Raw genomic sequence first — 115000 nt, 5'->3', positions numbered from 1 at the left:
TACAGGCAACCCGTTGTAGGAAAACGGAAAGAAAAAACACAGGGACTAAAAAGTTTCAGTATGTTTTTTTTTCCGTTTGTTTATACTTATTAAAATTAATGTTATTCTGTAAAGAAATATTTTTCTCGGACTGGCCTTACAGACTTACTAAAACTTTTTATTGGCCGTCTAAATCTTTTTGCGATCAGTTGTCTTAGTGGTCTTATCTAAATTTTTTAAGCCAATTATTTTAGTCATTGAAAAAAATATTTTTTCTCTAGGGTTGTTCGCCGTAAACAAAAACTTACGAAAATTTCGCATTTTTCTTGTCCGTATTCTAAGTTGGTATTGCGGAAGTTGTACTTGCGCAAATTCACCGTCCGTAACGCATTATACGAAAAAAATAAATAATAATTATTCCGTAATAACCCTTTACAAAAAGAAACTTGCGAAACAAATCATTTTGAAAGAATATTTGCGAAACAGATCCTTACGGAAGGAGCGTTTCGGAATGTGCGCTAACAGAATAGACTCGAAAGCATTCATTAAATTGTTATACAAAAAAATGTTATTATCTATAATTTATTTAAAATAATGTTGTTAAATAATTCTTCAATAGTTTTTACATATATATATGTATATATATATATATATATATATATATATATATATATATATATATATATATATATATATATATATATATATATATATATATATATATATATATATATACACATACAGTGATCTAGACAGATTAAGAAAGTGAGCACAGAGGTAGGGTGCTGAAACAGAAATTAAGGGGGCCTAACGCAGCTAAAATTTAAATAGAAAAAACTGAAACTTTGGCGCACTATGTCAACATTTCATTCAACTATGGAGTCAACATTCAAATTAAATTTTTAATATCAAAAATTAAACGGTTTCAAAACTTTCATCACAGGGTACCTTTCTCTTTTCAAAATAAATTCAATAATTTTGAAAAAAGTTGTGACCACGCAAAACCAAGGAAACCTTTTTTTGGAAGAAAAGAAAACATGCTGATTGGTAGAAGAGTAAACACGCTGATTGCTCCTAATTGTGCGTTACAATGATCACGACTAAATTAAACTTATTTTTTAACTGAAATGTAAATAAATATGTTGATCTTTACTATTATACTAACAATCGAAATCAAAAATGGTTTGTACTTACATTGGTAAAACACAAAAACCTACCCTAAATAACAATGGCAATTTGCAGTATAGCAAGATAAAAAAAGACAAAGTATCACTTAAAAAAGTTCCAGAGGCATACAGCATACCAATAGTAACTCTTAACAAGAATGTTGGATAATAAAGCAAAATATAGTAGAGGTACAGCAAGCATGCTATGTACAGCATTTAAGTTGTTTTGTCGTTTTTTGCATCGCTCCCTTCAAAAAAGTAAATAAATAAATAAAATAAATTATAATTAAAAAAAGTGGGCCACTAAATACCGTATTTGAAAAACCTACTTTTCGTATGATGAAGGCTTACTAAAGTATTTAACATGCAATTAAATTTATGGTAGATAAATTGTTAGGTCGAATTATATCAAATTGAGTAGTTTAATCAATTAATCATATTTTAGTCTGGGACTGATACGTCAAACTTAAGTGTAACATTATTTACAAAGTGTAACATTATTTATGTGTATTTAAGTGTAACATTATTTAAGTGTAACATTATTTACGTCAAACTTAAATGTAACGTTATTTACAAAGCTAGACTGTTGGGCAGAAACGTTACACATTTAATTTACAAAGCTTTATTGCCATAAACCATGACATCACGCTAGCATGTTTTCAAACTTTTACGTCCCTTATACTTTTTCCGTTAGACGTAGGTGTGTATTTTGACGTTAAACAATCTAGCGCCGTTTTTGAAGGTATAGATACGTAAAATAATAAACATCTTAAGCATAAAGTCTAATATATACAAAGCAAATATGTAAGAAGTAGTCGTATACAACTTCCATATAGAATGATATAAATATAATAAGATGATGTGACAATAGCATAATACAAATGTATAAAGCTCCGATAAATATATCTCTATATTATTACAAATGAAGTATTTAACTATATTATATCTTGTAAACTTTTGCATTTTGTGATATGATTTAATAACTTATCGAATTTTTGATTAGTTATCAATTTTCGCTTCATCCTATTGTTTCTTGTAATTGTTAAAACATTTTTTAATGTTTTAACAATTACTGTTTAATGCAATCTTATCTGCTCTGCGTATTGTTACATCATTTTTTCATCTCTTTATAAAATCATACTACCACTGTTAAATAAATGCTTTTTTTCGTGTTTTTCAAATAAAGTTGAATTACAGAAGTTATATCGGCTTATGTCAAACCATAAAATAATCGCTAAAATATTGAATTAAATGAATCGATAACTTTTGAGTTTCAACTGATAAAGCTGTTAGCCTTTACCTTCCACGTTGTTCCAAGTTTCGATAAAATAATACTTATTGACAGTAAGTATTACTTTATCGAACTGTTTTAAATATTATACTTTTTTTAAAAGAGAAAAAAAGTTAGACTCGAATAACTTATAGATTTTAGTAGTTTTATTGTACCTTTATGTAAAAATTGCAATAAGCAATTTAGAATTACAACATCCAATTTAGAAATCCTAATGTGTAGTTTAGAATCACAATATCTAATTAAGATATTGCAAAATGTAATTAAGAAATTGTAAAATGTAATTGAGAAACTCAACAAGTAATAAAGAAATCGCTACATGTAGCTAAGAAAAACAAAATTGTAATTAAGAAATTGAAGTATGTAAATGAGAATACTTAATTTGTAATTGCGAATTTACAATGTAAGCTTAAAGGTCATTATAAAAGATCTTCTTGGACATGCATTTTAATAATTTGATAATATCAAATCAAACATTTGTATGCACAAGCAATAATAGTGGAGTTGGAAGATTGATGTGTTATTTTTCGATACACTATGAACAAAAAGTCAGTTATTAAATTGAATCCGCGTCAGCATTTATTTCACCAAATTTGTTTACATCAACTTCTAGAACAACCAGAACCAACTTGTCCAATTTGTCGAAATACATACAACCGTACAAGTTGATTGAAAACATTACGTCTTACATTCTTCATTTTACGTTTTACATTCTTCACCGAATGATAGGAGAAGAGTTATTGAAAGTTAAATGACAATTGGTTGACTCTGGCACTAACTTTAGGTGTCAAGTATAAGCTTACAACTGGGTCTGCAGGGGAAATTCAAATTTTATTGAAGGAGGTGGTTTTAAACCAAAAAATTGATAATCAAATTGAAAAAACACTAAAATTAATGAAAAAAGATAAAAAATACATGACTTGACAATAATATAAAAGAAAGTGACTGTCAATTGACATTGGTGGCCATCATAGTAAGGATATTAAGACAATTTGATATTAGCGTCAGCACAACAACAATCGCTAATTACCTCGAACGCAGACTGTTTTTATTTAAAAAAGTGCACAAGGAGCCTACTACAACGAAAAGTAATGAGAACAAATAAAAATGAGCTGAATATGTTCGGAACATCATTGAACACATAACAAATCGTCATCAGATGGTTTGGTTGGATGAAACAAATTTTAACTTTTTTTGTAGAAAAACGCAAGAATGTGCCAAATAGGAAAAAAAAAGCAATAATGAAAATACCTGTTTCAAAAGGTGCAAAAATATATTTGATTGGAGCCTTATCAACAACAAATATCGCCATGATAGAAATTTGCAGAGCATCATTTAAAGCAGATTCTTGTAATAAGTTGATGTTGGCGATGTTTCGCTTGCGGGTTACATCCGGCAATCGTTTAGAGGTTATGGTCATTGTAAAAGACAATATTCTATGTCACGCTCGTTTGGTAAAGATGTTTGAAAATTCACCAGCTCAGTTGTTACGATTTGGATCCTACAATCCAATGTAAAACCGAGTGGAAACAATCTGGTTCAAAATAAAAATAAAGTTAAAAATGCGATTCACATTCCACCTGAATTCAGTGCGGAGATTACAGAACAACGAATGCAATATTTAAAAAGAATTGGTACTGCAGCAAAAAATACAATAATGGGAGATGATTGTACACGTGTACAACATACAACCACGCATTACGCAACGATTTTAAATATGGAAGACCTCCAATTTGGTATTTAACTGAATATTGCAATGATTTTTAAGGACGTTATTTAAGTTCAATTTAAATTTTATATATATTTTTTTAAATAAATTATTTGTATTTTATTTATTATTTATTTGAAATCTCAATTTAATTTTTCACAAACAAAAATAAAAAAAAGTTCTAGTCGACACCCAATAGGATTTTTCCAGTTACCGCCTAAACCTCAAATGCCTTTTTAATGACTTTTTTTATTGATGTTATATTATCATTTCCAGCATTAAATTACAAATTATATTAAGACTACAAAATTCAAAATACAAAGAACTTCGTATTTGCTATATATTCCTTGTTTACAGCTATCATGTTCTCAATTACAAATCTTACAAATTCTTATTTACAACTTTCATTTTCTCAATTACATCTGACATTTCTTAACTACAAATTTCATTTTCTCAATTACATCTTACTTATCTCAATTACAACTTTCAAGTACTCAATTACAGTTCGCAAGTGCCCCCTGGCTCCCATCCCCTCCCTGGTGTTATCGGCTCTGTATTTAGAGCTTTTATTTTTTCCAATAAGGGCTGAGCATGAGTATATTTGCTTTTGTTTTACACTAGTCTTGAAACATGTTTTTGGTTTAAATATAACGGCTCTAGCTTTGATTTGTGAATCAAAGCTTATTGGTATACATTAGGAGGCTATGTATAAAAGAATAGTAAATAAGTTTTAAATTATTTTGTGACAACAATGGTCTTTCTTTGTAGAGTAAACCTATATTTTTAGATATTTGTGTTTTTATATAACTATTGTGGGTTTTCTGAGAGATATTCTCATCAATCAAAATCCCTAAAAATTTGGTTTCTAAGTTCTTATGATAGTTATGTTTTCTATAATAGTTGTTGGAAGAATTGCAGGTATCTTATTTTTTTGTATGTTGGAGTAAAATTTCATAATTTCTGCTTGACAGCAGTTAAGAAATTTTACTCAAAAAAAAAAAGCAAAAGTATGGTATACAAAATCAAGCTTTAAAATGGTTTAAAAACCTTAATAGCATTAATAACAGGCACGGTGTGTTTTTATAGATAAAAATAACAGCTCAAATTTAATAAAAACTAGATGTGGTGAGCCCCAAGAATCCGTTGTTGCTTTCTTTTTGTTTTTAATTTGTCTTTGTAAGTCAATAAAAATCCCCAATGTAAATTTTTTATAGTTAAATAATTTTTTAATTCTGTTGGTAAGATAAAAAATTGCATGCTCTCTGGAGTGTTGCTTTTGGAAACCGTACTGACTTATTTATAATTTTGTTAGAATTTAAGTATTTATATACTATATTATAGACTGTTCTTCAAGGATTTTTTAAAAATAGAGGAAGGATTGAGATTGGCCTAAAGCTGTTTGAAAAGTATGTCTCTCCTGATTTGTATATCAGTACAATTTTTGAAACTTTTAATTTTTTAGTACAATACCTGTTTTAAATGATGAATTGAATATTTTGAAAATAGGGTTACGTGTCTCCACAAAAACATCTAGTACTATGAGATTTGGCTATTTTGTGAGATTTGATAGTTAATTTGAGTTAATCTTATTTTAATTCGTTGAAGTTTAAAGAGCAATGAGAATCCTTTAAGTAACTTTTTTAGGGATTAAATTTTAGATGCAAGATCAATGTTGACAAAGAAGGTTTTGCATTTATCACTCTTTTCTTTTAAATCTTTTTCATTGGCCGTTATTCTAGAAGGCATTTTGATAAAATTATTTGGATTTGTTTTTGATTTTTTCAAATAAATAAATAAGTTGGATTCAGTTCTGTTTTTAAATATTTTAAGTATAGTTTTTATTTTTGTTTTGAAGATTTTTTGTTTTTTTGTTTTATTGTCTTCATCTCTAGCCTACGTAATCAAGAAATCAGAGCAGTTAAAGAAATGAAAAATTAACTTTAGTTAAAACTCCAGATTAAACTCAGTAAATGCAACGTTCAAAAAAACCAAGATAAAAAAATGATCTTAAGAGGTACGAAAAGGGCTGCAGAGTTTGTGAAAAAATACTGCCTAATCGAAATATCGAAACCAAAACAACATGTACCAACTGAAGCTTTTAATTGCAAGTCTTGATTTGTCAATAGTGTTTAGTCAAAAAATTTGAAAATTGGTGAAATTTTTTCCATAAAAATATTTCCGCGGATCATTGATTTTTGTATATATATATATATATATATATATATATATATATATATATATATATATATATATATATATATATATATATATATATATATATATATATATATATATATATATATATATATATATATATATATATATACATATATGAAAACAGATTCCATTTTTGTAGGAACGGTTTCGTGTGTACCTTGTTGGAATCAATTATCTGTAGAGCTTTCTTTTGTAGACATTTGAATTGCATAATTTTTTTTGATTTACTGTTTCCCCAATTTTCAACACAATACATTAGAGGTCGCCCATAAACTACATCACGCAAATTTTGACATTTTTTGACACCCTCCCTACCCCACCCCTTTGTAACGCATCGTAATATTATATTACCCGCGCCCCCCCCCCCAATATTGCGCTACAATTTTGTAAAACCCTTCCCTTCCTAAGGTTTTTTTTGTTGCTGCACACTTTTGTGCATCAACTAAATAAATTTCTGATCTTGGACTGTATAAAGACAACGCGCAGAACGTGCACTGCATATAGACTGCTACAACTGTCGGCGCAACGCGTTGCGCCTACGTAACAGTCTATTACAGGCTGTAACTACTCCGTTAACGGAGTGTACACATCAACTAAGTAAGATTTAGGCGCAGTTATGTTTACAATCAACTTGTAGATACATCAACTAAGTGTTGTGGCTTGGTCAGATTTGACTCTTTTAATTATAAGAAAAACTTCTCTAAATTTAAAACTTAAAAAAAAATGTTACGTCACAAAATCAAAGACCCCTCTTGCCTAAACTCCTAGCCCCCCCCCCCCCCTCCTTCCTTCATCAAAACGTAATTTATGGACGACCCCTTAAATGGCTTCTAGTTAAAGCATTGTATAAAATAACTTTAGATTTACAAGGCAATAGTTTATTTTCTAAGTAGGTAGGCAGATGGCTTTACTTATCTTTTTGATGTTTTTACTATATGGTGATACCATTTCATTTTGTCGTCCCAAAGGATACCAAAAATGCAAACGCTTTATTATTTATAATTTTCTTCACATTGGTAAACTTAGAGCCCTTGTAACTTTAACCCTGAAACATATTTCCTGTAACTGTTTAATAGGGTCAGCCTTTGCAATCATTGTTGTACCGTCAACAAAAAAGACAAATTATATTTTTAGTGTCTAATTCTGTTGCACTTGGTAGGTCGTAAATATAAAATTTATATTTATGACCAACACCCAACTTTACTTTTCTTTCTTTTAATGTAGAACTTCCAAAAACAGTTGACTTCCTCCTGTTTGTTAAACATGAAGATATTCATTTTAAAGTTATTTCACCGGCACCAATGTTTTTGAGTTTCTTGTAAATATATTTGTAACAAGCTCAAAAATATATTATATGCTATGCAGTTACCAAAAGCGTTTTTAACATCATGTAAAATTTCAACAATTTTATCTTAGTTTCTATAGTCCTTATCATATTAAGAATTTTTAAATTAGTATGTATTGCAATGTATCCTTTTTTGATGAATCAGAATAGTTCCATTATCATCAAGATTTTGCTTATGTAAAACATCCAATACTATTAGAATCATTAATGATTTTTGTTAAAATATTAGTGCTAACTGATAAGCAATGTTTAATTAACTTATTAGTTATTAGATCAAAAGCACAACTACTTTTTGGAGTATGACTATTAACAATTTGTGTAAATGATTCATTAGATACTGACTTTAAATCCTAAGTAACATAGTGAAATGGAAGCAGTGACGGATACGGGGGAATGGGGTGATTTACGCATCCCCCCCTCCCACCAGAATCTGAAATTCATAAAAAATCTTAGAAATAGAGGACCTTTTTTTTAAGGAGACACAAATGTGATACAATATACAAAAATGTTTCAACATCCCCACCACCACCCATCCCACCACCACCACCAAAAATTCCTGGATTCGTCACTGAATGGAATATATTTGGAATAATTTAGGAGGTTAAAGTTGTTTAGTCTTGGCTCAAGTAAAGCATCTGTAAAGTGTAAATTTATAAATAAAGTAGCTATTTTTTTTTAATCAAACAGGAATTTCTTTCAATTTTTATCGAATAATCATCTTAAGTAGATCTATGAAGGATATTGTTTAGAACAATCCAAGTTTTTTTGACTGTCCCCTTTACAGTGTAGCAGCTGCTACCTTGTGAAATTATTTTTTGACTATGGATAGTTTTTTCATATGCTTTTTTTTTACTAAAAGATGCTTTAAATCATCTCTTCCTCTACTAACTTTAGAGCCTAAATTCGTTATAAGCTTTCTTCAATTGAGCAACTTTCTGGTCATTCATCGGTTTTTAGGTAAAAATTGTCGGCTACTAACAACCTTTTTTTTCTGGTTCTGTCTAATTCAATCTAAATTTTGTTAATAAATTTTTTGTAACTTAGTTCAAGGCTATCGTTTGTGAAGAAATTGCACATTTTTGATTTTATTGCGTTTTAAGATTTTCTGTTTAGTTTCCTAAATTTTCGCTATTTTATTATCCTATCAAAGTAGTTGTATATTATGAATAAAACAATTCGACGATCCGCTATACCATAATCATAAATTTCAGCTGTAACATTAGATTGACTCCTACTAATCAAAACATGATCAAGACATGTACCAGACACTCATCTAGTTGGGCCATTAATTATATTGTCTAGTTTGAACTCTTTCAAGGTATTAACGTAATCCAGAGAGGTCACTGAATCAAGAAAGTTGATGTTAAAATTACCACAAAATATTGTTTTAGTCCTATTATTTGCACAAATAATTTTTTTAACTAGTTTCAGTTTCTCGTTCTCATTACCACCTGGAGGCTTATAAATGTTTACAATTTCCCATTTACCATTTCCTCGTAACTCAATTCCCATAAATTTTACCCTATTTTGATAAATACCAGTATTAATTACAATAAAAGTTCCAACACCTCTTGAAACCCTTTGGTATATTAAAGGACCAGTTATCCAGCTTATAGTCCACAAAATAAAAATCTTTAATTTTCCACACTTCTTGCAATTTTAATGGAAACCGCTTTTTTTGTTTACAAAAGTTTGACATTTCCAAAGAAAACTTTGATCTCAATGGCTCATTCAACTGCGTACACACCAGCCAAAATTCAGACGGTGAGTGCTAGAGGGAATGTACAGAATTTCCAATCAGTTTTGCCTTATTAAGACTTGAGTTCCCTTGCAAGCACCTGATTCATTATCGTATCCCTGATAACTACATTTTTAAAAATCCAAACCTAACCTTGTAATCACATCAGTAATAAGCTTAACTATAATGACTCCTTTCTTTATACCGAATGCTTCAACACATAAGAATCGTTCTTTGATTTGCCAACGATTTGTTTCTCTTTCATAGAGAAAAAAAGGAATAAACAGGAGTATCTGCTCAGTGTATCGGGATAACATCGTCCATGATGGTAAAGTTGATACTATCCTAGATTTTTTTGACATTTGACACCACCACATTCTCTGTTGAACCCATTTTGAGACGATAAAGAGAGGTATCAATAAGATCCATACCTGCAAGAAATTATTTATTTCCTTTCCCATTCACGTGTTTTGTTTCACCTGCAAACATAGTTGTATATAATAATTTTAATTCAGTTATTACAAAACTTTTATAAATAATTAAAATTCATGTTGAGCGAACTTAATAGCAAGTAACCTAGTAAAGCTAAATTCCTAGAAGCCAAAAAAGAGTCACTCCCAAAATTCCACGAAGAATTGTCTTCTATTTAGCTGTCTCAGAGTTGATTTCCTTCTGGAGCTCTGAATCCAGGGCCGGTTTAACCACTAGGCGAACTAGGCGGCCGCCTTGGGCGGCACTAAAACTTGCTACATAAAAAATAAATATATTGAAAAAATTGCCCAAATCTTTTTCAAATCTCTTTTGAATCAAATTTAGGAGATTTGAAAAAGTACTCTTTTAAATTCGTGTCAAATAAAACTAAAGTCAAATCGCGTCAAATCAAACAAATGAATCAACTTTGATGCTTTTGTTTTATTGCGATTTCTTTTTTCTTTTTATACTTTTTATGCTGAATGAAATTTTGTAATAATATGCAAACTTTTCATTACTCATTTAGAGAAAATTTTAGTTTGCAAGGTGTACATTGCCACTAGATTTACTAAATTTTATATTTTAAATAATCTAGCAGGTTGTGCCCCCAACACTGCAAAAACAAAAGCGCGAAAAGTGAAGTTTTGGAATTGTTTATTAATATATTATAAAGTTACACGAATATACGTTTATTTAAGATTATCCATGTATATATTCTTTCGAATGTAAATACAAAATGTAATAACATAACTTGAGCATTCCTTTGTAAAAGTAAGTTGAGGAGGGGGAGGGGGCGCAGTGTGCCAGATTTGCCTAGGGTGCCAGATACTCTGGCGCCGCCCCTGTCTGAATCTATATTAATAAAGCTGGAAAGAAAAATGCAAGCATCTTTCTAAAGCTTCCAGTGCAATTGGTTGGATAGGTACTGCATTACACGGTCTTATAAGTTTCCTCCATTAATCACTAGCTCTTCCGTTTCTATTCAATACATTAAAATAAGTCCGCAATAGGCTATTGCATCAAACTCCAAGGGACACTCCATTGTAAAAAAAAAGTTACCATGTTAAGCATTTGCATAGATAACAATTTAAAACAAATATTTTGTAAATATTTTTAGGTGCCCCAGGAAGTTCATACGGTCTTATCACAGAGCACCTTATTCCTAACCGATCTCTCAAAACTTGCTCAGGCTTTGAACCACTGATCTTATGTTTCTGAAGCAAGCGTGCTACCAATTTCTAAATAAATATATAAAATTTTCAAAATCTTTTAAAATTATCAACCAACTTATTTAACCGTAAATTATCAACTACAAAACATATTAAAACTCATTATTTATCAACCAACTTATCTAACCAAATACTTATTTAATCAACACCAATACTTATCCTGACCGTAAACTAAAAGCTTCACTTCATCAAGATTCACTGACGCATCGAATTGAAATTTCAAAGTTTCCACCGTTGGTTTGAGCAAGAAATTGTTTTTTTCCTAATAATTTTAAAGCCTACTCTAAACCCGTCCACTATAAACCGGATGCTAAAACTCAAACACTTGATAACTGACCGGATCCTAGGCAAGGCGGCTTATTTCCATAGAAAATGCTACGCTATGATTATCTTTTTTGCTTCAACAGTCAAATAATACTTGAAAAAGTAGCGTTTTTATTGTGAAACTGCCATCAAATGTCTCGTACGCTTCAACTTCTTCAACAACCGCGTTGCTCACCCATGAAACGCACTATGTAACGAAGTTGTCAGTGCTATCAATGTCGACAGCTTCAAAGGGAAATTTGATCTGTACCATTATAAGCACCACATCTTCTTTGCAATCGAGCACAAACTAGCATGTCTAGCTGTTCATGGGTTTATGGAGTCCGCCCGATTCCGTCTAATTCAACTGCAGCTAAATCCGATTTTTTTTCATAAAAAAAGAGTTTATAATTAGTTATAATAATTAAAATCAATAGTTTTTTTTTTTTTTTCATGCGTATTTTTATTCCAAGTACTAAAGTTAAAATCTCAAAAACAAAGTCTAAGCAAATTATTTACATCAATTTCTTTTGATTCATATACGCCATTTATTATTAAATTTTTTTCTCTCTTACTTTTTTGTTTGTTTCTTACGTTGTAGTTCGAGTTTTGCACATTTTTTAGCATTGTTTTGCATTTTGGCAGTAGTTTATACCTTAAAAAATGTTGATACATTTATTCTATACGTAAGCTAGTACAAGCCAACTAAAGAAGCTATGTGATTATAAATACTATAAAAACATCATTTAAATGAAAATTTGAAATATGTAAATATCTATCATAATATGCTGAAGCGGTTGTCTGGGAGTGCAAGGTATTGTTTCCAACCACCAGAAGAGCGATGTATCATCATATTTAATTCACATATTAATATATCTCATTTTTATGTAAACTAATAACTTTTTATTGATTAAAGTTACATTTTTATTAACAATATTTAAAAAAAAAAAATTCATTTAATACATTAATTCACTGGTTTTATAACTAGTATTTGTGAATGAGGTATGATCGGGTGGTATCGGACACATGCTTGGAGGGTGGTTCCGGACAACTTGATCCATTTACATATTAAAAATAGGCAGCTTTTTTATAAAAACAATAATACATTAAATATAATACACAAACCCGTAATAGTAATTCATTTAACTTCAATAAAAAGATCTAAGATTTGAAAAAAGTGTTTATAAAGTATTTATTTTCATTTGTAATCTTAATATTTCTAAACGATAACATTTTCCTTATATATCAGAGGCAATTTTCTAAGGCAATTTCTTTTTAAATGTGTTGAGAGCATTCCAACGCTAATTAAATATATATTACATTTTTGTCACACGGATCAAAAAGAGGTAAAATCATGGTTAAACTATGTGTCCTAGGCTACCCTCCAACTTTGAAGCATGCCTTTTTCTAACATTTTTTCTTTTATATTTTGTATATTACTAAGGTACGCAATAAACATTTTGTTTTTAATTGAATAGATAAATGTTTATACTTTTAAAAAAGTCTTTCGACTCTTTGTTTTCCGTTAGTACATGTGTACAATATATTTTTTCCTTAAGTATCCGGGGCTACCCGACTTTCTCCTAGTACATAAAATATGTATAGAACATAAAATATGTATAAAATGATTATTGTACAAAAAATGAAAATAGTAGCAATAAAACACTTATAATAAAAATTGTTAGTATTACATAGTAGAACACTTATGTAACCATTTTGAAAAGTAGTGATCAAATATCACAGTAGCAATAGCAAATAACTAACAAAATTTAAACTGTTACCCAATTCTTTAACCAGTTACCCAATCAGTCTGAATTTTTATCAATCAGTATACATTCAATCAGTATACATTCAATCAATATACATTCAATCAGTATACATTCAATCAGTATACATTCAATCAGTATACATTCAATCAGTCTAAATTTTTATCAATCAGTATTCATTCTTACTGCTTTTTTTTCAAATTATATTTAGAGTGGTTCTCATTATACAGGTGTTTTTATTGGCGCATTATTGGCGCCAAAATTTCACTTAGTTTGAATATTCAAACTAAAAAAATTTGCATTACAGCGTTGATGTGTGCGTTATCTTTCCATATAAGTGAGGTTCTTGAAGCTGTTAGGTTGGTATTATCAGGATTCACAATAACCTTGCCTACTTATATTGGTTATTTTTTTAAAAAGTGCATAGCTGATTGTATAGAGAGCAACTAAGTTTTTTAGGTATTGAAGTTGTGAGTGTTCGTATATCAACTGAGATTTTTATTTGGGCTGGCAGTCTTTTTAATGAGCAGCCATGGGTCAGTGGTTAGAGATACAGGGTTCAAAGCGAGCTCAGGGGGTATTTTGCGCCATCGGTAAGGAAGGAGGCGTAAACTTCCTAGTTAAATGCACAAACCAAAAATTAAAAAAAGGAAAAAAAAAGAAGAAGAGTCTCATTCAATTTTTTTAAATTTTCCGGTCAAAAGATGGTAGTCTAAAAATGGTAGTTTAAAGTTGGTTGTCTAAAGTTGGTAGTCTAAAAAAAAAAAAAAAAAAATGGATAGATGAATACCTATATATGCGCTATACCCCTAAAGAAAGATTTGTGTGTCAATCGCAAAAAGAAAGATTTTTGACTTATAACAATCGAAATAAAAAAAAAGGAGAGTAAAACCTTTTTTAATAAGGTTTTGCAGATTTTCGGATTTCATGCAAACAACGCTGATTTTGTAAGATTTGAAAGTTTTTTTATTTAAACAATTTATATTAAATCTTTAGTTTGTATTTTACACTTAAAAATTTTTTTTTTTTCAAAAACTATTTTATTTTTGTTTTCTTAAGCTACGTTTCTCAGTTCCTTTATTCATTTCTGACGTTTTTGATGTTTTATGGGCGAACTATGACGATCGTTTGTTGTATTTTATGCGTATCCTGCGTTTGTGTTTTGTATTACTTTTCGTGTTTTGTTACTGAATGACTAACATAATTTTCTTTCCTTTACAAGATTAAATCCTATAAGGCGCTGTTTTACTACTTAACGTACACCATATTACTAAATCATCGTAATCACCAGACATCATCGCATATATATTTGTTAATTAAGTCAATTAATTTAATTTGTTAATGTTACTTTGATTATTTTATTATATCAAATAATTTAAAATAAATCAACGATGTAAAGCTTATAGTTTTCATAGATAATACTGAAAAGCGACGTAAAATAAATATTTTTCCATTTATTTATGATACAAATGCACTCCTCCCTCAATTTAAGTAGAATATGATGATGTTTTTGTTGTTTGACTATGTTTTTTTTTTCTTTTTTCAAATTGTAAGGTCACATAATGAACTTGTCAATTAATTTTTATGGATATAAGTTTGTATTATTTTACCTTTAAAAACTTAACTTTTTTATCCAATTATATAATTTTTTTTACTTAGCGTTGAGCTGTAAAATAATAATATAGATAAATAAACATTAAAATCTAAAGACCGTTATCGCAGACCGTTAAAGTAGACCACCTTAGTCGGCAGATTAGATTGTATAGTTAAATCTTTAAATAATTTAATTAATTCTTTTTGTTTATAAATGTTTTTAACAATTATGTTGTCTGTCTCCATTTCTGATAATCAAAAACCTTCTTTTGATTTTTTAAACTTCGTACATCCTCAGTAATAGATCTAGGGGAAGGGGGGATAGGGGATATGGCTTCTCCCCCCACCAGAATCTAAAAGTCCTAAAATATCTTGGAAATTGATGACATTTTTTTTTTTTTAGGAGACGCAAATGTGAAACATGATACAAAAATATTTTAACACCACCCCCTCCCCCCCATCTTCAACCAAAAATTCCTGAATCTGTCACTGGATATCTACCTTTAATATTAATTAAAAACTTAATTAATTAAAATTGATTAATTAAATACTTGGGTTTTGAGAGGAGTAAGTTATTGTCTTTTGTCATATTTTTAATCTAAACTAAATTTGTATTCATTAAATAATAAATAATTTTAAGCTATATCGAATAATATTTTAGTGTTTGAAAATTATGTAAATATTTTTGAAGGGGTAAGTTTCACATGGGCATACCTTTTAAACACTAATGTACTATAAGAAAAACTTTGAAATCTGCCAATCAAGATGTTTAAAATAATAATAGAATAAAACTTTTGTTTTTTGCCACCACATTTGGGGTTAGAGGTATAAGTTATAAGATTTTTGTTGTTTTCGGTCTCTTATCAATTTTCAATTCCAATTTTCATTGCAATTTTTTGCAAAACATTTGCAATTTATATTAGTAAAATAATACCCAAGTTTAAAATTGGCTGCATGTTTGAAATTTATCTTACACATGCCGCAATCTCAGTTTATAAACACTTATTTGGTTTTTAAACTTTTTAGTCTTCTTTCTATCATAAGCAATTCTTACTAGTCTTCTTCCTATCATAAGCAAGGTTTTTGAGTTTTTAATTAACAAATGCTTAATCTCTCATCTTGAATCTAATAACTTACTTTCTGATTATCAATATGGATTTTGCTCTTCTAGTTCTACTGCTGATTTGTTAATGGTAATAACCGATAGGTTTTATCACGCATTAGATAGATGTGGTGAGATTAAGGTTATCGCTCTTGACATTTCTAAAGCTTTTGATAAAGTTTAGTACACTGGTATTCTCCATAAGCTTTTTTCTTACGGTATATTAGATAAAATCTTTAAGATTATTTAATCCTTACTTACCAACCATAGTAAAAAAATTGTCCTCGAGGGACACTCTTCTTCATACTCTTTAACTTCAGGGATTCTTCAAGTTTCTTCCTTGGCCCTATACTCTTTTTAATTTACATCTAAAATCTCCCAGAAGTTCTCATATCTAGGGTGGCATTGTTCGCTGATGATGCTGCCATTTATTCTTGTCTTGATAAGAAGCCAACACTCTATGAATGCTTGGAGGGTGCATTTGAGTTTGAAAAAGATCTTACTTCTGCTACATCATGGGGCTCTCGGTGACTGGTGAGTTTCAATTCAGATAAAACTCAATTTTTTTCAGCTAACCGTTATTGCAATAATCTAGATCTTCCTATATTTATAAACAGTAACGTATTCAATGAGTCTTCTACCCTTTATCTTCTAGGATTAACTCTTACTTCTGTTATTCCTTGGAAACCATATATCAAACCGCAAAATTATCATCTGCTAAGGTTGCATCTCTTTATCGAGCTCGACACTTTCTTACTTCGGATTCTATTCTCTATCTCTATAAATCTCAATTCCGGCCTTGTATGGAATACTGTTGCCATATCTGGGGCGGATCTTCAAGTGATGCTCTTTCTCTTTTAGACAAGTTTCAAAAATGCATTGTAAACATAGTTAGACCTGCTCTTGCAGCCAATCTCCAACCATCATCACATCGTAGTAATGTTGCTTCTCTTTCTCTTTTCTATAAATACTATCATGGGCACTGCTCTAAAGAGCTAGTGTCTCCTGCCATCTGCTAAAATTCATTCTTGTGTTATTCAATCGTAACACAGTCAAGTCATTCAATCAAGTCTCATCCTTTTATTGTGACTGTTCCTAAGTGCTCCAAAAATTCTTATTCGTCTAGTTTTTTTCCTTGAACATCAGTCCTTTGGAATTCGCTTCCTTCATCTTGTTTTCCTGATTAATATAGTTTGCAATCTTTTAATTCGTCTGTTAATTGGTATCTTGCTCTATAAACCTCATATTTTCTCTTCCAGTAACTTCCAGCTCTGATAGTGGTTGTAGCAGCCTTTTTGGAAGCGAAGATGAAAAAAAAAAAAAAAAAGAAAGAGTTTTCTAAATAAAACTATAGAGAGTTTTTTTTCTAAATAGAACTAAAGAGAGTTTTCTAAGTTTGGTAGTGGTGTAGTGGTAGAGCGCTCGCTTCTTAAGTGAGAGGTTCCAAGTTTGATCCCCACCACGTCCCTGGTAGTACCGCGCTCAACTTGTTTCTCCGTGCAGCGGCCTTGTTCGTCAAGGTTCGTGTTTCTGAGTTACAGAGATGAGAGAGGGATATAACTACTATTAAGTAGCCTCCTCGTCTGTAGTGGCTTTCTCGGCCTTTAGGAGATGAATTAACATTAAAAAAAAAAAAAAAAAAAATTAAAAACAGAAAAAATTCCTTTTGATGCTTACAAAAAAATTTCAAGTTGTTCTCAGCTTTTGGTTTGTTTCTTAGTTAATGGCTTTTGTTGTGACTATAAGAAAAACGTGTTGGTATGATTAATAAATTTTGGTATAACTATTTAGAGTATATTAAGTTTGTTAGCGTTAGTCATGTATTAAACATACTAGAGCGTATTAGACATACTAGAGCGAACTAATGATTGCGGGCTTCACCGAAGTTATAGGATACGCAATTAATGGTTATGCGTATTTCATAAACTCCATTCAACATTTTGTTATAGTGAATTAAAACATCAATCAACAGAAAATTAAACTCAACGTTTAAATTGTGCGCAATGGTAACGCATTCAAAAATTGTTTCATTGATATTGCTAACAATATTACTCGAGGTGAAAAAAGTTAATAACAACCTTAAACTATAACAAAGAAGTTTAATCTTAACGTTTCATCTTTTTATAAAGATTTTAAAGAGATCATGCATAGAGATAAAAAAAAAAAAACTATAAAAAACTTTCGGAACAATGAGAATGTTTTTTTTCCATTCCTTAATGACCGATCTGTCTTTTGTATGCTAATTTTCTAACTCGGTAACTTCTGACTAATTTTTACTAATATATTACTAATAGATAACTAATTTTTATTAATATATATATTTTTTACTTAACTTTTTATCCTTATTAAACTTGCTTATCTTGCTCCGTAGCGGCGAGTAATGATGCTCTTAAGTAGGCAGTAATGTGGCGAGTAATGATGCTCTTAAGGCGAGTAATGATGCTCTTAAGTAGGCAGAACTAGTCTTCTGCAGATCTTGGTATGTGACCTCCGTATGGCAATTATCTAGAGGAGGGTAACCCAGAAACCATGTGAAGTGCAAACTGCTAAATGGGAAAACTACTAAAGTGAAATATAAAAATACCTGTTGATAAATTTTAAATGTAAAAGTTTCATTAGTTGTAAAGAAGTTTTATCATATATAGTATTGCTACTATACTTTATATAACTGACTATTATAACATATTGATTGATCTATATATATAATTAAAATAATAACGGTATTCCTTCTCATTTATCAGCTTTGGTTATTTTTTTTTATTTTTTTTTATTTTTTTTTAGGTCTATTAAGTAATGTTTTTTTTTAGTAATATTAGTTAGTATAAATATTTAGTAATAATTAAAACAGTTTTCGGCATCAAATCTCTTTTTGGTATCAACTGTTGTACTATACAGTAAAAATTATACGAGATAAATAAACTGTTAAATTAATTGGATTTTGTAGCGACGGCGACATCTAAGGTTGCTTTTTTTAGAATTCTTTTCAACTTATTTTTAATAATCAAAATAAAGTAGTCGATTTGTTAAACAAACAATACAACTTCTTGAAATGATTCTTCATCCAGATATATGTCATTAAAAATATTTATGCAATAACAAGTTTTAGATTTGCGTCACATTTTAAAAAAGCTTTCTAATTTGATAACTAAAGCAGTCTTTTCATAAGGTAAATTGTTTTTATCAGAGTCAGAGGTGTTTTAAAGTTTTATCACAATCAGAATTTTTGCTTCTTTAAATTAAACTTTTAATTAACATTAATAACCTGTATTTATAATATGGAATCTAACAACACAAAAAAATTTCCTTTTGAAGTACAAAACGTTTACGTAAAATTAATGATGACTCACAACTTGCAAAAGGTAGTGCCGGGTTGTCGAAATGAGAATTACGATCTTGAAGAAATGCTAGAGTTTATAGCAACTTGCCCATTAACTACTCCGAAAACATCTGATAGAAAAAGACGAAACGGTATATGCGAGAGAAGTGATATGGACGTTTTAATTCTTCGTGAACTTCTTTGTCTTCCTGAAACACCAACAGAAACATATAACAGAAAATCTTTTAAACAGTTTTTAAATATGCTTAAAAAACAAATGAGCTGCATATGAGAAGTAGATAATAGTAAACATTTTTTGTTTTTATAAATTATAAATTATCATTTTAAAGTATTTATAATAATCTGAAAGACATATTTTTTAAAAATTTTTATCATAATAAACTTTACATGCTTTTTTTTTTTTTTTTGAGGAAGAGAGGGAAAGGGAAGATTGTAATACAATGGTTTGATTATGGTTGATTAGATTGTAATACAATGAGAGTTTAGATATAGCTTACAAAACACGACAATACAAATGGTAATCTAATAGTAGACCAACCATACAAAACTATGATAAAAATTAATATAAAGCCAGTATTTTATCTTTGGTGCAAGGTTTAAATAAATTCATAAATAAAGCGGCAAATAGAGTGCGTAAATTTTAAATTTTAATTTTTGTATTTATTTCATGCGCCATTTTTATTTTTTATATTTTAGTTTAAAATTTACATTGTGAGTATGATTGCATCTGTTTACTCTCACCCTGTTAAAATTCAATGAAAATATTTATTGATGGTATATTTAAGGTTTTTAGTTGTAAACCTTTAATTCAAACCAAGTTTAGTTGTAAACTTTTAAATCAAACTTTTACAAATCCAAAAAAAAAATTTATTTTAAAAAGATTATTACTTTCCGCTTTTTTTTGTAATTATATTATATATGTAATTATATATGTGCGGCCGTTGCGCAGTGGTCAAAGCGCTTGCTTTAGAAGTAGGAGATCCAGGTTCGAAACTTTGGACATATATATTCACGTCACGATAAGGAAGGAGGCGTAAACTTCCTAATTGAATGCACTTCCACGGTGCTCTATGACAAGACCGTTAGGTCTTCTTGGGGCACCAAAATAAAAAAAATAAAAAATATTATTTCGAAAATTGTTTTGAATTGTTTGTGCGGAGTATTGATCAGGATTGTCACGTGGTTGTATCAACTAATTCAAATGATATATTTACTATTATTGCTTAATTTTGATATAAACGTACATTCATTATAAACATTCAATGACAACGATTTATGCAATTTTTTTGAGTTTTTTTTTTTTTTAATGTTGACCTTTTTAGAATATTTCACGGATTCTACCGGTAGAATCCGTGAAGTATTCTAAAAAAAACTTTAAAAAAATCTTCTAAATTATTTTTCCTCACTCGATTCAAATTAACAATGTAAAAAATTTTTACGCTGATTTTATATTTTGTAGTACCAAATAGAGCTTTAGTAAATGATAAATTATTGTTAATTAGTAAGCGTCTTCTTTCGTAAAATGTTTTAAACATTGTTGAATATATGGTTCATGTCATTGAATGTTTATAATTAATGTACGTTTATATTAAAGTTTAGCAATAATAAAAAATAAACGACATAATTTCCGTATAAAAGTCGTCTATACTTCCTTATAAACAGCTGGCATTTAATTTATGCAAAAAAGTTGTATAGAGTTTAAATATAAAAGTTTAAAAAAAGAAAATGAATGATTAAGATAGGACTTTACATTTACGGTACCAAACTTTAATATTGGCTTTGTTTTTTAAATGCCACAAACAAGAAAGAGTGTTATTAAAGTACTATTGATAAATCAACTTTATTATCTTTATTAAGGAATCATAGCGTTCAATTCTAATAATTATTTTTCTGATGAAAAGCGCCCGTAAGGATCCCAGGGGTTGTTTCTTCAGTCTCAGGCAAATGGATTAAAAAGCAACCAAAACTCTGTAAAAACAATTTAAAAAAATTAACTTTAGTTACTTTGTAAAAATGATTTAAAAAAATTAACTTTAGTTAAGGAAAAAGAGCTTTTAAAAATTTTCAGAGTGAACAAATTCATTTACATTTATATCTAGAATATAAATGTAAATAACTTTGTTTACTCTGAAAATAATATGACTTATTTCCCCAATTTTGGGCAAATTCGGCTAAGAACAACAAAAGCTCCATTAAAGCCATAAAAATTAACTTTCATTAATGAACAAGAGCTTTTTCAAATTGTCAGAGTGAACAGATTTATTTTAATTTTTAGATATCTTTTTAGACATCTAAAAAATATGTAAAAATTTCAGAACTTGTTCACCCATTGACCCCATTGCCCCATTTGGGGCAATGGGGTCAATGGGTGAACAATATCTCTAAAAATCATAAAAACTAACTTTATTTAAAAAACAAGAGCTTTTTCATATTGTCAGAGTAAACAAAGTCATATGCATTTAAAAAAATTAAAAAAAAAAAAGTAAGAATCCGAGTCCCAGTGGGCACGCGACGGAATAACGACGTCTTATGTACGTTCAGTTCACGTCCGCTCGACTTATTCGCAATTTGAACCATAATAGAACGTCTTATGAACGTCTTTTTCTCGTCCGTCCCGAAAATAAGAAAATTTATCACTTTTAGTTTTTAACAACTTAATTAGTACGCTTTTAGACGCAAAAATGCATGGTGTTTTAATAATGGCGATTCTTATGCGAAGAGTATTTCTATATGTATATAGACAAATAAAATATTCAAAGAATGTTTATATAGTAAAAATAAACTATATATAACTTTATATGACATATATATATATATATATATATATATATATATATATATATATATATATATATATATATATATATATATATATATATATATGTCATATAAAGTTATATATAATATATATATATATATATATATATATATATATATATATATATATATATATATATATATATATATGTCATATAAAGTTATATATAATATAATATATATATATATATATTTATATATATATATATATATATATATATATATATATATATATATATATATATATATATATATATATATATATATATATATCGCCGTGGATAGCCTACCGAAAGTCGGTAGCCAAAAAAATAAAACTTTGCCTACCGAAAGTCCGTTTTATTGGCTAAAAATGTCACGTGTCAAAATAGAATTTATCAACCAATAAAAGCGCTTTCGGTAAAATAAAAAAAAGTTACAACTCACCTCGACTGTCGGTAGCCAAATAAAAAAATTTTTGGCTACCGAAAGTCCCTTTTATTGGCTAAGAATGTCACGTGTCAAAATAGAATTTATTAACCAATAAAAAGCGCTTTTGTTAGAATATAAATACTATGATAGCCTGCCGTTTAAAACGTGTAAAATACGTAAAATATTTTAAGATATTTCTTAAAAAAATAATTAACACATACGTTTAAAAAAATTAATATATCTAAAATATAATGACGAATTAAAGTACGCTTCCGGTAGCAAAATTAGTGTTCAATAAATACATAAGTAATATTCATAAAAGATATCTTTAATAATATCAATTAAGGTTATTTAGTTTACCAAATAATGCTTTTAATTTTTTTTTAAAATATAAAATAGTAAACTTTTACTTTTAAAATTACAATCTGTTTGATTCAAAGGTTTCAATGCAATAGCACACATATGCGCTTTTTTTATTGAATTTTTTTTAACACTAAATAAAATATTTGGGCGTACGTATTAAGTGGGATATACGATAATGATAAAATAAACAAGATTGTTAGATCAATTTCTGCTTCGGAATGCTCTCCTTCATAAAGTTCCTTAAATCACTTGTCGTTCCTCTAAATTCTAGTTAAACTGATTGTTTTAAAACTGCTTTTCTAAACGTTGGTCTTTAATACTTGCTGTGAGCGTGTAACATTAATTGATTTCTTGGATTTCCTAGCAGAACTATTGAGGCTGCTAGGAAATCCATTCTAGAACTTCTAGCATCTCTTACCCACAACTTTATAAAAGAAGTATCTTCGTACTTCCTAATAGCTTCTTTTAAAACTGCAAATGATGCAAAAGAATTAGAGCATGAAAAAGCCATAATTTCGCTAGAAACACAATAAAGTAAGTTATGAAAACAGTTGTACGAAAAATACTTCGAAAAATGTGGTGAAAAAAGATAAAAAATATAAACAAGATTACATTTTTAACACGTGACATTCTTAGCCAATAAAACGGACTTTCGGTAGGCAAATTTTTATTTTTTTGGCTACCGACTTTCGGTAGGCTATCCACGGCGATATATATATATATATATATATATATATATATATATATATATATATATATATATATATATATATATATATATATATATATATATATATATATATATATATATATATATATATATATATATATATATATATATATATATATATATATATATATATATATATATATATATATATATATATATATATATATATATAGATATATATATATATATATATATATATATATATATATATATATATATAAATATATATATATATTTATATATATATATATATATATATATATATATATATATATATATATTATATATATATATATATATATATATATATAAATATATATATATATTTATATATATATATATATATATATATATATATATATATATATATATATATATATATATATATATATATACACACACACACGATAGATTATTCTGCTTCATATTTATTATTATTACTAGTTTTTCCTCCTATTATTATTATTACTATTATTATTGTTATTATTATTATTGTTATTATTGTTATTATTATTATTATTATTATTATTATTAATATTATTATTATTATTGTAAGTAATTATTATTGTTATTACTATTTTATTATACATTTTCCTATTAATAACATTATTAAGCTATAATTTATACCATCATAGGTCTTTACACTTCATCAGTTTATAACTCTTTGTAAATGTCCCACATGATTGTATATATATATATATATATATATATATATATATATATTATATATATATATATATATATATATATATATATATATATATATATATATATATGTATATATATATATATATATATATATATATATATATATATATATATGTATATATATATATATATATATATATATATATATATATATATATATATATATATATATATATATATATATATATATATATATACAGTTATTGTTAAAGTGAAAATAAATTGATTTGATTATAGTATATATATGTCATATAATGTATTTTATATGACATATAAAGAATAATATATGTCATATAAAGTCTCTTATATGACATATATATATATATATATATATATATTTTTTTTTTTTGTTTTTTAAATGACGACATCTTGTATGAGAGTTGAATAAATTTAATATATGAACATCAATAAATACGAATTCTCTCAATAGCAATTTTTTTATTTTTCTAAGAAATTTTGATGCTAGTATCAATAATCTAGCGAAAATTTCTTAGAAAAATAAAAAAATTGCTATTGAGAGAATTCGTTTTTAGTGATGTTCATATATTAAATATATATATATATATATATATATATATATATATATATATATATATATATATATATATATATATATATATATAAGGTAAGTGTGGGTATTAAGGCCCGGCGGGTAATAAGGCCCACTAATCCAAACTTAGGGAAAAATAAATTGTGAAACTTTTTTTCGACATTAAAATATTAGAGTTATCTGGTTTTATCACTGGCAGCAAAAAAAAATCAGCATTTCTTTACATTTTCATTTTTTTAGGTGGGCCTTAATACCCATACTTACCTTATATATATATTAGTAGTAGAAGATCACTTAACAAAATTTTTTTCCATTTAACACCATTTTTCCATTTCCTTTTGTTAAGTGATCTTCTACTACTAATATAATTGCTCTGTTCTTTTAAGAACATTGAGCACTCTATTGTGTAGAATACTTTTTAAAGTTGTTTAAATATATATATATATATATATATATATATATATATATATATATATATATATATATATATATATATTATATATAATAACATAGTTAATTTTCTTGGTTGACAGTGTTCAATACAATAGTAGAGCAAATATATGTTGGTAGAGAGATTAAATAATAACGATTGAATTTCGAAACATGAATCAGAGTTTCACGCTTAATGCGATCATCAGGCGTTACAAAATAACAGTAACGACAAAAATATATATACAAAAATACTATACAGTGTTAGCTTAGATTACCTTAAAGTTGCAAATTTGTTTTCATGGCGGGATTTTGTTATTAATTTATTTCGCTTATTTAATAGTGTTAAGGGAGATGTAATTATATGGTATTTTTCAGTTAAACAAAGATTATACAACTTTTTTTACTAGGTTTTAGGCTCAGCCCTATCAATAATTTTCCACGTAAGAGTAGGATTTGAAAGTCCCTTTTTTTTGATTTCCCGGAAAAATTTAGATAATTCTGTGGAATTTGCTTTACTTTCGTATTAGAAAAAAATTTTATGTTTAAAGAATTTTTTTACATAGGCTGCCATCAGTAAAAGATTTGTTGTGCTATATGAAAAATCAACAGAAATGTTTGTAATGGAAATACTTTTATAAACTAAAAATCATAAGAATACAGTGAACTCCTGATATCTAAAATCCCAAATAACCACTTAACAACACTGATATCTAAAATCCCAAATAACCACTTAACAACAGTTGTTACAGCTATGCCTTAATATTATATTATTATTAGTAGTAGTAGTAGTAGTATACATATAATATATTTTACTGTTATATCCTGTTAATAAATTATATATGTAGATTACTATATTATATATGAATCATATTTATCATATTATGATATATAGTATAGTAACATACATCTGTAATTTAGTAACAGGGAATAGGTTAAACACTGCTTTCTTCACATTAAATAAAATTTAATATATAAAATATATATGACAGTAAGTAAAATAGGATTTTATACTCACACAGTAATGATATGATGAAAATGAATCAATCAAAATTTTCATTGTTTGTATATATGTCATATGACATACATATAAAAATAATGAAAATTTAATGACATATTATAATGTCATTAAATTTTCATTGTCATTAAATGTATGTATTATATACATTTATATGACATATATATAAAGTTATATATAGTTTTTTTTAAAAATATCTTTGATGGGCGGACATAAGAGTATAACTGCAAAAGTGTAACTTTTCAGGAGAGCAAAAAAACATTATTATGAACCCAATTATTTTGCTACAGAAGTCATATTTTGAGAAATGGGTTATTACTTTTATTCTGTTTGAACCAAATGGTGTAACTATACTGTTAATACCATTGATGCCGGCATACACAAGACACATTTTCTCATATAAATCATTAAATGGCCAAAAATGCAGTTATACTGTTATGTCCGCCCATCAAAGATATAATATATAGTCAAAAAAATTTATATGTCGCGTATGTATATATATATATATATATGTATATATATATATATATATATATATATATATATATATATATATATATATATATATATATATATATATATATATATATATATATATATACATGTTTTAAAACATGTATATATATATATATATATATATATATACATATTTTAAAACATTCTGAATGTTTTTAATAATATAAACAATATTTTTATTTTTTTTAATAAAATGTTTTTATTTTTACTTTTTTTACTGTAAATCATGCACGGAGTATTGCTACATCGACTATCTTATAGCCTGACTCGCAATGGAGTGCTGCCACATCGACTGACGAATAGCCTGACTCGCAACAGAGTGCTGCTACATTGACCATTTTTTAGCCTGACTCGCAAGGGAGTACTGCTACATTGACAGAGGGTTTGCTTGGGGCAGGCAGTCTATCAAGTAATATAAAAAAAAATTCCAGTCTTGCATTTTAATTTTTACTTTTTGTCAACAAAATATGGAAAAACTTTCTGACAACCAGTTTGGGGTTATATATATATTATATATATATATATATATATATATATATATATATATATATATATATATATATATATATATATATATATATGTATATATATATATGTAGATATATATATATATATATATATATATATATTATATATATATATATATATATATATATATATATATATATATATATATATATATATATTATATATAATATGTTAGTCGAGAGATTAAATAATAACAATTGAATTTGGATGAAACATCAGACTTATATAACAAAATAACCGTAACGATAAAAAATTATATAGAAAAATACTATACAGTGTTAACTTAGATAACCTTAAAGTTGCAGATGACTAATTTGTTTTCATGGCGGCATTTTGATATTAATTCATTTCGCTTATTTAAGGGAGATGTAATTATATGGTATTTTTCAGTTAAACAAAGATCACACAACTTTCCTCCAGGTTAGAACGGCTCAGCCCTATTAATAATTTTCCAGTTGTTCTAACGTGTAACTGCCAGCAAACTACACAATGTCCTTTACAAGGTATGTATCTAAATAAAAATATAGTTTACATCTGCAGTGTTAAAACAACACCACAGGACAACGGTGTTAACTACATTGGTTTGACGGATCACACATTTAAAGCTCGATGTTATAAGCATAAAAATCTTTAAGCATAAAAAATTTTTAAGCATAAGAACTTTATGTTGCATGTCTGTGGTACATAATAAATGTCATATGATATCTATGTGAGTGCCTACATTGACATTCACAAGTAGATACACAAAGGCCCTGGTCAGAGTTGGCCAAGAAAAGAACAAAGTCTAAGACACACCATTCCATCACAAAATACTGGTGTTTTTCAAATTTTGAGCACATGCTCAATTTTAGCAAGGTAGTTTCCACAAGGTGTTGACCATTGGTCAGGCGCCAGACCTTCAAAACTCCCCGATGACAATTAATGGTTCTGATGAGAATGTCATCTTGACACTACATGGGTAATTGGATAATAAAACACCTATATTTTAATCATCTACCACTCAATACACTGATGTTTGTCATTTTAAGATTTATATTGATATTTCTTGAATTTATTGTTGTTGATTTATGCCTATATGGTTATACTTTATCCAAATTGGGTCATGAAAACATTGCTCTAACACCTATTTAACACAAAAAATGTGTGAAATAATCATTGTAATGTATATAATACATATATATAATTTATGGATGCCTGGGAATATATATGTATGTCCATGGGGTATATATGCACACACGTATACACATACACATACGTGAGCACATATATACTCATATATGTTTGTATGAATATATACGTAACTATGTTTATCAGTATGTGTATGTGCATATGTATGTATTTATGCATATATTTGTAGCAGGTACATACCTATTTTTATGTATATGTATGTGTGTTTGTGGGTGTATATATATGTATATGGGTATGTATAAATATATACATTTAGAGGATGTATGTGTATAGCCAGAATGCATAACCACTGCCCAATACTACTTAGTTATACATTAGGTGTCCAGTACTACATAATGTGTTTGTGCATATCAGGCTGTACATAATATGTCAAATGTTACTATAGATATACATGATATTTAATACATAACTTCTGTCAAATACACTACAATACACAAATACAAGGTACTGCATCTAATATTCTTTCAATAGTCACTGCATCTTTTTACTATATATATTTATCATACCAATAACGCAAGCCACACCACACTAACTATATATAAAACGAATCACTCCACTCCAAATATTCTATTCCAGCTCTGTTACATACACCAAAATGTTAAAAATGTGTCAAATTTTGTTAGCCAGTAATTTGTTTAATAAATGGTGAATTACTGAGATTATTAATGATAATTATATATTAAATTGTTTATTTTTTAGTTTATAAAAGTATTTCCATTACAATCGTTTCTTTTGATTTTTCATATAGCACAACAAATCTTTTACTAATGGCAGCCTATGTAAAAAAATGGAAAGTAACAAACAAAAAAGTGCTTAGATTAGATTTTACTATTGATAAAAATTTTGAGGAAAGACAAGAAAATGTTGTCTGTGCTGAGCTAAACATCTCTGATCATTCAAACAGCAGTTGCATTCTCCGTGAGTTTGATTATAGTAATGCATCATGTACTCTTTTAGATGCTGATGAATCATTTGCATCTGATGTACTTTCCTTGAATGACAATGATTCTGATACTAATTTTGATGATTATAACCCTACTAATCCAGATAATATAAGCCTATTTCAAAAACTTACTGCTTGCTCCATTCGTAACAGATGGACTAGAGCTTCTGTCAATGAGCTTCTGGATATACTTCGTGAAGAGGGGTTTGAGCTTCCTAAAGATGCCAGAACACTTTTGAAAACTCCAAGGATAGTTGATATCATTCAAAAATGTGGGGGTACATATGTGTATTTGGGTATTAAAAAAGGTTTAGAAACAATACTTTTGCATCACAATTACACTAAAAGATGTATTGAATTGTGCTTTAACATTGATGGTTTACCATTATATAAGTCAAGCAGTACTCAGCTTTGGCCAATTTTAGCTTCTTTTGATGGCTTTGATATATTTGTTGTTGCATTATTTTGTGGAAACAAAAAACCAGATTCAATTAATGATTATTTAGAGGACTTTGTTGCAGAGTTAAGTGAATTAATAGAACATAGTACTACAATCAATGGTAACCAATATGATGTAATGGTTAAGTGTTTCCTGTGTGATGCTCCTGCCAGAGAATTTTTGAAGTGCATTATATCCCACACTGGTTATGACTCTTGTGAAAGATGTTGTATTCATGGAACACACAAAGGTCGTGTTGTTTTTAATGATGAAATTGATTATTCTTTAAGGGACAACATAACATTTAGAAAATTTGGATATTATCACCATAAAAATCTGTATCTCCTTTAGTTTCTATTAAGCTAAATATGATTGACAATTTCCCTCTGGAATACATGCATCTTGTGTGTTTAGGTGTTGTCCGTAGATTATTAAATTATTGGAGAAATAGCCCTGGCGGTAAAATTGCTGCTACTCAATTTGAAGCAATTTCAAGTTGTCTCCTATCATTAAATGGACACATGCCAAGTGAATTTGTACGTCAGCCGCGGAGTCTTAAAGACCTGGATCGGTGGAAAGCAACTGAATTTCGTCAGTTTCTTTTGTATACTGGTCCCGTTGTTCTGCGATCTGTTTTATCTGAAGATTCGTACAAACATTTTTTGGCATTAAGCATATCAATAAGCATTATGTTACAGTCTGATGCTGAACTTCGCATGCAGTATATTATTTATGCAAGAAGTTTAATAACGCAGTTTGTGTATAATTGCAAATATATCTATGGAAATACATTCACAGTGTATAATGTTCATAATTTGTTACATTTGCCAGATGATTGTTTAAACTTTAATAGCTCATAAAAAAGAAACACAATATCATGTTTTCCTTATGAAAATTTTCTTCAGCGTGTAAAGAAAGCTGTAAGAAGTTCATCGAATCCGGTTGCACAAATTGTAAAAAGACAAACTGAATGGGAAAATTCATTTGGGTTTCTATCAAAAAAACTCCTCTCAACAAAGATATCTAGCGTTGGAAAAGATAGTTGCTTTCTTCTCCAAAATAAAAGTATTGCATTTGTTAAAGAAATCTTATCAGGTGATTCTTTTTTATGCAATGTTGTAAAAGTTCGGCACTTGGAAGATGTTTACAATACACCTATTCGGTCTTCATATCTAAACATTGTCTTACTTCCATATAGAAACAATGTTAAATTGAAGAGTAAGATTCTTTATAAGTCTCACTTTATTAGGAAATGTGTATGTCTACCAGAACAACGTGGACTAGCAATATTTCCACTTTTGCATGAAATAGAAAGAGGGTGATTTTTATAAAATAAATGTTTATTGTTTTCTTTTTCAAATCCAGGGTGTCAGTAGCAATAAATGAACTTAGCTAATGTTACATATTTGATTAGAATTTTAGCACTGATGTGCTGCTATTGGTTTATGATTGTTAAAAAAAGTTTGTGGAAGTGGTTCTTAACCATTGAAAATTCTTAATGGCTGTAAAACTTTTTTTTTTCGTATTTACAGAGTTCAATTTTATTTAAATATTAAATTTTTAAATATTTTTATTTGTATGACATACAAATGTTTGTTAAATATGTTATTGTAAAATAGAATTACCACTACCCTCCTTGAAAAAAAAAAACTCAAATGTGTATTTTTTTTTTTCCAAATCTCACTATTTTTATATATAAATTCTAATACTTTAATATTTTTAAAGTAATAATCTTGCTCTTTGCGTTTGTTTATTTCTTAAAATTAATGATTTTTTTGCAAACAGCCTCAAAAAGTATTTTAAAATGGCTTGGTGTACAGCAGTTTGGATAGAGGAAAATATACAAGAGGAAGGTGTTATACCCTCAGTCTGGGTAGATGAACATTATGTATATTATCCCTCCGGAATAAATGTCCTCAAGGCATACAGAGAACAGACTTCACCTGATCCATCGTGGAACAAGTTTGTTAAGTTAAAAGAGAAAGTTAGAGATGGTAAATTGTCCGTTTTTGTATGTTTAGATGAAAATGTTTTTTGATAAGCATTTCATGATTTTGATAATTTTCAAAATTTTATTTAAAGATGAACGAGAGTTATGTGAAAATTTTGATTTCTCAACTTCAAATGAGGTTGAAAATGTGGATGAAAACGAAGATATTATGAGCAAGAAAAAGAAAAAGTTAATTCCAAGACCTGATCTAAGTTGTAAGTTTTTTAAAAAGTTAAATGCTTAGAAATTCATTATATATATATATATATATATATATATATATATATATATATATATATATATATATATATATATATATGTATATATATATAGTATATATATGTATATATATATATATGTATATATATATATATACTTACGATAAGGTGTTTAGGTGAGTAAAATGTGATAAAAAAACACACCTTTCTTTAAGTGTGTTTTTATACAAAAAGAAAAATGAAAATAAATTGATCCCTGCCCTAACCCAAACCCTTCAGTATTTTATCAACTCCCTTGAAGGTTCTCCCTAAATCAGTTGATATATGTACTGAAGCCTTAAGTCTGCAATAATATTTTTATATATTATATAATAATTTTTGGAATAAAAATTAATATAAAGGGTGCCCCAAGATCCTTGAATATTTAACGTGTCCCATAATATTTTCACAAAAAAAAAAGAAGATAAACCTGTTACTCAAATGAAGCAAAATTATATAAAAATGTCAAAAAATAATATTCATTTTCAAAAAAAATTGTTATTTTAACCTATTTATCAAACTTATCATTAAAAAAATTGCACTTTTTTGTGATTTTTATGTAATAAAACCTAAAATAATTTTTTTTTTTCAAAATGAAAAAAAGCGATTGATTAAGGGACAAGTCAAAAGAGAGTTAATAACACATCAAAGGGTTTGGATTAGAGCTGGGATCAATTTATTTTTATTTTTCTTCGTTTTCCCTCTTCTCTTTGTATAAAAACACACTTAGAGAAAGGTAACATTTTTTATCACGTTTTGTCTACTATAATCAGCAAGAGTAGGTGTATATGTATATATATATATATATATATATATATATATATATATATATATATATATATATATATATATATATATATATATATATATATATATATATACACACATATATATATATAAAGTAGAATCTCTGTAATTCGAATTTTATGGGGAAAAATAAAAGTTCAAATTAGAGAGTTTTTCAAATTATAGAAAGTTGATTTTTTATGAAAGCATTTTACGGTGACTTGGCGTTTAATCTAATTATGGAGGTGTTCGAATTAAGGATATTTAAATTAGAGAGATTGTACTGTATATGCAAAACTCTATTGTTTTTTTTGTATTAAATGTTAAAATCAGCATTTTTATAAAATATATAAATTACTTATATAAATAAAAATATGTTTTAGTAACATATTCTGACATTACAAACTTTAAACACTTCTCAACTATATCTCATGCTACTAAAAGACCATCATCGACACCTGACAGATCCTCAAAATTATTTCATGTATCAAAAAAACTAGGAAACATGAATGAACCTTTAAAGTCATCCTTAGATAAGATAAGTAAGTTCTTTTTCTGTTTTGTCGTAAATTATGTAAATTAGTGTAAACTTTTATATTGTAAATTTAATGTAGCAAAATTCAGACTATTTGCTGTACTTTTTCAGTATCAAATGAAGCACCATTGATGAGTACAAGAGATGTTAGTTTTCAAATAAAAAAAATGCATCCTACAAAATTTAATTAACAAAATGATATTGTTTTGAAAATAATTTTGAAGAAAAATTTTAATTTTAAAGCATCTAATTTTTGGAGTATGTTGATAATTTTCAAAATTTTTTTTAAAGATAAAAGAGATTCACCTGAACATTTTGATTTTACAACTTCAAATGAGGTTGAAAATATGGATGAAAATGAAGATATTATGAGCAAGAAAAAGAAAAATTTAATTTCAAGACCTGATCTAAATTGTAAGTTTTTTTAAATGTTATATGATTAGAAATTCATTATATATATTTGCAAAACCGGATTGCTATTTTTGTGTTAACTGTTAAAATCAGAATTTTCGATAAGTTAAAATATGTTTTAGTAACATATCCTGGCATTAAAAACTTAAAATGCTTCTCAAATATGTCAAACGCTACCAAAAGACCATTAATAACACATGACCGACCCTCAAAATTACTTCTTGTATCAAAAAAAACCATTCCAGAAAACAAAAATGCTCCATTAAAGTCTTCCATAGCTGAAATAAGTAAGTTGTTTTTGTGTGTTTGTTGTAAATATGTAAATTTGAACGTTTTATAATATTATTTTATAAATTTTATAAAAATACTCAGACTATTTGCTATACTTTTTCAGTATCAAAAAAAGCACCAATGAAGAGTACAACAGATTCTAGTTGTCAAATAAAAAAATTGAATCCTACAAAATTACCTATAGAAGAAGGAAGTATGTAAATATTAAAATGATATTGTGTTGAAAATAATTTTAAAAGAAATTGTTTTCCATAACCACTTTATTTTATTTAATTTTTTAGAATTTCAATACAAAGTGCTCCATCTGTTAACAGAAATACGAGATGAAATGGAGAGCATCAAAAAAATATTAAAATCAGAAAATTCATCATTGAATATAGTACAGATTGATACATTAAAAGAGTTCATAAAATTTGATGAATCTTTATCAGATAAAGAAGCAGAAAAGAATATAGTAAGAAATATTACTCTCCACGTAAATCAAAAAGCTTAATCAAGAAATTATGACTATTTCATCGTGTATTAGCATGGTTTTATCTGTCTGCTTAGTTTCTCGAATTTAGTTACCAGCTTTGATCTAATTTTTGATTTTGAACAAAATATTACTTATTTTCATTGTTAATTTTTTTAGAAACATCAGTTATCAAATGTTGGCGGTAGTTCTGCTTATGCCACTGTGAAGGCGATGCTTGTTAAGTATGTGTTTAATTTTTGTATTTCGTTTTGATATGTCTGAAAGTGTCAAATCTGGAACATAAAAATCCTACCTATGCCACAAACTGTATAAAAAAAGTTTTATTATGAAGGCGCTTCAATAAATTAACAGGAGATAAAATAATTATTAGTTTTACATTTTTATACTATAATGAACTACAAATATATATTTGAAGTTTAAGTTTTTATTTAAATTAATTTTTAGTTAAGTCACAACAATTCCAAAAACAAAAACAGACCATTAACGCTTCATATACTTTTTTAGTTTTTGCTTTTTCTGCGTGGCCTAATTGCCTAAGTAGAACATCATATGTAACTTATGTTACAAGTTTCTAAATAATGTTCTGCTAAAATACGTTATATAATCTAATTGAGCTAAACACATCCAGCCTGCATTTGTTCCGGAAAAAAACATGTTACGAACCGAATGCCGAATAGGTAATTTAGAAATTTGTATCCATAAGTTCAAACCTCCTAATAATGGGATCTGATTCTATTTTTGTCATTTGTTTATTTAGATTAATGTCAAATAAACTGATGAGTTTATTTAACTTAGCCGGCAGAAGCAAAGAGAGCTTTCGAAAAACAAATTTGATGAAGATAATTATAGGTACACTTATTATTGTAATATATTTACTTATGCCTATAATTTACAAAGCACTACGGATTTGTAAAAACATTTAAATACGCACAAAAATCAACTGAATTTTTATTTAATCAGTTGCAAAAGTTCAACTTTGAACATTTAAAATATAGCTAATTTTTTTAGACTGTGCCCCTAACGGTTTAAAAGAGAATGAAGTTCATTCGGTTGTTGGAAACATTCTCAAACGTGCTCCAGATAGAAAAAATGGTGGTGGAAGACATTACTCTTCCGCTCCTCTTTCGTCTGCAAAATATGATACCTTCAAAGATGTCGATAGTGAAAATGATGATCTACAAAATCAAACCGAATTTTAACAGAAAATAGTTTTTTTAAATAAATTTCACTTTCACTAATATTTGTGTTTTTCTAATTATATTCCAAAATAATATGGTATAATAATTAAACTTGTTTTAATTTAGTCTAAAAATTCATTAAATACGTACCAAATATAAATATTAACGGCGTTTCCCCTAACTTTTTTTAGTATTTACAAACTGAAATGAATTTGTTAGTCTGATCAGGACTAACAAATTCAGACTTTTTTACGTTCCTCATAAGACGTCTTTTTTGCGTTCCTAATAGGACGTTTTTAAAGGGTTGTTCATAAAACGCCTTTAAGACGTTACACGCAAGACGTTTTTAAGACGTTCCACGCAGGACGTCTTTCTGTATTTCTAAATCCAACCAAATAAAGACGTCCCATCGGGACGTCTTTAAACCGTCGGCGTGCCCGCTGGGGTGCTTGTTTGCCCTATTTAGACCAACAAATTCATTTAGGAAATGAAATCTCTGTAGAAAACATGAAAATCAACTTTAGTTTATAATAAGAGGTTGTATCGAAAAAACACAATTAATACAAATGTAAAAAATAAGAACTACAAAATTAAGAAAAAAACCGCAATGAATTTAAAATTATCACCCACTATTTCTTTTTGTTTACATCACAATCTTTCAAGCGTTTAATCGTGTTTATACGTTCATGGAAGTAAAATGTCAATAATAAATATGGTTATCACGAAAAAAAGAACACAGAGTCTTTGTTTATATTTAAATAGTAACAATGACAGGTTTATCAATTAATATTACTAAAGAAACTTTTAAGTGGTTCTACCTTTTATAAAACCTCTATCCATTTTACCTATTCTCCATTCTACCTTTTTTTAAAGTGATTCTATCTTTTATAACAAAATCATATCTCCTTTATCAAAGTCAGATAACAATGGAAATGTGTAAATGCTTTTTTGTTCCAATTTTACCTATTCTTACAACACCTGCTTTGCACCAAAAATACTCTTCTTCATAATTTACTCGTATTTTATGAAGAACAACTCGCCCAACTAAACCAACTGGATAATCTAATAACGTGTCAAAAACTCTTGATTTTTACACTCCGACTTGCTAACTCTTCTCTGGTTCGAGTAATTGAATCTAGAAATGGTATGTTGTTCTGATATCATATTAAGTCTTTTCAAATATTAAAGATACTAGACTTTATTCCTATATTAAAGGCTCCAATAGCATCATAGAGTCCAAATTTTAGTCCCGTAAGCAAAACAAAACTTTGACTTTAATTTGATATGGTATTTTGGACCATATCATTGCATTAAAGCTTTCATTTTGGTTTTGTGTTTTTCACTTTCAATAAGTCTACCATACTTACATTATTACAATTAACATTATTTACACCAATATTTACATATATTTTTTACTTTCTTAAACAATAAAAAGTACATTTACGTATTTGAAGGTATTTAGTAGAAGATTTAACTCTATAACTATTATATTCTACATTAGACTTGTCCATTTTTCTTTAATTTTGTAGAAAACTTGTGTTAATTGTGTAGAAGCTTGAAAAGATGATTTACCTTAGCACACTTTGTTAAATATGTGGTTTTAAAATGTGGCTTTAGAGATAGTGGAAAACATTTCTAACAAAACTGCACAAAAAAAACAGGAAAAAATACTAGACTAGATGTATTTTTTGGACCATTTTTCTGTAACTAGAGGCGTTGCTAGGTAAAATTGAACTTAGGTGGTTGTACTAAAATGTCATTTATCAATATAAAAAAACCCAATTTTTGAGTAAGGTTTTCACCGTTTGATTTCTTAATAATTTAATTTTAAATTATTTGAAAAAAAGAATTAAAAAAATATATTTTTTGAGAAATTTTCCCCCTTAAACTACTGTTTTAATATTCGATCAAATTAAAGACTCTGCAAAGAAAAACTTTTGATCTTTTTTGATTTGTCTCTTAGTTAAATTTAGCGTTGCGTAATTTATGGACAATCTTTTATCTTAATTTTGGGCTGTTTCATCATTTTAAAAATAAGTTATATTTTAAACTCAAATTTGTAAATAGAAAAAGGCGCTAAAAGTGGTGCTGTCCCAGTGGCAGCATTGGGTAGACCTATCAAAAATTTACTTATAAATAAATTTAAAGCATGAGATCGAAAAAAATGAAAAAGGAAAATCATTTTGAAAAAGTTTTAAAAAGCTGTTTTTTACAAATCTCTTTAATTTTTGATATAAAGTTAAGAAGTTAAAGACTACAAAATATTTGTATTATTATTCTATGAACTGGACTTCTTACGATGCTCTGCTCTAGTAGACTTTATTCTTGAGGAGCGACAAAAATTATTAAATTTGTTAACAGAATGTGAGGAAACAACAGAAGAAGTTGAGGCGTTCCATTGGTATGCAATTCTATTAGGTAGTAAGTTATGTCTATGCGAATTATTTGAAATTTCTCTGACTATGGCATGGTTGTGGATATTGTTTCGTAAGTTTCCTGCAAGATAATTTAAAAAAAAAAAGTGGGTGTTATGTTTGGATTTAGGAACTTGGCTTCATTAAAATTCTTGTAGATTTTGAAATACTAAATCAACTATCTTTCATTCGTCGTTCTGAAAGTGTATTTAACGTTGACATTTTTACGTTGAAAATCCATGTGTATCAAACAAAACAATTTCTAAAGAGTTGCAGAATCCTTTCCTTTTTTTTTAGAAAAAAAAGTTCTATAGAATTTCTATAAACTTTTGGAACATATTGTCTATAGAAATTCTATAGAATCCTATAAAATTTCTACAGAATCTCTGTTAATTTCTATGGAAATTTATATAGAATTTTTTTTTCTACTTTTTATTTTATAGAAAATAAAGTTTTATAGCAATTTCTATAGAAATTATTAGACATTCTATAGAAATTTTATAGAATTCTATACAATTTCTATAGACCATATGTTCCAAAAGTTTATAGAAATTCTATAGAACTTTTTTTCCTAAAAAAAAAGGAAAGGATTCTGCAACTCTTTAGAAATTGTTTTGTTTGATACACATGGATTTTCAACGTAAAAATGTCAACGTTAAAGGACACTGGTACAATCAAAAGGAAATCAGGAAGTGGAGGAAAAAAACGTTTTTTTAGACGAGATTTTGGTAAAAAAGTGAAAGATGCCTTAGACAAAAAAACTGAAGATTTCTGTTCGAACTTTAGCGAATAAATTTATAACAAGTGCTTCCACTATACAAAGAGTAAAGAGAAATTGTTGCTATAAATCGCATAAAAAGAAAAAAAGTTCCTCGTATTGAAGAATAGCAAGAAAATGTCGCAATTCATTTTTCAAAGCTGCTCTATAAAAAATTATATGCCAAAAAATCTTGTTTGGTTATTGACGAGGAAACTTATTGTGCTGCATATTTCCGATCTTTTTTTTTTTTTTTTTTTTTGTTATTCACCTCCGAGAAGGCCGAGAAGGCCACTACAGATAAAGAGGCTACTTAATAGTGGTTATAACCCTCTCTCAACTCTATAACTCCGAAACACGAACCAAGGACGCTGCGCGGAGAAACAAGTTGAGCGCTATACTACCAGGGACGTGGTGGGAATTGAACTCGGAATCTCTTCTGATCTCGGAATCTCTTCGGAACTCGGGGATCTCTTCCAGGACATCAATATTATTCAGCAGTTAATCGCAAGAAACTGAATTCCAATTATAAATGCATTGAAGTGCAAAAATTCGCTAAAAAAGTCTTAGTTTGGCAAGCAGTTTGTGAATGTGGTGAAAGAAGCTCTTGTTTTGTGACTACGGGAACAATTAACACCAAAATATACATAAAAGAATGCCTCAAGAAACATATTTTACCGTTTTTAAGAACACACACGGGTAACCCGTTATTGTGGCCCAATTTAGCTTCATGTAACTACTCTGGGACGACTTTTAACTGACTTAGAGAACATAAAGTAGGTTTCGTTGAAAAACACTGCAATCTACCAAATTGTCCCAAATCACGTCCTATCGAAAGATATTAGGCTCTTGTCAAAAGAAAACTAAGGTTCAATGTAAAAGAAACCAAAAACATTAAAGACTTCAAAAATAAACGAATTAGAGCTACCAAGAAAGTCCAGCCGAAAACTGTGCAAAAGCTGATGTCGAGCGTAAAACGCAAAGTGCGCGCGTTCTAACGTACAAAACTTCACATACTTTCTTAAGTAAAATTTAATAATATTAATATATGTACTTTCAAAATATATATAACATTCACTATCGAAATACAATAGTTAAGTAAATATCCTTTAAAATGTCCGCCCAGATTTTTTCTGGTGCATGTCTTAAGAGTGTTTGATGAATTACGCAAAAGAGTAGTCTAAAACATCAAAACCATCATAAAAATTATTTTGCATTTATTTATATTAAATTTAGGGTTGAAAATTCCGGAAATTTTTAAATTTTTTTTATTACAATACTTTTTTTTATTACATATTTTTATAAAATTCATATATTTGTTTCAAAAATATGCGTTTTATTCATTGTAGTATTTGGGTATTCTTTAAGTATTTCAACCAAAAATATAAAATAATAAAGACCTCAATTTAAAAATACACATCTTCTAGTCAAATTTTAATAAAATAATTTTAACTAAAAGATTATAATAAAATCAAGAAATCGCTCACTCATATATTACTTTTACGTATGGATCAACGAAAAGTGGATGTTTTCCGAATAAGCCTGTCTTTTGATCTAGTTTAACATGTTTTTAGCTTTTAATTCTCTCAACTATAATGTAAATACAAAGAATAAAACATTTTTTATATTAACAAATTTTATAGTTTATCATTTTTGTAGAGTGTTTTAAAGAAACAAAGATTTTTTTTGTGTAAAGTTGGCATAAAATATTTAAAAAAAGATAGGAAGATTTTTATATATAAAGATTGCATTTTTTTAAATTTTTATAAAAGGTACATGTTATAAATGCACTAGCTGTAATAGATTATAATAACTTATCTAAAAATGACATTAGAAAACACATTTGATCTGAATATTTAGTAAAATGATAATAAAATAGTTTACTTGGTATGATACTTATAAACACACACACACACAGACTCACACATACACACATACAGACACAGATAATTGCCAATTTTGTAATATTGGTTGAAAAATACGGTATTACATTTGAACTATTTTAAAATATAGCATAATTTTTTAATTTATAGATTTATTAACACGTTGTGTTAATAATTTATTGATTTTATTAACATAATGTTTTTTGTTGCTTTTTTACTGTTATTCAAAAAGTATTTTATCCAATGAAGAATCATGACGCAAAAACGTTTCTCGTTAGTTTCAGGAGTGTTTCACGATCATATGCTTTAGTGAAGTCTAAACAAATTAGTAGTGCAGAGCAGCGATCATCAAGAGCTTCGGTAATAATGTCTAATACTTCTAAATGATTAGTCGTGCACATTTTGAGCAAACCTATGTTGATCACAGGATAATAAATTGTGGGTGTTCAAATGGCCAGCTATAATGTCGCGAAGTAACTTTTCCATAATCTTACAAACAACAGAAGTTAGCGAAATAGGCCTATAGTTTTCTGGATCAGTACGACAACCTTTCTTGTAAATGGGTGTAAGATTTGCAAGCTTCCAACATGATGGAAAATGACCTGAAACTATGTAGCATTTAAATATTAGTAAAAGTGGCCTACTGAAACGAGCTGAGCAACTTTTTAAAAAATAAGCGTGTATATCATCAATACGCGTACCCTTTGAAGTATCAAGAGATAATAATAAAGCTTCTAAACTTTTGCTAGAGAAGCTGACTTCTAAGAGTAGGAAGCTGACTTCTGGAGTACAGATTGCATTAGTTCTAATACTGAGCACTGGTAAGTTTAGATGACTTGTGATTGGAGAGTACGAATTTTACTTTTACAAGATTTTTTTACTGTTCATATATGAATAAAGCCATTTTGGATTGGTTTTATAATTTGAGATAATGTAATTTTCTCATTTATTGATAACAGTTGTAACTTGTTTTTTGACCATACGAATTTGTTCATTGTAAAGAAAAACGTATAATATCTTTATGTTTAGATGAAGCGCATTTAAGTTTCTTAAATAGACGAAATTTTAATTGCATGATTAAGTCATTAAGGATTACATTTATTGTAACAAAATCTAGTGGTATTTAGGGTTATATAAGTCACGCAGTTTATTGTATTCTAAAAAGTTCAAAACATTCATCAGCTGACTTGCCATAAAATAAATAAACCCAATTGACAGCATCGATGCATTTATTAATTTCAACGTAATTTCTTTTGCGGTAATAGCACCTGATATTGTTGAAGCTATTATATTCGACCGGTATTTTTAATTTGAACTCCAAAAAAAGTATTGTGTATGTGATTTTTTTGAGTGCAACTGAGAGGTCATCCGACACTGACTTTATCTATTTGATCTAGATCATCATAGAGGAAAAGGTCAAGAATATTTTTTTTTAAAATTGGCTCGAAAACTAGTTACGTATAGAAATAGTCATTAACGAGATCAAAAAAACCATGTAGATATGCCTCCAAATTCAGTGCAAATAATATCATTGTGATTGAAGTCACCAACAACTAAAGCGTTAATATATTTGCTATCGTCTATAATAACTTAGCGCGCAACTGATTTATTAATAAATGTAATAAATAGATTGATTGGTGTGTGGATACAATAGATACAGCTAATAAGTATGCGCTCTACAACAATAATAACCTGACGCCAAACTTATTTGCTTAAATGGTCAGTATTAAATTTACATTCAAACGATTTGGTATCATTCTGATATAAACAGCAACTCTACAATCTATCAGTTCTCTAATACGTAGATATACAGAATAAATATCTAATTAAGTCAGAGAGATTGGTGTAAACCAGGTCTCTGTGACAACAATAGCATGTTGATATTTAAGTAGCTTTGAAATTGTTCCATTTGTTATTATAAGAGGTTGCGTTTAAATGATAAAATTTAGTGATGACAGCCAATAGTTTGATATATAAGATTTAACTTTAGATTATCTATTGTTCAAGTTTACGTTCAAGATCTATTTGATTTCTCCAGAACAGATACCCCAATAACCTTTTTTTCGATTTCGTGTACCAGTTGAGCCTGCCAACAGGATCTATTCTTGTGTCCGAAAGCATTTAGTTTCGTTTATTTCTTTTAATTCTCAATTTTTTCTCGATGAGACGTTCGTTTCTGTCTTATCAGGCTGGACATACACATATTTATATTTATAATTGATCTTTAAGCATTGTCAAGAGCCCAGCTTTGGGTATAAGAATCAAAGAATTTTCAAGAATTTTGGGTATAAGAATCAAAGATAGGTGTGCTATAACAATATAAAGCTTAGATTAGTTTAGTTTAGAGCTAAGATTAGTTGAAGTTGAGCTAAACTTAGAGGTAGATGATTACTTTGACGTGGGTGCATTTTTTTTTCTTTTCAGGTTATTAAAAAAACTTATGGTCTTACCACAAAGCACCGCTGAAGAGCAATTAACGAGGAAGTTTACGCCTCCTTCCTTATCAATGTCGCTTATTAGGTTAGAGTCAGCGTTAAACCTCGGACCAAGAGGTTCGAGGTTTCGACGCCGATTAATTCATTACAGTAAACAATACTTGATTTTTCGAGATTAGAGTTAACGGATACTGGAAAAGAGGAGTCTTTTAATAATATTATTTTTTATTCTACTTTTTATTTTGTTTTGCTATTTTATGCAGTAAAATGGCGTCGTTGGTTTTAGTCGTCTCGCTATTTTAAAACAAGCTAAACCATGTTTAATCATGTTTTAGTTTAGTGGATGCATGCTGAATTTTTGAGTAGAAAGCAGCTTTTTGAGCTACATGAAATTCTTTCAAAGTAGAGATTGTTACATCAACAGCCGACTGAATCATGGCTGATACGCTCGGGGAATACTTATCATGAAAGGTTGATGCTTTCGGATTGGAATTAACTAAATTAGCTGCATGGGCTGCTTTTTTTTAACAATTTCAATAGGGTCCGACATCATATATTTAGGTACGTAAAGGTATAGATTTATTAAGGTACGTATTTGTATGAAATTCATTGATCTTATTTAATTCAGATTTGTTAGTAATTATTTATGAAATTATTTGAAATTAAAATTTTGATCACTTTTTATAATTTTATGGAAGATAATTTTTTAAACTTTTATTTTAACGTCTTGGATATACCATCTTTTAAATTTTTATTTTAACGTTATGGATTACAAGGTAATCATCTACCTCTAAGTTTAGATTTGCCAAGACTAGTTAAAGTAATATATACAAGGTTGCCAAGGGACTGATTAAAATAAAAGTTCCTTTTAATTATTCCTTTAAGATTGTTGGAAGTTATGTAATACGATTGACTGCACAAACTGTTTTAATTGCAAAGTATTTGTAAAGTTTAATAAAAATTGTAAATATTTGTTTACTTTGTTTGAGTTCTATAAACTCTGTACAACTTTTGTAACATAAAAAAGTAACACAATCGCTGCGGATACTATTCAAAATAAACCAGCACTAAAAAATAATTATATGATATTAAAAAAAAAAAAAAACTTTTTTGATGGGAATTCAAGCAATTGATTGATTGAACTTTTTTAGTACAATATTAACCGTATTAAATTTACACCAATCTAAAATTTTCTTAGCGTAGTGGTACAAAACTAAGTCAGGCCAAAACTAACAAGGTCATGCATGAGATCGTATGAGTGATAATCTTTGCTTTTAACAACGCTCTTGAATATAAATTACTATCAAAGTTGATGATGTCACAAAATCTCTAAACTTCTTTCTACAACTACAAATTGCTTGTCATAAGAGCTATTTATTGCCTTATTTATCTAAACGTTTGTATTTATACTTGTTGGTTATACCGTTACGAAAAAAGAAAGTGTTACATTTGTCACTTAATTTTTGCTACAGAAAAAGATACAGGAATTCCAGTATCTTTTTTTAGACTTATTTATACACGGTTATCATGGATCCTATTATTGTCGACTTTGCTGACCAAAAAACGCCACTTATATGGAAAGATAGCATACACACAGATCCGTGGCTAGGCCTTCTCACACACACCCCGTTGGTGGGATCTGTCTGGGACCCGAATGGAAAAACGATAAAAAAAACCGAGTAATATAAAATATTATCCGAATTTTTTTAAATGAAAATGTTTGTTTGCGTAGCAATGTGTTATCTATTTAGTCTACGGATTTATGAAATATGTGTAATTATTCTCCCCCCCCCCTCCTCCCACCGCATTATGCTATAAGTTTTTTAAGTACCCTTCACCTCCCTAAATGTACCTACGCTTTTAACCTACCTACCCAACATTTCATTATATATTTTTTAATTTAGTGTTTCCTTACTTTTATAATTGCCCCACTGCCCTCCCATCTCATATACGCCATTTGCACACACTCTCTTCTCCTCCGAGCGTACGTAGTTTATAGACGATCCCTTACACATAATTCATAAGTACGTATGAATAATACTCGAAAGCAACTTTGTTCGCAGAAGGAAAAGAAATCGTTTAAAGCACAATTGCTTTGTCAAGTTTTTTTTAGTAAGTATTATTTAATTCGTGTATTAGCAACGTATCCCTATATAAGATTGTTTTTTTTTTGTTTTTTTAGATTACTTTAATACAGTGTAGTTTTATGGCAATTATAGGTGCTGTGAAGTTAAAACCAAATACAAAACAATGCAATAATAAAGATTTTTAAATAGAATTATCTAAATGGTTTTTCAACGTAAGAAATAGATGCACTGATAGACATCGGTATGCAATTACGAAAAATACAATGATAGCTCCCAGTTCAAATTGATGGACACAAAAAAAACATTGCCCAACGGCTTTCAAGATTTATCGTTTTTGTTTACTTTTTTTTGTATAAATAAAGAACTAATTTCACCAAAATTGGTAGTATTTTATGTAAAAGTAACTTATTTTATAAAGACTTCAAAATATCCAGATGAAATTCGCAGTCGATAATTTCAATCTACGCATTTATACATACATCCTTTTGTAAATTGTCTATGATCTTATAACCGATAAAAAGTATATAGGGACTAACTAGGAAAAAATAAATTGGAAACTTACAGGACCCTTTTGGACAAACCTGGGAAATACCAGACAGTATATATGGAAACTGTAAGGGCGAAAAAATGGGAAATATACGGGACCTTTATTGGTTACCCAGAGGGCAACCCTTACGGTCCCCATATGGGGCCCGTGGGCAACTCCTGCCGGGATTCCGTTGGGAAACCTTTATGGGTCCCACATTCAAGCTTGTATAGATCCCTTACGAGACCCATGCACATTGGTTTGCTGGGTCTTCCGACCCATTAGCCACGGCACTGCGAATATATCAAGGTATTCTGTCATTTAAAATTTGAATTCTTTTAATTTTGTCCGTGGAAAAAAAGAAAATGTTCAAAATAAGTGAAACTTGACTCTTATAAAAACACCTGCAGAATAAGAACCACTCTAAACACAATTTGATAACAAATGGTAAAAATGTAGCCTATAGCAACACCGAACTCAAGATAAAATTTCAGTCTAATTGGTTGACTGGTTTGGGATTTAAAGCAGCTTTAGTTTAAATTTTGTTAGTTTTTTTCTACTTATACCTCAAAACGATACCAATTACTACAATATTTGGTTACTGTTTCCAAATTAATGGTTACATGAGTGTACTACTATGTAATATCAACATTTTGTATTAAATTTTATTAGTACATGTACCATTTTTATTTTATGGAACAAAATATAAAGCATGATTTGAATTAACTTATGCAAAGCGTGAATATGTCAACATTTATTAAGGAATAAATTACTGCCAAACAGCAAAACAATGCTAAAAAAATGTGTTAAACCTGGTTAAAGGGCTACCAGTTGGCGAAACAAACAAAAAATAGTTTATTTGCTAACAAAAAATATGTTTTTGTTAACAAATTTTCTATTGACTCTTGAAACATTCTGAAATAAATTTTACTTTAAAAACCAAGTAAAAAATAACAACATTTAAAATTTTTTTACAATGTATTTCAACCAAATAGCATCTCATTACATTTTAAGACATATTTTGATTTTCTCAAAAAATAAAACTATTTTAAAATGTAATATCATAATATGTTGTTTTAAATGTAATTTTCATTGTATTTTAATTAATAGCATTTAAAGATTTAGATAAAGTAATTACTCATTGAAAACCTAAGCTTTAAGAATTTCTATTGCCTAATCTCAAATAACTCAAATTATTCTAATTATGCTTTTTTCTAATTATGTTCTTTAAAGATGCTTACTAATCAGATCAATTATGCTGCGCAACAATTTTTAATTGTACTCTGGATAAACATTATTTTGCTTATATTTTGATCAATGTTGATATAATGAACACAGCTTTCTTAATGAGAGTGTGTTCACTATAGGGACTCATGGGGGATCGTTTGTGACTGATGAAATCCTTGATGTGGTAGAAGACGGTGTGAATTTTTGGTGTTACGCTTGTAACAGTTACCATTAAGTAACACCTTTTTGTGTTTTTTAATATTTTCAACGAAATTAGGATGAAAGATAAATCCAAAGCAAGTCTTGACAACAACAATAAGCTTCTATACAAGCGGTTTTAAGGATCTTAAAAAAAATGATTGACATTTCCTAATAAAAAATGTATATCCATTGCTGGGATGATTTTCAAAATATGAGCATTGTCAAGTCCGCTGATGATGACCTTTCAAAATGGTTCTGAGCTTTCAAAGCTTTGCATTAGCAACCCAGTGAGCAAGATGTACCCGGGCCGCTATCGGGCCTTTTGCAGCACACGCGCTGGCCCGACGTCGGCGAGCCACAGCGTTACCTCGCTGGCTTGCTAATCGGTTATTTAGCGGTCCGCAGACGGCAAATCGATATAGGTGCAACAGTGGTCCGTTACCGGCAAGCCGATGTAGATTTAACAATGGTTTGCTGCTGGCTAGCCGCCATAAGTCCATCGACTGCCCGGTTGAAATTGCATGCAAAAATGCATAAATTTATATATTTATCAGGGTTACGTTATAACGTAACATGCATGTAACACGTATGTGCACTGAAGATTCTATTTATTTTCTTTGAAATTTTAATTTTAAACCGCTAATGATTCGCTGTAGGTTAGCTGTCGGCAGGCTGTCTTCGGCTTCCTATGTTAAAGATGCATTTGGTCTACTTTTGGCATGCTGACGTTGGCGCGACATACAAGGCCCGATTTAGGCCCATCAATATTTAGCCAGTGTCGACGTGCCGCTAACGGGGCTTTATTACCTTGATAATATATGAATACATTATAATGTATTCTTATATTATTAAGGTATTCGTATAATGTATTCATATATTATCATATAGTATTCATATATTATCAGATATCAAAAATATAATTAAATACAAATAATTGTTATTTTAACTTCTTATAATCTCTTACAAGCCATACATTAAAATTGTTCGCCTAAATTGCAGAGCTCTTCGTTTTAATTCTTATTGACTGCCCTCATTTTTCTTCCCCCATTTCTGTATGCAGCTCCTCGTAAAAAACGAACGACTTCAACCTGAAATTCGCTTTCGGTTATTGATTTTGTTGGTGGATTTTTACTAATTCCCCCTGTTATATAATATATTTATAGTTAGATTATTATAGTTGTATTAAATACTGACTTTTCTGATGATTTAAATGCACATTACAAATTAGTTAATCACAAAAATTACTTACTCTGCAGCGCTAAACAACAATTAAGTTTGCGAAAAGCTCTTTTAGTTGAAATGTTTTCCTTATCTCCAGCCTGCCCAACTGTTCCAGTCCAGTTAAATTTTCGTTGCAGGTCGTTGGTTATTAAGGCGTTAATGGCCCTTTTTACAATTTCTCTGATTGATTGACCACCCTTGCTGGCAAGAGCAATCACCTATACTTCAACAGATTATTTGTATTTAATTTAAATGGTGTCACTTTGCATACGAATCAAATAAGATAAATGATTAAATATCATAAAAAATATAATAGCTGGATTAACACCTTTAAAACACTTACCAGCTTGTTGAAAATCGCCTTGTCTTGCATTATCAGACTGTCAAATACATCTAAATCTTTAATATTATCAATCGGAAGATTGTATTCTTTAAGCATGCTGTCATCATACTTGTACTTATTATCAAGCAGTGTTTGAAGTAACTGGGTGTTGATTTCCGATTGACGCTGTAATTCTTTAATTGATGTTTTCATTTCAATTAATAAAGCAACCAATGTTTTATCCATAGTTCCTAAAACAATACAATAGAAATAGTAGCAGTAAATAAAATTTGACTACTATGCTAAAATTGATGGTTTTATATAAGTAAAAATTTTTATCCTATGCAAATTTTTTTTTCATCACGACTAAAGAGACATGCCTGCCCAAATATAGAATTTGACATCAAAATTAGACCTGAAGAATTATGTATTACCATTTAAATTGCAATCACTTAAAGGAACATGAGACGGGTTCATTGAAAACATTGAGCAATGCGGTGGCATATCAATTACTGGAACTTGGGAAAATCCTAAAATGAAACAACCATAACAATTAAAAAACATTTATTGTTTAATGATGTCATTCATTTCAATTTTGATGTTTAATTTGATTAAAATGTATTATATAAAATATAAACTAATTTGAAATCAAGTATAGAAGATGTTTCCATATATAAAGTTACCTTTTAAGTTGCTGTCACTTATCTGCCTTTGAGACAAGCGCACTGGAGACACCATAGTTTTGGTAAATATATTTATTTGCTCTTCTAAAAATTTAAAAATATATTTGAGAAATTGTATTCTCTCTCTCTGTCTCTCTCTTTCTCTCATTTATATATATATATATATATATATATATATATATATATATATATATATATATATATATATATATATATATATATATATATATATATATATATATATATATTTAAACAACTTTAAAAAGTATTCTACACAATAGAGTGCTCAATGTTCTTAAAAGAACAGAGCAATTATATATTCCATCAGATTTCTGATGAATCTTTGTTGATGAAACCAGAAATCCATCAGATTTCAGATTCATCAGATTTCTGATGAATCTTTGTTGATGAAACACAGTGTCAAATGGAAAAAAATTTAGTTAAGTGATTTTCTACTAATATATATATATATATATATATATATATATATATATATATATATATATATATATATATATATATATATATATATATATATATATACATATATATATATATATATATATATATATATATATATATATATATATATACATATATATATATATATATATATACACTAAACATGATTGTTGACTTATGATCTGCTATAAGAAAAAAGTTCATGAAATTTAATGACTTGAAACTTATTGTTTTTAAGCCCGGAGTCCTGGAGTCCTTGCCGCCATGTACCTAAGTACTCCGGGTTCAAGAAACAATTGTTCCTCTAACCTAAAAGTCTTCATTTTTTTCCTAATAGTAGTCCATAAACTTATTTATATTTTTAGAGCTCCTGGATACCAAAAACTAGGTTCAAGTAATCTTTTTGTGACTTTCAAATCCGGAGTCCTTTTTGGGACTCCGCATCTCTGATAGCAATATTTTTTGGACAAAATGAGGTATCATTCAAGAACCGTAAGGAGTTAGAGGTTCCAAATTTCAGATCATTTACCTCTCAAATTAGGAAACTCAGGGACATCAGGAGTTGTTGTGATTGGTTCTGTTCTCAATAGTTTCCTTTTTTTCGTTTTTTCTTGGACAGATGCTCCAATCTTGAAGTTGATACCATCATCAGATTCATGTTCACTTTCTACTAATCCGCTATAGTCTACTTTTCTAAAACAAAGCAAAATATCAATTTTATTAATTTGAAAAAAAAAAAAAAAAATAGATATGCTTATATCATATGTTAACGATATGTTTCACATAAAAATACCGCTTTCTTAGGCGACTTTCATTTGCAATGCTTTTTTTGTCATTCTCTGTGAGATTAAGATCAGACTCATAACTTGCAACCTTCTCTTTTTCTAAAGCCCTCTCATAAGTTGCTATAAATAGTACAATAACTAAAGTAAAAACTTGTATCATTTGTAACATTTTAAATACACAACAGCATTTGGCAAAAGCTAACATACCTGCTTTTCCAAGCACTCTAATTCTGTGCTCATGCCAAGTTTGTTCTGGTTCTACTTCATCCTTAACTATTTTGTTTATTTTATTTTGGTTTCTGAAAAAGGGTGGATAGCAACAACAATCTTCTTCTTCAGAACACAGCCAACCTTTTGGAATTATACCCAATTCACGGGTTTCTTTAAGGTCTTCTGGATAATCAAGAAATTCAACTATAATAAAAGCCATGATATACTTGAGATAAAACCTATTTGAAAAAAAGTTATTATTGTTTATTATTAATCAACTGTTAACATTATTAAGAAGTATTCCTGAAAAACAAATAAAAATTTCTGAATAACATTATTATTTTTTCTTTAATTGTACAACTAATAACACATGGGAAAAAATATGGGAAAAATATTTCACAGGAATGTCGAAATTGTTTTAATTAATTTTATAATTAATTGTTATAATTAATATTTCTGTAGTTATTTTGTAACCAGGAAGTTGCATTAACTACATTATTTTTCAATATAAATAATGTCAAAATACAGCAAACTATAAAATAAGTTAAGAAACAAAGTTTATTACAAATACAACTAAAAAAAATTTAAGAGACAAATTTTGACTAGATAGTAATATAAAATAAAAAATAAAGTTTTTTGTAAAAGATTTAGCAACTCATACTCATGTACTAAAAATAAGATTTTAATGAGCTTTCACTTTGACAAACATTATGCAAGATAGAAAACAAAAAATAACTACCAATAATATAAGAAATTTATCATTACCAAACATTATGCAAGATAGAAAACAAAAAATAAACTACCAATATATAAGAAATTTACCATTACCAATATTTTACGACCTATAATAATGATCAAACTTTTTAAAAAAAAAAGTAATCATGGTAATATATTATAATATATAATATATTATAATATATTCAGAAATGAAGCATAGGTACAGCAACATAACATTGCTTGTGAGGTAAAAGTACATATTTGTGTTTTATTTCTGATAAAGAGCATTTGAAGAGCTGTTTTCTTAACAACGACACCATGAAAATTTCCAAATTTTTAGAATCACATGGATATGTGAAAAAATTCTCAATTTTTTCAAAAGATTTATGCAAAATAACAATCTGATCATCAGAGCATCTTGTGATATTTTGCACAACAATTATTGCCCCAGATAATAATCTAAAGCAGCTGTCACCAAAACCAACTATAACACAAAATTTTGAGGTATATAGCTCTTTAAATTGATTAGAAACATTCATTCCCAAATTTAAACACAATGGTCCATCAAAATGTTCTTTCTTCATTTCATGTTGTACTGTCAAAATTGAATCAACTTTACTAAGCTTCTGAACAAGATTTTTTTCATACATTCTTCTCACAACTTGTTGAAGTGGTAAATTTGGCCTCCGAACTAATTTCTTCATGTGTTGCAAAAAATTCTCAAACGGAAATGCTGAAATATTGTCCAGAGGGCCAAAGTGTTTGGCATCTTGGGCTAAATGAATCAATCCATGCATATTGTATGTTAAAAATTCAGGACAATATAAGTTTCCTATATCTTCAACAAAAATTACAAGCAAATTATGAGCATAATCCGCATATATGTGACACAATGATTCACTCAATAAAATATTTATTGCAACAAAAATTTTTATATAAACGGTCTGACAATATGTCTTTCAAGCAAACCATCCCTGTATACAGTAAAAACCGCCTATATTCAGATGCCTTCCATCGTTCAAACTCTCTAAACGATCTTGGTTTGCGTGCAAACTCTGAACACACATGTGGTCTCAAAATGACTAACTTTTCTGATAACTGCTGAATCACCCGAGGCCCGAGACGTGTATTTAAAGGTCCCTGTATCCATGCATATATCAACTTTCGCATAACACCTAGGCAAACAAGATGCATGTAATCATGAGGAACCTGAGTAATCAAACCAATAGATGTTCTACTCAACGGGCTTTCCATTATGTGGTGACTGCAATCTGACATCGTAGCAAAAGACAAGTCTGTTTTTAATTTTGCATTCATTTCCGGAAATGTAACTCTTCCAATAAATTTACCACGTTGCTCACATTTGTCACAACCACTGTAAGCATTGTGAGCCTTATTACATTTTATAAATGATCTTGCCGGTGTATCACAAATAATTGCTAAAATTTTTACTGCATAATGGTACCCATTAATCATCAATCCATGATTTTCTAGTTCATTAACTTCGTCAACCAAGTCCTTAAGGAATGCACCTACATCCTTTGGTTTACTATTATTACAATATAGTGCAATCAAGAATGGTTCTTTATTACACTGAAGAATACCATTAAATATTTCTATTAATCCTAGAATCGGCCACAACTGCATCATTGAGCTTTTAAATAGTGGCAATCCATCTACATTGATTTGAATAGATATAGTTTGATCTACTAATTGCTTAATGTGTCCACCTGACAATATTCCATTTTTTATTCCTATGTAGCAGTATGAATTATCAATGACCAAATGTGGAAACTTTGATGTCTGAAGGACTGTTTTAGCACATTTTGGTAGATCAGGAAAATTTTTTTGTAAAAGATTTAGCAACTCATTTAACGCTGATTGTGTAATGCTATGTTTAGTAGACCAACAAGCCAAATCAGAAATCAACTCTTCAGTTTCTTTGCTAATTTTACATTTGTTATTATAAAAAGATTCATCTGAATATCTATTTTCAAATTTATCTTCACTTGTATCAGAATTACAATCTTCAAAACTCTCAACAACTATCGGATTCAGTATCAAGTCATATGCGGTATCTGTACTTAATTGTAACTGATCTGGTCGAAATAAAAAAGCTGAGTCAGAAACACTATCAACTGTTTCCACATCCTCACATAGTTCATGTATATTTTTTTTACTAAAGCACTCGTCAGTAATAACTGCAACCTCTGCACGGATCCTTCTCCATCTGCTCCAGTAGCTTGACATACTTAACCTGGGAGAAATCATTAATACAATACATTGTTTAACCAATATAAATAAACATTATTGTGTTTCATAATAAAAATATAAATAAATAAATAAATATATATATATCCATTATTAGATAAACAAATTTTTATATTACTAATATAACAATTGAATATGCTTAAACTGTGTTCATGGTCAACATGGTTATATTACTAGCATGTTGACAATGAACACAGTTTTAGCATATTCATAATATTTATTCTACTGTGCTTCATTAGAAAAGGAATTGATGCTTTTAAAAACGCATGTTAACTTTTCGCGGTCCTTCGCTGGTTCTCTATGTGTGGTTAGCTAATCATTCGCTGTAGGTAAGATGTAGGCACGCCTACTTCGGCTTGCCAGCTCAAAGCCGCATTCGGTCCAATTTTGGTATGCCGACGTTGGCGCGCCATGTCAGGCCTGCTTTTGGCCCATCGATATTTAGCCAGCATCGGCGCGCCGCTAACGGACCTTTGTTACCATTCTCACTGGGAACAACCCTGACATATTGCTGAAAAGACTTGAGGGTAATTTTGGCTTAGTAGAGTTCTATGGTCAGCTACGCAACGAGCGCAACATGTTTTTAAAAATTTAACTGACTCATTATATTATAATTTTTAATTTTTTTTTACGTTTACACTCAAATTATCCTTTTTTATTATTATTCACAAAAAAAAAAGGATGAGAAGACAATTTGAGTAAAATAGAAATAAAAGACAGCGGTCAGCTACGCAACGCGCAAAAAAGCTTGTTTTTTTAATTTAAAGTTTGAATTATTTTTTCTCCGAATCTATAATTTATTTTTTTATAAAAACGTTTTTTTCATCAAAAACAATTATTTCAGTGAAGTTATATTTATAAAAAATTTTTAATATAATATTAATTACACGTCAAATAAAAAGTTTTCAAAAAACTATGCTGTCAGCTACGCAACAATCAGCCACGCAACATGCGAATTTTTATTATAATTCAAATTAAAACCCAAAACAAATCTAAAACTATATTTATAGCTTGTATTTAGAAACAATAAATTTTATTTATAAAGTTTATAAAGATAATTTTACATTAAAAGAAACCTGGACCCCGGGGTGGAAAAGGGGGAGGGGGCTTTAGAAGCTTCAGTACTCTCACTTTTTTAAATAATGGGGCTAGGGGGTAGGTAATACAATTTCCTTTTAAATGTACTCTTGATATTTTTATCTGTTCACAACCTTATTATATAAACGTTTTTAACTCAAAGATGTATATAAATGCATTCATTTTACTTGCATTTACTTTGGAACTTTGATCTTCAGAGCTTTAAAAGCATCAAGTATTTGGACAATAATTGAACAACTAAAATAATTTAAAAAGCAACAACTAGAAGTTCTTTAAACGTGTAAGCTGTTATTGTTGATCGAAATGTATTAGGGATAAACTGAATAAACCTTCCGAGCTTAGTTGCGCAAAAAAAGTCACCCCAAGAAAACTTGAAAAGTATTGAAAAAAATAAGTAAGACTTTCAATAGAACAACAATAACAGGTAAAAAAAAACGTTTTAAGAAATCATGCAGTCAGCTACGCAAAACAAATCTAATATTTATTTATGGCTTTTATTAAGAAATTTTTACAGCTTTTTAAGGTGATTTTTAAATTACTTGATCACTGCTAAATGTCTAGACGCTTCTATCGCTTTGATATTATGCAATATTTGGCGAAAGCTGCTCACCTACAACGTTACCGTCTAAAACCTGAAAGTAATGGCATTTATGCAATTCTTTAATTTTTTTTGTTTTCTTAAAAAAGGTGCTCAAACCAAGAGAGTTGTTTATCTCTAGCTTTTCTTTATCAGTCAGTAATATAACGGTAATTTTTAAATTGTTTGTTGCGGCTGCCAAATCGCTAGCACTAGAAATTATATATTTTTCAGTTAAAACATTTTTTCTGGCAACACGTTTTACAGTGGCTCCAATTCCATCCACAACTCCTTTTCCATGCATTGCAGCAAAAAAATGCCAGTGCATTTTAATTGTATGCTTTTTTTCTAAAATTTTCATTGATGCCAAAATATATTTATTTTTAAATTGTGATGTTGCGTTGTCACTGAAAATATGAACTTCTGTAATATCGTCTGATAGAAGCTCGATAATTTTATTTATGTTTAGAACAACAGATAATTTTGTATGATCGCTTGAATCACAAACTAGCGCAAAAGATTTAATTTGACGATGCCAAACTGCACATGTAAATATAGAAATGTGATTTTGACCGAAATGAGCTGCTTGCGTTTCGTTTTGGTAAATACAAGTATAATTTTCTGCCCAGTCAACTTGAATAACAGCCTTATTTGAGTCTTTTTGAATCGCTGATTCTATATTAAATTTAAATACGGACGATTGACTGCTCTTGACATTACAATGAATAATAAACTTTGCACGCATTTCTTTAATATGTGATAATAAAACTGCAATTGTTCCTTCTTTTTTAACCTTTTCTATTTTGATATACGATTTTGCTTGAGGTTTCTGCCACTGATTCCATGAAAGGTTTCCATGAGGTTTCTGCCACTGATTCCATGATCTAACTCAAATTGTTCGAACTGAAGTAATAATTTATCAAACATATTACAAACAGTACATTCTTTGCAAACGGCATTGAAGCATTGTTTTGTTGGTTTTTCACAAATAAAGTTTAGAATCATAGAGTTTCCCGTTTTAATTGTAGTGAATATATCTGAACTTCGCGAAAGTGATTCAAGAGCATAACGCATATTTTCATGTAACATGCAAACGCACACGTTATGAGGAATTGATGATACACATCGAACGTAAATTGGTCTCAACTGACAAAATTTTGACAGGCTTAATTTAATATCTGCATTGTTTAGCTTAAACTCTTCGAAAGCTTCTTTTAGCGTATATAACATGTGTCGAATTTGAACACGCACCTTTTTTTCTCCTATCACTACAGAAGTATAATCTGCTGTTCTTGGGGATATTCGACTTATTTCATCGTCGCAATAAAAATTTTGTATAACCACTAAGTCTTTTTCTCGGAGACTGTTTGTTGATTTAGGAATTGAGTAAGTTAATGGTTGAGTTTCATTGAGTAAACAACACAACAGTTCCTTTTTCTGAACAAGACTTTTGGGAAGAGAGCGATTCAATTTTTTTATATACTTTCCTTTAACTTGCACATTTGCAAATGATGAGTGATTTGATTCGAGAGATAAAGATGCGTCTTTTTGCCGCAGTCGAAATTTTCTCATTCTTCCTAAACTTTTTAATCTTTCAGCTGCAATTTTTTGAAAATCTTTTATCCATCTTTGTCTTCGAAGTCTAGTATTTTCTTTAGCTTTGAATTTCATTTCTTCATGATTTCTACTCATGTAATTCTTTTGATTCATTGCTTTTCTATTTTTTATCTTGCTAGCTGTAATAAAAAAAGTAAACATTCAAATAAATGTAAAAATTACTTAAAAACTCTATAAAAACACAATGCTCACCTTTTTTATTTTCATTGGATGCGCAAGCAACTGGTTCCTGCAGTGATTCCATATCTTTATATTGACTATAAAGTCTTTTGGAGTTTTAAATAATTTCTAATTGACTATAAATGTTTTGAAGTTCAAAATAGTTTGGGCAAAACTATTTGTTGCATTTAAAAAAATTGACAAAATTTGCGACATTTAAATGTTTAGTTTTGGCAGTCAGCTACGCAACAGGAAGTTGAGTGGGTTTTTTTTAACTATTTGATGCCAATTTTTTTTAATCATTGCAAAACCTTAATATGGCTAATTAGTTGACGTAAATAATCGACAAGGATTTAAAAAAAAAATTTAAATTGATGAAAAAAGACAACTTTTCCTTCCCAGCGGTCAGCTACGCATCATGATTGTGTAAGAAACTATTTTGCTTATATCGCGTGAAAAAACTAAAAATTAAATGTTAGTGCTTTAACATATTAAACCAGCTTTGCAGCCGACCAATTTAAAACTAATTGGAAAAATTTTGGATCACTACAAGATTTTAAAAAAATAATGAAAGTTAAACACTTTTTCTTAAATGAAATTATACTTTTTCCGTTTACTTTAAAATCTATAAATAGCTTGTTCAATTTTTTTTTTTTTTCTTTAATTATTTTTTTTTAACATTTAAGACTATATACTTATAGTAATGGAAAAAAAAATTCATTATTTTTATTTTTTAAAACGAGATTTGTTTTAATAACCGCGTGGAACTCTACCTTAGCTAAACGTTCGCAAGTTTCCAGATTTGGCCAGACACATAGTTTTTACGTCGCACCATATGTAAGATTTAGTGTTGTTATAACTTTTAAATAATTCGACTGTCGGCTAAACCGATTAATATATTTTCGATTAAAAGTCGATTTAGTCGAATAACGGGAGTAAGTTTTTTTTTCAAAATAAATTGTTATAAAAATAATAAAATAATTTATATTCGTTTTCTATATTTCAACATCACATCATTTAAAAAATTATGGAGCAAAAAAAAACAACAAAGAGAACAAGAGCGCTCCAAGAACGAGATAATTTATTCCAAGACCTTAATGCCTTAAATACTTGCTAAATATAAGAAAGTACATCTAACCATATATATCAACCTTTAATAAGACTTGAAAATGAAGCTTTAAAAAACTAATTAGGTAAACAAACACAAAAGATAAGGTAAACAAACACAAAAGATTAGGTAAACAGGTAAACAAACACAAAAGATTAGGTAAACAGGTAAACAAAAACAAAAGATTATGTAAACAAATACAAAAGATTAAGTAAACAAACTAAAAAAAGATGTGTTTTTTTTTAATCATTCTAAACAATTTTCACAAATAAAAGCAGGAGTACCATCTGTACATTCTTCATGGGCCCACAATTTACAGTCTTCACACTGAACCCAAGTTTCCCTTGATCTACTATTTGTATAGGGCTTGCCACACACAAGACAGATAGTATCATCAATGTTTTCATTTGAATTTGAAAATGAAGTCCTTACAGTTTTATTTTTTGATATGGCTGCAACCGATTTAGACTTTGGTTCTCCTTTTTTCTTTTTCTTTTGTTCTGCCAAGTCAATAGTTTGTTTTCTGGTGTATCAGTGAAAATACGTGTTTTGCCCTGTTTTCTATTGCGTTTACTCTGGCTGTATGGTCCGGCTTTAGGAAGTGGCCGTACCACATAGGACGAGATTATAGCTTGACTATTGGCACAAAAAATAGTTCCAGCAGATGTGAAGCTACTGGACTTTCCTTACATATCGCTAACGAATCTGAAAGAGCTGATGTCGACGGTTGAAATTTAAATGAAGCTAAGTTCATAGTGACGTCTACTTAAAGATGACCATTGTTTTCTGCAGCAGCAATTTCCTCCACGTTCAAAGCAGAATCGACACCTCCAGAAACTGCAGGATCTGACCTATCACTAACAGACGAGGACAGAAACAGCGTCAATCCGAAAACGATTGAAAGGAAAAATCTCTGTAGATTCGAAGCCTTGCTGTATGTTAGCAGGTGACAAGCTTGAATGCATTATAACATATAGCGGGAATGTCAAGAGGCTGCATTGGCCGCCCAAGATGGCTATTTATCATGCATCGCACTGAACATTATGTCTCTTTAGTGAAAAAAACACTGAACGATCCAAAGGCTGCAGTCTGTGCGAACAATGAGGAGGGAATGAAAGCATATGAATACCATTTCCCTTAACATATTAAATAGATTCAAGAGATACATGAGATTCATGATTATCCAACAGCAGCAGGACAGGTTGTTCAACTGTTGGTTTACAATGTTTCACAAAATGTTTCAAAAATAGAAATAAATTCTCCCTTGTCATCCAGCCAGAAATGACATGCTCCAACAGAGCCGGGGGGGACCTCTATCTATCATTCGTTCACTATACCTGACCCTAGGAAATATGAACATTTGAGGACATGCGTGTCCCAAAGCATTGACTCCACAGCACAAGGTTACTAATTTACCCCTCTCTGCACTTGTTTCAGCTTCCACTTGTTTGACGCCTTTTGGAGCTGCTATTTTTGATGGTTTCTAAACTGTGGTTAGTCCAGTCTCTTCCACATTCCAAATGTTGTGTGATTCGAAATGGAAACGAGTGTACAGGCTCTCTAAATTGTTGTAAAACAAATCAACATTTGTCCTGTTAAAACTTGTCTTTCTACTTAAAAAAGTGACCTCGGGCGTTCTGATAGACAGGACATTTTCATGTCTTTTCATGAGACCTTTAAACCAGTCTACTCCTGCAGATTGAATTGCATGCCAGGAACAAGGAATTATTTTTTGTAGACTCTTATGTCTAATTATCTATATCTTATTATACTGATATGCAAGCTTTCTTGTTTCTTTTGGCGAAAGACCAAAAAACATTTTCGCTGCGTCTAGCAGATAATTCACAAGTTCTTGCTCCTCTGCAGCAGTAAATAACAGTTTGTGTTTGGAATAACCAGATATGAAAACTCCCTCCTTGTCTTTTTTGTAGAAACGAAGTAATGTCATTTTATCTAAGCCATGCGTCACGGAGACCTTGCTTTTTTGAAATGACTTCCTCAGCCGCAAGTTTAAAGACTTCCAATGAAGCCCCAAAAGTAGTTTTTCTTTTATATGTTCGCACCATCTGAAATTATAAAAAATTTAAAATGTTTACTTTCTCTGGTCATTTAAATTTGGATTTAATACCAATATAATCACACTACGAACTTTTAAAGTGTTTACAAATATGCGAAAACATTGATACTAGCGGGGTACGGCAACTTAAACTCTGTCATAAATTTTATTGATTGATTTTGAAAATTGGGCGCGTTTTTTTAGAAACGTGAAATATAAGAAACTTAGCTGGATTGCAAAAGTTTTAAATATTGGTATTAATAATAATTAGGCCGTAGGCCTAACAATGTTTTATTAGGCCAATTTACCTATTTACTATCTCTGCGAGAAAAAAAAACATTAGTCTACACCAAACAATTTAATTGCATTAATGCAAATACATAAACAAAAATATTTTTTGGTCATATTCAAATGCTTTACCAAAGGGTAAGATGATGCAGTGTATCAATTTGCCCCAAGTGGTCTGTATCAACGTGCCCCTTTAGACCGCGTTGCATTAAGTTCGAGTTAAATTTTAACAGAAGCAACGAACAAACAAATGACATATACAAAATCATTTAGCAATGTTTTCTTAAACTTATGGAAGTGTTGATAAATTAAATGTACTTACCTTTTTTGTAAAATCTCTTACGAAACACGTTGTTAGTTTTTTTTGAAAGTTGCTCGATTTACAAAATGCTTCCCAGCTTTATCAATTTTGAAATGAACGGAAATCTTTTTACATCGGACGTTAGGGAAATAATAAGCTATTTCCCGTACCAAATCTTATTCGCGCAATTAGTTTAATAGCTGTTTTATTAGCTTTGTAACAATTTGCCCCCGTATCAACTTGCCCCCTCTTCCCTACATACATATATATATATATATATATATATATATATATATATATATATATATATATATATATATATATATATATATATATATATATATATATATATATATACATATATATATATATATATATATACATATATATATATATATATATATATATATATATATATATATATATATATATATATATAGAGAGAGAGCGAGAGAGAGGAAGAGATAGAGAGATAGAGAGAGAGAGAGAAAGAGAGAGAGAGAGGGAGGGAGAGTGCGAGAGAGAGAGAATATATAAATTTTAAATGCATTATACAAAGCAAATTGCTCAATGTTCTTAAAAAAACAGAGCAATATTAAATTAGTAGAAAATCACTTATCAAATTTTTTTTGTTAAAACTGGAGCATCTAGTCGTTGGCAACTTTAGCATTAGCTAAAATAGCAACTTTTTGCCGTTATCTGTAAGAATCAGACAGTTTGTAATTGAAAAAATATATTTTCTTGGAAAAACCTTTTTTTTGTAACTAAAACTCCTTTATATTAAAATAATAGAGCAGCTGTGGCGCAGTGGTAGCGCACTTGCCTTAGAAACAAAGGATTCGTGGTTCGAACCCCACTCTGGGCAAGTTTTGCGACATCGGTTAAGAAGGAAGCATGAACCTCCAATTAAATGCTCATCCGCGGTGCTCTGTGATAAGACCATAAGGACTACTTGGGGCACCAAAATAGAATAAAAAAAAAAAAAAAATAGCAAGGAAATTATAATAATATAAAAGTTATATTTGGTTAAAACCAGGGGTGTTAACAGAATTTATTTTGTTTCAGATGAAAAATTTTCAGTTATTAAATACAACTTAAAGCCAGTTTTGATGTAAGATTCCTTAGAACAGAACTAGCGCTAAAAATTTTTGGTACCTCGGAAGGTTCTGGAAATAATAAAGAGTTTTGGGTTTCAAGGATAACTTTAATACTGCGGTTAAAAAGGGATGATACTTATATCTCAAAAACCTTCACAGATAAACCACATGAAACAAGCTTATAGAGTAACCCAGCATGTCAGACCTGATCAAAAGTCCTTATTATGTAAAGAATAATAGCCCTTGCCAACCCACCTCCATCTAATTCACATGAGAAACTTTCTTTTATAACACTTAAAAAGTTTGCTGCAGAAAGAGATATCTAGACTATGAGAAGACTTCAAATAGCTGTAGAAGAGTTTGACAGAAATAACTTAAACAACTTTGGCATGAGAGACAGTTTCGCACTTAGGTAAGGTACTTACATTTAGCTTAGGTACTTAAGTAGTAAGATTGTAACCATATAGTAAAGATGAAATGTTAGATTTGTTTTTGCTAATGAAATTGTTAACAATTTTCCTAAAGTTTCTAGGACTAATTTTTTGATAAATTACAAGAAGACCCCGTTTACTTTAGTAATATTTTACTCATCAATTTCCTGAATTCTTTTAAATATTGATGAAGCTTTATTACTAAAAGCAAAAATGTTCATAATCCGAGAGAGAGATTCAACAAAATAAAATTTCTGGTTAAACTGCATTTTTCCAATGACTTTAAGTTTTAAAAAACTTTCTAATAAATAAAAATAAAATAAAAATAAAATGCCTAAATGACTAAAATGCTATATAAACTAATTGAGATAAAAGAACATTGTTTAAAAGCACGACAAACGGAGTTTGCCGCGGTTAATACACATGATTTGTTATTTTATTTAAGTCCTTACCAAGCTATAATAGATCCGCCGAATAATGGTTAATATTCTTACATAAATATATGAACATTTGAGACAAAAGCCTTATAAACTTAGGGTTTTAGTGTAATATTTCATTTTCACGGCTCTAATTTTGTTGCCAGGGGTGAACTTCCGCCTAATCAGCCGTATAAACAACACAACTCCTAATATGTATCATTTTTGTTAGATTTTGAGAGGTTTTTAAAAATTCAGGTAATTCAAAAAACTTTGTTCTCATGATTTACACTCAAATTTATTGTTTACAAAGTTCTTTAAACAGCAATACATCAAGATAAAATAAAAAAATGTTTTGTTACGATGGCAATTGGTTATTCATTTACTTAAACAAATTTTGCACTCAGAGCAATTTTTACTCCCACATTGTTTAAATTTTCTTCTTTTAATCTTGAATGTTTGGGGATATATATATATATATATATTTATATATATATATATATATATATATATATATATATATATATATATATATATATATATATATATATATATATATATATATAGAACCCTTAGATGTTGTCCGAAAGTTTTTTCCATATTTTGTTGACAAAAAGTAAAAATTAAAATGCAAGACCGGAATTTTTTTTTTTTAATAATGATAGACTGCCTGCCCCAACCAAACCCTCAGTCGATGTAGCAGCACTCCCTTGCGGGTCAAGCTATTTGTCAGTCGATGTAGCAGCACTCCCTTGCGAGTCAGGCTATTTGTCAGTCGATGTAGCAGCACTCCCTTGCGAGTCAGGCTATTTGTCAGTCGATGTAGCAGCACTCCCTTGCGAGTCAGGCTATAAGATAGTCGATGTAGCAACACTCCGCGCATGATTTACAGTAAAAAAAATAAAAATAAAAACATTTTATTAAAAAAAATAAAAATAAAAACATTTTATTAAAAAAAATAAAAATAAAAACATTGTTTATATTGTTAAAAACATTAAAAATGTTATAAAAACATTCTGGTCAATTAAATTTGCGTTTTTGTGGTTTTTTTAAAAAACGATTAATTTGTAATTAAATTAATGGTTTTTACTTTCGTCCAACACGGAAATGTTGGACGAAAGTCAAAAGTAATTAAAAGTGACGTATGTGTTGGCGTAAGAATCACTTTTTTCCTTCCGCTCTTCCTAAAGCCAACAAACTATAGAACTATATATATATATATATATATATATATATATATATATATATATATATATATATATATATATATATATATATATATATATGCACCCAACCTCATAACAAAGTAGTTTAAAAATGTTTAGTAATTAAAAATTATCCAAAAAAGCTGTAACAAAAAAACGGTATATATCCCAATCTTATTTAATATACTTTAAAAATTAATGATAATTAAACGGCGTTGCTTTTCAGAGAAGCTAATATGATATAATCCGGCTATAAATATTATCATTTGAATTTATCTTCAATAATGCTCGGTATTTTATTATAACTTTAGCACTTTTCAAATTTTTTATATCTTCAACAATTTAATATCATTATTTTCAGTAACGCAAGTCCATATTATCATTGTCAATGCAACTAGAATATTTTCTTTGGTTTTTTGAGTTCTTCAGTTCTTGAATCTCTTTTTGTAAATCTTTTACTTCAGACTGTATTAACCCAATGGCGTTTTTTAAATCTCTTAAAAGAGACAACGAGCACGACAGGCTTAAATTATTTATCTGAAGAATATGTTCAAGATTAACGTAAGGGTGTCTAGTGACAGAAAAGAATTTCACTGCTAAAATTACTTTAAGAATACTAATAAAGTTATATAGGAATTTATATTTAAAGGGGATCTCAGCAGACCAGCTCTCTGATTGGTTATGTTTTAAGAAAATATCAACAAGCTCGTCAAAACAGTTTTCATTCGTTTTTGTTTTAAAACTTTTCTGTCGAAGGACTTTGTTATTGAACATTTTTTTGGGTGTTTTTAAGTTTCTATTTTCAATAATACCAACACTATTTACATGATCAATAGAAATTGTTACTTTTTTATTTGCGTTAGTTTTTTCGTTGAACTTTGCTATTTGGTAATTTCTTCTTAAATTTTCACAACTTGAATTTTCAATTATGCCAGCGCTTACAACGTGATCAATATTTTCATAACTTTTCACAATTCTTGTGTCAGAACTTTTTATTAAACTTATTCCTCGATAATTTGATGTTGTACCATAACTACTTTGCCCAACTCCGTTTGTTTTTGGCTTTTCTTTGTGATCTTTTCTTTTTGGTGTTTTTAAATTTGAACTTTGAATTATACCGGCACTGTTAATATGGTCGTCAGTGTTTAAGTTGCTGAAAGTTGTTACTCGAGAACTGAGTTGTTTAGCAGCTTTGGCTTTTTCTTTTTCAGCCGCAATTTTTGATATTACATATTTCCACGTTGCTTTTGAGTTTAAATTTTTGACTGCATAATTTCTCCACACGCATTGAATTAATATTGCGGCAGGATTTTTCACTTTTATTGAACCTTTTTCTTTTTTCTTTTTAGAGACTTGCAATGCAAATCCGGAGCCTAAGATACCAGCCGGAAGCGCAAAGAAAGCACACCCTATCATACACAAAAGTCCAGTAATAAGCTGTCCGTACCATGTTTGTGGAGCATAATCTCCATATCCGGTTGTTGTAAATGTTACAATACCCCAATATAAACCATTCATCATATTATCAATGCTGTGATCTGTTGACTCTGATTGACTTTCCATTAGGAAAATGATATAAGACCCTAGCACGAGTATAGATATACAAGAAAAGTAACATGTTAAAAGTTCTTTTCTGTGACTATAAATTGCCTGCCACATTGTTTCTAAATGACCTTTCGTTCTATCAATTCGAATCAATCGTAATATTTGAAAATAATTAGCATAATGCATTGTCCCTCGGTATGCCTCATTATAATGTAAAACAATAATAACCACTGACGAAACTATTACTAAAATATCAATCAATGTGTATACTTTCTTGATGTATATCAGTCTTCCACGAATTCCACAGTACCTTACGTTTGCACTGCAAACGAATAAACGAATTACAAATTCAAAACCAAAGAAGATAAGTACAAAAAAGTCGTAAATAAATACTGCAAAACGTAAATTAAAATTTTCTTCTAGATTTTTTACGGTTGATACTATGTGCAAAATTACGGCTCCTGCTAGGAACAGAAACACAATAATGTTATAAATAAAAGATGATTTTGTACCTGTTTTATCTAAAATATTGTACAATAAAAACTTTATTTTGTTCCAATCTTTGCGAGAGAATATTATAAGATACTTTTTCATGTCTGCTGTTGTAAAAACTTTGAAGCAGTTTCAGCTAATAAACAATTTAAGTCGCTGCTCTCAACTCACTGTACTTGTCATAAAAGTTTGAATTGCTGCAATGAACACAAAAATATATAGTTCGTAAACAGTTTTAGTCGTTGTTCTTGACGCAATATTTTCAGTTCATTAAGAGTTCAATCACTGTTCATCTTTTAAAACTCTACAATTAAAATTCTTATGTTTTCTCAATATTCATAAAAGAAAGATTAAGACGTTTATTTAATTAGTAATTTTTCTATCAAAGATACTATTAAAAATACAAAATAAGTATTTTAATAGTATTTTTAAATGTATTTTCTAATAATACAAATAAAAAAAACCTAATAGTTTAATAGTTTAATAAGCTTAATAGGTCGTTCATATAAATATTAAAAAACTTGTTAAAAACATTATGGCTTTTATTTTTAAACTTTATTTAGAAAACTCTTCATCAATAAAACCTAAATCATCAATAAAACCTAAAAACGCGAGAATTTTAACTTCAAATTGTTATGAATTTAAAATTAACAAAAAAGATGACTATTCTATTGGAACATTTAATATTTTTATTGTTGTTTTGATTTAATAAAATGTAATAAAGAAAAAAGCATCTCGAACTTTAAAAATCGTAATGAAGAAATACACTACTGTTTTCGTATTATTTTAAATTTATTATTTATAATTTTGATATTATTACAAAATTTAGTATTATAGCTTTAGGCGTTATGTCTGCATATTATTTTACAGTTACGCATATATAAGTCACTTTTGTGGACCTTTTCATTTGCAATATAAAAAAGAGTCCAATATTATCCAGAAAAGAAACAGATCTAAAAAATCAAATAACTACCAAAGAGACTTTTTAGCATCAACTTTTAAAGTTCTGCAACTGTTCCAGTTAATTGTTGTGCACAATGTTTCTTGTGTTTGGTTAATGCAGATTGCTCTGTTTTATTTCCCATTGTACTGTTTTTGTATTCTTGCATGCTTTTTTTTATTTGCATTTATGTTTCACCTATATGGGTGGCTGTTCATTTGTAGCTTGGATTTATTTCTTGATGTTAATATTGCCTCTAGGTTCAAGTTTGATTTCAAGACTGTTTTATATTCTGCCTTCCTAAACACTTAACGCAATTTGGGAGACAATATTGGTACCTAAGGTAATAAAATCGTTGGATAGGTACTGGTAATGTTGTCCATGTTTTTAGTAGTCGCTAGAGATTTTTATACTTTCGTTTTATTTCTTTTATGATTTTTGTGAGATTGTACTGTTTGTAGCCATTTTCGAAAAATACTTGAATAAGGAAATTCACTTCATTTTCTATGTGTTTCTGACTGCAGACATTAAATGCTCTATGTACGAAACCCTTAAAAACTGCATTTAAAATTTTTGGGTCATGTTTAAGCAATAAAGGCACAAAAGTTGTACTAAAAATACTTTTTTTCATGCTTAAGTTCTATAACTGTGTTGTTTGGGTCATACTTCTGTTTATAAATAATTTTGGCTCAATGCTGCATCAAAACCAATCTTTTGATTTAAAAATGTTTTGTTATCTTGACCGCATCTTGACACATCGATCCTTTCAGATTTTTTACTAACAGTGTGATCTAACATGCTTTGAAGTGTACAATTTGTAGAAATCTTAGAAAAAGGTATCCCGGTGGGAAATTGGCTAGCGAATAGCTGGCTATAACCGTAACGATAAAAACAGCAATTTGGCCACGAGGACAGGTAGCTTAATAAGCTAAAGACCCACTAGCCATTGCAGCTAGCTTCATATTTAAATGAAATTGCTGTCTGAATAATTTTGGTATGTAGCTATCAACCAGCTATAGATATTTTGTAGCTAGCTGCAATGCTACAAAATGTAGCTAGCGACACACTGCTACAAAATCGACTCAACAATAAAAGTTGAATTTTTAAAGATGTTAAAGACATTAGAAAAAATAAATTAAGAAAAATAAAATCGCTTGAAAATTGCTATAAAGCTAGCTCATTTCCCACCGGGATATTTTCTGGATAGCATTTTAATTTTTTCACTAAGATATCGTGCAAGCTGGGGTAAGTAAGTACGTTGTAAACAAGAGCTAAGTTTCTGATCATTTAATATTGTTTATTGCTAAGATTAGTGTTTAATTTTAATGCAAGCGCTTCATCTACACTCATATTTATGGGATAGATTTTATTCAAAGTGTCTTTCACCTTTTGATCTCTAAAACATTAGACAATTACTATTTAAAACTGTAACATTTTTTTGGTGATATTTAAACCAGTTATATATAATATATATATATATATATATATATATATATATATATATATATATATATATATATATATATATATATATATATATATATATATATATATATATATATCGTAATGAAGAAATACACTACTTTTTTCGTATTATTTTAAATTCCCTATTTAATTTTGAAACAAAACGTGTTTTTTTTTAAATAAGCCGATATTTTTATTGAATATTAAAGTAGACACATGGCAGTAAATAATAAAAAAGAATGTCAGATAAGTGACCACCTCTTGCATCTCTACAGGTCTCCAACCTTTTAGTAAAATTTTCCATTACGTGATGACATAAGTGTGGTTCCATTTGAGTAATTTGATCAATTATCTTTTTTTTCAGATGTTGAATCGTTTGAGGATTGCTTGCTTTTTAAGTAACCCCATAAAAAGAAATCTAATGGTGTTAGATTACATGATCTTGGTGGCCAGTTAACAGTTTCTCTTTGAGAATTATTCGATTACCGAATTTCTCTTTCGAAAAATTGATTGTTTCTGTTGCTGTATGACATGATTCACCATCTTGTTGAAACCACATATTCTACACATCAATATGGTCTAATTTGCTAAACAAAAAATTACTTATCATTGTTCTATAACAAAAACCATTCACAATAACAGTGTGTCCAGTTTTTTTTTCAAGGAAATATGGACCGATCAATCCACCAGACCAAAAACCACACCAAATAGTTACTTATTGTTGATGCATTTGTTTTTCCAATATTACTTGTGGATTTTCTTCAAAATGAGCTTCATCATTGAAAATTTTTTTCCCTGACCTAAATATTTTTAGAATTTTTTTTTTTTGCCGCATGCTTTTTTCGTGAACAGACGTGTTTTTTTTGCTGTGTAAGAATTAATAAAAAAAAAAAATAAGTTTTACGTTTTTAGTATTTAATTATTTTTAAAAATCTGTTTACACTATTTACATCAGACCAATTACTATGGAAGTTTCTATAAAAAACATCGAAAAACTAATGAAAAGCATGTTAGAGGAACAGAGAAAGTCTATTTTAAAGGAAACAGAAAAACTACTTAAAGAACAAGAAAGTAACTTTGCAAAAATCACTTGTGCAAATATGAAAATAATAACAGAAAGACTAGAAAAAATTGAAAGCGATTTGAACAAAGACAAAATAAAAATAAAAGGTATGTTAAAAGATATCAGTGAATTAAAAGAGAGTATTGATTTCCAAGAGGAGATTTCAATGAAGAGGATATCAGAAACTAACAAACGCATAGACGAAGTTAAAAAATTATACAATGAAAAAACACTTCTTGATTCGAATAACGAATCAAATTTTTTGAAAGATATAAAAAAAAAGTTAGTAGATCTCGAAAACCGATCCCGAAGAAACAATTTGCGAATAGATAGTGTTAAAGAACTACCTGATGAATCTTGGGAAGATAGTACAAAAATTGTTAAAAAAATATTTTCTGAAAAACTCCAAATTAATAAAGAAGTTATAATCGAAAGAGCGCACAGATCAGGGTCAATAAAGTCAGGAAAAGAGCGATCAATTGTTTTAAAACTTTTAAATTTCAATGATAAAAAGTTAATTCTGCTAAACTCAAAAAAACTTCGCGGAACAGGTGTGTTTATTAACGAAGACTTTGCAAAGGAAACAATAGAAAAGCGTAAAAAACTCTGGGATGAAGTGATTAAATTGAGAAAAGAAGGTAAATACGCAATTCTCAAGTTCGATTCTATTTTTTGTAGAGATCATAAAAAATAATTTTTTTTTACAATTTTTTTTTACATACAGTGTTAAGAAAGTTCTTCTAATTTATAACGCAATCAAAATGTCTGTAACAAATGATTTTAAATCGTTTAGTTGTAATTTTTCAGCATCTGATGAAAAATTTGATCCAGATATTAATTATTTCAATGACATTATTACGGATTGCTCTTATTACTATCCTAACAAATTAGAAGAATTTTTTTATAATTATACAAAAAGCAATAAGTTTGATCAACTAAGAATTCTTCATATAAATATTAGAAGCCTAAACCGCAATTTTGAAAATCTTCTCAATTTGTTACAAGAAACCAACAATTTTTTTAATATAATTTGTTTAACCGAAAGCTGGATAACTGAAAAAGATTTAAAAACTACTTCAAATTTTAATCTTCCTTACTTTGATTTAATTTCTCAAGAGAGACTTATCAATAAACGCGGTGGAGGAGTTCTTATTTATGTAAAGAAAAATATTGCGCATTATATTAGGAATGATTTGAGTGTTTCTGACAGCGACAAAGAAATTTTAACTATTGAAATTCTAAACAATCAATCACAAAACATTTTACTGAGCTGTTGCTATAGGCCCCCAAATGGTGTGGCCGAGAACATGAGCATGTATTTTGAAGAAAACCTTTTCAAAATAGGCATTCTTGAAAAAAAAAAGAATTTTGTTCTAGGGGATTTCAATATGAATTGCTTCCATTACTTTACGGACATTAAAGTTAAAAATTTTTATGATTCTATTTTTGAAATGAGAGCCATTCCTTTAATAAATCGCCCTACCAGAGTAACTCCTAAATCGGCTACTCTAATTGATAACATTCTAACAACTGATATTTTTAACAGTGACTTAAATAAAGGTATTTTAAAAACAGACATATCTGACCATTTCCCTATCTTTTTTATCATAAACAACTCTAAAATTATGACCAAAACTAACATAAAAGTTAAATTACGCAACTTTAACCAAAAAAATGTTGAGCAATTTAAAACACAATTATCATTACTTCATTGGAAGAACATCGACTTTAGTGATAACGCAAACAAAATTTACGATGATTTTTTTAATACATTTTACTCAGTTTATGATGCCAATTTTCCTTTACATGAAAAAACATTAAATCAAAAAAACATTAATTCTCCCTGGATTACCAAAGGTTTAAAAAAATCATCAAAAGTTAAGCAGAAATTATACATAAAATATCTAAAAAACAAATCATTCGCCAATGAGAAAATATACAAAGACTACAAAAATCTTTTTGAAAAAGTTCGAAAAAACTTAAAAAAACATTACTATTCTAAAATTCTCAATAAAGCCAAAAATACTTGTAAACGCTCCTGGGAAATAATAAAAGAAATTATCGGTAAATCAAAACCGTGCTCAGGTTCCCTGCCACACATGATCAAAGTAGATAACAATAATATAATTAATTCTCAAACAATAGCTCACGAATTTAACAAATTCTTTGTTGAAATTGGCCCTAAACTATCTAAATTAATTCCTAACACTGAAACATCATTTAAAGATTTGCTAGTACCGATGGATAATTGCATTCACTCGGATGAGTTATCTAAAGAGTTACTATTTGATGAGTTCGAAAAAGCCTTTAAAACACTAAAAAAAAATAAAGTAGTTGGACCGGACGAAATCAATGGTAACATAATTTTAGATTGCTTTGAACAATTAAAATATATTCTTTTTAAAGTCTTTAAATCATCAATCGAACAAGGAGTCTTTCCTGATCAATTGAAAATTGCGAAAGTTTTTCCACTATTTAAAGGTGGTGACAAATCTGACATAAGTAATTACCGGCCTATTTCTATCTTATCTATATTTTCAAAAATACTAGAAAGAATCATGTTCAATAGAGTATTTAATTATTTTAGTTTAAATAATTTATTATACAACAATCAGTTTGGCTTTAAGAAGAATAACTCAACCGAGCATGCAATTATTCAGTTGGTACGTGAGATTTCCAATTCTTTTGAAAAATCTCAATTTACATTAGGAATTTTTATCGATCTTTCAAAAGCATTTGATACTGTGGATCATGATATTTTACTTTATAAACTTAATTATTACGGAATAAATGAAAGAGTTAGTAAATGGTTTCAAAGTTATTTATCCAACAGAAAACAATTTGTTTCTTGTAATGATCTTAATCATACACAGTTTTTAAATGTTTCCTGTGGTGTTCCGCAAGGTTCCATCTTAGGCCCTCTTTTGTTCTTAATATATATCAACGACTTGCATAAAGCATCAAATCTTCTAAGTATTATGTTTGCTGATGACATAAACTTATTTCTATCTAACAGTGACATCTACCTACTATTCTCCGTTATGAACAAAGAACTTCAAAACATATCTAAATGGTTTAAAAGTAACAAATTAACATTAAATGTAAACAAAACAAAATGGATTTTTTTCCACCCGCTCTCCAAAAAACGTTCTCTACCCCAAACTTTACCAAAAATTTTTATTGACCATAATGAAATAAAAAGAGATTCTGTAACTAAATACCTGGGGGTTTTCATTGACGAGAACATCACATGGAAACATCATATTAACTATGTCTGCTCGAAAGTTTCAAAAAGTATTGGAGTTCTATATAAGACGCGTACTCATTTAGATAAAAATAATTTAACTAAACTTTATTATTCTTTTATTCATAGTTATATAAGTTATGGAATTATTGCCTGGGGTAGTACTGATCAAAACAAGTTACAATGTCTCCATCGCCGTCAGAAACATGCGATCCGTGTAATTAATTTTGCGGATCGGTTCTCAAATTCCTCAGTATTTTTCAATCAAATGAAAATCCTCAATGTTTATAAACTAAACGTATATAAAAATTTATCTTTTGTTTATATGTGGAAGTATGATTTATCTCCTTTAATTTTTAAAGACCTTTTTATTTTGAAACCTTTAAGCAAGTTTAACATGAGGAATAATAACTATTTAAATAAACCACTCTGTCGAACAAAGTTCAATCAATTCTGTATCACTTATCGTGCAGCTCATCTCTGGAACAAAATTATTTTGCCTAACTTCGGCTTACCCCTAACTTATTATGTTTTTAAAATTAAATTAAAAGATCTCATTCTCTCTATTGAAAATATCTTAGAATATTTTTAATTTGTCTTATGATATATAATAATTTTGAAATGTATGTTCAATCTTTGTTTTATACTTGTTGAAATTTGTTTCTATTTATCTAAGTACTGTTTTAGTATTTTTATGTTAATTTTTTACGTTCTCTTATTGTAAAAAGGCGTTTTTATAATACTTTTATGTACTCTGTTTTGTAAAAGGCTTCTGACGATAAGATCATTTGATCTTCTTTTAGAAGCCTTGTTTGTATTTGAAAAAAATAGTAATTTATATATATTACGTCAAATGTAAACAAAAACTTACGGAAAAAAAAAAAAAAAAAAAAAAAAATTTATCCATTTTTACTAAAATCTAATAATAAAAATCAAAATAATACAAAGCTGTAATATTTTCTTTTAAGAACCAACTCTCCTATCCGCCCCCATTTTAGACAGTCGTAAGAGAGAAGATTTTAAAATTTTAAGCTCTTATGCAAATTCAAATATTTAAAAACATTATAAATTGTTATTTTACTGTATTGCTTCAACATATCTGTGTATAATTTGTATTTATCTCCGTTCATCAAGATCGATATTTCAACATTCATAACTCAATATAGCCCAAACTTGGTAATGTTTTAGAATTAACCCATCGATATCTATCTGTGTAAATAAAAGCCCAGCATCACGTTTCATTGTGTTTATAACGAATATTATTCTACTTGACATAAACATAACTGTTTTTTTTTAAAATGAAATATGTATAAGGTCAGTTGAACTACTAAAAAAATCGGACTGGTCTTAAACCACCTGTGTACGATCTCAGATTTACGCCGCGGAATCGCTAGCTTTAACCTCCCTTTTGGCCAAACGAACACTCCTATAGAAGCGTAATTTAACTTTATTAAATAAATATTTTAATAAAGTTTAAAGGGCTTTGGGGTTGTATAAAGTATCAAAGAGGTGGAGAGATCTGCAAAAAGCGTTCAATAAAGTAATGGGTGAGGGAGGGAGGGGGAGGGGGTATTATAATCAACTTTAAAAGCGCACGCTCTAATTTAAAAAACATTTATACATATTCTAATTTTATTTATTTATTTTCTTCTTTATTACATTTTAAAAGATTTCGTTGATATTTTATAAAATTTACAAGCTAAAATATAAAAAATTACAAGTGACGATTTTTAATATATATATATAAACAAGAACGCGGAAACTTGTAGAAGACCGATGGTCTTGTCGTCGAGTACCGCTGTAAAAAGACGTTGTTGCATATTTACATGTTAAATATTTCACGTAGTTAATAAAAAAGTCGGTATTTTGCAATAATAAAATAATATAAGGGTTTAAATAAAAAACTTTACAAAAAAATTTTTTAAATATAGTTCGACAAATAATATAGCAGCAATATGTTTGCAGATCGTAAATAATTGAATTACAAAACATATCAAGAAAAAAAAGATTTAAATAAAAAATAAATTAAAAGAAAAAAATTAAAAAAATTTATTTTAGATATTTATTATAAATGAAAAATAAATTAAAAGAAAAAAATTAAAAAAAAATTATTTAAATATATAGACAGACAATATAATAGCAATTCAGGCTTGCAGAAAGTAAATGATTGAAATACAAAACATACAATTAAAATCATAATTTACAAACCGATATAAATAATAGATAAAAAGAATTCCAAAAGGTTTTAAAAGTACATTTATATACTGTTAATTTTAAAAACTACGTCTTTCAACTTTTTTTAAATATGTAACGGGTGGTTACTAAAAATCCGGACAAACTTTCATGGGCAATTACTCCCATAGTTTTTATGGTAGAGATTAAATAAAACTATCATTAAAAAGAGTTTTTATTTATTTATTTATTTTAATTAAGTTTGTCTTCAACCCGTCTGTTTCTTCGGATTCGGCCAACTCTAACACGAGTTGACCCAAAAAGTGAAAAGACAAGGTTAAGGTCAATTTTTTTCAGGCAAAGCTTTACTCTGGTTTGTAGTTGCTTCACGTCTTTTGCTTGCCAGTTACTCTCATACACTTTGCCTTTCAAAGTAGTCCAAAAATCTTCTATTGGACGACACTCCGGTACGGCTGGCGGGTTGCCAACTTTTTTTGATAAAATTGATGTTATGAGTCTCATAGCAGTTGGTCAAGGTTTTGGCATAATGCGATGACGCCAGGTCCGGCCGAAATATATAACTACCATCAGCATGATGAGTGTCGATGAACGGCACTAATCTTCTCTTTATACAATTAATTTCATAGATGGCTTTATTGATTGCAAGGCCGCTGGGGACAAAAAATGGCTTTGAAATACCTTTTTCAGAAGCGGCTAGCCAGACGAGCACCTTGGGTTCGAACTTGCGCTTTTGCGATATTTAACACTTGGTGGAGTCTTGTCTCTGTTGCCAGAGTAGTAGGTGCTGTTTCCATTAGTTGTTGAGTGTGACAGCGTAAAGTAAGACTCGTCGGCAAGGATGACCGATTTTCCTTTAAAATCACGATAAAGACGATCAATGCCGGTTTTGATTCGCTCATACTGGTTCTCTTGTCAATGAGGTATACTCTGTTTTGTATAACTTTTGATGTCAGTGTACTTGGCAAGAGTTTTAATGATATGTGAATGACTGCATTCATATTTTCGACCAGCTTGCCTCATCGAAACTCGGTCACTGTAATCAAATATGGTTTTCATCCGCTTGATACCCTTAGGGGTCATGATTTTGGCCACACGACCACTTTCTTGCACTCTTTTGTGCCCAGAATCATTCTCAACACGTTTGATTATAACATAGATAGTGCTTCTTGGAATTTAAGCTGATATATGTTAAGCTGATATATGTTTAAATCATTCATTTTTCTTAAGAGAGGCTTTGAATGATATCGTCGATCACAAGAAAGTTTCATATGGTATTAATTTTTTTGGGAAGTGGACGAAATAGAGTCCAGTTAGTTTTGTCATTACTTACTGAACGTCCGAGGACGTCCAGTAAGTATTGACCTAGGTCCGAGTATAGAATCTTGTGGCACGCCACAATTAATGTTTAGTAATGCTTTTGGTGATTTATCGTCAATGTTTACATATTGAGAACGATTATTTAAATAGCTCTTTACCCATTTTAAAATACTCCTGTGATTCCATATAATTCGAGCTTTTTATTGAGAATCTAATATTCAAAAGCTTTTGATAAATCAATAAAAAATTTTAATGTATATTCGGATTTATTAAACGACTTGTTTATACTATGTGTAAACTGATGTATTGCATGTTCGGCGGAGTTATTTTTTTTGAAACAATATTGATTACTAAATAAAATACTGTTTACAGAAAGATGAATGTTGATTTTGTTATATAAGATTCTCTGTACAATTTTTGAATATACAGGAAGAACAGAGATAGGGATATAGTTATTTACATTAGTTGCATTTGAATATCGGTGTTACTTTGGCAATTTTAAGTTGATCAGGGAAAACTCCTAGGCTAACGCAAGACGAAAAGAGTTTGAATAGAATATTGTTAATAAAATTTTAAGAATTTTTAACGACGTATTTATATAAAACTTTTTTAAAATTTATATAAAACTTTTTAGGGAAGGGGGTGGGACTTAAAAGTAAGCATAAATTTTTTCAAATAATTTAAAAATTTCAAACAATGCATAAAGCTTTTTCAAAGACAATAATGTCTTTGAAAAAGCCCTTTTTCCAGATATTCCATCTTTACTAAATACATATTGAACACTACAAACCATCAATGCATCTTATCCAAGCCTTACAGTTGCCCATGCATCCTTTATTTTCATGGGCCTTTATAGCCACTTCCTATTGAAGAAATGTTATAAAAGTTTATTTTGATCAGGGAAAAAATTCCATTCAAAATTTGCTATTAAATTCACCATAAAGTTAAAAAAGAAAATTATTTAAAAGAGGCGGACTTAAAATTTTTATTTTTTTGAAAGGTAAGACTCTTTCGCTAAAACAAGCCATTCTTGGCTTGTGGTACCGTTTATTTACAATCCATTAATTGAGATTTTTTGTCGACATTTTAAACGTAAAGACTTTTTTTTGGCTTCACAACATACATCGGCAATCTTATAGCCTGCTGCTACAAGGGAATGTGCTGCTACATTGACTGATAGATTGGCATAGGGCAACAACCTTTTTCTTTTATTATTCCAATAAATATTCCTTATGTTTAAAATGTCTCCACTGACGATAGCGCAACAAGCGAAATTATTAAGTTATTAAGTTGTTTTAGGCCGTTTAACTGTAGGACATACAGTTAAACGGCCTAAAGCTTTAGCTTATCCCCGTTTTACAAAAAAGATAAGAGGAATCTGTTCTTATTCCTGAATTTTAAAATCAACTTGTTTCTTTTATTTAACAAGTTTTCATCTTTAGTTGTTAAAATGAGGAATTTTTATATAAGCAAAGATTGCAGATTTTTGACAAGGAGTTGTAAGGATTGCAACGTTTCATAGTTTTCCTCTTAAATGAGGGTGTAAACATTTTGTCTTTTTTTGTCCCAAACAGTGCTTGACAAAGAATATTGTTAATCAAGCCACTATGTTGTCAAATAAATCTGACTACACAAAAAAAGTATATTTTAGCTTCTGTGAAACTCCATTTAAATCTTAGTAAATTCTTTAAGCATTAATAAATATAAAAATGATACTCAGTTGTCTAAAGAAATTTGAGACATAAATAGGGTGACCAGACGCTCCGGTTTTCCGGGATTGTCCCGGTCTGAGGTGCGCTGCCCCGACGTCCCTAAAAAGGTCATCGGAGCTTTTGATAAAAAAAAAATCAAAAATTGATTATTTAATTTTTATTCAACGAAACGTTAGCCGTACACTGCTCCAAGATAGAGGGTTTAGGTTAAAGGTGAAAGCACATGGGATTTTTTTTTTGGCAGAAGTATCAGAAAGACATACTTGAATAACCCTAGCCAAAAAGAATTGTACTAGCTCCTAAATTGAAATTTCATATTTTTTTTTATTGGTAACTAATTATGTCCCAAAACTTTGTTATCTTCGGCACTACAGATAGCCTAATAAATTTCAAAATATAACGAGAATACATTAATTTTTTAGAATTATATATGTTATATATATTTACTTATATGTAATCTATATATTTAAAAACCTATATGTCTAAAATTAATTAAACCTATATACTTAAAATTTATAATGTTAGTGTGAAGAATTTCATGTATTTTAGTAGGAAAAAATTATATTTGAAAAAATTTAAATGAATCGGAAAAGAAATTATCAAGAATGCAAAGGTATAATCTGTTTTGGATGTTGCAACAAGAACAAACAATATATACCCCTACAAAATCCAGTTCAAATTGTTTTAAAAAGTCTAGTAAGGAAGCATATAGATAAAGGTTTTGATGTTAAAGTGAGCTCCTTTCCTATTGAAATGTGTCAAAAGTGCAAGACTGCAGTATATAAGAAAGAGGTATTTTTCTTTTTTTGTCTTTTTATATCATTTCAAATCTTTAATTTTTTTAAAAATAGTTTAAGTTTCTTAAATGCAAGAAATAAATTTTTTTTTTACAGAAAGCGAAAAATAAAGTGCGGAAATCTCGTGGCAAAGCGGAAAAGTCACTATTTCAATGCTTGGCAGAATGCAAGTGGTGTCTGAATTATGTTAATGTCCAATCTGTAGTCTGGTAAAGGATACTAAAAGTAACATAGAGATGCACTTAAGTGAGTACACTGACCCTATCTTACCTCAGGAAAAAAAAATTGTCCAAATTCAAGTTCTTTTACTAATGCCTCAATGTGTGAATAATGTTTTCAATAAAAAGGAAGAGGTATTAGACACCCCTGCAATAGAAAATCAACCGCTAAAAACTTAGAAAAAATTATTATATCAAAAGATCTTAAATTGTCTGAACAGGTAACATCAAAAATTCTAAAAACAATTATTGGCTTTGAAAAACACGGTAAGGTTCAACTATCAACACATGATACATCATTACATGTACACCTTATAGAGAGTATCTCTAAAAAAAATATTAGTTTAGACACAGTATTTAATATCAAAAAAATATATGACCTGCCCGAATATGTTTTTAAAAGTATGTTAACTGGAATAAAAAAAGATGTTGGTCGATCAGGATTTGAAACCAATATAGAGATTGGTGTGAATGGAAAGTCCCATTCACTAGATCAGTTTTATTGCGTTCAGCAATTGACATATCAGCAAAGTGCAAGCACTATACAGAGGTTCAAAATATACATATATATACATATAATCTGAGTTTTACTGTTTTAATGTTAAGCTAACTTAACATTAATAGAAAACACATTTTAGAAAATTAAAACAAAACAATTAGATGCGTATAAATCATTTCCAATTGTTTTCTACTATTTAACTTGATAGATTATATTTATAAATATGAAAATACAAAAAAAAATACATGAAAACTAATATTTATTAGCAAATTTAAGATTTTATTGCGGTGAAACATTTCTCAAAAAATACAACTTTTTGAACAGTTCCCAAGCTCCTTTTTAGTCATAGTCTTAGTCAAGTTTTTTCTAGACTTTTTAACTACAAAAAGTATATTTTGAAGGTGATCTTCATCTCTAGTAGCTGAAACAAAAATCTTTAATGAGCTTAATGTTTCTTTCTGCACCATCATTTACAACAGATATGTTTTTGATCCATGCAATAAAATCTAGCAACTGAGGATGGTTAAAAACATCTCTAGTATTAAGACTATTATTAAGCCATTCTTTTGTACTTGCTCTTGATATTTTAAAATGTTTGAAGAGAAGGTAGCTTTGCTCGGAAATCAACTCAGGTAGCTCTGTGGTCTCTCCAATTTGTACATTTGATGGTTTACTACGCTGAAATTTATTTGGCTCTTCAAACTCAATCAGAGCTAACAGCATTCTTAGCTTTGTTTCAGAAGGAACTTCTTTATCCCCAAAGGACAAAACACAGAGTTGCGGAGTTAAGTACCACGTATGGCGTCCCATGTTGAGAAGCAAAGCATTTCCAATATTCTTACTAACTTTTCTCAATGCATAGGCTGTCTGGATAGCTTTCAAATCATTGTAGGGAGCCAGAAATCCTAAAAAACTTTTTAAAAACCATGGAACATAGCAAATTGCAATGAACAAACTTGCATCCTTCAACTCCAGCACTTCTTTTTCTGTCAAGATATTATTGATATCTTTAGTCATATAAAGAGTCAGGATGTAGATCGCATCTGCTAAAAACCTTGCCTCATGACAGGCGCCATGTTGATGGAACTTAAAATCTTGTACTTCCACTCCAAGGAAGAAGAAGACAAGCTTACAAACTATACCATAATCATTCCTTGAAAATACTATATCAGTAGTTGCATTAGTCAAAAATGTCTTAGCTTCCTCTGCAACAGTGCGAAGAACAGAGCCAATCTTCAGATCATCTCTTTGCCAGTCCAATTTACATAAATTTTTCACTTCATTCACTTCATCTCACAGATTTCAGGCCACTTGTTCTTTAGCTTGACATAAAGAGCTCTTCTTGGACCTTTAGTTTTCTCACCAGTAAGGGCAGCCATATAGTGAGATACATGTACTTCATATATGTGTCTCCTACACATTATCCACAAAATTGTTAATTTCAAAATATCTGTAAGAATTTGGACTGCTCCATTTACTCCGCCTGTATTGCTTGCAGTTGTATCACAGCATATACCAATGATCTGCTCTGTACATCCGTAATATTCTAAAAGATTGTGCACTTGTTCTGCTAAAAGATGGTCTTCCATGGTATCGTCATCGAGGGAACTCACTGAGACTGCAAGTCGCTCAATTTTTTGGATAATGTTAAGCCCAGTGGTAATTTGTTCCAACAGTTTGGTATCAAAATGAAGAATAAGCCGTCGGCCTTTAAGATGATTAGATATTGAAATCCACTCCGAGTCTCCTTCAAGTTCTACATGTTTGAACTTTTTTCTATGAAGTGTGCTTCTTGAAAGCGGTATATCATTAATTTCTATACCTCCAGCTTTAAATACTTCAACATTGAACCTTGTTGCTGGAACAGCAGTACATTTAATGAGCTTTTCAACATTCACTGCTAGATTTATCGTATCTCCAGAATTGTACCTAGGTATCATTTTATAATATTTTTCTACCTATTTATAATTATATAATTTTCAATAAAACAGCTTATGCTTGTGAAAATTACAACTATGTTATTAAAATAATACTATACCTGCGTTTCCGACCGTTTCCCAGGAAATCATCTTCCTCGCTGATTTCACAGTCCTCGTTTGACTTTTCTTCCTCACTGCTGAATTGAATCTCTTCTGTCATGGAGTCATGTGACAACAAAACATCATTGATATCTTTTAAGTTTTTCTGTCTCTCTAATTCTTTCTCTCTCAATTTATCTAGCTTGTTCTTTTTCCTGTTTGCATCCAGTACTCTTCTACTGTAGTCTTCATCGACTTTTGTTTCCATATATCCTTTCCTATGTAACTTCTGGTCTTCATAAAAACTAAGAAATATTTAAATCTATTAAGCCATTTATAAATAAATTAATAATTGTTCTAGTTTTTCTTGGAAGATGACCAAACCATGTAAAGAGTTAAACGTAAATATTTTAAAGGAAATAATATGCTATTACTTAAGTTACTTTTAATTGGAAAAAAAATCTCACTACTAAAAAAAGTGTTATTTAATGAACTTACTTTATATCTTCCAGCTTGGCATCATCTGTTTTCAATCTATCAGCAAGAATATCTTTTTTAAAATTCTTAGTCGAGATGTCAAAAAGCTGATAGGATTCTGTGAGAAAATCTTTCTCTAACTTTGATTGCTTATCAAGACTGCTGTTCCAGTTTAGAGAAGACAATTTAATCAATTTCTTGTATTTTAAATTAAGTTTAATGATTTTAGTCTTTATATTGTACCCACAAATCACAAATTTCTTGCCAAACCCAGCATTATCTCAAATTTTTTTAATCCTAGATACCAAGCAAGAACTATCCGGATCTGTACAAACACCATTTTCACAAACAAGATCCTTGGATTTCGATTTCAATTTGCAACCAACATTAGTAGAAGTGAGTTTGTATTTAACTTGTGACTCGCGAAGGATAAATTGATAGTATCTAAGAATATCACCATTAGATGGAAGCTGCCTCTGAGGTAACTCCCTCAGTGGGTACTTCAATAGGTAAATATACCTCAACCTTTCTGTATTTTTCCGTTTTATCTTATTCTGTCCTATCATCTTCTTTTTTTTAGCTGTTCTACCCATTTTTATATGAATTTCGAAATAATCAGTTTTTTAACTAAATTTATACTAAATGTTACACTTGCATCAAAAATCTATGAAGTCGTTATTCCCTCTCGTATAATATTTTATCTAAGTTTACCGTTACGGCTTTTATAACCGTTTACACGAGAATTTCTTCGTGCACAAATTAGAATTCCTTCGTGCACAAATAATTCCATTTAGAAATTTTTTCCTTCAAAAAAAATCTCTAAATGGAGTTATTTGTGAACCAATCCATGGGGAATTATACGAACTAATAATATTGTCCAGAGGGAAAAATATCAATCTCTAACAATGTTCATAGGGAATGATCCTATTCTTTAATAATATCCTATGGGAATTATTTGTGTACTAATTATTACATCGTATTAAAACATATTGAAATACTAGATAGCGCTGTTTTTTAGTAAATACAAGTGTACAAAACCGTAAAACTCAGAATTTACATCTACCACTTCTAGTCATTAAAAAATAAAAAAAAAGATTTTGGTAGCTATTTAGGACCTATAGAATGGGGATCAGTTGAGAGCACATTGAAATTTTAAAAAAAGTGTGTTTTTGGGACACCCTAATATATATATATATATATATATATATATATATATATATATTATATATATATATATATATATATATATATATATATAACATTAGCTAGTAGTAATAGAGTTTTAACAAACTGAGGTAGAAGTTATTTTTTTCTTCTGTATGTTATAGGTGGTTAACCCTTTCGTGACGAGTGACCCGTATGACGGTTCATAAAATTTGTTTCTAAATGACGAGTGACCCGCCTGGCGGTACATAAACAGTTTTGAATATTTCAAAACATCTATAGCAATTGGGGAAAACTTTAAACTAATTTTTGAAATGTGAATAATTCCTTAAGTTAATGCTTCAAACCGTTTGTTAATTGCATTTTTAAATCGCTCAAAAATCAATTTTAAAAAATGACAAAAACAGATAAAAAGTATACTGTCATAAATGAGATTCTTGATATTTTTTTCAATGATAGTGGTGAAGATTTTTTTTTTGTTTGACCACAATAAATGTCTCATTTATTTAATATCAAAGACGATATGCTTAAGTATTTCTTCTTTATTTGTTAAAGGTTACATAGAGAAACAATATATTTTTGTTAGTTTCAACATGATATATTTTGATCACGTTACTAAGATAGTAAAAAATTTTTTTTAGTTTTTTAATTTTCTGAAAGCCAATTCTTTGACAAAAAAAACAAGGTCTTATTTGTAAAATTCTGACTAGTAATTTTTATTTTATACTCTTTTAATTGATCATGATCCAAGATCGTTATTTTACGCGCAGTCTTATAGCTGTTTTTAAGTCAGTCGCAAAAGGGTTAAAACAGCTCTCTTAATTTTAATTATTAGCTTACAAGGTGAATTCTTGAGTATATTTTTTATTCAAATTAACGCATACATTTAAAGAAAGATTTTTATCAAAATCCTTTAACTTTAGAAAAAAGTTTTCAAAACGGAGTTTAACACATAGAAAATTTTTTATCTGGAAGAAAAATTACTAGATAATTAGGTTTAATTAGTTTTAAAACGGAATGATGCATAGTTTTTTAAAATAAGCAACCCTTTTGACTGGGATAATGTAGGTCTTTATGTCAATATTTTTCGTGCTGTTAAGAACTTAATACTTTTACAACAATTAATACCTTTAAATAAAAATTAGTGTAAATTAGAAGTCTGACTATGTTTCTGGGTTCATTTTTCTAGAGTCATGTTGCTATGGATTCCTTTTGATGATCATTAAAGATGTAATGATATCATGTTTTTTAATTAAAGCTATTAAATAATGCGGCGTAGTAGTTTGAAAGCACTTTTTTTTTTTTAATTTAAAATATTATATAATATGAATTAAATTATTATGTAACTATTACATATCGTTACATACATATTGTTACATACATATCGTTACATACATATCGTTACATACAGATCTTTACATACATATCGTTACGTACATATCGTTACATACATATCGTTACATACGTATCGTTACATACATATCGTTACATACATATCGTTATTGTAGGATAATAAAATCTCTAATTTATAGCACTAAAAATTTTTTGGATAATTTTTTAGTTAATCTTTCGCTTCAAATTTTTTCTTTAAACATAATTTCATCATGATTTGATTTTTTATAAGTATTTCGACTTTGATATTTGAATATCATCTAATCAATTTGGAGAATAATAATTTGATTTATTCTATATATTAGGAAAATTCGTAAAAAAAAAACAATTGAAATTAAACCACTAGAATGCTCTGCATTCCTTGGAAATTAACTAACAGAGATAGAAAAAAATATTTATTTTGCGTTTCTAATTTAGTGCTTTGAACGAGTTTTTGAAGTAAAGTTTTTTTGCGTTCAAAACTTTTTTATTAATGTACTACTATGTTTAAACTTTTGATAAAATAATGAATACTCAATCATTTGAGTCATATTTTACTATAAGTTGGTTTATTTCATTGAAAAAAGATAAAAATATAACTTAGATCCTTATTACCCCACCAAACGGGGTAATGTGGGTCCATAGAATACACCTCAAATTAGTACTTTTTAGGCATCTTTAAAAACTTTTTTTGATGTAGTTTGCTAAAAACAATGTCTAATTATGGTTTTAAGATATTTAAAAATATATTTATAGCAAAACAATTTTTTTAAACAAAAAAAAATTCTTTTCTATATAAACTTTTTGGTCAAAGTCAGAAATAAGTGAAAATAGGCTCAGCTTACCCGACCCTACCCTATATCATGAGATATATAACTTTCGGTATTTAATTAAGGGACGGTGTATCTCAAACTTTTTTAACGACGTCCAACGGACGTCAAACAATGTCTGTTTTCATGCAGCTTAAATTTTGTAAAAACTGACGTCCGTATGACGCACCATTCGAACCGTGGACTGACGGACAGAATTTTACCGTCCTCTGGACGTCTTGCGAACGAAATATGCCCACTGGGTAGTCGGTGTTATCATCAAACATCTAAATTAATTCATTTTTATAAGAGGAAATGAAAAGAATGGAAAATTATTGTTATAGTTTTATCGGTATGAGTTTTTGAGACTCATTTCTGGGGTTACCTGCCATTAGGTAGTCCCTGATGGCAGGTAATCCTAGAAACTCGATTCATAGTTTAAACTAAAAATATTTAAACTAATTTTTATGTATACTATTAGCTTTTTATTTAATCTTGATAAATTTTTACTAGCAATTTTTTTGAAAACAAATATTTTTTTTTATACTTTAGTTAATTGATTTTAAAACAAGTATTTGTAAATGAGATGTGTGACGTGACTTCATTTACAAATACTAGTTTTACCCTCCAAATACTAGTTTTCGAGACGTGTTAAGACGGTAGCTCCGGACAACTTAATCCACTATATATTAATGTTTTTAATGCGGCTTTTACAAATGCGTTTTTTTTTCTATGTTACATGTTTGACTATTGAATAACAAAAAATTCTTAAAATATTATATACAACTTATTTTTAAACATTGTGCATGATTACTTTCTTCGTTTTAGTCATGCATGTTCGTGCAAAAGCTCCTGAATTGTTTGTTTAAATTTTTAAAAATTATTTATTCATTTTGAAAAAATTATTGTTATAGTTTTGTTGGTATGAATTTTCGAGATTCATTTATGGCTTACATAATGGAAGAGTTAAAATAGAGTATCAGTTCAACAAGGAAGTAAGGATCTTTGGTAAAGATTTTAAAAGCTTTAAAAACAGACACACAAAATCAGTTGTAAGAACGCTCCAATTTACAAGTCTTATGAGAGCAGTTAAATTCAAAAACCCAACAAAAGACTGTTTTTTTTTTAATTTGCTGATAGAATTGGCTGAAAAATCTAACTTTCCTGCATCAAGAATAAATAGTCCTGATAAAATTAGTGTTTCATGCGTTCACAAAAACCACAAGGTATTATCTGTAAAAGAAAAAAGAGAAGAACGTAAATTAACATCTTGAGTAGAAGGCAGAAACATAACGTCAATGCTTTTTATGAATGTTACTAGACCTTTTATGCTTCCAACCTATATAATTCTTCATATAAAAATGGATAAAAAGAGATGTTTGATGAAAACACTGACTCATAGGGTTGCTGTTCCATGCAGCAGTGGTTTAATGAATGGAGATATTTTTTTCCACGCAGTTGGAACATATTTAAAAACATGTCAGAACAACCTTGTTACAAGCATATCAGTACAACCATGTTCGATTGATTTTGCATGAGTATGCATCACATAAAAATTAATTAGTAGTTTAATTAATTAAATAATGAGCCAAAAATGATTACATTCTTATACTAAGTATTTCTCCACACAGTACTCACAGACTAGAACCACTAAAAAAATTTTTTGTCAAACCCTTGAAGACAGCTTTTAGTAAAGCGTCAGCATAATGGACGCGGATGAATACTGGAGCCAAAATTAAAGAACACGATATTGCTAGTTTTATGTTGAGTACATTTTCAAAAGCTGTGTACTATAAAATAGCTCAAAGTGGATTTAAATCCATTGGCATATTTCTATTGGATCAAAATATTTTTTCTGACCTTGATTTTCTACCAACTATGAAAACATATATTCCCATGGAAATTGCGCTACCAACAACAAAACAAATAAATGAGTCATCATCTGTAAATGAGATATCAATAAACAACAACATTTTAACTAGCATCACTCAATAACTCCTCATAAATTCTACCTTGGTAACTTCCACCACCATTACTGTTTTCACCATAGCCTATATTACAGCAACCTCTTCAAAAATATCATTAACGCTCAATGCAGTTTCTAATGTTTTACCTTTAATTTTTAGCTCTTAACATTTCTGAGAGAAGAATTCTAGTAGAAAAGCTAAAAGAAGTAAAGTTCTCACCTCATCTTCTTATGTTAAGCAACTCATTGTTGTGCATGGAAAACTTCCTAAAATGAAACAATTTTTTTGTAAATGTGTTGAGAAATTTCAAAACCTAATCCATTTACGCCAAATTTTGTACTTATCATTTTGGACGGACGTAGATGACATTATCTTTTAATCTAAAAGAAATTGCTAAAAACGGTGAGATTAGTCACACAAAATTTGTGCTGATATCATTTATTATGTACATGCGCATCTGCGATTTACGGCACTAATTTTAAAGATAAAATTTGTGACCATTTTTGACCGAGTGGTCAAAGTAGGTGTTGTAAGGATAGATTTTTGTCATCTTTTTTTAGAATTATATATCAATTTAAATAATATTTTAAAAGTAGAGTGTTTTAAGTTTGTTGCAACTTGTTTTTATTTTGCTGTTACTAACGTTTCTTGTGATTTCATTACTATTGAAAATTTTGTTCCTGTTCAAGAAGTGAATTGGCATTAAAGACATGATGGTTTTTTTTAAACTTTTCCTTTAATTTTCTATATCTCTTTTCTATGTACCTGCCAAATTTAAATAAAAAATGATAACACCCTAATACCCTATTTTTGCATGCAGTACCAAATATTCTTCTGTTGTGGAATGGTAACGAAGAAATAAAAGCATAAAGAGAATATGAAAGAATTAAGAGAAAAAGCAAAGGCCCGGCCATACAAGTTTGAATATCTGAATCAGGTTATTTCGCAAAGAAAAGACAATCCTTCACCTTCGAAAAAAATTAAAGGAAAAGTATTTCAATTTACAGTTGAAGAAACTTCGAAATCGCATTTATATTTTAAAACAGCATTTGCTATTTACCCAAAGCAAGTTATCTTAATACCATTTCTAAGGTAGTTCTTAAAAATAAAAACAATTAAAAGATTAGATATTATTTCAAATAATTAATTTTGAATTAATAATAGTAATTTATCAGAGGTAACTTAAAAAAAAAAATTTAAATTGTATGCCTCATAAGATAAAAGAATTATTTCCTGACCTAGAAAAAAATGAGGTTTCCAATATTGAAGAAAATCCTATTGGAGCTGCTATTGGAAGATGTATTTGCCACATGGTTTGATAATGTCACTAACAGCCTAGATGAATACTTCTGCAGACTTCTTAGCATTAAAAAGAAGAACAGTGCTATATACATGGTTTTTTATAGAAAACCAAATGAGAATGAGGATGATAATGCTGTTGAGAATGAAATGAGCAAATACCAACTATCTGCAAACATCATTAGTGATAATATATCATAAAAAAATGAGGTGCCAATTAATTGTAATAAGGTATGTGTTATTGCTAATCGTAATATGGTTTATATACTTGCATCAATAATTTTCATTTACAGATATTAGGTAAGTGTCTTGGTTAGCAATATTTTTGCAGCTTAATGTGTATATTATGCCCCCTTCATCTTTTTTTTTGGTGTTGTTGTTGTTGATAAGATTATGAAAAGATTTATAATTGTTTCATTGGTTAATTTTATGTTTCAGATCTTATTTTAGGTATTCGGGTAGTTACCGACATCCAACAACCAAGGTTGACTTGGTTGTAATATTTTATGGGAAACCAAAACTCATTTACAAAAAAAAATTTCAAAAATCTATTTTTTTTTTCAGATATCAAGGATCGACTTTTTCTATCTTTGGATGTCAGTGATCTATTTGCTTCAAAACTTGGCTATTTTCATAGCCACAATTCTGTTAAAAACATAAACAAGTATATGGAAAAATATTAATTTGGTTTAAATCTTATCTTACGAAGTATATTTTAAAACAAATGTGTTCTTCATTTATCGGGGTGGGCGTATTATTCGACGTAAATCGAGGCAATATACAAAGGATACTCTGAAGCGCTTTTTCTAAAATACATGCCTGCATCTCTCTAAATGGTAACTAACTAGTTAGTAAATAATTATTTTAATTAAACAATATAAATTTTTTTCTGCTACACCTGAGTTGAATAAAAATATAACTGAAGAAAAGTAATACGTAAACTAAACAATGAAGTTTTATTATAAAACTACCATAAGCCGAACGCTTATTTTTTAAATTCGTTGCAGTTTTCTTAAGCAATCCTTATAATGAATTTTTGTTACTTAAATGGGGATAAATTTTAGTAGAAATTTTCATCATTGTAATACTGATTTAAAGCTATTTACAATGATATATAAAAATTAAATATTTGAAAAGTTTTTTTAATTTTGCACACGTACCTACATTTATGCAGCTACATACCTACCTTTATGCACCTACGTATCTACATTTATGCAGCTGGTTATTACAACTTGAATACATGGTTGACAAAATGTAACTTAAATAATTTGTTATGTTTGCGCTTAATAGTTAAAAATTAAGTCAAACCATGATTAAATTATATGCCAAGGGGTAGCCTATAATTTTGAACCACGCGTGTTTTCTAACATTTTTATTCTTGTTTTATTCTTTTATGTATTGTTTATTTTATGTTTATATCATTTAATATATTTAAGGATATAGTTTTTTTTTGTATTCAATAGGTGTTTTACTTTTCACTAGCGAGTTTTAACACTTTGATATCTGTTATAACAGATAAAAGCAAAGTGCTAAAACACACACAAAAAAAGATCTAACACATATACTAACGTTAGTAAATGTGTTATATCTATTTTTTTAAGTGTTTAAGGCTTTCCACAATATCGAAAATATATACGGATTCTTATTAACTTCTGTTGAAAGTCATCTGTGCCAAAATCACTAAAATTCATCAAGATAATGGAAATTAGAAAATTTAAAAAAGTTTACACGAACTTTTTATCACAAACTTAATGTCATCTTAAAGTAATCTTTTAAATCTTCTGCAAAAGCATTTTTAAATAACACCGTAGAGAAAACTGCTTATATATGAGTAGTTTTTTCTACGTCGTCCAACCTCGGAACTTATGGTTCTCTTAATCCAGACCTCTAACCACTGAGCAACGGCAGCATTTTTAGCAAAGTTTTGAATGAAACATTTTTAAACGCAAAAGAAAGTTTGTTAATTTTGTTAACAACGTTTTGGGGTTTTTGTTGTTCCCAGTCTCCAATCACCACAATTTTTTGCATAGCATTCTCATTCCCTATATATATGAACATACTTAAATATGGAGTTTTCTTCATGTTTCAAAGTTGCTAAGCCTAAATATCAAAAAAAGTTAACTACGGCCTTGATATATATATATATATATATATATATATATATATATATATATATATATATATATATATATATATATATATATATATGTATATATATATATATATATATATATATATATATATATATATATATATATATATATTACCTTAACTTTTTAACTTAACAATTTATTGTGTGTGTGTATATGCCTAAATATCAAAAAAAGTTATCTACGGCCTTGATATATATATATATATATATATATATATATATATATATATATATATATATATATATATATATATATATATATATATATATATATATATATATATATATATATATATATATATATATATATATATATATATATATATATATATATATATATATATATATATATATATACATATATATATATATATATATATATATATATATATATATATATATATATATATATATATATATATATATATATATATATATATATATATATATATATATATATATATATATATATATATATATATATATATATATATATATATATATATATATATATATCAGGGACGTGGTGGCACCTGAAAAGTAGGTACGAGTTTCCAGAAGAGGGGCCCGGTGAAGTACTTTTAACGAGAGACAAATAAGCGATTAAGGAAAATTTTATTTATACTAAAAAAATGTATCAGCATAGTTTTTCATTATGTCTAAATGCGTCAAATTCCACATTTTCTCATGTTCCACTGATCCCCAAATGCTTTAATGTCAACCGATTTGCTAGACAAGTTTTGACAAGTTTCAGTTTGCTGAAAACCCTCTCACACTCTGCTGAATTTGTTGAAATTGTACTGAATATCTTGTATAGAAAAGCAACAGAGTGGAATAGAGCATCTAACATTGTCTTTAGCATAAAATTGTAAATGGTGAGGAAAGATATATCCTTCTCAGCAGCCTTTCTGTAGATCTCCACAAAATCAGCCATTTCAGTTACGACTTTATTTAAACTGATACCAATTTTGAACTTTTCAAGCACTGATTGAATTTTTTCTAGTGAATTAAAGTTATGAAAATTATGACCAATACCTTCACTCATATTCTTCAATAAAAAGATGTCTATGCTTTCTAAAAATTTCCTCTGTGAAGAAAATTTTTCAACAAGTATTACAGTTGCTGAATCCACTACAGTATAAAACACATCTGCTAGCCACTGATCTTTAGCCTGAGTAAGCCTCTCATCTTCTGTTTCATCTTAGTCCAATCGTTTCTTTTTGCGAGTCCTTTTCTCAACAAATGTTTGCTGTTTAAGCTGAGCTTCAGTTGAAATTTTAACAACAGATAAAATAGCATTTTGGCCAGTACTGCCCCTTAGTACTTGAAGCTTTTCCAGTGATACATCGACAGACATTATAGGAAGGAAAAAATCAAGTGTTTCTCCTTGAAGAATTTTATTTAGGGGACCCAAGATAGTAAAAATTTCTTTTAAGAGATATAAGCCACAATTGCTTCATATCATGAAGTTATGTCATTTGAAATTTGATCAAGGTAATTGATTACTGCCGGGTATAGTGTCAGCAGTCGGTCTGTAGCATTTTGTAAGGAACTGAAACGAACACTGTGGGTAGCAGCCAGTTTAAGAGACTGATTCACATCCTCAAGAAGAGATTTGCACTTCTTAAATACATTATTTCGTTTCCTTGAGTTTCTGTATAGAAAAGTCTTTAATTTCTGCACATCACCAGGCTTGTTTTCTGTTCCAAAAATGTTAACAGAAACAACAGAAAATTTTAAACAAGCTTTCATAAACAGATTTGTTCCATAAAATCCACAATAAATATTTACAGCCATGGGAGAACACTGCTTCAAGTGTGTTGCAACTCATTTGTATATTGCATATTGCTCGCACCATCAAAAGACAAACCAACACACTTTTAAATATCTACGTTATTTGATTTGAGTTTATCTTTGATTTTTTTTCAACATCATACAGCCCTCACTCAGTTTCAGTAATGTTTCAGTTTCTAAATGTTTCTGAATATTGCAGTTCTGCTCTTTTACCTGCTGCAATTATGACATCTTGATTATTGTCTGTTTCTTGTACAGATGATTGGTCACTAATCTCTGTTATTGGCTCTGTTTTAGAATTAGGCTTACTTGTGATATTCACAATGGATTTTGATGTTAATTCTACATTCTCTGTTGCTGTATAGAAAGTCTCTGTATTTTTAGCTTTTCTCTGTATTTTTGGCACTTGCATTGACGCGAGACCTGCCGTTAACTTTAATTGTTTTGGATCATTACCAGCTGCTTTCGATTCACCAGATTTGTATTTCTATGTTGCCTCTTTCTTTTTTTTTCCTTCATTTCACCTGAAACATAAATAAATATAAAGTTAAAAATATGTCCTATGATAAAAACCAGGTTAACCTATGATAAAAACCATTGGTTTCTTTCGTTTGAGTTATAACTACTATCGGTCCATGGAATTTTTAAATAGTAGTAGGGGAACTTGTTGTACCTTTAATCACGTTGTACATTTATCACTCTACTCTGTCGGCTTACTATTATTTTTAAAAAAAAACGTGAAGTGCCATTTGAAATAACAGTCCATGACGACTCTTTTTACTGTAAAACATAATACTTGGTATGGATGGTATCAATCCACAAGTAACTATTAGATTTGGCTCTTAAAAAGTAAATATTTATGTTAATCTTATTCTGATTTTAAAAATTTGATAAATTGTTGTTTGATTCATCTACGACATTACAAACATTACCCAATATCATTTTTTTGTTATTGACAAGTTTGGATGATTATGTCTGACCGTAAATGGGGATTAATACGATAATTGTTAAAGAAACCCATCTCGTGTACCTTGACCAGACTAGAATGTTGTACCATTGACCAACAAAAACTAAAGAAAACGTGTGATTTTATCTAAACAGTTATAATAACTGATTTTATTTTGAAAAATTAGTAATGCTATTAACAATACTGAATATCGCAACTTCGATGCACAAGTCTTTGCAAGAATAAAAGATTTTTTTTTTTTAGACAATTAGAATTGATTACAAAATAGCTAGATTTGTTTTTTATTGATATAAGGTAGGCCAGAAGTTGCTATATAATATATAACAAGCTAAAGAATTAGAGAGGTTTAAACATTGCATGATTTTTTAATAATAACATTTTTGTCAAAGTAACAACGCGCATCGGTCAAAGGTACAACGTATGTGTTGTACCATTGACCAACTGACTTCTTTTTTTAAAACGCGAGGAAAGGATACTTTGGTCGAATGAAAAAAAAGTCCTAAGTATAATTTTTGAGCAAAATATGAGAGAATATTACATAGTTTAAATGGTTTAAATTTACTCAATAGACTACGCAAAAAAAGCCTTAAAGCAAAAAGTGGTGAAAGGTTCAACAGGGGAACCTGTTTATAACTTCCATGGACTGATACGGAGTGGACTGGAGCATATTGAGTAGTAGTAAATGAAAGTAAATAACAAAAATTCATTAAGCATATAATTTTATTTATCAAACATATATTAACCACATTTATCAAAGCAAAGCAAATGAATTCATGGATTTTATATATTTATTGTTTTGAACTTTCCAATAACAATTTTCTCTTTTTTCTGTTAATGAGAACATTGTTTAATCGTTCGTCACTACAATGCTTGTTTTTTATACTCTTTTCGCTTTGCAGTACTGCCTCTACCTTCTTCTGTTTCAGCCGCTCTTGCCTCAACATATCGTTCTCTTCGTTTTTTTAGCCGAGATGCTCGTTGTTCAGCTGATTCATTTGCTCTAGCTCGAAATTTCCGTTCTCTTTCTCGAGCAAGACAAGCTAATCGGTTAATTTCAGTTTCCAACTTTCTTTTTTATATTTATCTTCTTTATATTTCTACGTTATAAGATTTTTTTTTACTTATTTAATTTAAAAACTTTAATTATTATTTTTAATTACTATTTATTTATTTATAAGAAAAGTATTTAAGCATTACTTACTTTTTTACAGTATAAAATCCATCAATTTCAGGTCAACAACGTTTTTTGTTATTATTATTCTACAACGATTTTATTTATTTACGCTAAATAAAGTTTTTTTGTTTTTTTTTTGTTTTAATTACTTTTCTTAACGAATTAAACTAAAGTTTAACGTATTTCTTTTATTATTACCGCTAACCTAGTGTTTGTTTTGCGCGGACACCAAACAAATAAGTAAACAGACGTGAAAGCAAGTTAAATAAAATGTTGTAAAAAATGCCCCGATAGAAACTTATAAAACTAAAATAAACTTTTTCTCTTTGAGGATTGGGGACCTAGTTTCCTGAGCCAGAATCAGGGCCCAATACAAGTCCTTGTACCCTCGTAGTTGGCCACCACGACCCTGATATATATATATATATATATATATATATATATATATATATATATATATATATATATATATATATATATATATATGTATATATATATATATATATATATATATATATATATATATATATATATATGTATATATATATATATATACACAAATATATACAAATATATATACATATATATATATATATATATATATATATATATATATATATATATATATATATATATATATATATATATATATATATATGTATATATATATATATAACAACTAAATAAGAAGGCAATCTTGTTACGTTCTTTAGGACTCATAGTGTTCTAATTTTTTGATATCAAATCAAAATATATATATATATATATATATATATATATATATATATATATATGTAAATTATGTTAGTGTATTTTACAAATAGAGTGCTCAATGTTCTTAAAGAACAGAGCAATAATTAATTATTTAATTACTTAATATAATTAATATATATATATATATATATATATATATATATATATATATATATATATATATATATATATATATATATATATATATATATATATATATATATATATATTCTTGTAAATAGTGAAGCCGTATTTGTTATTTGCCTAATATTAGTTTATTTAAATTATCAAGGTCAGTAAAAAAAATAAGGATCTATTGTAAAAGAATTTCAGGTGGTCAAAAATATCAAAGTGTAAAGGTATGGTATAAATGCTTTGAGTTTCAAAATAAGGTGCTATAGTGTATTGCTCCTTAGCAATTGATGTTTTGAGTTTCAAAATAAGGTACTATAGTGTATTGCTCCTTAGCAATTGATGTTTTGAGGAGAAGAAAAACTTCCAGAGTTTCCAAAAAAGAATGAAGAAAATCAAGATTGTAAGTTTTTTCTTGAAATATAGATTCTTTTGTAATGAAAAATCGTCTTTTTTTCCCTAACTTTACAATCTCAATCAGCAATCTTATTTTTTATCCATTTATTTAACCATAAAATCAAAAATTACAAATTGAATCATAATTTACAAAGTTAGGTTAAAACTCATATAGTTAAGAACTAGTCAAATGGAGTAAACTACATTAATACAAGCAATAAAAAATTAAGTAATAGGAACTATAGTATTAAAAAAGTTGGAATCATAACAAAAATATAAAGGAGTAATGCTAAGAAAAATGAAAAAAAAAAGAGAGAATGAACAGATGAGATAAGATGAATGAGAAAAAAATGTAAGAGAAAACAAAAATTTTAATCACATAAGTTCAAAAGGGTCGAGTGAGAGAAAAAGTTTTTCGCAGAAAAATATAAAAAAGGAAAATAAAGGCAAATAAAGGCAAACTTAAATAAATGTATATATATATATATATATATATATATATATATATATATATATATATATATATATATATACAAACAATACGATTTATTATAGCATTTTTCAGCATTTGGGGTTAAGATCATAGTAATTATAAATTAGGGGTAAAGTTCATATATTCATATTGTCAAAAAAATTTTTTTGTTAAAGTATGTCAACTTGAGTCTCAAATAAAGCGTATTTTTATAGATTTTAAATATATCTATAATCCCTTAAAATATTGTTTGAATTTATATTTATTTATAGTCAAGTTTAAATTTATTTTTACTAATTAACCAATGTTCTTAAATTTAAACTTAAAAAAAATGTTTCTGTAGTATTTGCAAAAGTAGTTAAGTATATATAGTAGTTGCTCTTTTGATACATTTATACTACCTTGTTTATTTTAGTTAAATATGTAAACGAATGATTTCTCATTTATTTATAATTTAACTTTAGCTTACGCAAAAAATCTATTGTTTTTATGCGAAGTTAAGCGTACCTTTTGCGCAACCTTAACTTTACGCTACGCTGCGAAATGTTTGTGAATACCGAATAGTTACGGAAAAATAAATTTGCGTACGTTTTCCGTAAGCTACCCAAGAGTTATGAAAGTTTTGCGAATCCGCACTGAGGTGCTTTACAAAATAACTGCTCTTATGCTTATAACAATAAAATAAAGGAATCTCTTCAGCGGTATTATATTACTGTATTTCATTTTAGTATTAGAAGCCTAAAAAAAAACTTTAAACATTTTTACAATAACTTAGAAGAAACATCAAATATTTTTGAGGTAATATGCGTGACAGAAACGTGGTGCAGCTCTGATGACACTGCATTTCTTCAATCGCTTCCACGCAAAACAAACAAGCGAGGCGTAGATGTTCTTATTTATGTAAACAATAGCTTGCAGTTTATTATTACTCAATGCAACTAAGGCATGGTACACGTTTTTCCAAACAAAAATTTAAGTTTTTTCAATTACAATATATGTAAGTTTTTTCATCAAAAAGTATGACATATTTGGTATGTATGGAAAGATTATTTTAACCACTATTATAATCTGGTAAAAGTAATGCGACTATATCAAATTGTCAAGCGTAGTTTTATTTAGAAAAGATGTAGTTTTCAACATAAAGTACCTTGGGGCTTGGCTATAGATAAGTCTATGGATTTGATTTTTTCATAAAAGCACGTATTGGTGTTTGTTTTCAATGAATGTAACTTGGCATTTATAATCAGAAATTATTTGGGAAAATTATCCATGAAAAATCATTTTTTTTAATGAAAATTGAAGTTATTATTTTCAATACCACACCTAAATGAGTATGTTTAACAATAATGTCACGCATAAATAATCATAGCTTTTAGCCCCATTCAAAAAACTGTTTTCGATATTTAGTATCATTTTTTGAAATATTCGGGACTTATTCGGTCATCTTGAAAAAATAATTTATTTCATTAAGAATGCGTAAACAGTTAAAAAAAACGGTAGCGGTAAACTTTATAAACAAGTTACTTTCATTTTCATACTCATCTCCTGCAAAACTGTTATAACAGACACTTTGGTTGTTTATAATATTTTGCCATTATTTACGAATTCTTTGTTTGCATAAATTAAATACCAATAAATAAAAAGTTGTTCCGTTTGCCAATAACAACCAATCGGATTTGTTCGGCTTTTTTTTTTACGAGTTTGTTTGTTCTATGCCTTAGTTGCATTGAGCAGGCATGACATGAGTATTTTTGATATTACTGAAAAAAATAAAAATATAATTTTAAGCTGCTGCTATCGCTTACCATCAGGCGCAATTAAAAGGTCTAACAATTCTTTAATTAATGTTATCATAAAAAAAGGTTTTCACGAAAACAAATTAAATTATTTAGTTGGTAATCTAAACTTAAACTTTTATGACTATTACATAAATAGCAACTTTAAAAATTTTTCAAGCAATTTGTTTGAAAATGGAGCAATTCTTTTGATAAATAAACCTATAAGGGTAACAACAAAATCAGCTTCACTAATAGAAAATATTATTACAACCGATACTTCAAATAAATTGCTTAAAAAAGGAATTATTAAAAGTGGTTCATCCGATCATTTCCCCGTTTTTTTCTCTATTAATAGAATTACTCAATTATTACCTCTACAAAAACAAGTAATTATAAAACGACTCATTAACGATAAAAATTTCCTCTTATTTAAAGAGTAATAGTCTTATTAGTACTACTGAACCAAACAATATGTACAATTCATTTTTTTAAATATTTTATGAAATTTACGATGTAAATTTTCCAAAGTGCGAGATTTATAAAACAAATGAAAATATAAAATCACCATGGATTTCAAAAGATTTGAGAAAATCCTCGAAAATAAAACATAAACTGTATATTAAATACTTAAAATTCAAAACAATTGAAAATAAAGCACTCTATAAAACTTATGCAAAACAATTTGAAAAAAGACGAAAAAAGTTTTTAGAGCTTGTAGGGAGAGATTCATTAAAAGAAAGAGAATTTGCTGAATTACGAGTCAAGCAAGAATGAGTTTTAGTTGATGAGATTAGAGATGATGGCTCCTTTGAGTAGCAACCATGATTGTATTGTAGAAAAGAGAAGGAGATGCAATTTTACAACGATGAAAAAGAGGCTCAAGCTTGGCAGATCCAACTACGTGCGTTTCCAACTACGTCTACGATGTATTTTTGGACCTTGTCTAGAAGAGAAAGAGCATCATTAGAAGAACCCAAAGCCCAAATATGGTAACAGTATTCCATACAGGGGCAAATAAGAGATTTGTAGAGGCAGAGAATGGAATCAGAAGAGAAAAAAATAACCTACGCGATAAAGAGAAGCACAATATGTACGGTAAATAGAAGATAAATCGATAAATAAAAGCACGATAAAGAGAAGAACGATAAGAGCTTTTGTTTTTACGTTTCAGGTTAATTTAAAACCCATCATATGATATGTTTTTAATTAACCTGAAACGTAATAATAAAAGAAAACATGATTAAAGAATGACTTCGAAGTAATTAAAGAATAACTTGTAAAACCTGATCTTTTTTTAATTAAACCCTTAAAACAATTTGATTTAAATAATCAGTATTGCGGTAGTTGAATTAATATTAAGTTATATGAATCAAATATGAATCAAAAACATTCCAAAAAAAATATTTTGTCGCAAGAACATAGTCAACTTTTTAATTAAAAAACACTTTAAAGAAATCAGTTACAATGCCAAATAAAGCAAAAAGTCACAAAGACTGTAGATGTTCTGTATGTTTATTATGCATGAGAAAAGCTGGCAGATATTTAAATAACTTTATTATTGCAAGAATTGAAAAATTTAAAAAAAAGTGGCATAAATTATGCAGACGAACAAATTCCACGTGGTATTTGTAAATCATGTCAAATCATTTTACAAAAAAAAAGATGCTGGTGATATTACGTGTTCATTGCCGCCTCTACAATTTCTCTACGATAGTTATCAAGTCTTTGAAACGAACTTCTAATGCATGTGAAAAAGCTTAAACATAAGGTTTTCTTTTCTTTACTTCAGTACATTTTTTGTTGGTGCATCTGTTGCTATTATACTGCTAGCTTTCTCACAAGGTTTTAAACTCCTTTAAACTGAGAAGGGGTTAAAAAAGTTGATAATTTCAGAATCATTGGCTTGACTTGTACTTGGCTCGGAACTGACAAAAGACTTCTAAAGCTTTTCTGGTGAGAGTAACAAGTTATTGGTATTCAGAGTTTTTCCAGTGTTTGTTTGATATATATTTGTATTGTTTCTTTCAGCAAAAACACTACATAAAAAATCTGCTTCTAAATATATATTCTTGTCAAAAGGAAATACTCCACTTTTCCTAAGACCACTTTGAATGTTTGTGTGTCATTATAATAAACTTTAAATGGAGCAATACAGAAACATCTAGGGGCTGCACTTTGTAACTACTATGTGGTAGTATAGTAAGATTAGTAACACTGTTACATTTAGCGAGATCAAGAGCTTTTTTAGATAAGTGGCTCTCGTGATTATCAAATATAAGTAGAGATGGATTTTTCTTTGACGAGAATTTTTTGAATAAAATGTTGAACTACTTCTACAAAAAACTCTGTATTCATCCATTCAGTTGAATTTGCAAGACAAAGATATTCAAATGGTGCATTATTTAGCATATGTAGCTGATAGATCTTTAATTTACAATACATTTAGCAGGTGTAATACATTTGAGAGCAGGTGGCAATTTACTGCTTCAAAAGATTTTCTTGCTCTTTAGTAAATACTCTTCTTGTAAAAAAATTGGGTTTTATAGTAAGGATTTCTCCTTCTTTTATTCCTTTTTTCGTTTTTAAATATTTGTATACATAAAAACATACATTTAGAATTTGCTTATAGTCACAAACTCATACAAGTTTCATTTACTAATTAGGACAAACACTTATTGGTGCAGAATACATGAGCATTAATTACCTGCAAAAGGTGCTGTGATTAAGATCACCTTTTTCTGCAGCATTTAATGAACCTCCTGTTAAATGTTAAGTAAACACCCTCCTGTCAAAGCTAAATCAACAGCTACCTTCATTGAGCTACTTGAGAAGGTTCCTTTACTCGTTTTTCAATAACAAAGAGGCTTTACAATTTATAAAAATTCAATTCATGGTCATATCATGATTTTTACCATGCTAAGCTTTAATTTACATCTATAGATTTTATATATAAACAGAAACCAGTATAAAAACATAAAATAAATGAATGTTAATCCTTCATCAAAAAAGTGTTCATAAATATCTTGATATAAGTATAATAAAGCAAACTTATGTTTATATAAACTTGTGTAACTTATGTTTATGTGAAAAATTTAATTTTATTACTATATAAGTTCATTATCATACTTCATGCATAAATACTGTATAATATAACATTTATTTTTATTACATAAATTTTATTCAATGGTCCACCAAATTTTTTTACCGAGTTAGATAAAACATTAAAGTATAAAAGTCAATATTTCCCGCCGGCAATTAATTATAATATGCTTGACTATCGAGTAATTTACAAAACGGTACATTTATTTAATTTCATGGTTCCCCACTAAAACTGTTTATGGTACCCCATACATTCTGATAGAATAAGATGACTGATTTTTGTTTATTAAAAAATTAATTTATTAAATGTCTTTGCCACACTGAAGAGCTCATGAAATATAGTTTACAAATTAGAAGCACTTTCCGAAGAATACAGTGAAAACATCGTATAACGCTACAACTCCAAAAATTTAAAAATTACTTTGCAACGGAAATAACACAAATTTGAACCTTTTCCAATATTATTGACATATTATGATTTGAATTATACGTTAAACAATACATCTAGTAGTAACTGATTACAACTCAAAAGGACTTTTCACAATACTTTTATATCGCCGTATAATTGCTTTGTTTCATGGTGTCCCATAGGTCATGGTGCCCCACTCTGTCCTACGCATTGTTTGTCTATTATAGCTCGATGTTCATGCGGTAGTGGTGTAGTGGTAGAGCGCTCGCTTCCTAAGCGAGAGGTTCCGAGTTCGATCCCCACCACGTCCCTGGTAGTACCGCGCTCGACTTGTTTCTCTGCGCAGCGGCCTTGTTCGTCAAGTTTCGTGTTTCGGAGTTATAGAGTTGAGAGAGGGTTATAACCACAATTAAGTAGCCTCCTCGTCTGTAGTGGCCTTCTGGGCCTTGGGGAGGTGAATTTACAAAAAAAAAAAAAAAATGTTCTAATCATTTCTGCACGATCGCAACATGACGCCAAAACTTGCATGATTTGGTCAAGGAAGATCAAGCTGTAGCAGAGCAAAATGCATCTGCTGTGATAAAAGTGAAATATTTTCATCCTAGAGAAAAATTCTTACTTAGCCCAGCAAAAGTCCTAATTAGCCAAACAAAAGTCTTACTTTGCCAAGCAAAAGAGGAAGATTATTTTCAGGAATACCAGGTAAATAAACATTTTTTTTTAATTTAAAATTTTTAAAGTTCAACAATATTTAGCAGTGAAAATTGTTGTTACCATTTATACTTATTACTTTTATTTTATTACACACTGTTATATGCCAGTTTGAAAGTTATTTTAAGACCTTATTATGTTTTTTTAGTCCCACAATCTGCACTAAAATCAAAAAGCCATATACTTACAGCACAAATGTTGTTAAATGTCCAGTTAAACACTGAACTATATAACACTGGAATTCTCAACAAAACAACAAAAAATCGACTGGTTGATAAAGGTTTTAAGGAAAAGTTTAATGCTGCCGGAAAAACATTACAAGATTTCTATAACCATTCAGTTGCCAATTTTGCAACTACAAGGGAGAAACTGAAGAACAAAAACATGTTATTCAATGCAAAAATTTGGAGGATTTAACTAACAAGGTGCTTTTGGACAGTGATTACAGCTATAATCATTTTGTCAAACTTGGAATTGATGGTGGCGGATCATTTTTGAAAATGAGCTTGGCTGTTATTAAAATAACTGATAAGAGTAACGAAACAAGTTGTTCTCAACAAATAAAACGTCACATGCTAATAGATTCAATATCTCGAGGCAAAGGTATCAAACGTCAGCTTATTGTTGTCATTGTTGAAAATCTACCATTAGTACGTGGATCTCTTGGATCTTTTGGCACATTGAAGGAAAGATATGCTGAATTTGTTGCTAATGGCTTAGATTTAAACTATACAAAAAATTTTGCATATGTAATCTATTCGTCGTCGATCTATATGGACAAATTAGTGCTCATTTTAGATGTTATTCCGCCTATGGAATCCATCTTCTTTTTGAAGTTGTTAATCATCTTTTCAAAACTCTTTCAGACTTATGGCCTGGAGCCAAAGAATGGCTAGCTGAGTTGCACATTTAGCTCCAGCCGTACTATGGCGGACACTTCAAAGGCAATAATTGCCATAAGCTTTTAAAAAACATTGACGTTTTCCAAAGAATGGCTGAAAAAGCCTGGGCTTGTGAAGTCTTTGATTTTATTGAAACTTCAAGACATTTCAATGAAGTTGTTTCTTCATTTTTTAGAGCAACGCTAAAGGAAAACTTTAGGACTGAAATTCAGAAATTCAAAACATCTTTTCTATTTTTACCAATATCAGTCACACCAAAGGTTCAGGCTGTCTTCTATCACGTTGAAGAATTTGTGTTAAAGCATCAATCTTCACTCGGAATCTTTAGTGAACAAGCAACTGAAACATTGCACTCAAAATTCAATGTTTATTAGGAAAGATACAAGCACTGCTCTGGACATCCAGAATATGGAAAACAACTTTTTAACTGTGTTGTTGACTTTAACAGCAAGTATTTGTAACATAGAAAATCAAAGTATTGCATAAAAGTATATACTAGAATTGAATACTAAAATATCCCTAGTATTCCACAGCTATCTCTTGCTATACAATGTTATGGTATCTTTATATTTTTGGCTACATATACAGTTTATGCATTTAAGAAAATATTTTACAAAAAAAATAATTAAAAAAATTGTTAAAATATAGTTATATGCAAGGAAGTAGAAAAATTTTTTATAGATGCACATCTGTAGAGGGTTTATCTCGACTTTTTGAATACTCTAAATGTGATGTTTTGAAATTTTTTAATTTAAATTTTGTTTTTAAAGTTAAATTTGGGTTTTAAGCATTAAGGTAAAGGTAAAATCTTATTTTTTCTAATGTTTAAGAAATTAAAATTTGGCAGCAAAATTTTACGCCATTATTACAAAATTTCCCTAATGTGTTTGCCCTTTTTAACCCCATCTAAAAAAATATCAAAAAAAAAAATATTGTGCTAACCTAAATTAAATAAAATTTATTTAAAAAATTTGTTTTTTTAACTTTTCTTCCTTGCATTCTGGAGTAAAGACCAGGTAATGAATTGAGCCCCCTCAAATTAAGGGATTGTAAATTTTGCATGCAGAAACGTTTCTAAAACTTTTGCTAATGAAATTTGAAATTTATAAAAGAGCTTTGGTCTAATATAAAATTAAGTTAAAAATAATAGTTTCCTTGATGGGGGAAAATTTATTGGGGTAATTTTTCCCCCAAATTCTGGTTACCGTAATTTTTGTAAACCATCCTCATTTAATATCATGAGGCTATAAAAAAATTTTAGTTTTTTCCATACTTGAAAGTCAATCATTTCGAACACCAAAAATCCAAAATCCACCTGTTAAAATGCAAAAATTTGGCTCGGACAAAATTAAAAAATTTTAAAAACACCTCTAAATGTACTGATAAGGTCTGCATAATGCTTCAATAGTAGAATTTTTTTGGTACTTTCAGATGAGATTAATTGTGAGTTGGACAGGGTGTGACCTTAAAGAACTTTCTTTTTGAAATGAACTTACTAAATCTCTGCAGGAATTTGTTTTGTGTCGTAATATTTTTGCCGGATTTGAAAGTATTTAACTATATTATTAATATAGGAATATAAAGTACATTTTCGTAAATCCGATAAAAATACAACTAATTTTGACCTAGACGTTTATTAATTCAATTCTAATGTAGAAATTAATAAACGGTCGTTTTGAAAAACGCAATATAAAAATATAAATAGAAACTAAATCTAAATCAGTAAATATTGTTTGGGGTTTTCCATAAAGTACGTACGCAGATATGGGAGATGAGGTTACCCAAAAACGCATAAATGCATACAAGGGAGGGGTTTTTTAAACAGCGAGTAGGTATGCAGTTTGACTGAATCTCATTCTGTATCTCTCCATAAAACTTGTTTTTTTAACAAAAGCATTGAATTTCACAAGTTTAAAAAATTGATATTATGTTATGTAATTGAGGTATGTTGAATTAACTGAAAGTTTTTTTATTTTTAATATTTTTAAAAATTTACGCGATAGAGAAAAGGTGGAGGGGAGTTGATTTTGCAATAAATAATGCGTTCGTACGCAGAAGGGAAAGGGGGTTGCTAAATGCATACAGGTGCATACAAAAGGAAGTGGTTCTTAAACCAGTACTTTTACTGCATACGTATTTTATGGGTGCCCACTTTACGAACTTTTTTAAGTTTTTATCTTTTATTTCTAATGCTTTGATTGCTCATAGCTTTTGAAAAAATATCATTGGATAGTTTTTTTAAAGGGCAGAGTGATTAGTTAACTCATGGAAATATATCTCATACTTCCATGGTTAACTTTAAACTATGTTAATTACGCTGTATTTTATAGAAAATTATCTTACAACAAAGACGGTTCTTGATAAAATGACGTATTTTTACTTCGTTCTCCCACCGCCTATATCATATTTCTTAGTTATTACACATAAATAAAAAAAGTTTAACTTTTATTTATAAAGTGATTATTTATCAAAAAATAAAAATAAAAAGTTGTTTTTAAATTGAAACGAGGTCACTACTCTTTCTGCTCATTAAATCCATAATATAACTCAAAAACTTGGTACTTTCTTGTATCGTGTGCCTCATTTATGTTTAACCGCATTCTTTGACATATAAGTGGAAGATTGCATAAGATGATCTGGTTCCAAAGATGGTATAACTTCTTATACGGGTAGACTTCTAATGTTTTTGCGAACATTTGTGGTTAAGTTATAGATACAAGTTCAAGTTATTTATTTGAAATTCTTGGTTGTATAGTTAATATTGTTTTAATATTAAAAAAATTTATCATCCCCGTTATAATTTTTTATTGTTTAATATTTTGTAATTACGTCAGAACGAAACAAGATCATCCAAAATGTAGTATGACTTTAATATTTTATGCTTATCTACTGCTAATTCCATGGGTTATATGAGATAATACATAAGCTGTTGTTATGCTATTTAAATTATGATAGTACTAGGCGAAGATGCTTAAGATGATACGCTCAAGATGAGATGCAGCTTTTTATAAAGAAAAACGCGCTTTTTTTAAAGTTATTCTTGATGGAGCTTTATTTTGGTAATTTAAGAGCGAAAGTTTTATCAAAAAATAGTATTACACACTTTTTTAGAGGTAGGAAAGTTTTATTGTTTTTTTGTTGTTTTTTTTATGATTGAGATAATTACTTTATACTTTAGTATAGTGGCGCTGGAAGGTTTTTAAATGTTTGAAATAACCAGCTTTTAAACAAAAAGAATATTTCAAACTTTTTTACGTTCATACGTATGACGAAAAGATTCTTCACAAAAAAAATTACTGTGATAGGAGAATGGAAAAAGAAACCCTAAAATCTTAGCCCTCTACCCAAAATGTGAGGGCAACGAGTTGAATTGTTTATTTTTTTACAAATATTAACTAGTTATGTATTCATCGATAGATTTCAAAATTTCATGGTTAAAATATTCAGTGTTCTGTTTTTATGACCAAGGAAAGTTTCAACTCATTGCCCTCACGTTTAGGGTAGGAGGGTGGGCTAAGATTTTAGGATTTATATGAACGTAAATAATTAGGAATATTCTTTTTGTTTAAAATTTGGTAATTTCAAACATTTAAAAACCTTCCTACGCCACTGCTTTAGTATAGTCCTTAAAGATATACCGTAACTTAGAACGTTTTTGAAATATTTTTACTTGCTCTTCTTTCACTACTGACAATATTTGAAATTTAACAAAATGAATATAGGAGCTAAGATTGACTCTTACATAATTCAGATTCAAAATAATACTTAAATAAAAAGATTTTGTATAATATTAATTTAAATAGTCATACAAAGTTACGCCACAAATGTGAAAACTTTGAATGCCTGTTTTGCAAAACCAAAACCTATTCAAAAACGCATTGTTTTGTTTTAAAATTTCATAAAAATCACAGCCTAGTTTAACATGAATTTATTATTGCCAGGCCCTATCAGAGGGGGAGCCGCATGGGCCATATGGCCTGGGCCTCCGATTTTGTTGGGGCCTCACATTTTCAAAACACATTTGTTAAACACGAAAATAAATATCAAAGTAATCATTTTAATTTAACTATTCTAAACAATTTAATTTTAGGTTAACTTAAAATAATAAATTAATTTTTTTTTCATAATTACATATTTCCAAACCTAAATTCGACATGATAAAGATTACGTCATGTAATGATGCAATTAACGTCGGGCGCGCTTGATCAAATTGATACAATTCAATTACTTTTAACTCGTACGAGTTTTTAAGTTATGACTTAGTGTTCTTCTTTTTAGTAGCTTCATTTTTTCTTATACTTTTTAGTTGTACTTCATCAAACAAGATTGAATCAATTTGTTTTGAACTGTTTCTTATCATTTTGTATGAAATTGATATATTGCGCTTTTGTACATTGCGTTTTGTACGTTACATTTTGTAACTTTGAGAATAGTAATACTTTTTTGTTCTAATAAATATATTTTAATTTTTAAACATAATTCGTTTTATAAATTTGTATAAGTTCGATTTATAAATTTATTATATTTTCAAATTTCAATATTATTTCCAGACACCATTAAAATGAAGAGAAAATATGATAGTGGTGCAAGTAAAAGGCGGCGGAGAAAAGAATTGACCGAAGAAGCATACACCAACTCAAAGAAAATATATTCGTTTTTAAAAAAATCACAAAACATAGTTCAAATTGAACGAGCAAACCAAACTCAAAGTGTGAGTGACAATGGTAACATTGAAAATATAGTTGTTCCAATTGCAGAAGACCCAATTTCGGACCAACAACCAGCAGGAAATTTAAATATTATAAACCAGGAACGGGTTGAAACCGAAATCTCATTACATGAAAATGCAGGTGAAAATAAAATTCGAGATATGGAAACAGAGATAACTGATCCGATTCATCAAGGTAATCCGTTCAATTTTATTGACATTGGGATTATCAACAAGAACAATTCTTGTCAAGTGAACTCTTTTCTTAAGATTACTTGCTTTGAAATTCCAAATAATATCGTTAAAGACTCTAATCATCATGCATTTCCTTATCGTTTCTTAAACAAAACTCTTGCAAATGGAGAAACATGCAAAAGATACTGGTTGTGCTGGAGTGTTGAAAAACAATCTTTGTATTGTGTTTCCTTTTGAACAAAAATGCTGCAAATGTGTCATTTTGTTCTAGTCCTGCCGGATGGGGCATCAGTAGAGGTTGGAGAAGATTGAAAGATCGTATTCCGTCGCACGAAAGTTCAATTTACCATAAAGAAAACTATGTTGTATGGATTCCTGCTAGTAGAGCAGCATTATGTGAAACTTTAGTGGATAATTTAATTTTATCAGAACTCAAGACTGAAACTGAAAATTGGAAAAAATTATTCCAACGTATTCTAGATGTTATTATTTTTCTTTCTGAACGTGGATTAGCACTTTTTGGTTCTAACCAACGAATAGGTGATCGAGCGAATGGAAACTTTTTAGGTATTATTGAGCTTCTTAGCAAATATGACCCTCTTTTAGCTGAGCATGTTAAACATGTTCGAGAATCACAACAGTGTAAGCAGCGAATGCAAGCTCATTATCTTTTAACACGAATTCAGAACGAATTTATTCATATTGGTGGTTCACATGTTCAAACAGCAATCCTCCACAAAATTGTAAAAGCAAAATATTTTTCAATAATAGTTGATGCTACTCCAGATTGCTCGTACAAGGAGCAAACTACTCTGGTTATTCGTTATGTTAAAATTTTAAATAATTCAAACTTTTCAGTTGAAGAAATATTTATTTTATTTGACAATTTTTCAAAAAAAACCGGAAGAGAAATCGCTGCTCGAAAACTAGAAATATTGAAAACTTTGAACTGGATTTTGAAGCCTGCATTGTTCAAGCTTACGACAACGGTGCTAATATGGCTGGAAAGTAAAACGGGGTGCAAGCGGTTTTGATACAACAAATTCCAAACTGTATGTTTTCTAACTGCGGAAATCACTCATTAAATTTTGTTGATGTCGATTGCGCTGAATCATGCAAAGAAGCAGTAACGTATTTTGGAACAATTCAGCAAATGTACAATTTATTCAGTAGCAGTCCTCAAAGGTGGGAAATTTTAAAACAACATCTTCCCGTTTCGTTGTATCGAATGTCCAAAACAAGATGGTCAGCACGGATTGATGGTGTTAAACCAGTTGCACAACATTTGAACTCAGTAAGAAGTGCTTTAAATGAACTTGGGGTGCTACATTTAACAGCCCAGGCTAAAATGGAACTCAATGCTATTCAAAAGTATATTTCCAAATTTGATTGCATTTTGATGTCGTCTATCTGGATGAAGCTACTCACAATGATTCATCAGACAAATCTAATCATTGAGGCATGCCAAGCCACTCTTGATATTGAAAAGGATAACATTGAAAATCTATGTAATGACATTCAAAGGTTGCGTGAACAGTTTGATAAGATTTTAAATGAGTCAAAATTTGTTGCAAGAAATATTGGTGTTTCATGCGAGTTTTTAACTAATCGTCATTTTCCAAGTCAAGATGATGCTGAGCTGTATTTCAAAATCAATGTATATTTTGTCATCATTGACTCAATTCAATCTGGCCTCACGCAACGATTTCAGTCGTTACAAGAAATTTGTAAACTTTTTGGATTTCTCTGGCAGTTTAAAATTTTGAATGACGAAGATCTTGTATTGGCTGCTCAACATTTTTAGCACAAATATGACAAAGAAATCTCACAAGAACTTGAAAATGAGGTTTTATTTCTTAAAAGAATCTATGGTGCTAATTTTAAACTAGACTGCACACCAAAAAAATTGCTGGAAGAAATACTTGGACTTGGTCTTTCAGGTGTCTTTCCAAACATTACAATTGCATTACAATTTTTATCAGCTTGCCTGCATCGACGGCTTCGGGCGAACGCACATTTAATGTTTTAAAGCAGATAAAAAATTATCATCGTTCAACTATGGGGCAGGAACGGTTGAATGGACTTGCTATGTTGAGTATAAATTGCGATATTGCACGAAAACTTGATTTTTCAAATATAATTGCTGCATTTTCAGAACAAAAAGCAAGAAAAGCATTTGTAAAAATTAATTAAAACTAATTCATTCTGTTTTAGTTACTTTTAGTGAATTTCTTTAGATTTCATTTTCAAAATGTGACATTAATTTAACTATTCATTTATAGTGATTTGCAAATAATTACATATCGAAAAAAACCAAATAATAAAAACCAATTAATAATTATTCATGCATGAATCATTCATTTGTGAAATCTGAATTGTAACATTCACAATAAAGTAACAGTGTAACATTCCACTCATACGTCGTACCTTCTTAATTCCCAGGCCTTCCTAAAAAAGCGTTTTTAGTAGACAAGCGCGTCTCTTGGCTAGTTGGCTTGATAAAACGTACAAAAAGCGCCACATCTGTGTGTGACGGTCTGTCTAATTTATTGCATTTAGTCTTAAAGTTAGACATTTATCTGGTCCTGATCTATCTGAAGACTTAAATGGCTTTGCATTATCTTGCGTCGCGTTTTGCGCAAATTTTTCTTTTGGGGCTTCCGATTTTTAACTGGCCGGGGCCTCTCCAAACCTCTGAAAGGCCCTGATTATTGCTAAAATAATATAATATTATTTCATAACAAAAAATTCTTAAAAGAAATACTTTTTTTAAGGTCAAAAGTAATTTTTATTTCCCTTTGAGTCTCCTTGTTCTTTAACATCAACATGATACAATTTTTAAAGTACAATAACTACTGCTTGGCGACTACTGTTTTGATGTTTTTATCACCATCTGGCAAACGATTGAGAATAATACTTTCATCTAATGGGTGAATTCCATATTTTTTCAAAACTACTAAGCTGCTGATTACCTTTTGATCTGATGTATATAATGTTTATAAGTAAATAAAGTTAGAGCGAAAGAGATTTATTTATTGTAATTATCTGTGCTTTTTTTGATCAAGAGATTATTGATTGATTAAGTATATTCCTCCAATATTTTTTAAGAGGTTCATAAAATGCAACATTAAGAGGTTGCAATAAACGGGTAGAGTTACCAGTTATAGAACAAGAGACTGTTTTCTTCACAACAAAATACGATTTTCTTCAATTAATTCAAATAGCTTTTTACAGAAAAGATTGCTTAGATTACAACTAATAGGAACTTTAGTTCCTGCAATTTGACAAAAAACAATAACAAACCAGTCAAAAAAGCAAATAGATCCAAGCTGTCCTAAATTTGATTGTATAGTACATTAGGTGGTCGATAAATGATCAGATTTATAAACATAACCAGAGATGATTTAAGCAGAGGCACTAAACATGATTGACGTAACATAACATGTTGTACGATTGCTAATTTTTGTATATTTGTAAAAACTATGTATTTTTTATGTGTTTTCAGATTAGGTTTTTAAATCTTATTATACAAAGTGGCAACTTGCATCCAGTGAACATTTAATAACTTTTTGTATGCACTATTGTTACCATAAAATTTGAAAATTGGCACTCAATATAATTTATATGCTGTCTTGTATATACGAGGCAGTATGATATACACCTTGTATATATCATGTGTACGCATGATATACTAAAATTGATAAAATAATATTATATTTAATAAATGTATGATAAAGAAAATCTTTAAATTGTTTTATGCTTCTGACAATTTATGTAGAGGGACTACTTTAAACGTTTTCTAATGTAGCTATTTTGTTTTTTTTATTTTTAAGATATTTTAAATATATTTAAAAAAGTGAAAATAATAAAATCAACATATATGGAGCACAAAAACATTCTAAATGACAAATTTTCTAGTCAATAAAATTTGTGTTTTTGTAGCTTTTTAAAAAACAATGCAAATTTCATTGAACTTTTAAGAAAAGTACAAAAAACTTTTTCCAACAACTTAGATTAACAAAAATCATAAAATTTGTTTTTTTCGGTATTGAGTCTATATTTTCACTATCGATTCTATATTTTTAGTCCTTTTGTCCTATGGTTATGATTATTAAACGATCACGGGTACACGATTTTTGAGTTTTTTTTTTTAATTTCAGCTTTTTTGAAGCTGTTGTGACGTAACATTCGCATAAAGTTGATTTAGCTACACTATCCTGTCTTCTAAATCTTGTCTTGCAAATAATAAACTTTACGTGGTTAAAGCGTCTGGCTGTTCGCTCTGGTTTAAGCTGTTCATAATTTTTGCATTGAAGGTAAAAATATTTTATTTCAATATTGAATGCATGCGTCATAATTTGATATTTTTAATTGAAATAATGTAGGACCGAAAGTAATAATTGTGGGATTGAAATCAATGGGCTTAAGGGAGCTGAAACTCTCTCTCTCTATTTGTGTGTGTGGTTTTTTTTTCCATTTATTCAACCAAAAATTTAAAAATTAAAAGTTTTATAATTTTACAAAATTAAATTAGGTGTCACTTATATAGTTAAAAACCAGTCATTGGAGTAACATCTAAATAAAATAAACAAACAAACAAAAAAAATCAACAGCAATAATAATAAATAAAAGCATGCATAAATTAAATTAATTTAAAAATAATAATGATAAGACTATAATAAATTAAATAATAAGACAAAAAGTATGAAAACACTCAATTAATAACAACAGCAAACAAAAATAAAAGTAATTAGCAATACAGCACAAATAAAAACAAACTTTATTCAAACGAAAAGGCAAACACAAAAACTACAAAATGAAATCAAAAACAACAAAACGAAAATGCAAACACAAAATTTTGTACAAAACAAAAAAAAATTTAAAAATATTAACAATCTTTTGTTATTTTGGCGAAAAAAGGTGTAGAAAAATTAGTAAAATAGAAAAACAGCGAACAACAATAAAAATAATTAGCAACAACAGCTCAAATAATAACAAACTTTATGCAAACGAAAAGGCAAAACACAAAAACTACAAAATAAAAGCAAAAACTACAAAACGAAAATGCAAACACAAAATCTTCTCTTCAAAATAAAATAAAAAAATAATAATCTTTTGTTATTTTTTGCGAAAAAAAAGGTGTAGAGAAATTGGTAGCGATTTATTTTTACGTTTTAATTAGTTCTTTTTATTATTATTTCGAACAATTTCAGGGCCGACGACACGGGTTTCGAATGTGGGGGAGGGGGTCACAATCGTTAATTCTTTAAAAAAGTCTTCTATATTTATTCTTTCTTTTATATATATATGTATATATATATATATTCTCTCTCTCTCTCTCTCTCTCTCTCTCTCTCTCTCTCTATATATATATATATATATATATATATATATATATATATATATATATATATATATATATATATATATATATATATATATATATATATATATATATATATATATATATATATATATATATATATATATATATATATACGCCAGTAAACAGATTTGTAGGTGACAAACTTTTTACTGCGGCCCACTGTTTTTTTTAAAAAGTCATTTTTTAAAAATATTAAAATTAAACACAAAATTTTCCACAATTTTTAATATAATGTAACTGATTTAAAATTTTATCAGCCACATCTAAATCAAAGTTATAATTATAGTGCGTGTGCATTAAAGTCGTTCCTGTCCTTGTGTTACTCTTGTGTACAAATTAAGGCGTCGAATTACACTTCCCGTTTTTTTCACATTCTGCGATAGTAACTGGAAGAACACATCCAAGGTAAAGAACAATGTAAATATTTGGATACTTATCTGGTATACATTCTTTAAGAGCACTAGCAACACTTGAGGGTCGATTAGCAGGTTGAAATCTAAGCCACATTTTTTGCTACGTTTTTATTTCTTCATCAAGGAAATTAGAGTTAGGTAGATCACTTTCATAATGTAACGTAGCTTTTTGTATCATATCAGATAGCTCCACTGAAATTTTCACGCAGATAATAAAAGGTACAAAACTTAACAATAACTCAATCTATCTGATGATTTAAGTTTATCTTTTAACTTAAATCATCAATTTAAGTTAAAAGATAAACTTAAATCATCAAAATTTAACTTATACATAATCTATAAATGGAATGATGAGAGACCTTAAGAAATTTTCTTAATCGTTACAAAGGCTTTAATTCGCTCGATGAAATTGTTTACCTGTGTGTTTTGGCGGCGTTACTGGCTTTACATTTGATTTTTCGGCAAAAGTTGATGCATGCTTATATATATATATATATATATATATATATATATATATATATATATATATATATATATATATATATATATATATATATATATATATATATATATATATATATATATATATATATATATATATATATATA

General features: G+C 28.8%; 3 protein-coding genes across 6 annotated transcripts in view; 2 read left to right on the top strand and 1 right to left on the bottom strand.

Moving 5' to 3' along the window:
- Positions 1 to 30425: 30425 nt before the first annotated feature.
- Positions 30426 to 35866, top strand: LOC136079794 (uncharacterized). The gene is made up of 10 exons (XM_065796241.1): positions 30426 to 31879; positions 31968 to 32090; positions 33302 to 33460; positions 33745 to 33867; positions 33987 to 34151; positions 34259 to 34348; positions 34437 to 34609; positions 34787 to 34851; positions 35388 to 35479; positions 35639 to 35866. The coding sequence occupies exons 1-10, from the start codon at positions 31690 to 31692 to the stop codon at positions 35827 to 35829; spliced, it is 1371 nt and encodes a 456-aa protein (XP_065652313.1). The 5' UTR covers positions 30426 to 31689; the 3' UTR covers positions 35830 to 35866.
- A 12349-nt stretch (positions 35867 to 48215) lies between these two features.
- On the bottom strand, positions 48216 to 95199 carry LOC136079793 (uncharacterized). Of its 3 annotated transcripts, XM_065796240.1 has the most exons (9): positions 95066 to 95199; positions 51019 to 51260; positions 50820 to 50931; positions 50556 to 50719; positions 49565 to 49648; positions 49316 to 49411; positions 48903 to 49132; positions 48588 to 48777; positions 48216 to 48479 (listed from the first exon to the last, which is right to left on the bottom strand). In XM_065796240.1, exons 2-9 carry the CDS (start codon positions 51239 to 51241, stop codon positions 48349 to 48351), a joined length of 1230 nt encoding a protein of 409 aa, XP_065652312.1. In that variant the 5' UTR covers positions 51242 to 51260; positions 95066 to 95199; the 3' UTR covers positions 48216 to 48348. The 3 variants fall into 3 exon arrangements, 2 of the variants coding, with proteins under 2 accessions (XP_065652312.1, XP_065652311.1); XR_010638227.1 differs by lacking the exon at positions 95066 to 95199 and having other exon boundaries at positions 48588 to 48782; positions 51019 to 51316; XM_065796239.1 differs by lacking the exon at positions 95066 to 95199 and having other exon boundaries at positions 51019 to 51313.
- A 17596-nt stretch (positions 95200 to 112795) lies between these two features.
- Positions 112796 to 115000, top strand: part of LOC100212553 (solute carrier organic anion transporter family member 4C1) — a 51689-nt gene continuing 49484 nt past the window's right edge. The window contains exon 1 of one of the 2 annotated variants that reach the window (XM_065796235.1): positions 112796 to 112909. The gene's annotated coding sequence lies outside the window, so the exon portion shown is untranslated. The remainder of the gene's footprint in view (positions 112910 to 115000) is intronic. The other variant, XM_065796236.1, reaches the window with a different exon arrangement.

Source organism: Hydra vulgaris, chromosome 04, assembly GCF_038396675.1.
Source record: "Hydra vulgaris chromosome 04, alternate assembly HydraT2T_AEP".
Taxonomy (NCBI): Eukaryota; Metazoa; Cnidaria; class Hydrozoa; order Anthoathecata; family Hydridae; genus Hydra; species Hydra vulgaris.
This window is presented reverse-complemented; position numbering and strand designations above follow the sequence as displayed.

Coding starts and splice junctions, on each gene's coding strand:
- LOC136079794 (XM_065796241.1), top strand. CDS start 31,690: ATGGCTTGGTGTACAGCAGTTTGGATAGAGGAAAATATACAAGAGGAA. Junction 32,091..33,301: donor TCCAAGACCTGATCTAAGTT/GTAAGTTTTTTA, acceptor AATATGTTTTAG/TAACATATTCTGACATTACA. Junction 33,461..33,744: donor GTCATCCTTAGATAAGATAA/GTAAGTTCTTTT, acceptor TTTTTTTTAAAG/ATAAAAGAGATTCACCTGAA.
- LOC136079793 (XM_065796240.1), bottom strand. CDS start 51,241: ATGGCTTTTATTATAGTTGAATTTCTTGATTATCCAGAAGACCTTAAA. Junction 49,649..50,555: donor TGAGTTTCCTAATTTGAGAG/GTAAATGATCTG, acceptor TTAAATTTTTAG/AAGAGCAAATAAATATATTT. Junction 48,480..48,587: donor TTGTTGTTTAGCGCTGCAGA/GTAAGTAATTTT, acceptor ATTATATAACAG/GGGGAATTAGTAAAAATCCA.